Source organism: Ambystoma mexicanum, chromosome 8 (genome assembly GCF_040938575.1).
Source record: "Ambystoma mexicanum isolate Mex_15411 chromosome 8, UKY_AmexF1_1, whole genome shotgun sequence".
NCBI classification, from domain to species: domain Eukaryota; kingdom Metazoa; phylum Chordata; class Amphibia; order Caudata; family Ambystomatidae; genus Ambystoma; species Ambystoma mexicanum.
In genome coordinates this window covers 490996093-491140271 of record NC_090929.1, presented here as the reverse complement: position 1 = coordinate 491140271, position 144179 = coordinate 490996093, and the positions used below count along the sequence as shown (strand labels likewise).

At 46.0% G+C, this 144179-nt stretch overlaps 1 long non-coding RNA gene across 1 annotated transcript; it reads right to left on the bottom strand.

Annotated features, from left to right (window-relative positions):
- Positions 1-65585: 65585 nt before the first annotated feature.
- Positions 65586-130945, bottom strand: LOC138473618 (uncharacterized). Its single transcript, XR_011268816.1, has 2 exons — positions 130374-130945; positions 65586-65822 (listed from the first exon to the last, which is right to left on the bottom strand). It is a non-coding gene; the product is annotated as an uncharacterized lncRNA (long non-coding RNA).
- Positions 130946-144179: the final 13234 nt, after the last annotated feature.

Here is a 144179-nt window from a genome sequence, read left to right as displayed (position 1 = left end):
TAGAGATACCCACTTGCTTTCCATTCGCAAGAGAAACACCAATGTGCAGAGAAATCTGGAATCACATTTTTTGGACTGCTCAAGGCTAAAGTGGGTAAAGGAGAAGGGGATCAAGAGTTGAAGTTATGCCAATTGGAAGCTAAGCTTATATGCAAGCTACATACCACCCTGACTGGATTGAATTATGACCACGAAACGTCAGTCTTCTTATGATGTGTGTACAAGGAATTGCTTAATATTAATTGAATAACGACCATGAGATGTTGCCTATATTATGAAGTGGGAACAAAGGAGTTAACAAATATTCAGGGTGCATCATTGATATTAACTAACATGGTTTAAGTATTATATTGATATCATGTTGTGTGAATACAAAAGAAGTGTAATTACTGATCAGATTCTTATATTAAAAACTGTGGTGCCAATATAAATCATTGAAATGTAGCTAACCATATTAAGCTATGGGTGCAATCTGAAATGAACTTGAGTGCTCATATGACCTAAAGAGTAACTATACAAAAACATAAAGACATATAGAGGGGGAACGGGTAAACTACACTTACATGACACTAAATTCAATAGGAATATAGATATTGACTTTAGGGCATATTTATGGCATGACCTAAACCACAAAAATAAGTATAGACACCAGGGGGATGAGGTTGAGTGGGTCAACCTGGAATATACAAACTAAACTAAAGAAGAGACCCAAACTACTCTGCACTATGTGTTCAAACAAGCGTTATTCTGCATTATTAACCATAAAAGCAACAGTACAGTTAGAACAAATAATTATAACTGATTTAAAATTCAAATACAGCCACAGAAGACATAACATGTTATTGCAGTTAAAAGACCATTAGGGGTTGGGTAAATTGGTGAGGGTAAATTCCTTGTTACATATATATTGTCATATCTGCAGCACTGATTTCACTCTTCTTAAGCCATGCCCTGTGTACAAATTTTGCAATAAAACAGATAGCATTTATAGCAGTAGTAGTTTTTATAAAATAATACAGTTGTTTCAATTTGCCTTACACCCTGAAAAGTGGCGTAGGGTAGCATTTCCTGAGGTCCCGATACCCGGGGCACATGAGTAGGAAATGCTTTAATGTTTCCTCATGGTCACCACAAATTTTACATTTGGTGTCTGATGAGCGGGACCACCTGGCTGTAAAAACGGCAACTTTTAGAGTATCGATGCGTAGCTGAAAATACAGAGGTTGATCATAGCCAGGCTTTATCCAGTCTAAATAGGGCTCAAACCCCATATTTCCTTTCAGCAATAAATATGATATGCCTGTCTTTAGTATGGCACATGCCCTCTACATTTTCCTGTTCAGGTCATCACTACACTTAATTTGGGCCACCTTCTTCGAGCTCATTGTTAATTCGGCAGCCTCAGTCCAAAAAGTTGGAAAATTAAGGGCCTCAAAGCCTTTATGAATGTTCCTCAACCACGGCAGCGAGTCTGACCCAGGAACACAATTGCCTACCTGTATTTAGCAAGTTCCGGGGTACTCCACAATCTGACCCAATATTTTAGTGGTCTACTTGCTGCAATGTCACATAAGGGCTTCATGCCAGATTCCAATCTCAAGCTAGCCATTGAGCCACCCTTTGTTTGCATGAGCAGTGATTCTAGGAAACGTTTATCCACCACATTGATCTGTGCACTAACGCAGTGACCTTATAGTTCTGCCCCATAAAGGATTGCTGCCCAACCCTGTGCTCTATATAGATTGAGAGCATGGGAAACGGCACCTGTCCTGTGTGTGTTAAAAAGGTTGGGAATTCCACTGCTATGCTTCTCTAGGCTGGTCACTGCCTTAGCACATTGAGCTGTCCAAGTAACATGTTCTGTAAACCAAATCCCCAGCTAATCCTAGTAATATACCTGCTCCAAAATACAGGCTTCTATTAAAATCTTCAAATTGATTTTCTTACCGTTCCTGTGGCCAAACAACATCACCTTGGTTTTTCTGTGTTATGCTCCATCGAAAGATCTTCACATATTTCAATGAAGACTTTCAGATTATGCCTTAATCCCATGGGGGTGGTGGCTAACAGTACCGCATCAGCTGCATAGAAGAGTGCCGGAAATATTCATGTGCTCAGTTTTTGGGGTCGAGGCCACGTGGTAAAAGCTCTTGAATTATTATATTTATGTATAGGCTGAATAGGAGGGGGGCTCGCACACATCCCTGCTGCATCCCCCTCTCTACCGAAAAGGTATCAGTTGTTCCCCCACCAAATACCCATCTCCCTGAGGCACCATTATTACAGTAGAGGGACATAATACAGGACAGCAGTGAATCTGGTACCCCCTTGTTTTGCTAAACAGACCACAGTTTACATCTCAACACACTGTCGAATGCAGTCTTTAGATCTACGAAAACACCATAGATCTTATAATGTTGCAAGGACACATACTTTGTCAGGACTGTGTATAACCGAAGACACTGGTCTACTGTTTCAATGCCAGGCTGAAAAATAGCCTGTAAATAGTTAATGTGGTTGCCTTCACTGGCTTAGCACTGTAGGCGAGACAACAGTGTCCCTACATATACCTTCCCAACCGTATCTAACAATGAGATCAGCCTGTAATTCCCTGGCTTCTTGTTGTCTCCCTTCTTATACAATGGTATTATAATTGCTTCACACCATGATTGGGGCATATCACCCGTACTTGCAACATAATCAAATACTCGATTTAGCAAAGGGGCCCAGATCGAGGGTTCATACTTTAACAAATCAATGGGAATTCCTTCGGGGCCCAGGGCTTTCACACACCCCAGCCCCATGATGGCTTCCTCCGCCTCAGCCAGTGTACATTTCAGTGGGCCCTAATCGTAGCTACTACCACTTTGCTGCCATAGAGAGACACACAGCATTTCATGTCCTTCTACAAATGAGCAAAGTGGTTTAACCATTCGGTTGGTGCAATCTGACTACAGACCAGTCCCACCGAGAACACTTCACACCCACCAACCAACCTCCAAAAATGTACTTGGTCACCATTCCTGCTATAGGACAATAATTCCTTCCAATTGTTTTTAAAGTATTGAGCCTTCTTCGCTACCACTATGACCTTGTACTTTGTCCGCAGGTTCTTTAAGTTACATTTGTCAACAACTACTCCTACATTTGTCAGACAATTTAACAAATGTTGCTTTGCTAACATTCAGTCTTCATCAAACCACCCCTTGTTGTCCCAATTGTATTTCCTAAAATTGATACTTGTTTTGATGAAGTATGGTGACAGAGTCTTCGCCATGTCACAATATTATTCTCTGGGTTTCAGAGGGTTAGAGTCACCCGGACAAATTCCTGCTTTATGTCGAGCGATGCTTGCATATATTTGTGGTTTAACCACACAGTGGTCCAATGAGAACCATTTAATCATCTGCCTGGAAATGCTTATAACAGTAACTGAGGTCCTGCCCCTCTTATCCCCACTACTCTGCATTATGTATATGGCTTACATCTCATACCTGACATGTGAAGGAATTAACATATGTATCCATATTCAAATGTGATGAAATAGGTATAATTGTAACAATGTTCTTCATTGCCATAAAGTTACTAGTGCAACCCATTTGAAGTGACATGTGCAATTTAATTTCACAAGTTCAAATACTATTCTATAGTTAAAAGTTAAAAAGGAAGATACAAGAGCAAATGTTCAAAAAAGTCTTTTATCCTACATAGAATAACTGAATTAGTTATACACATGTCTTGATGAAAAGATTGAGTCTAGTTTATGAAGTTTTCTATACATCATATAACTACTAGATTGTAGTTCACTCTGACAACTAATGTCTAATTATTGTGTATGTCTTATATGTACAGTACAAGTATGCCCGACATGTTTCATTCTTCCGTATAAAATTAAACTAAGGACAGAACTTCTTCAGGGGACAGGTTTTCTTGGTATCAGGATAGTATTCATAAAAAGCTCTTTCAGGAGTCAGCAGGTTTTTAGTAACACTCTGTTGAGATGGAGTCTTATACTTTCAATCGTAATAGCCACGTAAAAACATGTGCAGAGAACAGCGACTATTAGTGCTGTTCTATAATTTCAAACATGTTCAATAACATTGCACAACTCTGAGAATTAAATAATAAGAGGATTGCTTACCATTTTAGGCTTTCCTTTATAGTAATGGTAGTTCAAGCGTCTGATGATTAGACGAATACCTGCAATATTTATATTAATATTACTAGTGTGGTAACCTTTTTCCGCATTGTCCGCATTCATTCCATCTCTTCAATCAACTTAGTTAAATGATATAACAAGATCCACTTGCTAAATTTTGACAGGGTGTGGCTCAAAGAATTACCATCTGCCGGTCGGTAGGATATCCTGGCTCAGAAGGTACAGATTAGTACTTAGCATCTTGCACTTAAGAATACATTTCTGTAAGAGGGAAAAACAATGGAAAAGGGGAGGGGTGAGACAAACCGGCAGGATATTAGTGCGTATGCAAATGTCTATGTTGTAGGACTAAACGCTTTTTATACTAATGTCACGATAGTCCTGCGTTCACTAGCATTACAGTCATTATTTACATACTAATGCTTTTATTTTTCAGTGTCATCGGATATCTTCAAATTCTGACTCATGTTCCTGGTCTCTCGGATATGTGTTTAGAATTGTTTGTCACCTCTGTTAAAAGAACAGAAGACGTGAAGAGAGTTAAAACAAATTCATGTTTGACAAAGATTCCAATGGTTATATGTTGCGTAGAGGAAACTAGCTTGTGCTTTAGGAGCGACTGTTATTTACATATTACATGTACCTTTGTTTAGGTAACGGGTTGTTCGCCAGCGTATATTTTCTTCAGCGTCAGGAAACATTCCAAACAGGAAGCTTACGCCAGAAACCCGAGTAAATACTCGTACTTCCTTAATCACATGTGGCCATCTTGAAATGGTCTCCTCAAAGCTGTAGTTCATGCTAAAGTATACACCCGTTAATGTCTGGATCGCAAAAAACGACTCCAACATTATTACGTATATCTCAAATAAGTTTCACACACTGTTATTAATATGCAATCGTTGCCAAGTTGGTTCAAAGAGGTTCCTCCATACCGTTATATAATTACCGCTTATATTGACTTGTATTACATCAATCGCGTATCGCAATAGCGAGTCCTACTTCTGCCATTAACAGTATGTTATTATTATAACGTGACTACCTTGTATAAATAAAGGCTATTAAGTAGAGGTGCAGGTTTATGAACTGGTTTAATTGTCAAGCTACCAGATAACAAGTATCTCAGTAGACTGGTGTATGGTAATATTAGGATCAGACAGATTAAGCATGGTCTCAAGTATGGTATGAATGAGGATATTCATAATAATTCTGTTTCATTTTGTAATTATCGTCAAGACACTCTATATAGATGGTATATAAAGTTTCACGGGCAGCAGTATAAACAGCCTAGATTTCTGTCTTATAAATAGTTTGGCACATTAGCCACTGGTGACAAGGTGCATAGCCAGGCAGATATATTTCATAGTAAATACATAGAGTGATTAGATGTTATATTATTCATAATATCATGATAGAGTATAGCAAAGGGCTATAGTCAGACTCTCAGCCCATCAATATTCTCATTGAGTCCCGTCTCAACACTATTAGTTAGAAATATAATGCCTTGTTCACACTCATACAATTTCTTTTTGTCATTGGCTAGACAACCACTGGGGGGGGGGATTTTTAGTCAAATAGTCCACTTCAATGATTCGCAAGTATCATCCATTGCTAAGAAGTGTCCTACAAGAGGAGCATTAATTACTACTTTTCTAATGCCACTTTTGTGTTTGGAGATACGTGTTTTGATTTTTCTTTCTATCTTACCCACATATGACTTCCCACAGGGACACCAGATGGCATGTACTACCATACTGGTATTGCAGTTGGTAAATAGTTTTTGGACCCACATTTTCACCAGACCTATTTGTACTTCTGTCATTCTGCTCGCTTGTGTGCATCAACTACAGTGGCTGCATGGAGCATGGCCTGTAGGTTTTGGTAATTCCCACGTTTCAATAATGCTTCGTCGTATCTCACAAGGTAGATATATATCATTCCTGTTTACTAGGTCTCTCAACTGTTTACCTCTTTTAAATGCACGTAAAGGGTGATTTAATGGTACCTTACCACCTTCCAAGATGCGCCAATGTTTATTTAGTTTATTTATGCCCTAAACCACGACAATTTAAATGTTGCTAGGTCATGAGAGGTTAGTTTTATCATTCACTAAATAGGCACGGGCGCTACGCTCCACTCTCTTTCACCAGGCCCTTGTTTTACATACATTTGTTAGAAATTGTGGTAACTTGTACGTTTAAATGCTATATGACTTACTAAAATAAATATTGATAATTATAAACTATGTACAGGCTGCACTGAGGCAATAACATTCTCTATTTATATCAAACCGCAATTGTGAATTTATATGCAGCGCTTACACTTACTAACAAACCGTGTCACCACAACGTGCACTAACGTGTGACGTCATCATTGGTGCCAGAATGGGCCAATTGGGACACATGCGGGACATAGGCCGCCTGACGTCACGCACCCACCATAAATGTTGAACTAAAATGGCGCCCGCGGTAAGAACATGTGGAGTTTGGTGTCCTGCAGGGCCTTGAAGAATGTGGCCATTGTCACTTTATCGTAGAAGGAACAGGTAAGAATTTAAAAGTTAATGATCAATGTAGGGACATGGTACTCAGTGTGCTTTTAACTGCCGTTAGCTATATTAATGAAGTACCTAAACTTATTATGACTTCAACTTTTGTTAGACATATTAATGAAGTAAAACTTGCTATCATTTTTTCAATGGCAACATCTACACTGAAGATTTGATACAATATTTTGCGCTCAATTTAATAGTAAAAAGTGAATCGAATTGGTAAGGAATTGCACACTTAGTAATTCTTACAGACCACTTACGGGCTCTTTATATCACTTATAGTACATTTGGGATTTATTAACCCCCTCCGTTTCTACAGGCTTTTTGGAATTAATAAAATACCATTACCAAGGGAGAGACTCTCTCTGGTATTACAGGTGAGAATTGTCATATGACGATTCACAAAGAAGTTTTCCAACTGATAATAAAGGTTAAACAACCATTTATTTGTAATCAATAAATGGTGTTCAAGAATTTGTTATAAATCTTATATCATCGACAGCATCCTAATTATTAAGATGGATGATCCAGACCAATTATGCCAGAGAGGCAACACCACTTAGTCTAATTAGGTGAGTGGGATCCCATATTTAATGATAATGACAATGATGTGTTATTTATATAGCGTCTTTATCCAAAGCGAACATTACCGAATCATTACTGAATCATGCTGGAAAACACACCCTGTGATGGGAGGTATTAATGTAAAAGGGAATCCTCACCACCCAGGTTTAAGATATATGCTTGACTAGAATATTTTATTTTTAACTGCACAGTTGGCGTTGAGACTTGTGGCACAATGGCATGGAGTGACGGGACACACCACTTGATATTTGGCATGCAACAACAACGCTTATTTTTTTTATTATTATTAATTTATTTGTGAGATTTTCAACAATCAAAATATACTTCACCAAAGGTTCAACAGAGCATAAAACATAATACTCAGCATTACATAGGTATGGAAACAAAAGCAATCCAAAACATGAATAAACAATGAAACATCTCAGATGAATCAAAACAAATCTTGTATATGTCTCAAAAGAAAACACCTAATCACAAACTAACATATCAAAAAATGTAACACAAAACAGTAAAAAAATTTTTTTTAAAAAAAAACATAAAGACATCACACAGACTACACAAAACAAAACAAAAACAGAACAGGGGAATCCTCAACTAATGCACACATACATCATCAGATAGTCGGATCCAATACGAGCATCTAATCCTCAGATACACAGTCACCATATAAATCAACAAACGGGGTATCTTCCCTGATTGGATTTCTGCCACTGTCACTCCTACGCAGACCTACTCCTCCTTTGAATGCCGTGTCTGCCGACTCTCTCTCTCTCCTAGCCATTCCCTTACCGTGGCTACTATCTATCGGCCACCTGGTCAAATTTCCTCCTTCCTCTCTGAGTGGGCTCACCTCTCCTCCTCACTCCTGTCCTCAACCACTCAACTCCTCTTTCTTGGAGACTTCAATATCCACCTTGATGCCTCCTGTCCTCCTTCTAGACTCTTTCGCGACGTCTGCGACTCTCTCTCACTCTCTATTTTCCCGTCTGGGCCGACCCATTCTGCATGGCACACTCTTCATGCTCTGATCTCTTCTGACCTTCCCCTCTCTGTCCCTCTCTCCACTCCTCTCCCCTGGAGTGATCACTTTCTCCTATCCTCCCACCTCACCTTCCCTACCCCACAGGCAAAGCCACCCTCATCACTGCCACCCACCTTCGCGGTCATCCGACCCATGAAGCACGTGTCAGTTGAGGCTTTCGCTACCACCTTCTCGCCCCCCATACCTCTTCGGCTGACTCCCACCCTGACACAGCCCTCTCCACTCTCCACTCTGCTATATCTGATACCCTTGATATCCTTGCACCTGTCATGAGAATCCGCCTGAAGCCCTAAGCCAACTGTAACTCCTGGTATGACTCGGATCTCGTCACCCTTAAACGCAAGTGCTGGTGGCAGAGAGGAAATGGCGTGCTTTATGTTCATCCTCTGACCAACTGGCCTGCCGCCTGCTCCAAAGACAATACCGGCTCTCCGTTCCCACTAAGAAGAGAGCCCTTATCCAAGCCCGCATCTCTGCGGCATCTAACAATTCGGCCAAACTCTTTAAAATCTGCAAGGAGCTGGCCAACCCTGCTGTAGTCTCCACCTCTCCTGTCCCCTCCCAGGCCCCCTGCACGGCACTGGCCTCTCACTTCATTTCAAAAACTCAGGACATCCTGTCCTCACTCTCCTTCTATCACCTCCCCATCTCTATTCCCTGCTCTCCCTCTGGCCCTTCTGCAGCCACCCCTCCTCCCTCCTTCTCTGCCTTTCCCCTTTTTTCTGCTGAAGAGGTTTCGAGACAAGTCCGATCTATGAAAGTCTCGTCAAAACAGGGACACCCCTGTTCCTCCAAAACTATCAAGGACCACATCGACTCCCTGGCGCCTGCCCTGGCTGACTTCTGCAATCACTCCTTCGCCTCTGGAGTCTTCCCACCCCCCCCTCAAGCACTCCCTTGTGCACCCCCTTCTTAAGAAACCCTCTTCCTGCCCAGCTAACTATCGCCCAATCTCTATCACTCCCTTCCTGGGCAAGCTCCTGGAGAAACTGGCCATCTCCCAGCTTAATCTCCATGCTGAATCTGTTGGTAGTCTTCATGAACATCAATCTGGCTTCAGAGCTGCCAGAAGCATGGAAACTGCTCTCCTGAACATCCATGAGGACCTGCTCTCAAACCTTGACTCTAACACCCTTTGGTTCTCATTTTGCTCGACCTCTCTTCTGCCTTTGACACTGTCAACCACACCATCCTGCTCAACCGTCTCCGTGATAACCTGGGTATCACTGGTCAAGCTCTGGCGTGGCTGACCTCCTTCCTCTCCAATCGACCCTCTGAGGTCCAACTGGGTTCCTTCCTCTCTGACATCTTTTTCTCTACCTGTGGTGTCCCTCAGGGATCTAACCTCTCCCCCTGGCTGTTCAACCAGTACCTGGCACTTCTTGCTCACCGCATCGCTGCTCTCTGTCCCAACTTTCAGTGCTATGCGGATGATACCCAGCTCATTTTCAGGCTACCCTCGGCCTCCTCTTCCCCTTCCCTCATCTCTGACTGTCTTTCTGCTATCCAGGAATGGTGTCCCGCCAACGACCTCTGCCTTAATGCCAGTAAGACTGGGATTCTACTTATCGGCACACCTACTCCCTCCTTCCCTGCAGCTCTCCGGCCGGCCTCCCTTGGCCCTCTTCCGACTCCTACCTGCAAGGCAAAAAACCTTGGGGTCATCTTCGACTACACACTCTCTTTCTCCCCTCACATATCTGACGTCTCTAAGAAGTCACACTACCAGCTACACCTCCTCAGAGGTATCCTTCCTTTCCTCTCCTTCCCCCAGAAGCTCACTGTCCCCAGAGCCCTGGTTCTTTCGAAGCTGGACTACTGTAACAGCCTCTATCTAAATCTTCCTGCCTCTACTCTCCGCCCTTTGCAACTCATCCAGAACAGGACTGTGAGACTTGTCCTTGGCCTCAAGCCCAGGGACCGTATCTCTCCGGAACTGAAATCGCTACACTGGCTCCCAGTGGCTGCGAGGATTAAGTTCAAAACCCTCTGCATTGTCCACAAGGCCTTCTGGGGCCTTGAGCCAAAATGCCTTCAACTCTCTCTTCCTAAATATCTTCCTTCTCGAGCTCTTCGCTCATCCACCTCCAACTACCTCAGGGTCAGTCGCTTCTCCAAGCAACGAGCTGGGGGTAGATCTCTCTCCGCAGCAGGGGCCTCCCTCTAGAACAGCCTTCATGCCTCCCTGAAACTTGAGGAGAACCATCTCTGGTTCCGGAAGCACCTCAAAACCTTCCTCTTTGCCTCCGCTTTCTCTCCCTCTCTCCCCTGCTAAAATCACTGCACCTGCACTGAATCTGCAACTGGGCCACTCACCGATCTCGGTCCTTGGCCCAGCCACTCTTCCCTGCACTGCCTACCTGCACTACGGGACTGTCTCTGTATCCTACAGCCCCTTCTCCCGGCACTTACCTTGAACTTGCCACCAGCTGGCCCTATTATTTATCTTGTATTCTACTAACCATGTACTGCACTTTCCCCTCTCCCCTTCCCCTTGCACTTTTCCCAATCCCCCTACCCTTGCACTTGCGCAATCTGAATGACACCTGGCCTAGTAGGATCGTTGTCTGTCTCCCCTTGTTCCCCCCCCTGCCTCGTCGCACCTTGAAACACTTGTGTATAGGCGCGTTACAAATGCCATATCATATCCTATCATATCATATCATATCAAAGTGATTGATACTTAACTTGCCTTCCTTGTCTCACAAACATCACCCGCTCAAGACAATACCAACAAATCATCAATCCAATTTTCTAATCTGGGCTTTTTCTGTCTTCCACACCATCAGTATTTGCTTCACTGCAACCACAAGTGCTTTATCTATCCATTGTCCATATCGATGACCAACCGCACAACGCCCCTCACCATCACCAGACAATCCTAATTTATATATACGCAACAGAGTCCAATGTAGACGACCCAACACTTTCAAATGAATCAATCTCAACCTGAGATCCAACCTACTTCTATATCCTACACCCCGCATAGATTCCCACTCCTTATCCGTAATATCACAACCCAACTCCTGTTTCCACCTCTCCAATGTTCTCCTGTCAGCATCAACATCCTTAGAACAGACCGGCATCAACCTAGTGTAAGTGCATACCATTCGCGGTGATGACATAAGAATCTGACCACCCGTCGATACCACCTCCAACAGTCCTGCCAACATTGCCAATCACTCACACAATAGAGCTTTCAACTGCACGAACCTATTCAATTCCGTCCCTGCCAAACAAAACGTCCACTGCAACTCCACGAATGACAATATACGACCATCACGCACTACATCCCTGATACATAAAATCCCTTTCGAGACCCAACTTCTCCAGCAAAAGGGTTTATTATCAAATTGCAAGCTCGGATTAAGTCAAATAGATGCTCCCTGGTGTAAGTACAAGTTCCCCTGGAAGAGATTCAACCACCACACCAAAACCTCTTTTGTCACAGTCACAGTAACAGTCGGAAGCCTACTACCGCTCCCAGGTAGACGTCCCATTGAAGTAATAGCATGCAACGGAAAACCATTCAATTTATACCTTTCAATTAGCACCCATAAGGGCTCTGGCCCATTCCCTACTGAAAAATAATAGGCCGCTTTTTTCAAAAGAAACCCTTTATAGTAGCGTTCCAAATCTGGATATCCAAAACCCCCGTTTTTAGTACTACGCACCAAAATAAACTTTGGAATCTTAGGTCTCTTATCATCACCCCACAAAAAGTTATGAAAAATACGATCTATACTAGCCAGCATTCTTTTCGAAAATTTCAAAGGCAAAGACTGCATAACATAAAGTACCTTTGGCAAAAGAGTCATCTTTATAGCATTGACTTTAGCCCAAATCCCCATTGGCAAATGACCCCATCTCCTAATATCCTTACTCAAAGTAGCCACCAACTTTCCCACACTGAATTCCACCATTTTTTTGACATCCTTAGTCAGATAAACACCCAAATATTTCACATGAGATGTAGTCCATTTACAACGCCAATCCAAAAAATAATCCCGCCTGCAAGTATCAGCAATCGGAAATACCTCAATTTTATCCCAATTAATTTTATGTCCCGACAACTTACACACCCTATCGAAAATATTTTTCAGAACTACAGTACCTCATCCAGGATCCGCAAGAACCACCACCATGTCATCTGCATATGAAAGGACCTTAACTTCCACATCACCAAATGTCAGGCCCCTAATGCCACGTTCCCCACGTATATATGCCAACAATGCTCCAAAGCAAGGTTGAACAAGTAAGGAGACAATGGGCAACCCTGCCTCGTCCCTAATGTCAATCCAAAAGCTTCGGATAAAACACCATTTACCCAGATCCTAGCCTTGGCACCACTCTGAAGACAACTGATTATCCCTAGAAACCCATCCCCAAAACCCATCTGCTTCATCGCAAACCACAAAAATCTCCAACTCCCCCTATCAAACGCTTTCTCCGCATCCATAAAAATCAATGCCGCATCCGACAAATCATCCTGTTTCAAACTCATTACATCAATCAAAGTTCTAATATTGTCATATCCAAACCTCTTTTGCAAAAACCCCACTTGGGATGTATGAATCAATTTCCCAATACATTTTTTCAATCTGTTAGCCATGATCTTAGCAAATAGCTTCACATCCACATTCAGTAATGAACTGGGACGATAATTGCTACAATTTTTCCGATCCTTTCCCTCCTTTGGTAACAAGGTAATCATTGCTTTACACATCGACTGACACAGATCACCATCATGTATAAACATATTAAACAACCTACACAAGGTAGGAGCCAAGTAAGTTTCAAATTTCCTGTAAAATTCCACAGGAATACCATCCATACCCAGTGATTTACTATCACGCCTGCACCACGGGCGCATCCATTTACGCTCAATATGGACTATTTGTTTATCATTTATTTACAACAGACTCTTGGATCCATCTATATTTACTTTGGGAACTTTATTTCCCATTTGCGAGACTTTGGCGCTTTATTATTTTTTCCAACAAACTACGTATACCACGATGCACCTGGCTACAAGCATCGATTCCTGGCTGTTCCTATTGGTTATCAAAGGAACTACACCCCCCAGAAGGCCTAGAGACTTGCCCTGCTTCCACCAGCCCAGGAACAGAAAGGGAGGTGGCCGATTGCCTGCAGGTGTGCTTAGCCAGGTGCAACCAATTAGCCTGCCTCTGTGCTGGGCTAGGCAGTATAAAGGCTGCTGCCTGCAGTGGCTCAGCCTCTTGCATCTGAGAGTCCTTCCTCCACCTTTCGCGTCTTTCTACGGATCTTTGTATGCTGTTTACCATCTCTCCTGCTTGGATCCTGCCTTGCAGCTTGCTACTCCCTGCTGCCTACAGCCCTAGCCTTCTGGGCTCCCTGCCTCAGTCCAGCTCCTCTGGGCTTCCTGCCTTGCAGCTTGCTACACCCTGCTGCCTACAGCCCTAGCCTTCTGGGCTCCCCACCTCAGTCCAGCTCCTCTGGGCTTCCTGCCTTGCAGCCTGTTACACTCCGGCTGCCTTCAGCCCTTGTCCTCTGGGCTCCCTGCTCTGCAGCCTGCCTCACTCCGGCTGCCTTCAGCCTTTGTCCTTTGGGCTCCCTGCTCTGCAGCCTACCTCACTCCGGTTGCCTACGGCCCTTGTCCTCTGGCCTTCCTACTTTGCAGCTTATCACGCTCCGCTGCCTACTACCTATCTTTTTCCGCTGGGTTCTCGGCCTAGCAGCCTGCTACAGTCCTCTGCTACCTTCTATGGTCAGCGGCCCTGCCCCTCAGGGCCCACTCCTTGCCGCCCGGCCCTTCTGGGTTCCTTACCGTGCAGCCTGCTTTACTCTGCTGCCCTAAACCCTTTTCATCTGGGCTCTCTAACTTACAGCCCTGCTCCTGTGGGCTTGCTCATTGCTTTCCTGCTCCTCTGAGCTTTCAACGTTGTTCCTTACTGTCCTCTGCTATCCTATCCTGTTACACGACTTTCCCTTCATTTCCTTCTGCTAGTTTGCTATCACCTCCTTTCCTGGATTTGTCTGTAGTATCTTCTCTTGTACTGTTTGTAGACCCTTTTGTACAGAGCTTGTCTGTTGGTTCCCATCAGTCAACCTCTGCCCCTTCCCTTGTTTCGTTTCTACATTACAGACACCCATAGCTGCTGTTCCAAGCCATGAGCAAACAGCGTGGGCCTCTGTTATAGCAAACTGTGTAGAAGGCTAGAGTATTTCCTAAGGTTCGTGGAATACTCTTTTCCTAGATCTGCATACACCCCAAAAGGGAATTCATTCTGTACCTTTTTCCCTTGCTACTCTGGCCTGCTCTTTGTTCTGTTTCCTCTCTGCTGTGTGTGTACTTATCTGTCCACTTTATTTTGGCACAACCACCCAAACCCTTTCTGGGTGTCTTGTGCTACTCTTAATAGAGTGCCATCCCTGACAGAATGCAAGAGCCAAAAATGTCTTGTTCCATAGGCCGGAAAGGCACACACAGACCAAAGATGCTTTCCTTTCGAGTTAAAAAACCTTTGCATAAACCTATGGTTTCCCTAAAGACAGCAAACAAGAACCTTAGTCTAAAGGCAGTCTCGCCTTATTAAACAAAGATTTACAAGCACGGTACTATACTCACTGGCTAGCTGACCCTTCTTCCATGTACAATTATTATGACATTTGCGACTATGATCCACAGTCCTTATCTGTTGCAGAGCTACAGCAAGAAAATGAATTCTTACAGATCTTGTTAGACCAAACAGTGAAAAACTTTCCTGCGTCTTCTGACAAGCCTTCTAACACCGCAACAGCTAAGGATATATCACTCATTGTGGGAGACTCTAAACCAGAATACGCTGTTGCCAGAGTGATATGCGCAAGATCAGCTTGGCAAGCCCCCCAGAATGCTGGAAACCTTATTTGACAGGACAAGGCAGTCATTATCCTGAGGTTTGTGCATCTGGTCCTGGGTACAAAAGACCTATACTAACCATCGGTTGTCTAAATGCTTCCACAGTATCTACTAACCACAATAACCCTAAGGTCAGTCTTCCCATTGCTGCAACCAAATTTTCTACCACACCAGCTTCTGAAGCTTTAGATCAAACAAATGATACTTACCTGCTACAAGAACAACTCCTACGCCTTAAAAGAAAGACCGAAGACCTCTATGATGACTTTGTTTATTTGCATTATCAGAATCTCATGAAGGGACACAAGTTACCAGACCATCTGACACTATGTCCAACCCCTGACATCTTATCTTTAGAGATCGACATGATAAGGCCTGGAATTGCCACGCAGAAAAGGATACATACGTATACCAAGCAGATGGAAGACCTAAATGTAGCATATGTATCCCTTCTAAAGACTGACACAGCTCTTTCATCTTCCAGCCACAGTAACTCAGGTTGTTGTACTGACAGAAAAGAATTAACTCCTCCGGTGGTTCAAATCACTCACACAGCCATAACACCACAAAACAAGGGTGGTCTTCTAATTGGAGATCTCTCTGAGTCAAAGGATGGTTCCGCCCTCACCCTTGCCTATTGTCCAGTACTCACACTTACAACCTCTTCTGAAATGACAACGGCAGCTGAAGAGACTGGCACAGTTCACACCGAGCATGCTGAGTTGGCAAGCGGGGCTTGCGAAAGTGTGGCTGTGCTATCAGACAACACTCTTGAGCAATCAACATCTTCAGTTTCTTCGATACCCCCTGAATCGCCAGTGGTTGTGGTAACCGATCTACCAGTAGTTGCAACACCTGAACTGTCTGTAGCTGCTACAGCAACCAAACTTCCAACTGCTATTCATGATCCTCCTGCTGCTATGGCTCCTAAACTCCCTGCCACATTTGAGACACCTGAAGTCCCTGCTGCGAATCTTGAGGTTGCTATAGCTACTGTGATTCCTGAAGCTACCGCTCTTTCTGATGCTCCCGATGCCCAGATTTCTACTTCCTTCGCAGCTGTGCTCGCTGCAGCAGAATCCTCTGCTACACAACCTGATCCCGCAGCACCTTCTCTTCCTGATCCCTCATCCGCCATGCTAACTGTTGCAAAGTCAGTGAAGGGTTTCCCTGTTAAGACTACTGTTCCAGTTGTTCCTGCTGGTGTATCTATAGCACTAAGACTGCCAGACTCTACTCTACCAGTCTCAGGTGCGTTCCAGCCTGCTGGTTCTCTCATGGCACCCACACACCCAGTTGCTACAGCCTTGATACTCTCTACAGCCATTCAAGATCTCACTGCTGCTGTAACTTCTGAACTGTCTACTAATCATGGGAAAACCACCGCTGTGACTCCTGAACTCTCTGCGGCTCACCCTAACGTTGTCATTGCTGCTCCGGATGTCTTGGAAAACCTTCCTAAAGCTACCAACTCTGCTGTACCTATGGCTCCACTTTCCAGCACCATACTGTTGCCCGTCAAAGCAAAATCTATCATGGAGCCTGCAGCAGTTTTTCGCAGTTCCTCTCTTCATGCACCCACAGTTGGGGTCTGTGTTCCAAAGACTTCGTCTATTCTGATTTCTACATCAAAAGTTCAGAACATTGGTACTGTCTCTGTCATTCAAGACTCTCACCTTCCAACCCGTTTCTGGTTCTTCATGATGTGCCTTTTTGGATTAAGACTCTTGTACGGTGTGACAGACATTCTTCCTGTAGGTCGGTCTTCGGGGAGCCTGGAGAGGGGCCTGGAGAGGGGCATACTGTCACGCCTGCGCCACGGGCGCATCCATTTACGCTCAATATGGACTATTTGTTTATCATTTATTTACAACAGATTCTTGGATCCATCTATATTTACTTTGGGAACTTTATTTCCCATTTGCAAGACTTTGGTGCTTTATTATTTTTTCCAACAAACTACGTATACCACAATGCACCTGGCTACAAGCATCGATTCCTGGCTGTTCCTATTGGTTATCAAAGGAACTACACCCCCCAGAAGGCCTAGGGACTTGCCCTGCTTCCACCAGCCCAGGAACAGAAAGGGAGGTGGCCGATTGCCTGCAGGTGTGCTTAGCCAGGTGCAACCAATTAGCCTGCCTCTGTGCTGGGCTAGGCAGTATAAAGGCTGCTGCCTGCAGTGGCTCAGCCTCTTGCATATGAGAGTCCTTCCTCCACCTTTCGCGTCTTTCTACGGATCTTTGTATGCTGTTTACCATCTCTCCTGCTTGGATCCTGCCTTGCAGCTTGCTACACCCTGCTGCCTACAGCCCTAGCCTTCTGGGCTCCCTGCCTCAGTCCAGCTCCTCTGGGCTTTCTGCCTTGCAGCTTGCTACACCCTTCTGCCTACAGCCCTAGCCTTCTGGGCTCCCTACCTCAGTCCAGCTCCTCTGGGCTTCCTGCCTTGCAGCCTGTTACACTCCGGCTGCCTTCAGCCCTTGTCCTCTGGGCTCCCTGCTCTTCAGCCTGCCTCACTCCGGCTGCCTTCAGCCTTTGTCCTTTGGGCTCCCTGCTCTGCAGCCTACCTCACTCCGGTTGCCTATGGCCCTTGGCCTTCCTACTTTTCAGCTTATCACGCTCCGCTGCCTACTACCTATCTTTTTCCGCTGGGTTCTCGGCCTAGCAGCCCGCTACAGTCCTCTGCTACCTTCTACGGTCAGCGGCCCTGCCCCTCAGGGCCCACTCCTTGCCGCCCGGCCCTTCTGGGTTCCTTACCGTGCAGCCTGCTTTACTCTGCTGCCCTAAGCCCTTTTCATCTGGGCTCTCTAACTTACAGCCCTGCTTCTGTGGGCTTGCTCATTGCTTTCCTGCTCCTCTGAGCTCTCAACCTTGTTCCTTACTGTCCTCTGCTATCCTATCCTGTTACACGACTTTCCCTTCATTCCCTTCTGCTAGTTTGCTTTCACCTCCTTTCCTGGATTTGTCTGTAGTATCTTCTCTTGTACTGTTTGTAGACCCTTTTGTACAGAGCTTGTCTGTTGGTTCCCATCAGTCAACCTCTGCCCCTTCCCTTGTTTCGTTTCTACATTACAGACACCCATAGCTGCTGTTCCAAGCCATGAGCAAACAGCGTGGGCCTCTGTTATAGCAAACTGTGTAGAAGGCTAGAGTATTTCCTAAGGTTCGTGGAATACTCTTTTCCTAGATCTGCATACACCCCAAGAGGGAATTCATTCTGTACCTTTTTCCCTTGCTACTCTGGCCTACTCTTTGTTCTCTTTCCTCTCTGCTGTGTGTGTACTTATCTGTCCACTTTATTTTGGCACAACCACCCAAACCCTTTCTGGGTGTCTTGTGCTACTCTTAATAGAGTGCCATCCCTGACATTTACCTACTCCTAGCTGCTTAATAGCCAATAAAATCTCATCTACCTCAATAGCCATTTCTAATTCCCTGATTTCTTCCATTGACAATTTAGGGAGGTACAAATTCACAAAATAATCCTCCAACTCCACCTGAGACGGGAACACATCCTCAGAATACAATTTCTCATAAAAGCCCTTAAAACTTTTACGAATATCAGCAGTTTTCATTACAACATCGCCATGCTCATCAACAAGACTTTGAGCAAAAGGTTTTTCCGTTATACCCTTCACCCTACTAGCAAGCAACCTCCCAATCCTATCTCCGCATTCCCAGAATTTCTGTTTCATATAGAAAATACCCATATCAGTCAACAGGTCATATTTACTAACTAATAACTTCCGAGCATGTAACATCCTTTCTTTATCCTCAACCATACCTGTTTGCGCATATACTTGTTGTAAATCAGACAGCCTATTTTCCATACATTTCAAGTCACTCAAATGTTTCGTTTTTCAAGTGTGCAATTTTACTTATAAATTCCCCTCTTAATACAGCCTTAAAACCATCCCACACCATTCTGAAGTCTGTTGATCCTTCATTCTCTTCAAAATACTTCTCCATGAGCATCTGGATGTATTCACAAACCTCCCTATCATTCAAAACCCCTACTTTAAGACGCCACCTAATAAACGTAGGAACCTCTCGATCCATAACCACCTGTAAGTCCATAAGAGCACGGTCAGAGATCTCCCTTTCCCTAATGTTGACTGCAATTGTTTTATCCAACAATGCATCAGACACCAAAATATAATCTATCCTAGAAAACGTATCGTGTACCGGAGAATAAAATGTATATTCCCTTGAAGAAGGATGAACTTCCCTCCAGATATCCACTAAACCAAACTTCTGCAAGAAAAAATCAAATTCCTTACAAATACCAAGATTAGTGTACCTACATTGACTTGTTCGATCAATTTTATCATCTCTAACGCAATTGAAATCTCCCCCCAAAATAATCGTTCTCCATGCATTTCATTGAGTAAACGTGAGGTGTCTTCAAAGAAGCACTTACTTGGTGAGCACGGTCCATATATACACCCCAATGTGATCTTCTTACTACAATACCGGATATCAATAAAAAATCATCCGACCCTCTCCATCCATCACCACTTTATCAACACTGAACTGCAAACCTTTCCTAAACAGGATACTGACCCCTCTTGATTTAGATAAATACCAATTAGAAAACTGCCTACGAAATCTTGAATTAAGTAAAAGATGAATATCCTCACCTACCAGATGAGTCTTTTGCAAGAACACAACGTCTGCTCGAGCTCTCCACAGTCTCGCCATGACCTTCCTACGCTTACGCGGGCAATTCAAACCCTTGACATTCCAAGTCAACACTGACAGTGTATCAATCACCCTACAGTAACCTATTCAAAAGAATAAACAATCTGAAACAGTATCGCCATCGATTGAACAAGTCAGCACTCAATCAAATAATGATACATATACCTAAGCTCCAACAACCCAATAAAACATGATATCCAATTGAGGATCCCCAGTAACAAGCAATTCACAAAGACAAAACAAGACAAACACATAAACACAAACCAGTAAAAAAAGAACCACATAAGTGTCTGGATGTATCCTCCAGACTTCACACGAGTGTATCCCCCTACCGCATATAGCACATTCCAACCCATCTCCTCCAGGATCCCAGCCCGTAAAATCAGTATTATAACAGAATACCATCTCTTCAAACAAAATTTCAATTCTAACTAACATCAAGAATCTTCCAAATAATCCCCCAACACCTTCCTAACATAATGCATCAACAGAGAGGCACAAGTACTCCATCCAATATGCAGCATCAAAAAGGTACAAAATAACCCCATTACTTACTACCAGAGCAACGAAATATCCCATCTACACTAATCTTGCAAATGTCAAAGCCAAAAACAAAACAAATGTCTATTCCCCAGTATATGTCAGAGTAATGCAATGCAACCCAAAACTAAAAACTTGTAGACATCCCTCACACCCAACTCAATCACTGAAGCCCGTAGCCAGATCCTTCCCTAAAACAACTGAACTTGTCCACGCAACAACTAAATAGCAATCATCCAAATATAGCAAGTACTGACACACAGAGCCACTAAGACAGGACAAAATTGTATCAATGAATCTCTATCACTCCCTCACACCTTGGTTGGGTCACTGTATTAAAACAATTAATCTCCCACTCAAATCTATACCCCATCCACACATTGCCCTACAGTCAAACAGTTCACTGTGAATACATTGAACCACAGAAATAAGACACCGACATTCAAAGCACACCTATCAAGACCCATTAACAAGTAGCATCACCACTATCTCCGCAGCATGTTGACACACAACGCATATGTAAGAAAAGCATACATTGCGAGATTTCCAGTACCATATAACACCCAACCTCAAAGCTCCAAAAAAACAAAATGCATGTACAGTTATGGCGGTAGATGTCACTACGGTAACAAATCACTATACATCAACCCCACAACCATTGATAAAGCCTAATAATTATAGAGCCAGCAGGCTACACATCATGGAGGCAGAGTATATCCCCAAGCAACCGTAATACATCAGATGCAAAGCCTGGATGTATGCCCATCACATTAACCCACCCAGCACTGTCGCTGCGTCAGAGCACCTGCAACAGCGCACTAAAGAGGAGTACCTAAATAAGTTACTGAACAAACAAGATGGACGAGTATCAGAATAAACACGGGCAGAGCAGAGGAGCAACCAATCAGGAACCTGCAGTAAGTAAGCGAAAGTGCATTCATAAAGGAGTGGTCGCAGGACTCATCCCTTTTTCATTTTCTAACATTGTTCATGGCCTACTGCATTGACTTGTACTGAGAGTTCCACAGAGTTTGTCAAGCCCCAATTAATCAATGTGCTGAAATCAAGGAGGAATAAAAATGGGTGATTGACCAAGTTCGCGGATGGTTGTTCCTGCCAGGAAGGTAAACGAAAATTCAGGAGAAACAGATGTAAGCAGGTGAAAAGGTTGTCCACAGCACCCAGAATCATACTCCTAAATGACGCAAGCAGTGACATACAAGATCAAAAGCATGCAAAGAATGAACCCTCATAGTAAGGATAGCCAATTCCATTAAGCAATAGTAGTGAAAGTAAAGAGGCGACAATTCAATGTTTTCCCATTCAGCCATATAAAGAATGAAATATAAACAGTCAAAGTCAGCGGACTTAAACCAGTAATGGGGCTCCATACAGGGCATTCACTGCAGATGCATGCTAATTCATGTATACCAGTGACCACCCCGTGGATAAGGGACGTAATTAATCAAAACTTGGTTCCTCCTTATTCCTGCAGGTTGGACAGTAATGCGACCTCTATGAGTTCAATACAACAATGCATTGCGCCATAACAGTGGTAAGACTAAGGTGCAGGCTGCTGCTGCCACTGTTCCACCGGCCATCTGGTTCCTCCTGATAATTGGAAAACTGAAGCACGTCAATTTGTATGTAACACGTACAATCTCTATTTTCCGCATTCAGCCTGAAAGTAGTCCGCCTGCGCAGAGTTATAGGAGCGAAGCGTTGGTAAATGGCAAAAGGTTAACCCTAGAAGGAAATAGTGTCTGTTTTACATTTTACGTGCCTGTTCCTTGCTCCGAGAGGAGTGAGATTCCAATGCGTTTTCGTTGCCGCAAACTTACATAGGAACATCTCACTCCCTCCCCCAGCCACGCCCATTTATTTCCCCTTTAGAACGCGTGCCTGAATACTCCTATAGCGGTACTGCCATTCTCTCAGACAGCAGGAAGCGTTTCCATTCTGCAACAGATCGGCGAGTAGTAACGATATGGTTGCTGCCCACTTTCTAAGTTGGATTGCAGAGTTTTTGGTCTCCGGCGGCAGCAAACCTGTCCACATGACGTCTGGAGTGTAGGTGGCCGTGTTTTGCAGTATGGTAGTGGGACAGCTATCAATGAATTGCCAGGTCTGAACCGCGCGCCATCTGTGCATCACCAGGGGTCCCGAGCTGCCCCCGATAGCAGGTACAACATGTTACGGCCACATGATAAACAGGTGCATTACATACGTTGCGGATGTGCAGATAATCCGTTTTTTCGGCCCTATTGGGAGCACTAGAATCAGAGCAAAGCAGTGTCTAGTAACACTGGTAGGGCGTATTCAGAGGAAATGGATATCCCACAACCCCTCGGGGATGAGTGTAGCGTTTGAAAGCTGCAGACACAGCGGCAAGTCAGATAGACCCCCCTCCTCCTCACCTTGATTTCTCACTGTGAGAGCACCATGAAAACACCGGCTGCGAGATAGAAAACAGTCTGTGTACATTAATACAAAGCGGCGTAACACACTCCAGTCGAAGGTCACTTCCTGTCTGCTGCACTTTCACCCATGCCCACGCCACGCCACAGTCATAGAGCGTAAGAAGCACAATACGCTCATACCTGATCCCGGAAGCCAGTACTCCTTCCCCACTATGTATGTCCTCCATAGCACGTACCTCACGGTGTCTCACGCTGATCAGGTCCTTTCCTTTAATTTGCCAGTTAGAAAGTCGCGTGCGACGAGTAATGAATACAAACAAAAACAAGTCCCAACAGTATTTTACCAAAGGTTTAAGTGAAAAACAATGAAAATAGTAAATATGCAATACGTAAAATATAATGAACTAATAAAACAAAGAAAAAATGCCAACAGTAGCAAATAAGTGAAGGTCATATGTAGTAACTCCAGAAGTCACACTCCAAGGGTCTCATATTTTCTTTTTCCCATGTAAACCACTCCTCTGTGTGCCTGAATCCTCCATGGGTTCAACTTCCAGATCAGAGAGAAAGGCTTCTGCACTACGAAAATCAGTGAAGGAGTGAGTTTGTCTATTTAAAACCACTCTCAACACAGCTGGGTACAGCATATAGTACTTCAGCTGCTTACTTCTAGCCTTATCCTTGGCTACATTAAATGTTCTCCTTTTCTCCACAATATCCTTACTGAGGTCTCCAAAGATCATAATTTTGTTACCTTCACAGTTCAAATCTCTCAGCTCACGAGCTCTTCTTAAAATAAGTTCACGCACTGGAAATCTCAAGAATTTAACAATAAAGTGCCTCGGTCTCTGTCCAAAGGCAGGCTTGTGTCCCAAGGATCTGTGAGCCCTCTCAATTTCCAGTGGGGTTTTTGGATCCAACTTGAGCATCTTGAATAAAGCATTTTCCCAAAACTCTGCAGGGCAACCTTGTTCAATGTTTTCCGGAAAACCTGCTATGCGCACATTATTTCTACATGAGAAATTTTCTTGCTCAGAGCACTTCAAACTCAGCTTTTCTGTTAGTATTTGTAACTCCCTTATCTGTTCAGCCATCCTTCTTGAATCCTCATCCACCACAGTTAGATGAGTCTCTACAGAGGCAACCTTGGAAATCAGTTCACCATATCTTTCTTCTGAAGCAAACAGCTGGGCTTTTATCTCAGCAATGTCAGCAGTCATTATGGTCAGCATACTTAAAACCTTGTCATCTCTGCTCTCGCCATCCACTTTGTCACCTTCCCCCTTCTGCCTCTTAGAAGGCTGCAGTTTCTCTGGTGATTTCTCAGCCATTTTTTAAAAAAACAGAGAGATAAGTACAGGGCTCAGGAACTGCTATTCCCTGGAGCTGTAGGTTCTAGAATCCCTTATTGGCATGGTCATTAGACACAATCTCTTATTAAGGAGGAGTACACTTCTTTAACTAACGTAATGGTGATGGAATTAATCCAATTTATTTCAGCCATGTGATCAACCAAGTCGGGACCCCAACAAAGATCTCCTCAACTGTATTTTCTCTTTTTCTGCAGGCATACAATCTGTCATTATTAGGCACAGATTACATATTGTAATTAGGCAAATTAGTAATTATTCATTGTTAACAGTATACGCCCAGCTTTGATAAAGACCTAAATTAAAGGTCGAAACACGTGTTGTTACAGGGGCACTGTAAGGTCTTATCAACATTGGGATTATGAGACAAGTACATTAGTAACCATGTGATTAGGACAAGATTTGTATTTTAGGTTTTCTTTGATTATAATACTGTGCTACATGACAAGGAATGGTGGCACAGGGATATTAAAAGGCATTATTCAGATCTGATCATGTGATATGAACATTAGTAACCATATGTTTAGCAGAATATTTGTATATCAGGTACCCTGCGATTGGATTACTGCATTACATGACAAAATAATTATGGATTATTTCACCCTTAACCAATCAATGAATTAAATGGCAAGAGTGTAAGCAATAATGAGAATACACTAGAACTATGAGAGACATGTGACATTATTCAAGCTCAATTTGTAATTATTTATTTTATTTTGTGTTGATTGAGCAGAAATTATTCACCCTCATGTCTGAACACAACAATGAAGAGAGAACTTTGTGATTATAACTAAGTGTTATTAGTATTTTTTTCTTTTCTTGCCTCATTAAACTCACTAATGCACCAATACAATTATGTATGCAGGACTTAACTAAGAATGTTGCGCGTGGTGAATGGTGTTATACATTATGTATATAGCGCGTTCACCAAAGCACTGTACATAGAATATATTTACATGCAATTATCACCAAACCAAAGTTGGTACTCATTTATAAACCTCAGAAGAATGAAAAGCTGAAAAGGCCTTCCTGGGATTCAAACCTGCGAACTGCCGATCACACATGGATTCCAGCAGCAAACACTCACCTAGCTGAGCTGTCTTACTGGCATGACAGTGGTGATAGTTGTTTATTGAACTGGTGTTGTAGGAACTCTTTCTTAAGGTCTGCCGTGAACAGGGTTGCATATATCATTGTTTTGTGGGAAGTGTGATCCGTTAAAACAAAAGTGGTCTGTGGGTATAAATTTCATGATATCCATGATTGCTCTGATTGGGGTGTCCATTTTGTTGGCGGCTTTTTGAAGAATCTCTGGCAAGCGCCTACTCCATCTTCATGTGGCATGTTGGAATAGATGTGACCTGAAATTTTGCCCAGAGTGCATTAAGTGGTACAAAACACATTTCTCAATTCTTACTAAGGAAATGTGCGGTGCCCAGTACAAATGTTTTTGTGTCTATTACCAAAGGTTTCAATAAAGATTCAATGTATCTGTTTTAAGGATGGCCACAGGAGTCAATAGACCAAATGGTTTACCGGTTATGAATTTCAAGAGTTTCTATTCAAAATTACGCTTTAATTCCTGAATCACACAAAATGCGTGAGATTGCTTTCTTGTGATAAAAGTCTGGGGTTGACTCTCAGTATGTGTGCTTGTGGAGATCCTGTATCACCTATGAAGTTCTTCCCAATGGAGTAGACATGACTGGGGGGAATCTATCCCATTCCATGTTATCTCTGGGTGTAGATTGTCTATCCACCAATAGCCTGGCTTCAGATGTATTAATTTATTTATTTTATTTTATTGTTTTTTACAGTGCGCCTATTACCATACCTGGGTTCCATTTCTAAGCACGGACCTGGGATTTGAACCTCTGTTGCTCTGCGTGGTCTTGCTTCCAAGACCAGCATGTTGTCGTGTGCTATCCTACAAACAGTAGTACCATGGCCCTGTGAGTCAGCATAGAAGATAACCGGTCACATCTGTCTGAGTTCTTGAGATCACAGAGTGTGGGAGTTTAGATAGCAAGACCTGCTGTCAGTTCAGCCACCTCTGTTATTCCACCACCTACACTAAGACAACCACTTTGTCCAACATTACTCCCACTTCCGTTCTAATAGCATCAACCCCTCCAAACCTCACCTTTGGCACTCCTTCCTTCTTTACCACCCTCCTCCATGATCTTCTTTCTAGCCTCTTTCCTCTTCTCCACCTTCTTGAGCTCTCCACCAACTTCCCTCTTGGCTCCACCTCCCCCCAGATGGTGGCCAGTCTACTCCTCAGGCCTTCCTTTAAACCTCTCCTAGCTATACTCCCACCTTCTCATCAGACCACATTAATTAATTCATCTTTTATAGCGTACATAATACCAGGGGCCAGTCTCTAAGCACGGGACCGGGATTCGTACCTCTGTTGCTTAGTGTTGTCTTGTATCCACAAACCGATGCCCTGACTGATCTTGGGAGCTGCTTGTATAGTCCCTACTCTAGCAGGCTTCCTATGCCACTGTGTGGGCAAGGGGTGGCTCATTTGTGATTGGCCCACTTGTCTTCCTTCCTAGGCCTGGGCAAGGGTGAGGCTTACTGAGAAAGAGGCAGCCATCTTGGCCCCCAGTCTATTGCATGACATCTGTTTTCCTGTTTGTGGCCTTTGGATCCTGCTCTAATATATTGCGGGTGAGTTTGGGCCTCCAATTGCATATCACATCTCCCCTTCTCTAAACCTCACATGAAGGCTTGGGGTAATATGAATGGGATAACTTGCGCTATATCCAGTATTTTTGTGTTTTCTCTGGTCCAGGTCTCAGATTTGGGTCCGCAGATCCGACTTACGTCTGCGGGCCAGGAACCGGCCTGCAGATCCCAAGGACTGCAAACATCTTTACAAAGGCAGTTTCCTGATTTCGCAACTCCATGTATGTTCATTCTGTCCACAAAATGTTTTCATAAAGGAGCCAAGTCCCATTTTCTTCTGGGTTGGAGTTTGCCTAACATTTGTTTTTCTTTCCCTGCGGCAGAGTGTGATCATGGTGGCCTGGAGTCAGATTTAGGTTTGGGTCGGTTTTGGCTGCCTACCCTGATTGCTCCACAGGGGAATTCTGGGAGAGGTATTTTGTGCCATGTGACTCGCTCCAGCATGGTCACAGGGCCACAGCTCGGAGTTCAAGGAGATCCCCAGGATGCCAGTTTCAGAACTGCTATCCTGAGGCATAGGGGTTCCCTGACCCTTTGAGCCAACGCACCACCACCCCACAGAGCATGATATCTTTTCCTTTAGTGTATTACTGGTGGAAATGAACAGGCCAACTGGATTATCCAGTTTGTCAGTTTTCAGCAGTAAATAGAACAACCAAGGAGTTGGTTTGTCTGGTATATGACTTTGGATATGTTCTCCAATATGGTAAAACGTCCTTTTTTCGCTGGGTTTTTTACTGCAGATTTTTTAACAAAAAAAACTCTTTTGGGGGTTAGAAAAATATATATTTGATGTGTGGGTGTTCATGAATATGTAAAAAATTAAAGGCGATGGGGGGGTTTGGCACAGGGAGACCCCCAAAAATAAAAAATTCGATTTGTTTTTTCATTAAAAAAACACGGTTAAAAACCCCACGAAAAACATCCCACGATATAATGACCTGCAACCCCCAATATTGTTGGGAATGTCCTTAGTGATTTGTTCCAGAAAATGTTTGTGCTCTCTGGCGGGCCATCACTAAGTTCCTGGTAGTCATTTGTGTCCAGGAGATGTCTGGCTGCTTCTCTTTTTTATTTCTCTAGATCCATGAGCACAACAGTCCCACTCTGCCTGCTGGCTTTAGAAAGAACAATTGATTGGCTGCAATGTTCGTATGGGCCTCCTCTCTTGGTTTATGAGGTTGTATTGAGTTGTCCATTACTTTTTGAGTATGTCAGATTTTACACGTTTTCTCAGGCAGCGAATGTACTTTTTAAGTTATGTTGTGACCATAAGTGGGAGATCAGTTTGACAGATTACCACACAGGGCCTGTAAAGCGGCCCTCGGGTAGTTCTAACGGCAGGATATAGGTAGAATGTGCTCCTACTCTCCCTGAGTGGCACCCATTGAAGATGGCGGAGAGCCGGGAGAGGACAGATACCCGTTTCAAGCTTCGGAGTCCCTCTCCTTGGTATTCTAGAAGCTTCCATTGTCGTGTCCACTCTAGGAACAAACCGCGGCTAAAAAGTGTGCATTCTTGAGAGAGAATTCCTTTCAGAAGGGTTGCAGGGGCTGCGTGGAGGAAAGAGCGAGGGGGATACAATTAGTTTTTTTTTACATTTAAATGTCCTCGATATAAGTGAGGGGTTGTTAGGTAGGAATATTATAAGAGAAAACAATGGGGGCATTTCGATTCGATGCCAAAACGCTTGACGTGCAATGGCAACCTACAGGGTGGCAGTGGCACCAGATGTGGGTGTTTTCCATGGACCAGCAGATTCTGGGGTGCAGGATCTCTTGGTGAACCGTGGGTCCCAGGGTGCTGGTGACTCACCCGGCCGCGCCTGCCCCTTGGCTCACAAGCATCGCCATTACTGCGGGATGGTTTAACAAGCGTCTGAAACCGGCGAAATATGTCATTATCCCAGTGTGGCGCCAGCGCAGGCTAAAAATAGGAGGCCACTGCTTGTTTTTCCAGCTGAACCGCTTTTATTTCGGGGGCACTTGTCTGATTCATTGGACACGTCTTCTCTGCACCCTGTGTCGTGCGCATTTATCCAGCCAGCCCACCTGCCAGTGCCTGCTATATTTAAGCTGACTCCGAGCCGAGTCACAGGGACTCGTGGGATTTCTGGTCATAACCTCTGTATCCCGTACCGCTAGTCCAAACTTAGTGGATGAAGACTGCAACTCCCAGAATGCATCTGGGTGTGTAGCCCCACAAATATACTATTTCTGCCTATAAGGTGTAATTCTCTATTATATCAGACATTTCAGTTAAAAGATCTGAAACAAAAAAGAGTCATAAAACAAAAATCCCCCTATTTAAGACAGAGAATCATTCATGTAATTAACATGTTGGGAAAAGAAAATGGAAGGTTCTACGGGGTCTAACTAATGTTTTAGATTTATTGCGGGATGCTCTGATAAACGTGCAAAGTTAAAAAAAAAAGTGCAGGTGATGCACTTTTTACTTGCATGATTTTAGGAATTGTTTTTTTTCCTTATTCCCAAAGGTTGCCTGCATATTTTTGTTGGGCCGTGCACTATCGCAAATAATGCGTTGGCCGGCCACCTTGCATATAAATTAGTGTAGGGGGCACTCTCCTGGCACTAATATATGACTGCCAGCCGAGGACATTTCACAGTGATGGGCACTTAAAGGGCATGTCATTAAAACATGTGTATCCCTGCTTGATGGATAGGGAGGCAAGATCAGAAATGAGCCCCTCGTGCATTGTGCATTTGCCTGTTCGCAGCGGGCAAAATTAATCTTTTTGTTTTCTGCACATTTTAAAACACATTCCGTTTGTGAATTCAGGATGCACTTTGAAATGCACAGAAACACCCACTTGAGACCTCTGCTTTGTGCAACTGCGCGGGGGAGGAGGAGGACATCTGAATGTGTGCATCAATAGTGCACATCCTTCCTTGCTCCCCATATCCTCCCCATGCACCAGCGGTTTGAGGAGTCGTTGAGAGGCATAAGTGCTGTGCAAGCAACTAACATAATAAACCAGCTGGCACAGAATATGATATGATAGGTTATTTATAACGCCCCTAATACCCAGAGGTTTCTAAGCGTAGACCCGGGGAAGTGAACCTGTGTTGCTCCCCTGTATTGCTCCGTATCGTCTTGCTTCCAAGGCAAGCACGTTGCCCCTGAGCTGCCCTCCTGAGCTACCAATCACAGGGTCGCACATTCAAATACACCTTTTGAGTTAGGCAAAATCTTTGCTGATCAAGAGAAGGAGATCCACTGGTGGCAACTTCTGAGAAGCGGGTTCATGGCGTTCTCAGTTGAGGAATCTCTATGTTGAGGTAGAGAGTGCCTGCCTCCTGTAGTACATTCACCAGTACTACAGCCCCACTATAATGTAATAATGATGATTATTTTTATATAGCACTTCACGCCAGACGCCTTTCACTTCTAGGTTCTGTAACAATAGGAGTTGTTATGACCCAATTTAATGGTATTCAATGAATTGATGTTGGAAGGCTGCGGGGCTGAGTTGGCGTTCTGCTGTGAAGTTGTGCCTCTTGGTACACACCCTTATGGGCAATATACACCAAAAGTGGAGATGGCCTTCCATTCTTGGTCTTCTTGCTCTGCTCTGCAGTCCTTGGGATAGGGCAGTCTGTATCCCATTGCAGTCTCTCTTCATGCTGTGCTGTTTCTCTGTGCCCTCTTTCACAGAAGGCCATGCTGCTCTGGATCTGTCTGATAAGACTCTGCTCCACATCAGGGCGGGGAGGCTGCTCCTCTTTCTTCTGTTAGATCATTGTATAAGTGCCTGAAGGAGCCGGGTTATCACAGGGAGAAGCAGACGGTGGTTGCAGGTATAGGATGGACCAGAAAAAAGGAAAGGAGCCATATGCCACACTCACCACTCCTCACACACCTCTGACACTCAAACCAAACACAGCCACACCTCTTAAAACCGCAGTAACCCGCACGCACTTCACCACATCGCAACAACAAACACACAACACACACCCACACACAACAGCATACAACGGACTCAGAAAGGTATACCACACCAATATGCTCGGTGAACTGTGTTAATCGAGCACCAGGGGACCACTCCGTTGGTGATAGTGTGTGGTATGAATATCCTTTAACATTAGCATGAACATCTGTTGGGTCCTAAATGAGGGTCAGTTGTTGTCAGTGTGAGGATCTGTTGTCTTTTAAGTTTCGTTGGTGGCAGTCTAAAGGTCTGTTGAGGATGTATGATGATCTGTTGGGGGTATGTGGGAGTCTGCAAGGAAATACAGGATGATATGCTCTGTCTATCTGATAGTCCATGCACAGTGAACTGTGTCTACATAAAGCTGAGGGTTATGATCACAAACAGATACCAGAAGTGGGAGAGCTCCTCTTCTAAGAACGAGCAATGCCAAATAGCCTGTTCTATCAGACAACACCCATTTTAATGTCTGGCAAAGAGCCACCATGCTGCGTGCCGGTATCTTCCCACTAGTGTTGTGAATGCCGGCCTTCTTCCCCTGGCATTTGGAGTGAAAATGATTCCAGTATCTTCACACAACTTAAAAACTCAATGAAGGTAAAATGCAAGAGGACTTGCAAGATAGTTACTCGGGGAAGCAAACGTGCACTTTTGCCTCCATCTGCCTGCTACATGGCGTGGATTGTAAGTGGCTCAGGAAAGCTCACATCTGCCAGTAAATTATAAGTCTACCCCTCTTCTGCCCACAACAAAATGGCCCCGTCCTCAGTTCAAGTGGCAGGAGGGAAGTTAAGAGACTGTACATTTTAAGTATTAGAGCATTCTAAATCGAAATACAAGAGCACGAGAACCTTGCTTTAAGAAACATACAGCCCTTATCCAGTGCTGCTTGTGAATATGTTAATTGAAGGGGTTGGTTTTACGCTTCATGCGTAGTAAAAAAAATGCCAAGCCACAGTAAGAAAACATGTCCAGAGGGGCTGCACCAATGTAGGTCAATATAGCCATCTAAGAACTTTATCATGTTTGCCTTATTCTTCTTTTTTTTTAAACTAGGCCCATTCTGCAGTTAATCACACGTATTTCCTCCAGCCTCCAGTCGGAGGGGTAGGGAGGTGAACTTATATCCAGTATTCGTACCTGTGGCACCATCAGGAGGGAGGTTCGAAGCTTAGCCCAAATATCTTTAGGCCGGGAGGTGGTCTGTAGTGTCTCCATAAAATGTTCCTCACTGTTCTCGACCCACGTCAGGTCCACTAACCATTCCTTGGTGGTAGGGGGAGATTTATCCTTCCATTTCCGGAGGACACAGCGTTTAGTCATCATGCATCCTATACTAACAAATGCTCTCGATTGCCACTGGGGGATGTCTGGTCACAGTCCGAACAGCACCCCCATAGGTGAGTATGCAATGGGCACCCCTGGAATCTCGGCCAGGGCTCCTGTCATCGACCCACAAAAGACATTCAGACGGGTTCAACTCCAGATCATGTGACAGTGATCTACCCACTCCAATTGACACCTCGGGTATGCATTGTGCACTTGTGGGTTCATTTTACTGAGTTTGACTGGAGTATAATATAGTTTGTTAAGAGCCTAATATTGAATTCGCTTGAATCTAGCATTCAATGATACTTTCCTAGTATGCATACACATCAGTTTTGAGTGTGCATCCGTGATTTCTATGCCCATATCTGCTGTCCATTTGCACCCGGGCGGGGAGGCTGCTCCCATTATCAGTCTCACCCGCGATCATTTTGTAGATAGTGGCCACCAACCTGTGCCCACCCCCGGAGTTGGCAATGTAAGCCAGGAGGTCATTTTCTGGGGGCTTCTCTGGATATGTCTCCCATCTTGCTGATATCGCTGCTCTCATTGGATCAGCTCTAGACCAGAGGCCCCTTCCCCCTGTGTCGAAATCTAGGGTGTGATGAATGCATCTTCGGAGAATATATCTCTATGTGCCCTGTACCACATCCGTTCCCAGCGGGAACTCACAGATGTATCCCATGTGGGTGCAAGGCCCGGGAACTTCCACAGTGGCAGCCACCTATAGTACGGCTATGCTACCTCCAGTCTCTCCCATATGTAGTGCTAGGCCGTCAGTTTGCTAAGGACTGGATCAAACGGACAATCGTTTTTATATGACGTGTCCAGCAGTAGGGTCCGTAGATCTGATTTACCGGCCGCCAACCCCGCCAGTTTAACCTGCGGTGGGCCCTCCCCCTCTACATACCAATGTGTGGCGAATTGAGCTTGGGCCGCCAGCCAGTGCACTTCCAAGTGTGGTGCTGCAAAGCCTCCTCTGTCATATGACATCATCATTTCTGACCATTTCTTTCTAAAGCATCTGAGTGCCACAAGAATCGTGCAAGGATCCTGTGTACCCTAGTAAAAAAGGATTTCCTTGGCCAGAGGGGGACGTTCACAAACACATAGAGGTTTTGGTAGAAGTATCACTTTAAGCAGCACCAGTCTCCCTGCCACTGAGTTGGGAGCACCCACCCAGTTTTTGGTGTTCTCCTCTATATCGCTCCAGCAATGTATAGTAATCCCCTAGTAGTGTGCTCCCACTCCCCGACACTGTAACCATGAGGTACTTGATCCTCACAGGTGCCCATTTCACGGGGTATTCCCCATGCAGCTCCCCAGTAGCTGTCGTGAGTGGGAAAACCTCTGATTTCATATAATTGACAACAAACCTTGAGTACTCCCCAAATTTCATGATATCCCACATTATTGGATCCAAGTTAATTTTCGGATCCCTAACATACAGCAATATGTCGTCTGCATAGAGATGGATGATTTCTGGGGTTCCTCTCAGTCTGATTCCACACTACCATGATGCTCCCTTACCATGTCTGCCATTGGCTCGATGGGCAGGACGAATAATAACAGGGACAGAGGGAAACCACGTCTAGTGCTTCTGCCAAGCACAAATTGTTCAGACAGTTGAGTATTAACTAACACCCTGGCAGTAGGTTCTATATAGAGCAGTTTGATATGCCGGATCATATTTAACCCCAGGCCCACCTCCTTCAGCACTGCAAAGAGATACTCCCACAACACCATATTGAATGCTTTCTGTGCGTCGAGTGTTATTGCTACTGCTTCTGCTTCAGGGGAGAGCCTGGCCATAACATTAAATAGTCGATGGATATTGAGAGCCCTAGACCTACCCGGGATGAACCCAGTCTGGTCTGCTTGGACTAGATGCGGCATGAGCAGCAGCAAACGATATGCAATCACCTTTGCAAATATTTTAGTGTCAACATTCATGAGCGATAGGGGGGGGCGCTGTTGAGCAGCCAACAAAATGGCTGCCTAGCTTTCCAGCTCCGTGTGCCGCCGCTCTATATCTGCCTTCATCTGCGGTCTAACATCTTGCCCCATCCTCTAAACCGGCTCCTTGCTTGTAGGCACTTAGCCCCACCTGCCTGTGAAATTCTGGCCCAAATCGGACCTCCTGGGCCTGAGTTCGGCCGGTGACGCGGCCCCGCGTTGGACTGACTGGGCCGCCGCTCGGCCGCTGGGCGGGGGATGGGTTGCGCAGCTGGGGCCCACCGCTGCCAGCGGCCCTACTGCTCGCTTATTCTCGCCGCCCGCCTCGCTGGCTCGATCGCTGGCCTCCCGGAGCCTGGGGGCTGTAGCTGATCGGGAGCGCGGAGGCTGTCATCACGACCTGCGCTGATACGCGTGGGCGAATCCTGCCTCAGACGTCGCGGCCTTGCCGCTGGGAGCCCCCGCGGCCGTCCGCCGCTCTGCGCCCGTGCGGCACCGCTGCCTGACTTCTTCCTGCGGCCCCGTGTCTCCGCGGGACCCATCGCGGAGATCGCCCCCGCCGGACCTACGGCCGGGGGGCCCCTCAGCGCGGCGCTGAAACTGTGCCATTGACGGCGTGGGATCCCCCCGTGGACTTCGCACGGGCTCGCTGGAGACTCCGCCATCCGGATCCCGCGACCCCTCCGCTCTGGCTGATACCCCCTGCTCCCTCATCACTGCACTCCACGACATTGGGATCCCGCGGCGATTACCCATTCTGCCTCATATGATCCATTGAGGCGCGCTGCATGGTCGTCTCCCCTGACACTGCCTCCCCTACACCCTGGCTCAGGAGCCTGGATAATACACTTCTGATAACCCTGTGGGCTACTGCTACATCATCAAAAAAGCCAGATAACCTTCCTTTGACCTTTTGCTTTGCACAGCCCCAGGTCATATACAGCACCCGTATTCCACGTACTCATTTTACACAATGTCTAACAGATCCAGGAATACCAGTAAAACTGGGGCTATGGATAAATTTGCAAAAGCCACCCCGAGATCCGAGTCGGCCCACTCTTCTTGTGACCAGACCGACTCACCACTCCCTGCGGAAGGGCCTCCTGCGGACCTGACGGCCATGATGGAGTCTATGGCTAGAAACTTTGCTGCATTTCACGAAAAGCTAGACGATATAAATGCTAATGTGGCATCTCTTAGGGCCAAACTGGATCAACAGGGGACGCGGATCACTGAGGCTGAAAATAGAATCGGTGCCAGTGAGGACAATATAGTTACACTGCAGAGTACAGTGGCCACCCTTGTCACAGACATGAAATCAATCAGTAAAGGCTAAGTGTGATGACCTTGAATCCAGATCAAGGAGGAATAATATACGCATTATTGGGGTCCTGGAAAATGCGCTGAAGGGCCGACTCGAATTGGCCGTCGAAAACCTCTTGAAAGACCTGTTGGGCAACCCGGATTTGTCCCCCTTCTTCACAATCGAAAGGGCCCACAGGGCACTGGCCCCACGCCCCAAACCTGGTGACCTTCCGAGGCCTATTATTGCAAAAATTCTGAGTTTTAGAGATCGTGACCATATTCTCCACCCCGCACGTGAGAAGGGTGAGCTTAGAATGGACTCGCAGGTGATCCGAATTTTCCCTGACTTCTCGACCGGAGTCCAGCAGGAGCATCGCCAATTTCTTAGAGTTAAGAAACTGCTCAGGGAGAGAAGCATTCCTTATGCCATCCTATTCCCTGCGCGTCTAAAGTTCACATTCAACAACAAACTTTATTTCTTTACGGTGCCCTCGGAAGCAGTGAAATTCATAGAAGCGCATATGCCCCCTCATCCACCTGCTGAGGATATGATGGAGAATGACTGAACTTTGTCCGAAGCTTGCTCCCCTTGATCGTCCTTTGGCCAGCCGGTCTGCTGGCTCCATCGCTCATTAGCCTCCTCCACAACTATCCTGCTGTCACATTCACATGTCCCATGCAATCCGGGCTGTACTCACAGCACCTAATCTCTCAGATATGCACTGTTAAATTACCATAATGTTGAAATACTCATCGTGACCAGGTTGACTTCTTATTGTTGTTGAATGTAACATTCCTTTGATTCAAATTCAGGCCTGGCACGGCCACTGTTAGATGCAGCGACATGCATTACCAAACCGCAAACACTACTTGTCTTTTCACGGATCCCACTGGGTTCCAAGCATGCTAGCACACGGCAATCGCGCACCCCACTGCGATTGCACTGTTCTTCATATCGTTGTTCTGGGTAAGCCCCTGTTGGGCTCCTGCACAGGCTGGATCATGTTGGGGTCGATCCGACTGTGCGCAGTTAAGGATGGGTGGGGTTCACACTGCTAAACTCGGGTTGGTGGTGAAGGTGGAGGGTGGGTACGGGATGTTATCTAAAAAAAGGCACACGAGGTTGCATGGTGCGAGCACTGAAGGGACACGATTGCAGGATTGACTCCAAACTTTGGGGCACACACTATTGCTGGATCCGAGATGTCCACTGAGAATATGCGTGGTATAATGGTTTATTTGTCACTGCAATGTCTACCGTCATAATGTCCTGGAATGTCCGTGGGTTAAGCGATCATACCAAGGCCCGCAAAATCATAGCTTATGCCAACAGACACAGCTGTAAAATACTGCTCCTACAGGAGACACACTCCAACGGCCACATACCTAGAACTATGGCCCCGGCATCGGGACCTGCAAGATTCTTTACCTCCTATTCCACTCAATCCAGGGGAGTACTAACGATGATCATAAATCCATTAAGTTCACATTGCACAAAAGTTACACCGACCCCGAGGGACGTTATGTAATACTACATTGTACTTTGGCTAACAAAGAATATCTACTTGTCAACACCTACTGCCCCAATGTGGACTCTCCCGAATTTTTTGATAACATCACTACCATACTGCTGGGATATGTGGGCATACCGATCTTTTGGGGTGGAGATTTAAATCTTATTCTTGACACGGTCCTAGACAGGACTGGAACTGCTCCCCGCTCTTTGTCCAGTGCTGCAAGCAGACTGCACTCCCACATTAAGACCCTTGACATCTGCGACGTTTGGAGAACCTTACACCCCCAACTGAGGGATTACACTTACTATTCATCAGTGCTCGATAGCTCTTCTGGGATAGACCTATTTTTTGTGTCAAGGGGAGTCATGGGGGGGTGGTGGACTCCCAGATCCTACCTCGCACACTGTCTGACCATGCCCCGATCACAATCTCGGCGGAGTTGGGGATACTTGTCCCGACATTCAGCACCTGGCGTTTCAAATCCGAGGCCCTTAGGGATGTTGTGTTTAGGGCTGAAATACTTGCTGTCATTCTGTCTTTCTTTGAACAAAACACTCTTCGGGACACCTCGGCTGCAGTCCGGTGGGATGCCTTTAAAGTGTATATTAGGGGTATGTCCATCTCCCGGGAGGCTGGGGTGCTGAAAACAATCAGAGCCGCATTGGGTCGATCTGAAACCAAACTGAAGCAATTGGAACTGCAATGTGCCGCTAGGGCTGACCCTGCCATACTTGCACAGGTCTCCGATGAACTCCAGGCATTCAACAAACTCGCCGTCAGCGAAATACAATACCTTAGCCGCCCACAAGCAGCCAGGAAATATGAGGAGGGGGATAGGCCCGGGAAAACATTAGCAACACTGATCAATTGGGAATGTGGCCGAAGGTAAATCACCTCTATTAAGGATAAACATGGCAATGCTCAATGGGCTGACCAACAAATCCTAGACACATTCACTGAGTTCTACAGGTCTCTCTACTCTCAACCTGCTGAACACACTAAACAATATATGAGAGAACTCCTCGACCAGATCCCCACCACAGAGATCTCCTCCACTACTCGAGACGAATTGGGCTCCCCAATTACACTGGATGAGATAGTAACAGCTATCTCCGACTTGCCCAAAGGTAAAGCCCCGGGACCTGACGGCCTAACCGCTGATTTCTACCAAGAACACGTCGCCATAATCGCTCCCAGGCTACTTGAGGTCTGGGATGAATCGCTCCGACTCTCTATCCTCCCCCTTTCCATGCGCGAGGCAGCCATTACATTGCTGCTCAAGCCTGTTAAACCTGATGATGAATACGGGTCCTACAGACCCCTTTCCCTTATGAATCTTGACACGAAGATCTTTGCAAAAATTATAGCGAACCGATTTCTGCCCATTATGACATACTTAGTTCATGAAGACCAGGCCGGTTTTGTACCTGGAAGATCTACCTCCCACAACATCAGAAGATTGTTCAACGTGATGTCCCGCATTGATCAGGATGTGCAAGCGGTGGTGGTCATGCTGGATGCCCAGAAGGCCTTTGATATGGTCTCCTGGAAATACACACGGCTGGTGCTGGAGACTATGGGCATTGGCCCAAACATGTTTACACATGTTCTGGTCTTGTGACAAGTTGCTTAGATTTTGGGAAAGTATCCTAGAAACACTCATGGCCATCACTGAAAAGGTTATTGACCCTGATCCTTTGGCCGTCCTGTTTGGAGCCTGGAATACTGATGACACCAGACGTTCGGCTAGATTTCTCAATATTGGGTGTATGATAGCCAGAAAATGCATTCTCCAGAGCTGGAAAAGTCCCTTCCCCCCGGTCCACCAGAAATGGCTCCATATGCTTACTTAGTCGCGAAACTGTGAGGAAGAATTTATATCCATGCTCCCCGCCACCTCTCGCCCCAAGAACATCTGGGTGGAATTCAACTCCTACCTTAACAGACAAGGCGAGGTCGCTTCCAGCTCTGGCTCGTCTCCCACTCCTTCAATGACCACTCCTACTACAGGATCCCGTACTCGTATGAATCGTATGTGACCATTACCTGACAATGCTATTACTAATGTACTATGTTTTATGTATTGCTCCACCTTATGTTGCTTAGTCATGCTTGTTGCCTTGATGTGTGTACCTTGTAAACCTCTGCCGCCAAAAATAAAAGTTAAAAAAAAAAAAACATTCATGAGCGATAGGGGCCTATAAGAACCGCACTCATTGCTTGGCTTGCTGGGTTTAAGCAGGACTGTTATAGCCTCCCGTGGGGACTCAGGGAGAATGGCATTCTCCAGGGATTCCTCCGAGACTTCCAATAGGCGAGGCGCCAGTAATGCACCAAATTCCCCTGTACAGCTCTGCAGTTAGTCCGTCAGGACAAGGGGCTTTTTTCCAGGGGAGGTCCCTCAGGACAGCCATGACCTCCACCACCGTGAACGGTGCTTTAATCTGAGCTCTAGCAGTGGCAGAGAACTGTGACAACAGGATCCCCCCCAGGAGAGCACCAAAAGCCTGCCCCCCATGTGTAGAAATGGTCTATCGAAAAACTGAAGACGTCTTGGGAAAGGTTTATTATACTACAGCTGTCATTTGTACAGTTGGTGGTTCTCAAAAGCTCTGATGGCAACTGGTGCCTGGTATTGAAGGAGAATCCCAAATTTAAATTCTTGAACTACATGAGATCTTCAATGAGAAGCTGCTTGTTGGCATAGACGCAGGGGCCGTATGCCGAGTCCTGGCGGGCTACAAGAGACAGTCTTCGCGCAACAGTGGCCATCAGAGATTTTGAGAACCACCAACACCTCTTTGAGTCCTGAGGAAAGTTCGGAGCACCGTACAATCTGTATAATTCAGAGAATTTGCTCCGAATTTGTATCCAAACTAGAAACACACAATGTGTTGACAGTTAAAATGTGCTGTTAATATGTTATAGCACATATAATAACACTGTATTTGTTACTGGTTATGTATTGATTCTACGTGGCTGTATAATGCAAGACAAAGGTGCCCACTTGCCCTTTTGTGATTTTACTATGTTTTTCAATTTAAAAGAAACCTTGTTTTATCTGCATTCTTTCACTTTGTGAGTGTGATGTCATATGACTAGTCCAAGCAGTTTCTAGCCTTCTGCAGGTTTTCTACCACTACCTGTCGTTGAAGGGAGGGGTAGCCTGTACTCCGTTTCCTTTGTTCATTTCGTACTTTCCCTCTAGAGTCATTTGGGATTCTCACCATCAGCCCTGGAGCTTCACTGGGGTCTTATTGCAAGGGGGTCACTGCTACAGGGATTCCCTTCCTTTGGATTCCTACATAGGCAGGAAAAAGAATTGTCTCACCAGCCTGAGCCTGGCACGTTAGCATCAGAGGGGAGGGTGGGCATTTGAAGTGGGACTCTGCAGCTCAGAATCTGTAGCTCCTCCAGGGAGATGATTGGTCTGGTAACATAACATGACCCTGGTCGGCTTGCTTTATTGGGCTCGGTTATCCGCTCTAGGTTTTGGGGTGGGGTCAGTTACCTAACTCTGTGACAGTCTGAAAAACTAAATTGGTGATATGTGAAAATCCTGATGTTTTGCATGAATTGTTGTTTCTGTCATCCAGGGGGTCTCTGGCTGTTTATCGCTGCGCTTCTCTTCTGATCAGGAATGAAATATATTCAGACCTGGTGGGAGAGTGGCCAGTGGTAGACTGAAAAGCAAAAAGTTAGCAGCGCCATTTTAGTGGCATCAAGTAGATGGTTGGCTGGAATGACATACAGTACATTTGGTTAACTAAATCATTGGGAAGTATGAAGAAAAGCTTTAGGGCAGCACCAGCCCTGAGAATAGCATGAACATGTCTATCTTAACATAAACATGTGTGCAGACCTTGCATCTATGAAACACGGGAAGGTAACACTTCTATAAATCCATATCACGACACTGGCAGGGATCTATGCCACAGGTGGCCAAGACCCAGCGGGTATGATAAAGTGTCATCACTAACCAAGCCCACTAAAAAGCTCATCCCTCTGCTTACACCCCTCAAACTCTAAACTAAAAACAACCATAGCTCTACAGCACAACAAACTGCGTGCACTTCACTGCACTGCATTGCAACAAAACAAATGAAACAAACCACACATTCCCTCGCACAACAGAACATGACAACTACTGACCAAAAATTCACACCTACGCTCAGAGAAAGATGTAAACCGAAGCGAAGCTGCCAACAGCACATCACAGCTCTCTTGCACTTTTTTCCCCGCTCAGTCCTATTAACTTACCCCCCCCCCCACACCTTACACTCTTGCTTTTCAGATCTGCCAGAGCGCCAGGGGACCACTTCGGTGGTGACAGCGTGCGGTTCAAATACCCGTTAACATAACCCCAACAATCTTCTAAACATTCTCATTGAATTGAGCTTTGATGTTCCAAAAATAGGCAACAATCCCATCTATGCTAATAGTTCATCACTTCTAGTCAGAACATGGCTGCTCTAGAAACACTTCTGGATAGAGTAAAAAGGCATTGCCAAGAAATCAAGATAGCAATCAATGGAGGTAAATCCAATATCACTTTGTGAGACCCTTAGAAAAAGCTGATCAGGTAAAATGATTACTCGAGAAATGGAAGTAAGATATGGCTAAAATGCCCATAGCTGAAAAGTCAGCAAGAAGCATCCGACGCAACGCACCGCACAGCAGCAAATCCTGCAGCATATCTCAAAAAAAGCCTATCAAGCAAAAGTGGGCGATTTTCTTTAAAAACGGTGGATCGATTTTGGGTTTAGAGAGGAACCTGGAAAAATAGGCGCAAATCTAAAAGTCTTCCTGAAAATATTTTTTTAACACCAAACACTGCGGCAAATGTCACAGTTAAAGCAGACTGAAGATTCTGGTTAATATCAAGGTAGGTTAGAAAAGCTGAGAATGTGATATGCCCATAAATGTGCCACCTCTCACAAGACAGAATCCTTGTTAACACATTCTGGATAAAAAGCATTGGAAGCAAGCATTGGCAATACCAATCAATTTGGCTTTTGTGTGGGGATGGGATAGGCGTTTGCAAGGCACTGCCATTATGGGTTTTACTGGCTATTAATGGTAGAGGCTACAAAGGGTGAAATTACCAGGACATGTGATAGCAGTGCCTGGCAAACGTGTGTCCCATGCACATACACAAGTCAAAACTGTTCCCTTTGCCAATGCTTGTTTATAACAGGGCTTCAGGGCAAGGACACAGTACAGGCTTATAAATCAAATGGCTGAAGGCACACTTGGTTAAGATATTTTTATTACACCATTCACATATTTACAGCTCCATTTAAGACATTAACTATCAGAAGACTACTTTAAAATAACACTTGCAGGCACTTTGAGAAGAAAAGGTGATGATACTGCTTGAGGAAGCTAGCTGAAAGAGATCCCAGGTGGATGTGTTTTGGGCGTGAAGGTGGGCAGGAAGTGGACGTGAATGGCCATAGGGATTAGCATGGCCATCAGTGGCGAATGGGTGAATAAATAACCAAACAACACCCACAAATGATGTATCCCTCCTCATATTCCACCTCCCTCCTAGTTATACTCCAATGTAATAATTTGGGCTTATTGGTGATACTTTAGTGACACACAATAGCCATAACTAACAAGAGACGAAGATGGGCTCTTAAACATCTGCTCATTCGGGAAGCAGGAAACCCCCGTCTCTGTCTCTTGCACAGGCTCGGTGTAAAAAACCTTGATTCGAGCAATGAATATCAAAGAAAACAAGAATGACTCAGGAGTTGGAAAGTATCAGGAGTGTACCCTGGTAGATTCACTTGAAGCCCCATCCGGCCATTAACTATATGTGGAGGACAGGATCGAACTGGCCTACAGCACAATATCACCATGACCAAAGGGCCAACTAACCGGCCATGTGGACCAGTTGTGTGGGCCGGTTTCGTCGTTAAGTACTATAGCTTTGGTCAAAGTTACTTGCCTAATACCCTTTAAAATGAAGCATTTACCACACATCTTAGCAACAACATATTTCTCAAATCTACTCGAACAGTTTGTTGCGAGAAGTCATCCAAAGCAATTTACGAATGTGGATACTTTTTATTCGGTACCGGGATAATTGCTTCTACCAGTCCGAGCCTGATGGAGAATTTGATGGGCAACATTAAGGTACTTTTTGCCTTGTCAAGAAGGCACCGTAGACTAGAGAGAAGTCTCTTACTTTATGGATTCAAGCACTGCAGTTGTGAACTGGCTCAACCGTGATCTGAGTTTCATTCCCAAGTTCACGTTGGCTCAATATTTGTTTACCTGAATTGTTATCTTTTAATATACAACATCCCTTCACTCCAAGCACCCCTACCCTGTCCCATACACTCCTTGGGCGTTCCCTTCTCCCACCCCACCTATACCTAACTATGTCTCTAAACTATGGTATTTTTTCATTTTAGATTGTTTAACAAAATATGTCATTTGGTTGTCCTCGGGCTCCATATCTATCTGTTTTTTCGGTTTATGGACATAAACTCCTCGACCAGATGCACTCAACCACACCGTTTTCTTTAGCTCAGATCTGAAGGGGCTTAAGGAACTCCACCCGACCGGAGAGAATGAAAGTGGTCAGCACAAGATCTTACAAGAGAATGGTGGTCTTTCTCCTTTGCCACCAAACCAAACAGCTGCCAATATTTTTGAAGAAAGTGCTGAAACTGCTGAGACAGAGCAATGGGAGCTGTAGAAGGGAGGGTGCGTAAGATAGTCCCCCGTGAAAAAATACATTTTAGTAGGAGAAAAATGTATCTAAAAAGGTGACAGAAGAAAGTGAATCTGAAGAACTCACTCCAAAGGAGAAGGAATGCTAGATCGTTCCATGGTAGGATTTCTGAATCATTCCCAAGAACAAACTCAAACCTATCTGTGAGCAGGCTTTGAGCATTGAAGGTCAGAAAATGGGGCAGATTGTAAAGACCCAAAATGGCTGCCGTCCACACACCCTAAAACACGACGTCGAGGGGATAGTCAAACATTGGTGCATGTCATCAGCTGTGAGTGAGTGTCCGATTTTGGGTGAAATGCAATTAGCCCAGCAGCCACAGCAAAAATCCACGTTCACTGTTTTCTTTTAATATTCCTTTATCCCTAACACGATGAGCATCATTTTACGCACTTTTGTAACTATGCTGGGGCTCGCTATTATTCAGTACGAATAGGTTCTCCATGCAGGCGAAGCAGACGTCACCAGCCATGATCAAGGCCAAATAGTGCCTCTGTGGTTCGCCCGCACGCATGGCCGGTGAAGGCATTCAAGCTGCTACGGGCAAAGTGCCCCTTTCATGTGCTCACCTGTACAGTGCAGACACACACACGTCATGTTTTTAGGACCAATAAGGCTGGGTGGTAGCTCACATGCCTTGGGATCAGGACGATGCCTTGGACATGGGTTTCAATAATGTGGTCCACCAAACTAAGCTCTGCTTTCTCCAGGGGTTGATCAATTGATTACCGCGAGGGGTGGACTGCGGTATTAAAATGGCTTGGGCACCATTGAAAAAGTGGCGCTCAGTTGCAAATGTCAAATTATTTCTTTTGTGACAGAGCTATAATAGTAATCAAATGGAAGCGTTTTTTGGGGGGGTACAATGTGTTGCAAATTGTGAATTTAAAAAAAAAAACATTTGTTCAGTAACTTTCGACAAACTATTAGCTTCACAGTGAATAAACCCATCAAAATGGCCCACTATGGCCAAAAACATGTCCCTCTTTGAAAGAAAATGGGTATTGCGCCATATAGCCCAGTCCACGGGTATATTAATGGTGACACCGATTATTTCAGCACTTAACAAATGGTGGACTCTGGTATGGAGTGCTAAATAAATCACCAAGTTATTACAATGGCACCTCATGGTGCCCCGTGTGGTCGAGGCGCTGCACTGAAGCTGCCTAGAATTACCCTTCTCACAGAATGGAAAAGACTCCACACAATAGGAGGTGGCAGCCATTAGTAGACACGAGGCGCGGCGGAGCATCACTGCCTTTTCTAGGCAGTTGGGCTGGAAATTGTCACATGAGATGCCCTCATATAAGAGCCTGAGGGTCTGGCATGCAGCCGCTTTGTCTTGCCCCGCTGTGCCCTGCAAGAGCAGATTTTCCTCTCGCCCATCCCGGTAGCGTTTGATGGTGTAGGGTGATACAATTGCAAAGAGTATTCTCATTCAAATGTTACAATGCAAAATTCGTTTATGCTTTGTTTACGAGTCATTAGCTGACGTTTGTGATGGTTCATCTACTTACTGTATGAAACGCTTAACACTCTGTGATTGTTTATCTGTACGCTTTGACAATTGATTTGATTAGTTTGTCACATTTATAGTTTGCTGTCAGGAGGTATTGGTGGGGACCCAGATAGTTTTGAGTACATCATAGTGCCATGATCTAGATTTGTAATATTGTTTTTCCCCTGGCTGTGGGTGAGGGTGTGGACTTATGTCCTGCAGGCCAGCAGGCTGGGACAGTCTGCTGGTACCGCGAGCTGCCCACAGGGAATGGGGAGGAGCCGGTCCCAGGCTCCAGGAACCAACCCCATGTGTTCTTTACTTTGCTGGATCTCATACCTGAGCAATGCCTGTCCCGGGTACACCTTTGCAGGGCCTGGGAAATGCTTTCGGGTCATGGACAATGTTCTTCAATGGAATGAAGGGGCCCCCGTCAACAGGCCCGGCCTTAGGGGGGCGGCCTTAGGGGGGGCGAGCAAGGCAACCGGCCAGGGCGCCACACCCCCCAGGATGCCATTAGCCCCTGTCACGCCAGCTCGGGGGAGTCTTCAAAGGCTCCCCCGAGCTGGCGTAGCAGGAGAAGGCGCGGCAGGCGGGCTGTTGCTATTAAATGCGCCATTGGCGGCGGGCGCATTCAATGACAATAGGCTCAGCACCCCATTGTCACCAAATTCGCCCCTCTGCTGCGGCGCCTTCAACAAGAAAAGGCGCCATTAGCCCCCCACCACGCCAGCTCGGGGGAGTCTTTCAAGGGCTCCTCCGAGCTGGCATAGTGGCAGAAGGTGTGGCAGGCACCACACTGTTACCAAATGCGCCCGTGGTGGCGGAGTGCATTCAACAACAACAGGTCGCTCATGCACCCTATTCATATCATTACCTCCTATCCCGAGTGAGCTTAAAAAAACTAAATTTAAAAAGTACCAAATTTTCATCCATATTTGGTACTCCTGTGTCTTATGTTTGTGCAAAAGTATACGCGACTGTGAACCCTATGAAAGTGCAGCCAAAAAGACTGATGTCTTTAATTACACTTTATCCAGATGGGGCTCCAGGCCCTCTCTAGTCCTTCGCGGGAAATCAAATGCGCTCTTCTTTGTGTAAGTCTGCAGTGCTTCTGGGCAGTGGGTAAATAGCCGAATTTCAATCAGTATCAAATTCAACTACACAGCAACACAAGTATTTTTGCTGGGTTTTATATTCAGTGTTTGCAAGAACCGCATACTCAGGCAGTGCTGTCTTGGGCTGTCTATTCTTGGTGTGGTGGAGTCTCAAAATCATTTTCTCAGATCTCCAGGCAGGGCAGTCGGGACATCGCGTGATTCACGTGACAGGATTCCCAGCAAAAAAGCCGAGTTGCGCAACCCTTCCCCACCCTCCCCTCACCCCTCGCCTCCCCACCCCGAGTTCCCTCTGGAGCGATCAATTTCAGGCCGCGGGATGGAAATAACTCGATTTTCTCTGGAAATACATAGATGTCAGACGCTGACAGGCACCTGCAGTGGGGGAGGGGGTTATTAAATCTAAAATAAGAAATTCAACAGACTTCACGTTAACTTGCTTTTTCAGCTCTGCTGTGCTTGGAAGAAACTATCGATCCCTTCTCAAGGCCACAAATACATTTTTTTCTCTCTGTTCTGTTGTCCTACACTTCAAGTCACCAGAATGCTGTAGTGGGATATATGGACTTTGGAGAAAAGGGTCATGGAAGGTGGAACAAAGCCTTCTATGTGCATCACGTCTGCCACTTTCACTGCCTGCTAAAACAAAGCAGGGCCCGGTTGCATAACTTGTTTTGCCAAATGCTTGGAAGAGAACCACTTGACTTTTAGTTCAAGACTTTGCTTTTCAACCAAGCACCTTGAAAGAAAAGGAAAATAATAGCAACTGACTAAAAACTGTGCACCAGAAACTTGGGCTAATTCACAACAAGCATTTTTTGAAACACTTGGCACTACCATCTGGGGAATCCAAGCTGACTCATGGAACCTCTCCTGTGTGGCACTGGTCGGCACCTTTAATCTCAGTGAAGTCTACCATCAACAGACAGGAAGTGACAACATACTCACCCCTACTCTTCACCCCCTCACCCCTCAACTAATTCCTCACTAAGAAAATATTGCATCCTTACACCTAATACACACTCGTACACTAGACCTCATAGGTCTAATGTACTTAATATATCCATACCCTATCCATCTTCTATAAACAACCATGCTGTTATCTTTTCCACTCCATTATCCAGGGGCTGCCCATGTGACTAACCTGCCCGGTTGGTACCAAACACAAACAACATCGAGATTTTCATATCGACACACAGGCAACTGGTTCTTCCGACCTACATCCATCAATATCAAAGGTTTCTGCATCTGCCTTCCTGCTATCCGACTAGCACAACCTGCCCTCCTTTGTGACCTGTTGCTGCTTCGGTTGTATTACTACTCCCCAAACAGGGTTAGACATGTTTTTTACTTTTGTACACATTCAGCACTGACAAGCCATTCAAGGCCCATAAAAGTAAAATGCGCTGCCAGCATTCACTTGGCTGACTTCTGTGCACGGGCTCATTTTGATAGAGTATAAAACCTTAGTTGAAGGAGCATTATGGTTTGTGATGTAGTGCCCTGACTTGCTCTAGGGGTTGGGGATGCAGTGACCAAGGGGAATGCCCACCCCTATGTCTGATGCAGTGGCCGGGGAAATGTGGGAAGATCCGCTGGTCTACCCCGCCATCTCCCATGAGCTTCAAAGCGAGCTGACCAATAGCACGGTCCCTTGATGGGAACCTAGTACAAGGGGTGGGCCTGCAGAGCTGACAGCGCCTGCATGATCTGCTCCCCCGAGGTAGGTGCAGAAAGCATATCCAAAACCGCAGAGGGAAGTAGAGGGACCTGAATTAAAAGGAAACACTCAAGCTGATAAACATTCACCTCACATGATCTCCACACGCCTGCACCTAAGCCCTGCTAGGCTAAGAGAGACCTCCACAAGAGCAGGACCGGTACAGGGCAAGCAGAGAGAACAGCCCATGCGGAGGGACTCACCAACCTGAGGTCCCACATCAAAACTGCAAGTCATCATCAAGGGCGGGACCCATCAACCTATCTCCATACCATTTGCACATAGAGACAGACCTGTGTTCCCTTAGTTCAGGGAGAGTCTGAAATGCGGGGATTATGGTGACCCTATAAAAGAAAAAACATATGGCAGCAGATGGTAGGAGTTCTGAGAGAGGAGAGAGAAGTAGAAGGAGAATGCTGGCATAGCTAAGGTTACCAACTGCTACCCCTGGCAATCTCTGTTGTACCTCTTGCCTACTGACCCGAATATTGGAATATCAACATGGAAAGTAATGTTCACTGAAAAAAACATTGTTGGCCTGAAATAAATCACTTTGCTTTCAACGCTGTGTACCATGCATATTTTCAAAGCTCTGAATGCAATTGTGGTGGGAAGGACCACAACAAGCAATTCCTTAAGGAATGCTCACTTTGTCAATTGGCAAAAGGAAAAAAAAACATTTTCCACAATGGAACTTGCCATGGAATCTTCACAACTATTATTGTGTAGGGAGCTGTATTCCTCTGTATACAATGTCTGTGTGCATGTACGTGTGAGGCATTTGTTTGCAGTTTTCTTAAGTGTGACGTTGTATGCCCTATATGTGAAACTTCACTGTAAATGTGCAAAGCACTTATCTTTTTGTGTAGTAAGTAAGAAGAGATGGTTACAGCTCAGTGAATTAAGTGCTTGCGTTAGTAAATGTGCTAATCCTGTATCCCGTCACAAGAGTTTCGATAACAATTTCTTTAATATTTTCAGATTTATTTCAAATATGGTGGGGTGCTTCACATACCAGCTTTATTGCACACAAACAACTGGTACTGCTTCAGAAAGATCAAAATCAAGGAATCTCAGTATGTTGGTGTAAATCTAGTAGGATGTAGGAGATGTGGTCTGCTGGGTACATTGGGGACAGTGATACAGGTCATCTGGGCACAAATCCTGGCTTCTCCACTTGATCAACATGTATGATCCTGCGTAAATCACTTTAACAGATAGGGCCTCATTTTTCTTAACTTCTCAAATTGAGATCACCTAAAAGTGATTCAGTTCAGTTTACACAATATAAGAAAACAAACGGAATAATGTATCAGGCTTTACCTTTCATTAGATGAGGTTTTACTTGGCATGTGATCACTACACTTAGCCTTGTGGGTCTTTAGCTTGCAGTTGATGACTAATCGTGGAGTTACATGTGACCTAGCCTGGCCTAATATGGCACTACTTGGTTAGATGAGGGTGTGCTCTGCATATTGTAGCAGTGTCTGCTATCTGAGGGACTATTTAGCATACTATGGCTATATCTGGCATTTTGGTGAATTTACATCAATGTCGATCAAACAAGTTGCCTCATTGTATTGTCATGGTTAAAAAGGGAGGTGCAAGTACAGCTTCCAACAGTGGAATAAAGATGCATGCATTTAATTTTATCCCACCATATGCAGTGTATGCTGTAAGAATCCTGAAGGTATTTCACTGCCCCTACTGGGAAACTCCTTATTCAGGGGATTAGTGGAGAACCATCACTGCTAGATCCCGACCCTGCGCGTGGGCAGGTGAAGAAGAATTACCTAGATAAGGAGTCTCAGGGGACTAGAGGGAAAGTGCCTCCGATAGAGAAGCTACATTCCCCCTTCCCTATTTTCCACCTAGCCCATCTTCCTTAGTCAGGAGATATTCACACACACGTTCCGTCTCCCCTCCCCAAATACTGAGATGAAAAAGAACAAAGAAAGAGGAATGAAGATTTCCCATAGGGATAACAAGATCATGGTTTCCTAAGGGAATCCACCATATTGTCACACTAATGATGCCAGGCAGAATCAGGAACTCCACCCCAATCACGTACACCTGCAACCAATTGACACTACCCAGGTGTATAAAAAGAGTGGCCCCGTACAGAACAGAGAGCTGCAGTTGGGAAGGCAACAGGGAGGCTGTGAGGCTGAGCTCTGCGGGAGATCCCTGTCTTGCTACTCAGAGACACACTGGAGGAAGGGCTGGAGGCAAGGAAGGACAACATCTGCAGAGCTGCAACGGCATTGCCAGCTGGGAAGTGCTCATTGTCCCTCATTGAGGACTCAGAAGGGATGCCTGTTCCCCTCCCTCGGAAGGGCAGACTTGGGGAGGATTCCTGAGTCTTGAAAGGTGAACCGAGAAGCATAGTAAAACCACAGCCAGTGAGTTATCAACAGGAAAAGACAAAAGCCTGGCTGTGTGTTTGAAACTGTTGCAAGAGCAAGTTTAAAGAGATGTGACAAACGTACTTGAAGATATATGGTGACTGTTACAAAAAGGGATCTTGTGAAACAAAGTAACCGAGTGGTCCGGCAAGAGGAAGATGTCCATTCGAAATTCCTGGTAAAATGTTTGTTGAACGGTGAACTGTTATAAATGCAAGGTGAAGTTATTTTGAAGGAACTACTGTAAAGCAACCGCTGGAGGGAGGGTGGTCTGTACTTCCGTTCTCTATATGATAGAGGAGAGGCACAGAGGACCACTGCCAAGGTTCTCTATTATTGGTGCGTGGTTGAGCAATCAAGGCCTAGCTTCTCAGGAGGTGATGCGTGCTGGTTCTTAAGTACAGTGTAGTCCCCAAACACCCACAAAGGAATGTCCACGCACTGTATCGGTTAAAACACAGTCTTTATATAATTAATATTCAAAGGTATATACAATATCACGATAACTCACTTTGTACTCCGAAAATCAACAATGGTAAATATATACAGTTCTAAAGTGGTACCACTAACGTTATCAGATCTCATTAAAGTGCATACGGTCAGAATGACACACAGATCAAAATAAAGAGGAAACCAGCAGTAGAGAGAGGAAGGAAAGCAAGATGGTTGAACCATTGGCAGAATACTGGCCCCGATATCTAGACACAGTTCTGTGCAGAGATCCCCCCACGTGGGAAACCTGTGGACGAAAGATACAAGCCCAGTCCATATATTGTTCACCGTAGACTTTCCAATAGTTCTGTAACCCCAAAGTAGCTTGGCGATGTAGTGTTCCTCATCGGGGAATTGATGGCCCTTCTTGAGGGCCCTCTCTTTAAGGCAGGAGTCACGGGTCGTCAAACGTTCCGACGGAGAACAGGTCGAGCTACGACGTTGAAGTGGCCGCGTCGTTCCTAGTGGTGCCCGTTGACGGAGAAGCGTAAACGTCCTGCAAGGAAGAGGGGTGCGGGGCACCTCGGTGTCGATAGTTCTGGACTGCAAAGAGTTTGTAGAACTGTGGCCCAGCAAGGGCGTCGAGTCGTCGGCGTCTCTGTGGTCTTTGGGTGGCAGGAAACCTACCGGTGGATGCGCCTCGGCACGTCGAAGGTCAGGCCTTCTCCAGCAGGATACAGTGGTGACAATGCGGACGAGAGCATCCTTGGATCAAATGAAGTTCTTAGGCAAACGGGAGCACGGTGGCTCTGGTCGGCGACGGCGGTCGTCGACAGTGGCGGACAGCAGTCCGGGCGCTTCACTTTGTGATTCTGCATCGGGTCAGCAGCCTGTCGAAGGACTGTCTATCAGGGAGCTTGGGCAAAGATCAGCTGTGCACGATGGCCCCTGGTAGCTCGGGAAGAGGGTGCCTTACCAGGTCCTCTCTGGGTCAGTCCTTGGAGACAAGTACCGAGCCATTCAACACTCCATACTGCATTCATACCGGTTTCGGGCAGGGCTGCCTCAGTCATTGTGTCAACCACCAGATACTAGACACCCACAACACAGAATGCGTATTCGTCACACACTCCATTCACTCAGGTCCCACCCACAGGCGTACCCACAACATACGGTCGTTGAAAAGGCTCCAGCCAGTCTGGTCGGCACGTCGCTACACTACCATATATGGAACTTCCAACCAACAGCCAATCAGGGGGAAGGGACAGAGGCAGGGCTTCCCGGGACTTCGGGAAGATCAAGGTAACAGGTGATGGAAGGCAAGAGGCCATGATGGCCATTTTGTCTCCATCAGGAATCTACCGATTCCAATGACAGGGCCTGGGTATCCCAAAATGGAGGACGCTCAGGGCACCAGTCATTTCAGCACGGAGCTGCCACCAGCCCGTACCCTGCTCTGTGGGTCACACACAGGTGCCCAAAAACATACACTAGCGGCACAGGGTTGCACCCCTACCCATGGGTGCCGTAAGGGTATCCCATGGGTCTGTTCACAAAACCAAAAGAGAGAGCTGCACCGCCAGGAGTCCCACATGAACTCCTGCACGGAAAACACGACAGAACACACGATATAAAGCAGTAAAAGACAAGGATACGGATACCCTGTCCCTCCGGTCCATTTCCAGCATCACAACTACCAATACCAGAAAGCATTGAGGCAAAGTGTAATCTGGTAAGATATCAAAGCGGTCATGCTAAGGTAATTTTGAAACCCCTCGCACATTCTAAAATCTTCGATCGGAAAGCTGTGAATGGACTGTCCGAGTCCGACCGAGGGAGACCTATAAGAAATTGCAAACTTTGGAATAGTAAACTGTGAGAAAAGTGTTAGTGAAAGGTCCAAGCCCAACTGAGGGAGACCTAGATTGTGAATTGTATAACTTTGGCAGTGGTCGAAGTGAGCGGCAGCGGTCGGGAGCGGTGCTCCTCTACTTTTTAAAATTACTTTTTACAGCTCCTATACTTTTATTTTAAAAAGAAACCGTTCCGGAATGGTTTCGTTTTAAAATAAAAGTGTAGGAAGAAGTTGAAACTTGCCCTTTCAGTGCACTGTACTGAACGTTCCCTTAAACAGCAGGTGCACATGTTTGGTGGTGTGTATTTTGTGTTGTAGGGGACGTGATGATGGGGTTTGTTGGGAGTGGGTGCAGGCCAGAAGGGACCATAGTTCCACTACTTCTTTTCATACACTTCGACCACTGAACTTTGGAAGTTTTGTGTAATTCCTGAAGGAGTGTGCTAAGGTGAACTTTGAAGAAAGGAACTTTGTTTTGTGGAAAAAGCCCAGACTTGGTACGAGCAAGAGACTTTTCATGGAAGGCCCTGGCCTGTGTCCTGAGCTGCATCCTCGTGTCTAAGAAAATCAGAGTGTGCCCTAAAGCCCAGAGCGTGCCACCTTGTCCCGTGCTAGAAACGTGGGGAAGGGCGTTAGTTTGCTCAGCTTCTTGACATATGATTTTGAACACTGTTGTCGTTTGCATTTACATTTTACCATGCACTCATTTATAGTAGTAGTTTAAGAGCAGGCAATAGGTTTCTTTAGTATAGGTCAGTTTATTTTTGACTGACACAACTAGGGCTGTTTTGTTTATTTTTTGATGGTAGAGTGTGCTCCCATTTTTAGAAGTTAGGGCCAGGTTGGAGGTTATCCAACCCTTGTGTTCAATAAACACTCTTGAACATTGAATCTCCTGTGTCTGTCTTCACTTGTGATACCAGGCCTCCCAAACAATGCCCAGACCCCCATTCCCAATTGCAGGACAGTGAAAAGCAATGCTTTTTTGGGAAGCTGCACTTAGGGAGGGAGCAAAGTCAGTAATATATTTATGTACAAACAGAACATGTTTTCCCACTAATATTTCAACAGTAGGCTTTCCCGTGGCTGGAACACAATGCATTTTTCTGATGGCTAAGCAGTTTGCTAAATCACTTGCCCGTGCCCATGCCTAAGCCGTCAGAGTCTCACCCACGTGCAAAGAGAAGTATTTAGACTGTGTGTTTTATTTTTGGTGATCTGTGCCTAGTTGGCAGTGTGTTTCAAAGCACCACAATGAAAATCATTTGCCCTAATTGGAAACCAGTGTCCACGCCTCAGCAGAGAGGCCAAAGAATCGAATGGGCACATCTTTCAAAAAAAGGGCCAGTCCTTGACGATTCAAAGACTAGAGACGCTCATACACCCCTTTGAGACTTCAGACGCTTCACCTCTAACCAACCAACGGTGATGAGTAACAATTATAGAAACATTGACAAAAACAATAGGCCTGGCTATATTTAATGCCAATTATGGCCCCCCAACACCCAAATAATGCCATTGCATACATAGGGCTAGCCTTGCATGCTTTCGTATTCCAAGCGCAGCCTTACCCTCAAGTAGGCCACAATTGCATTCATATCATCAGTTTCAACTTCAAACACCCAGGTACAGCATTCATATGCCATGTATGCCCATCTCTTGCCAGCTCATGTGTAGATTCAGCCTCATATGCCAATGTGTAGCCACCAAAGGCCCCTGTAAAGCTTGTATACCATGTTCGGTCTCTTAGACTAGGTAGAGGTGCACATTCCCAGATTCTCCCGCCCTATGCCAGGTCTTACCACTGTGTGCCTATGTGCGCTATAATGCACAATTCATTACCCAGTAAAAAGGCCCCTCAGGACTTCATATCTTAGAATGTACACAGATTGGAACAAACACCCGGATCACTGAGGCATCTAACACAACCTCGGCAAGACCTACAGCACACTCAACAAGCCATGGCAATTACTGAGCACCGACTTCTGACCCAAACATTGACAGATCCCACTGCAACCTTCTTCACAGAAAGAAAATATCAATGACATTGCAGCCCATCCAGGATGGTAATTAGAACGGTGCCCCTCTCATTATGGCGGGCCGCTTCCATTGGTTGCACTACAATAAACCAAACGGGAAGAACTCTGCAATTAGCATCAAACTATGCCAATAGGCACATAAGCGCTCCAGGGCCCGGTGTATAATGTAACGGCAGGTATATATTGTTTTCATTGAAAAATGTTTAATTGAAAGATATTTCATCGAAAATGTTTCATTGAAAATCTTTTTCATCGAAAAAATCTTTCATTTAATTTTTTTCTTATCTAAAATGTATGTATGTATGTTTGGGTGGGGTAAAGGGTTACATTTGGAAAACAGTGGTTTCGGGGAGACCCTCCAATAAAATATATACATATGTATATTGGGGAATGTTTGGGGTGTTTTAAAGGGCAATAAACAGGGTTTTGGTGGGCGGAGGGCCCAATAAAAAATAAAAAAGAAATTCGGTATGCACATTTTCGATGAAAAGTCTCATTAATCTACATTAGGTAAAAAAGTTTTCAATGAAACATTTACGATGAAATATCTTTCAATGAAACATTTTTCAGTGAAAAGACATGTAACCATATCGGCATATACTAATACGGGCATGCAGGGCACTTGCTGTTTCAGGCAGGAGCCTGAGGAGACCACGAGGGTGTCTTTTTAGAAGCTCTCATGGCCGCCAATGGGCTACACCGGGTGAGACGGAAGGAGGGAAGTGGTCCCTGTTTCTGCTCACAAAGTCAGAAACCAGCCAGACGAACATGGGACCAGAACGGAAAAAGTCAAGTTGCAGTGGGAGCTTCCTCTTTGGCAAGTAAGTGCAGTTTAAGCTGAGCTTTGAAGAGGGGGCGGGCGAGTAGGAAGCAAGAGCAGAAGCGAGAGGAGGCACAAAGGTCATGGGACAGTGAGGTTGAGAGAAGAGGTGGAGCGGAGGGAATAACTTGGTGATGAACAGAGATACATTCAGGCATGTACTGAGCAGCAAGATCAATTGTAGCTTTGCAGACTGAGTGAAGGAACTTGGAAAAGGAGCAGTTGTGCATGGACAACCAATCAGAATGGTGTTGATTGGTAGAAGTGGGGGAGGATCTGGGTAGGTTGAAGAGAATGTGGGTATCAAAGATTGGTACTTTGTCTGAAGGGAAGAAGGAGTAGAGAGGAAGGCCAAGGAGTCGGCTCAAGCAGTAGTCCAGCTTGCAGAGCTCGAGGGTGGAGAGTAAGAAATAGATGACTTTCCTGAATGTTCAGAAGGTTAACACGAGCAGCAGCGTTGGTGGTAGTGTGGGCACAATTGGAGCAGTGGAGGCATTTAAAGGCCGACCTAAGGACCATGTGACATGGTATCTGAAGTATTGGAATACAATTTCACCCAGAAGTTGAGCAGTAAAATGCACTATGTTGACTCTGTTTAAAACAAATGTGGGATTGGGGAAGCCCTCCTCCAGTGAGTCCATCAACTATGTGTATAGGAATCACAGTGAAACTCTGATACCTCCAGATGTCAAGGCTTACTTGAAAATAAACACTACTTTTAACTTGAGAAAGATCTAAGTTTAAATGTCTTTAACGGGACTGAATCAGACATCTTGCTATGTGGCGATGCTGACACACGTTGCCTCCCATCCTCTGGCCTGACACCATCACACAGGTAAATCCAGGTGAGTTGGCAGGACACCTACCTAGGCATCATATGTGACTCCATGTGTCCCTCCAACCATCAGTGAATGCTATCATGAGAAATGGGCAACATCTGTCATGAATCGCAGGGTGTGGCCCTTTTGGGCCTCATGGTCCCTGTCACAACGGGCTTATACACATTAATACTTCCAATATGGCCGTCCAAGGCATTCCCTTCTCGCTCCATGCGTTGGACGTAACCTTTCTCTATTTCTAGACCACGCCTTCCCCGGCTCCGCACATCTCAATGCTATTGCAAAGTAGCGACCAGACGTGTGCTCCGTAGCTCGCGGTTCTTCTCCTTTCCACTCCGCTTTCCCTTCCTTGAACCCCCCCCTTCTTCTTACCTCCTGGATTCGAGTTCTACCGAACTTACTTGCCTCCTGGATTCCTGGATTCGGCCTCTTGTAAAACTGAACGCTTTCTGGATTCGGCAGAGACACGGGCCGCCTTCTTCAAAACCCATTCCATCTGAAAGAAGGCAGCATCCATGGACGCCGGTAAAGAACGGATTCAGGTGAGAAGGGGGGAGCTCCTTGACAGTTTGAGACGCCACCCAATCGGAAGTGATATCGACATGGAGGCTGCCGTGCAGGGCTGCCGTGCAGGACTTGATGCGTCGTATGCAGGAACTATCAACCAAGGTACAGAATCTGAAAGCGGAGAATGCCACTCTCAAACAATTGGTTCTATCCCGGGATTCTGCTACAAAAGAGAGTGTTATACTGGGCGGAGTCGTGGATAAATACGACGGCTCAGCAAAGACCCGTTGTGCATTCCTGGATTCGTGCTTGGTTCACTTTACCTTCAAGCCTTACTATTTTGCGACCCCCAAGACCAAGGTGGGTTTTATAATCTCTCACCTTTCTGGGAATGCCTTGACTTGGGCCACTCCCCTCGTTAACTCTAGTGATGCCCTCTTGGACGATTATGATGGGTTTATACGGGCCCTAAAAGACATGTTTGACCGCCCTGAGCAGGTCTACAGCGCACAAGAACGCTTGTTGGACTTTCAGGAAGGGGCCCAGGATATGCTCACGTATGTGACCCGATTTAAACAACTGGCAAAGGAAGCTGACTGGTCCACTGAGGCGAGTTTTACCCTGTTCAGGAGAGGATTGAACGAAGAAATTAAGGATGAGCTGGCCAGAGTGGCACGACCAAGCTCATTCCAGGCATTAATGGACCTTGCCATGCAGATTGACTTCCGTATCCAGGAAAGGAAGTCAGAAAAGAAAAAATCCAAGGGAACTCCTTCCAAGGTATCATTTGAGGGTACCCCCAGACCAGAAATCAACCCAAGCCCAGTCTCTGAATCCGAGCCCATGCAGATTGGGGCCTTTCGTGGACCCATATCTCCACAAGAGAGAATGAGGAGAATTCATACGGGCTTGTGCAGGTACTGCGCTGCAGATAAGCATTTGGTTAGGGAATGTCCTTTAGCACCCCCTCGCTCTCGGGAAACGCCAGCTCCCGATCGTAGATGGAGCAGAACTTCGAGAGAGAGATGTTTGCTCTACATCCATTCCATCCTTAAACTCTCCTGGACAAAACAATTTGGTGGTATTACAGGCCTTTTTATCACCATCCAAGAATACGAACTATTCCATTTTGGCCCTGGTAGACTGCAGAGCTATGGGAATATTCATCGATCATGAGTGGGTTTTTAAACATCAGATTCCCTACGAAACATGAAGCACCATGCAACCTGTGGAGGCTATCGATGGAAGACCCCTAACATCAGGACCCATAAGCCTACAGACCAAGGAGATCCAGCTTTCAATAAATCACCATCAAGAGCTGATCAGGTTTGACATTATTAAGTCAGCTCATTACCCCTTGGTATTGGGCATGCCCTGGCTACAGAAACACAACCCATATATCAACTGGTCTGCGGGTTCTCTATTCCTAGGTTCGGAGTTTTGCATGTCTCATTGTCTATCCCTAGAACCTCCATTAACACAACCAAAGGAACCCACAAAGGAACAACAGACAACACTAATGGTATCCAATGTCATGCAAGTTCCTGAAGCCTACCAAGCTTATGCCGATGTGTTTTCGACTGCCATTGTCCAGGCCTTAACCCCACACAGACCTGAAGACTGCACAATAGATACGGAACCCTCTGCAGTGATTCCCTTCGGCAAGATGTTCATTCTTTCCGAACCAGAGAAGAAGGCCCTAAGAGAATACCTGGATACCAACCTTGAAAATGGCACCATAAGACCTTCGAAGTCTCCTGCTGGTGCTTCTCTGTTCTTTGTTCCCAAGAAGGATACCAAGGAACTCAGACCCTGCCTTGATTATCGTGGACTAAATCAATGCACCCTCAAGGATCGGTACCCGTTACCCCTGATTTCGGATATCCTGGAAGCCGTGAGAGGTGCAGTGATATTCACCAAGTTGGATCTCAGGGGCGCCTATCATTTGATCCGTGTCAGGGAAGGGGACGAATGGAAAACCGCCTTCAGAACACCCTTTGGCCATTTTGAGTATCTAGTCATGCCCTTCGGATTGGCTAACGCCCCGGCAATTTTCCAACGCTTTATGGATAGGGTCTTTTCTGACATGCTGTTTCTCTTTGTTATTGTATATCTGGATGACATACTGATCTTCTCCAAGGATCCTATACAACATGAAGAGCACGTAAAGGCAGTTTTGCAGAGACTCTGAGATCATAAACTCCTGGCCAAACCTGAAAAATGCTGGTTTCATGTGACCTCCGTTCATTACCTAGGGTTTATTCTTACCCCAGAAGGAATTGGTATGGACTCTTCAAAGGTAAAAGCCATATTGACCTGGCCTGCTCCTACTTCCATGAAACAAATTCAATCTTTCCTGGGACTTGCCAATTTCTACCGGAAATTCATATCTAATTTCTCAGAGATAGTACAACCGAGTGTTGCTCTCCTGAAGAAAGGCACTCCTTTCCTCTGGTCAACACCACAAGATATGGTGTTCCAGCGTTTAAAGGCAGAGTTTACGCAAGCTCCTATCTTGGCTCAACCCGATACTAGCCGTCCTTTCCTGGTAGAAATGGATGCTTCAAATTGCCATTGGCGCAGTCCTGAAACAAGAATTAGGAGATAAACTGGAACACCCAATTGCTTACCTCTCACAAACCCTGACTCCTAGTGAAACACATTATTCAGTCCTGGGAAAGGAATTGTTAGCCATTCGCCAAGCCTTCACTGAATGGCGACATCTACTTCTGGGAGCTAAACATCCAGTTCAGGTCCGTACGGACCACCGGAACCTCCAGATTCTACAGTCTTTGGAATGTAGGAACAGTCGTCAGGCGCGTTGGGCATATTTCTTCGCCCAGTACCAGTTCCATATCACTCATGTTCCTGGATTACAAAACCTAATTGCCGACGCATTATCTCGACGACCTGACTACGAACCCACTGAAGACCAGGCATATCCTCGGATGTTTTCCCCCACGATCTTTGTGGCCCAGGCAGTGAACCTCCTCGAAGAAATCCAAGCCCAAACCCAATCCTCTGATCTGTGGAAGGACAAATCCAAAAGAAATCTTTGGAATGTAAAGGTCCGGGAAGGTTATTTGTTCAAAGACAATGTGTTGGTCATCCCTACAAAAAGACTACAGCAGAGAATAATGAATCTCTGTCACGATACCCTACACTCCGGACATCGTGGTGTCACCAATACCCTCCGTCTGATACAAAGGCAATTCTGGTGGCCTAGGATGAGACCCGACGTACGGCAGTACATTCAATCCTGTGTTGTCTGCAGCCAAAATAAACACAATAACAAGAAACCAGCGGGCCTTCTACTACAACCTATATTGCCAACTAGGCCTTGGGAGATTATCGCTACGGACTTCATTGTGGAACTGCCACCTTCCCGTGGGTATACCACCATCATGGTTACCATAGACTTGTTCACTCATATGGCTCATTTTACGCCCCTGCGTAAATTACCATCTTCTTCTGAACTAGCAGGAATCTTCCTGGAACACATATTCCGTTTGCATGGACTCCCTTCCAAGATCATTTCGGACCGCGGACCTCAATACATCTCACAATTCTGGAAACATCTCTATCAATGCTTAGGGATCCATCGTGCCCTTTCGTCAGGTTACCACCCTCAAACCAACGGAATCACAGAACATGTCAATCAAACCCTGGAACAGTATCTTCGATGCTTCGCCACCAAGGTCCAGGATGACTGGTCGCTCCTGATACCCGTGGCTGAATTTGCTTACAATAATTCTGACCATTCGGCACTTATGATCAGCCCCTTTTATTTCATCCGTCGGTCCTGCCTTCTGTTCTTCCTCAACCTACACCAGTACCTACAGTTGACTCCTGGATCGAAACCCTTGTCAACATACATAAAGAAGCCAAGGAATTTTTGCAGATTCCAGAAGAAGACCTGGCCCTTCTTATGCAGTCGGTGATCAGGTCTGGTTGTTTTCAAAATTACTACCCCGACATCTACGGCCTAGTAAACTGGCCCCTCGGTACTATGGTCCATTTTCCATTAAAGAAATTATAAATCCTGTTTCTTATCGGATCAAATTGCCTGAATCCTGGAAGAAGATAGACCCAGTCTTTCACACATCTTTACTGAAACCCTACTATCCATCCTCCCAAAAACCTTCCAGACCTCCTCCTATACTGGTCGATGACCAATTGGAATATGAGGTATCTCGGATTTGTGATTCCCGGTATAGAAGGGGCCAGCTTCAATACCTGGTTGAATGGAAAGGATATCCTCCTAGCGAAAGAACCCGGGAACCTCTCTCAAACATCAAGGCCCCACGGCTGCTCAGAAGGTTCCACCTCATCCACCCGGGCAAACCAGGAGGGAAGGGTCTTCAGAGGAGGCATGCTGTCATGAATCGCATGGTGCGCCCCTTTTGGGCCTCATGGTCCCTGTCACAACGGGCTTATACACATTAATACTTCCAATATGGCCGTCCAACGCATTCCCTTCTCGCTCCATGCGTTGGACGTAACCTTTCTCTATTTCTAGACCACGCCTTCCGCGGCTCTGCGTGTCTCAATGCTATTGCGAAGTAGCGACCAGACGTGTGCTCCGTAGCTCGCGGTTCTTCTCCTTTCCACTCCGATTTCCCTTCCTTGAACCCCCCCCTTTTTCTTACCTCCTGGATTCGAGTTCTAGCAAACTTACTTGCCTCCTGGATTCCTGGATTCGGCCTCCTGGAAAACTGAACGCATCCTGGATTCGGCAGAGACACGGGCCGCCTTCTTCAAAACCCGTTCCATCCGAAAGAAGGCAGCATCCAAGGACGCCGGTAAAGAACGGATTCAGATGAGAATGGGGGGACTCCTTGACAACATCTCCTTCATATGCTTAAGAAAATCTTCCCTCGATTGGACCCTGAGCAGCATGCAGAGTGATAGGACTTACCAAGCAGGGGCACTTCCTGTCCTATGAAATCCCTACACCATTTCAATCCCTTCACCACCCTCAAATGGAGCAAAGAGTGACATTTAAAGTGCTTAGTCTTGCCCACAAAACCGTGAAGACGTCCGTCCAAATAGACGTAATGTCTGACATGTTGAAGAGACACACTCCCAGTTCGGACTGGCTCAAGCAGGCCTCCTGGGTATGCCGAGGGTGGACAAACTTAGAGTCAGGGGCACCGACTTCTGGTATTCCCAGGGGTGCCCGCACCCACTGAAAGTATAGGGCCTTTCCCCGGGTAAAATGATCTGACACACCAACCCAAGTATAAGGGATACTCTTCAGAAGAGCCCAAAATACCAGGCACGCATCTACACATTAAAGAAGCTCTCAATCCCTCCTTGTTGCAGAAATCCTTCCAAAAGTGTCAGGAAGCTAGGGAGCGAAGTGCATCCCAAGGGCTCTCAGGTCAGCCGAATGAGACTGCCAGACCGCACCCTTGGCTTGGACATAGATATTTTCCTCTAAAGCACTGCCTCACACTGTAAATCCCTGCTTGTGTACGTGGCCACACTCAGGGCAACTTGAACACAATGTTAAGCTCTAAATGCCTGCTCTAGGTACTTCCATCTACATCGCATAATATATAACGCAACTGGCATCAGGAATTTTGCCTCTGGTCTTGCTGTCTATGTAACCATCCTTCAGTCCCTTCCCCCACCTTCTGCTCCCTCCACCTCCCCTTTATTCCCTGCCTACCTCCTGAAGCAGAATGCTTCTGTCTGCGGCGTCTTACAAAGCAGCCAAATAAATAATTAAACGAATACTACCGTGAACAGGACTCTGCCTTTACATTCTTTCTTCCACACACTTGGGACGAGCAGACATAGGAGAGACCCCAGTTGAGTTGTTGAGGCCGACTCTTTTTGAAGGAACCACACTGCCCCACAGGCATTTACAACATTTATGTGATGCTTGGGTCCGATGTTTTAATATTTTTTCGCGCGTTGGTGTTCTATAGATGTGCAATTATTTGATATTGCACAGTAATGACATGTTATGTCAGTGTCAATTCACAGCATTTCGCAGAGCAGCCCATCTCTGTTTGAAGCAACCACAAATCGACTAAGCAATCTCTGAAGCGCTTTACTCTTCATGATCATTTGCCCTTCTCCTTGAGTAGGCTGAGGACTGCACCCCTAAACACGTGCCGTCTGTAGAAAATGGGCCTCTTCACAAGTCTGGCGGTAACCCATAAAAAGTAGCAGTAACGGAGCTAGTGCTGCCATGATCCGGCGCGAATACCGATGACTGTAAAATCAGCCGGCGCTATTACAGCTGGCCACATGAGGCGCAAACACAGCTGCATCACACGTCCATGTTTGGCGGTATTAGCGCCAGAAACCATCGCTATTGTTGCCGAAAGTACGATGCAGTTACCTCCAGTTTCCAGCTGGAGGTAAATGAGCACAGGTGCCTGAAATGAAGCCACAGGTGACCCCAATTCGCAACAGAGTGCTACATAAGGCACACTACTACCCCAAACACTGTTTTCAACACCTTGCGGCCACTAGCCACTGTGAGCTGGGACAGGAACCTGCTCATGCTGCTGCTGGAAGTAAAGAGGCAGGACAACCACGCCAGGGCACAGGGGCTACAGGGGGAAATTGAGGGGGGAGGGAGCTCAGGCAAGGCGTGCACCGATTCCCAGGGTTGAGCCCTCATCCTGGACCCTCACCGACAGCCAGTTGGTCACCCTGTACCGCCTCAACAGGGAGACCATAACAGAGCTACTCACCACAATACAAGACGACAAAGGGATCAGGATCGACAACCGGACAGCTGTGCCCCCACTGTTGAAACTATTGTCCATCCTACAATTCATCAGAACTGGCACCTTTGAGCATTCAGTGGCCATGATGCACCACATGGCACAGCCCACATTCTGCGCTTCGGTGGGCCAGGTGCTTGAAGCCCTCCTGCAGCAAGTGCAATGCCACATCTCACTGCCTACCACCCCAGCCCAGGTCAATGCCATGAAGGCACAGTTCTATGCCATTGCCCAAATGCCAAATGTGATTGCTGCCCTGGACTGTACACATGTTGCACTGGTGGTGCCCCAGTTTCACAAAGCAGAGTATCGTAACCGCAAGCACTACCACTCCATGAATGTGCAGGTGACCTGCAACCCCAACTTGTACATCACACACTGCTGTGCCCGCTACCCTGGTTCCACCCGCGATGTCATAATACTACGGAACAGCACACTGCCAGTATACATGGAGAGGCACAGAGGACAGCGGACCTGGATAGTGGGCGAGTAGAAATGCAGGCACACATGCAATGTGAAGCACACGCCCAAATGAGGGGGAGTGGGTAGATGCAAATAAACTACACAAAGGATGGCATGACAAGCGAATTCCGTACTTGACCACCTCCCACACCAACATCACAGTACAGGCCAGGGAGCATGCAGATGTCAGCCTTTCCTGCATGGAGAAGCTGATGTACACATACAGTAAACATCCAACATGACTACAGGTACCACAATGCAACATGCACTTACCAAAACAATGGTGACAAATGGCCAGATCACCTCATACAAGAACAACCCTACCAGTAACACAGCAATGCACACTTGTGCGACCAGCCCACATTGGTGAGCCAGTGGACCCAGATGCTCAGGGAGGGCCCATGGGAAACCCAGCATGCCACATGCACAGTGGAAATGCACTGACACATGACAGCCACCATTTCAGCTGCATATACTGCAAGGGAACAGGGTGCATGTGAAGCACAAACAATGTATGACACTAGTGACACAGCACGCACAGACATAAAACCGAACAATGACATGAAAAGAAGGCCCACTTGCATGCACAAGTTGTCCATTGACCTGATATTGTGTAAACCCACCCCCACACCGTACACCATGACTAATGCCTGTGTCTCCTGCCATGCAGGGGACTCCAGATACTGACAGCAGCCGTGGCTAATGACCCCTGTGTGTGATCCACAACGGCTGCAGGATAATGCTTACAACCATGCTCACAGCAGGACCTGTGTGTGTGTATCGAGCATAACTTTGGCCTCCTGAAGGCACGTTTCCACTGCCTCGACCACACCAGTGGAGCCTTGATGTACACTCCAGAGAAAGTGGGTGAAATTGTGCTTGTGTGTGTCATGCTGCACAATATCTGCCTGAGGATAAATGTTCCACTACCCCATGATGTGGACATGCCACCCCCAGAGGATAAGGATGCAGTGCCTGTGGCTGAGGCAAATGCACGCATTGCCAGAGATGACATGAGGGATGTGAGTTTGGCATGCCAGGGACTGATAGACAATTTCCTTTGACATTTTCACATGGCACAAGCCATGCACACCTGTCTGACACCACCTCAATCATTAAACACAACATTATTTCGAAAGATCTGCTCCCCTGATCCACAGTCATTATATGAAGCCATCAACATTCACTGGATGAACCCAGGGAAATCTGTTGCTTTAGATTATGCTTCATATTTGGGAACTGTATGTAAAGGTGAACTGTTTAAATTGTGCCTTGATTTGAAACACTGGTAATTAACCTGGAAAAAGTGAAAAAAGCACTGTTCGATCAAGACTGGATTGAGACCTTGTATAGTTTTCATGGTTATGTGTCAATGAATCATCTGGCACATGCACATAAGAAGTGGGGCGAGGTTGCCCCGTATTTGGTACAGTTTCCAAATACATTTTTATTTTGTAAATCTATTCATTAAAATGTTCAAAGAGAAACAAATACAATAAAAATCTAAATAAAGAATGAATACAATAAAAATAATGAAGCAATATCAATAAATACATGTATTTTCATTTGTATTTCCGTTTTTTTCTTTTTCCTCCTCTTCTCGTTTCTTTTGAACTTTTTTGTTGCAGATGTCTACAGTAGAAGAGATATAGAAAGGAAATAAAAGAATCAATAGAGAGTGGGAAATGAGAGCGAGAAGGAGGAAGAGAGAAAAAGAAAAAGAGAGAAAAATGTAAATAATTAAAACATCACAAATATACATAATTGAAAACATCCCATATAGCAATGCATTTATCAATTTTTCTCAACCTCTTATGCGTTACCTTCTCCCTACCTGAAAGAATATAAAGGTCTCAGTCATCAATGGAAGGGTCTAGCATCACTCTTACAACATTTTAAAATATGTTTCTTTGCAACCACCAACACTCTATATGCCCAAAAAAGTAAATAAGCAGACACCCAAAGATCCATAGGAAACAACCCCATCACACATATTAATGGAGTCTGAGGGAGCGAAAAATCAAGCACAAGGTCTATGCGCTGAATGACAGCCTCCCAAAAACCAGACATTTTTGGACATGACCAAAACATATTCAATCCCATGCCAACATCTGATTGACAATTCCAGCAAATATCATCTTGTATAATTTTACAGCGTTTCATTTTCGAAGGGATCAATAAACTTAATGCATGTCCCATTGTTGAGTAATTCTCTAATCTAGATCAATTTTATATCTACAAGGGCCTGCACAAATGCGATTCCACTCACTATGCAAGAGATCAAAACACAGATCTGAACTCCATATCGCCCTACTGTGCTCAGATGCCATATCAACATCCTTTGGTGCAAGGAGCGAATACAGAGTAGAAGCAGAAAGAGGTTCACTCCTAGACAAATGCAATAGGAAGGGCACTATGCACAGAAGTGTTCAACGGCGCAAATAACACAGTAACGGCAGACTTCTGACAGTCGCAGCTTGAATTTAAATCTCAAGAACTCGAAACTGAGCACAGAAGTTCTATCGAAAATGTGCCTAATTTTCCAGATACGCAAAGACTGCCAAGAAGCCCATGATATAAAATGATTATTAAATTGAATTGCTGAATTCCCCCAGATAGAAGATTCCAAGCTTAGACGGTATTTTACCGCTGAGGCCTCTCAACACTTCTTCCAATCTTTCAAGACATGCCTAACAAATGGAGGGGTCATAGCAACAGCTGATTTTTTGTACATACTAAGAAGGCAATCCAGAGGAATTGGATGAACAGATGATTTCTCTATGCTAAGCCAATTTTGGCCACTAGCAGCATCTTCCCTCAACCAAATGTCTAATGTACAAAAAAGGTAGCAGGCGCCCCTCTCTCGAAAGAACAAGGCATGATAACCTGTTCAGTGGTAATTAACCACATTGAGAGTTCGCAGCGATTGCTTTTTGCTCACTGTACCTTTCACAGATGGGAAATATCCATTTGCATATCAGTCTTTGTCCCGCCCACAAGGGCAGTCCAGCACTGAAATGCTATGGCAATTCCTCTCTGAACAAGAGTACCATCAGCAACCCCATACACGTGTTTCAGCCTTGTTGGGCATCATCAGTGAGGTGAAGCTGAGCCTCTCTAAGCACAGTGAGCAGGGAGTCCACGTCTGGTTGCCCCCAGGTAACCTAGGGTGACCAACCCCAAGTTCCTTTCAAAAATACAAAAAAGATAGCAGGCGTCCCTCTCTCGAAAGAACAAGGCATGATAACCTGTTCAGTGGTTATTAACCACATTGAGAGTTCGCAGCCATTGCTTTTTGCTCACTGTACCTTTCACAGATGGGAAATATCCATTTGCATATCAGTCTTTGTCCCGCCCACAAGGGCAGTACAGCACCGAAATGCTATGGCAATTCCTCTCTGAACAAGAGTACCATCAGCAAACCCATACACGTGTTTCAGCCTTGTTGGGCATCATCAGTGAGGTGAAGCTGAGCCTCTCTAAGCACAGTGAGCAGGGAGTCCACGTCTGGTTGCCCCCAGGTAACCTAGGGTGACCAACCTCAAGTTCCTTTCAAAAATACAAAAAAGGTAGCAGGCGCCCCTCTCTCGAAAGAACAAGGCATGATAACCTGTTCAGTGGTTATTAACCACATTGAGAGTTCACAGCCATTGCTTTTTGCTCACTGTACCTTTCACAGATGGGAAACATCCATTTGCATATCAGTCTTTGTCCCGCCCACAAGGGCAGTCCAGCACTGAAATGCTATGGCAATTCCTCTCTGAACAAGAGTACCATCAGCAACCCCATACACGTGTTTCAGTCTTGTTGGGCATCATCAGTGAGGTGAAGCTGAGCCTCTCTAAGCACAGTGAGCAGGGAGTCCACGTCTGATTGCCCCCAGGTAATCTAGGGTGACCAACCCCAAGTTCCTTTCAAAAATACAAAAAAGGTAGCAGGTGCCCCTCTCTCGAAAGAACATGGCATGATAACCTGTTCAGTGGTTATTAACCACATTGAGAGTTTGCAGCCATTGCTTTTCGCTCACTGTACCTTTCACAGATGGGAAATATCCATTTGCATATCAGTCTTTGTCCCGCCTACAAGGGCAGTCCAGCACCGAAATGCTATGGCAATTCCTCTCTGAACAAGAGTACCATCAGCAACCCCATACACGTGTTTCAGCCTTGTTGGGCATCATCAGTGAGGTGAAGCTGAGCCTCTCTAAGCACAGTGAGCAGGGAGTCCACGTCTGGCTGCCCCCAGGTAACCTAGGGTGACGAACCCCAAGTTCCTTTCAAAAATACAAAAATGGTAGCAGGTGCCCCTCTCTCGAAAGAACAAGGCATGATAACCTGTTCAGTGGTTATTAACCACATTGAGAGTTTGCAGCCATTGCTTTTTGCTCACTGTACCTTTCACAGATGGGAAATATCCAATTGCATATCAGTCTTTGTCCCACCCACAAGGGCAGTCCAGCACCGAAATGCTATGGCAATTCCTCTCTGAACAAGAGTAGCATCAGCAACCCCATACACGTGTTTCAGCCTTGTTGGGCATCATCAGTGAGGTGAAGCTGAGCCTCTCTAAGCACAGTGAGCAGGGAGTCCACGTCTGGTTGTCCCCAGGTAATCTAGGGTGACCAACCCCAAGTTCCTTTCAAAAATACAAAAAAGGTAGCAGGCGCCCCTCTCTCGAAAGAACAAGGCATGATAACCTGTTCAGTGGTTATTAACCACATTGAGAGTTCGGAGCCATTGCTTTATGCTCACTGTACCTTTCACAGATGGGAAATATCCATTTGCATATCATGTTCTTTCTGGAGAGGAGCGCCAGCTACCTTTTTTGAAATATTTGTAAGGAACTTGGGGTTGGTCACCCTGAGTTACCTGGGGGCAAGCATACGTGGACTCCCTGCTCACTGTGCTCAGAGAGGCAAAGCTTCACCTCACTGATGAGGCCCAACAAGGCTGAAACACGTGTATGGGGTTGCTGATGGTACTCTTGTTCAGAGAGGAATTGCCATAGCATTTTGGTGCTGGACTGCCCATGTGGGCGGGACAAAGACTGATATGCAAATGGATATTTCCCATCTGTGAAAGGCACAGTGAGCAAAAAGCGTGTGCTGCAAACTCTCACCTCAGAACAGGTTATCATGCCATGTTCTTTCTGGAGAGGAGCACCAGCTACCTTTCTTGAAATATTTGTAAGGAACCTGGGGTTGGTCACCCTGAGTTACCTGGGGGCAACCAGATGTGGACTCCCTGCTCACTGTGCTCAGAGTGGCAAAGCTTCACCTCACTGATGAGGCCCAACAAGGCTGAAACACGTGTATGGGGTTGCTTCTGGTACTCTTGTTCAGAGAGGAATTGCCATAGCATTTCGTTGCTGGACTGCCCATGTGGGCGGGACAAAGACTGATATGCAAATAGATATTTCCCATCTGTGAAAGGCACAGTGAGCAAAAAGCGTGTGCTGCAAACTCTCACCTCAGAACAGGTTATCATGCCATGTTCTTTCTGGAGAGGAGCGCCAGCTACCTTTTTTGAAACAAATTTGTAATGTGCAAAGCGTGAAGGCTCTGTGGTATGAAGCAATATTTGGAAAGCCAAATCCTCCCAAGCACACCGGCTTCATAAGTACATCCCTAGGGATCCTGGATCTGCCCCGTCTCCCCACAAACAGTCCAGAAAAACATTATCAATATCGCAAATTAAGTTTCCTGTTAAAGGAAGTGGGAGCATAGTAAAAACTTAAAGCAGCTTAGGAAGTAGAGTCATCTTAATAACATTCATTTTTCTCCACAATGTCAGATTCAGCATACTCCATTGCAAGCAAATATAGCTATTTCTGCGAGTTTAGTTCAGATAGTATAAGCCAACAGAGTACTTACTTGCCTAGAGATATGTATACCAGGATATTTAAATCCATTGTCCGCCCATACATCCCGTTCAACACGAAGGAGACCTCTATGACATGCAGATGAGATAGGGAAAATCTACATTAATTTTAGAATTGGACACACATCCAAATGGCTGCAGAGTTGATACTAACTCCTTAAACAATGGTTTGGGATAGGAAAGTAAAAATAAAAGGTAATCTGCATACATTAGTACCCGGCAGTCCTATCCACGGGATTACACTGAAAGATGATTGGCTCATTTTTTAGCCCTACCTCAGTTGCATCCCATGGACGCACAAACATTGTTCGCGTGCCGGGTACACTCTTTTTTTCAAGGCAACCTTGGAAAGGGAGAAGGGACCACACGTAGCCCCTTCTCCCTTTCTGGCCTTTTTTCATTTTTATTTTTGTCCCATTCATTATTATGGAGCAACTTCTCCCAAAATGGTGCCCTGTTGCTCCGTACTAATGAAGCAGTATGCGCGGTCTAGTGTTCCTAGAACCAGCGTGTACTGCAACAAAACCTTTTCAAACGGCAAAGACATGCTGCTTGAAAAGGTTTCGTAAGCCATAAGTGTTCCAGGGCTACAAACTCGGGAAAACCAGTATCCCGAGCCTGCAAGACCCCGGAATACTAATGGCAATAACCGCCACCATGTAACTTGAGGACCCAGGGGCATTACCATAGGTTGTAATGAGCCGCCAGCTCTGTGGTTATTGCCACAGTAGGACCTTGGAAACTCAGTCACCCGACAAGACACCTTTAATACCATAATTCCCTCTAATAGAGATAGCCTGGGGCTGAATAAAAAGATCAAAAAACGAAGGGGATAAAGGACAACCCTGCCGGGTACCATGATAAATAGGAAAACACTCAGCTAAGCAACCATTCACCAACAGCCTTGCCTCAGCATCTTTATATAGTGCATTACAAAGTTTTAATATACAAGGTCCACAATGGACTCTTTTCAATACCCGTCGAAAGGAAAGTCCAACTCACCCTATCAAATGCCTTTTCCGCAAAAAATACTAACTGCAGCGTAAGGGTCCAGTGAAAGAGCTCTCTTAAATTATCAAAACTATTTTAAATCCCACCTGGTTTTGGTGAAACAACTTTGCCACCAACGGGTTAATTCATACTGCACAAATCTTTGCCAGGAGTATGACATCCACATTCCTCAGCAATATTGGTCTATAATTGCCAGAGATTGAATGATCTTTCCCAGGTTTAGGGATCACAGAGATCACTGTAGTTTTAATGGAATTAGCCACCTGTTCAGAATTAATAATCTCTGTAAAAAGATCAATCATAAAGGGTGCAAGGGAAGAACCAAATGCAACATAGAATTCAATCAGGAATCCATCTGGCCCTAGGGATTTACCAGGTGACATCAACTCCATAGAAGCGTTAATTTCCTGTACTGAAAATGTTTCCATCCAAACGAAGTCTATCACTATCATTCAACTCTGGGATACAAATACAATTGAGAAAATCAGCCACTTCAACTTCATCTACAAATCCATCTTCACAATACAATGATGCATAAAACGTTCTAAATGCACCACAAATGTCATAATTTGTCCTAAAAAGTGTGCCATTATCTTCTGAAATAAAAAGCACTTGTTTAACTCTCTTTCTTCCCCGCAATCTGTTGGCCCCAGATCTTTCCCCACATTCCCAATAAGCCTTTTTGTATAAAACAAATCTCTCTCAGCTTTACAGTGTATCATTTTATCTAATGAACATTTTGCATTCATCATAGCCGATAAGGAATTAATCGAAGGATTGGCTGCATGTTCAAATATACATTGGGCCTCATTACGACCTGGGCGGTAAGTGAATAACGATGCCGGTAAAGGATTACCGGCATCGCTTACCGCTCCGGCCGATTAGGACACGATAACCCGGTGCCGTTAATAGCACCAGGAGCGCGGGCACGCGACCATCCATGCCGCCAATACAGCCATGGCCCAAACAGGGGATCATCACAAGTCAGGCGGACATGCAAATAACGGCCTACTGAAGCCCAAAAAGTACCTTACCGGCATGGAGCTAATTTCGACATCGCGGACCACCCGTAAACGGCCATGTGCAGTGTTCCCAACTGCCACAAGTCCACACAATCAACACAGGTGGAGGCAATACAGACTGGGCCAGCACAAAAGGAGCACACCCCACCCCTTCCCACACCCAGTCACACTCCACAACGATTCCAATACTACTAGCAATGCTGGGGATGGAGGACATGATTGCAGTGGAACTGCTGCAACAACAACAACAACAACAACAACAACAACAACAACAGGCAGCACAGAGGAGACGCAGGAGGAGAAGGAGGGTGAGGCAGGGCCAGCATGCCCCACCAGTGCAGCCAGAGGCACCACGCAGGCAGCCCCCAATCCCTCGCATCAGAGCCAGTCCATTCAACCTAACCCCTGAGCAGATCCACACCCTGTACCGTCTGGACCGGGACACCATCACCACCATTGTGGATATGATACATGACGACATTGTCAGCCTGATTGCATCACACACCGCCATCCCACCCCTACTGAAGGTAGTGTCTGTGCTCCACTTCCTGACCACAGGCACCTACCAGCACACAGTGGGGCACATGCATGGCATATCACAACCATTTATTCTCACGTACGCTGAACCAAGTGCTTGATGCCCTCCTGAAGCACACAGGCGACCACATTTCCTTACCACGGTCTGCCCACGAGATCTCAAACACCAAAGTTGGTTTCCATTCACTGACCGCCATCCCTGGTTGCATTGGCGCCATCGACTGCACCCATGCGGAATTGGTGGTCCCACATGCCATGGAGGTAGCGTACTGCAACCGTAAGCTATACCACTCAATCAACGTGCAAATGGTATGTGACTCAAACAAGATCATCACACATTGCTGTGCCCGATACCCCGGATCAACCCATGATTCAATGGTCCTGCGGAACTCCACGATACCACGCTACATGGAGCGACATGCAGGGCAGAGATCCTGGCTTCTCGGTGAGTCGCATGTTAGGCTCATGGAAATGTGATGTGGGTAGCTGATTGGGGTAGAGGTGCATACTTCACCTGGCTGAGATGGGGGTGGGGGGAGATGCAAACTTCACCTGGCTGAGATGGGGGGGAGAGATGCATACTTCACCTGGCTGAGATGGGGGGGGAGATGCATACTTCACCTTGCTGAGATGGGGGGGGGAGATGCATACTTCACCTGGCTGTGATGGAGGGGGGAGAGATGCATACTTCACCTGGCTGCGAGTGCCTGAGAGAATGGACCATGCTCATACCCCAAAGCAGCCCAGACTGGACCTGACACCTGACCACATAATGCAACATGAAAGCTGCCCTACCATGTAAATGATGCAGTGTCACAACCATTCCATAGCCATCTACATGTGCACTGTACCTAATCAGACCGTATCCCCCTCAACACAATGCAGCTACAAGCAATTACTATGGCCAATACACAGCACCAAATACCATCAACTGAAAGGACAGTCCCCCATTACTGCGTACAAAGGAGTCACATGAGGGCCAAATACATTAATACACCACTACACTGACACAGAGGTCCAACAAAAGTGCATGGCACCATTTGTTGTGCATAGTGAGATCATCATGAGGCTGACATCAACGGTGCCAGGATGAAAGCATACAAATTACTGGACATCAGCCAGATCATGGAAAAAAACGGCGTGGACTAACACAGTGCATGAGCACTCACAAGGAACTGGACCCCCCTGCGCCCACTAGTTGATGGCACGCACACCAGTTCATAAGAGGAATACACACATAGCAGTCACATCGTGTGTCTCCATTCATGCATGGAAATCTGGTTGCAATCATGAAATCAATGCATGCTATGGTGTCATTGATCGAGGTCCCATATGATGTGATGACTTACACATATACATTGTTGCCCACATGCAGGTGATGCAGGCTATCCCTTGAAGAGGTGGCTCCTTACCCCAGTCCGGAACCCACAGAACAGGCACGAGGAGGACTACAATCGTGCACATACACGTACCAGTGTGGTGATTGGGCAGACATTTGGCCTCTTGAAGGCACGGTTTCGCTGCCTCAGCAGGTCTGGTGGGGCACTCCTGTACCGCCATGAGAAGGTGGCCAAGATCGTCATGGCATGTGTCATGCTACACAATATGTGCATCAGACGGAATGTGCCCCTTCCCCCGACGCTGAACTGCAACCACCTGACAATGAGGATGAGGAGGGTGGGGATGGGGCAGCACCTCAGGGAGGCAGTGATGCACAGGAGGGACGTGCCATGCGTCAGACTCTGATCAACCAATGTTTCTAGCACACATGGACGGAGAGTGTGACATGGAGGTGGCACTCGGGGCACTGGGTGTGTCAGGGACATGGACACTGTAGACTGTTTACCAATAAAGCACACGTACGCAATAAGCAATGTCCACACATGTGAATCATGAGTTACCAAAATGTGTATTAAAGAATTATAACAAAGTGAACAAGCCCTCCACCCCACACACCCTCTCCCCCCTCAACTCCCCCACACACACCCTCTCCCCCCTCCCCTCTCAACTTCCCCACACACACCCTCTCCCTCCTCCCCCCTTAACTCCCCCAAACACCCTCTCCCCCCTCCCCCTTGACTTCTCCACACATGGTGTGCAGTAGCGTGCACCAGTAGTCCACATGGCACTAGTATGCATGGCTGTGCCTACTGCCCTCCCCCTCTTCCAGCACCAGGTGCCCCCTGTCCGATCCGCGCAGGTTCCTGCCAGACCTACGCACGGGGCTGGTTCTGGTTGAACTAGCAGTCGAAGATGTTCCCGGTTGTACTGGTAACTGTGGTGGACACATGGCCTGCATTGCTGCCACCATTTCAGAGAGGATGTGCCGCACTACTGCCAATTCGGCACAAATGTCCTTCGAGGATGACTCAATAGCTGATTTCAAGGATGCAGCACATTCCCTCCCACATTCCGTTATATGCTGCGTCAACAGGCCTGTAAGCTCCTCCGGGCGCCTCTGAATATCCCGGATCCCCTCTTGGTTGGTTGGCACTGCGGTGGATGTTGGAGATGTTTCCGACATGCTATGTTCCTCGGGCACAGTTGGCGTGGTGCTGGGAGTTGCAGTCCATGAATGAACCGGAGACAGCCCGTGCATGCTGCTGTCGTGCATGCTGCATGGGGACAGTTGTGGGGAATGCAGGGGGCCTGTGGCGGGAGTTGCAACATGCAGCTGATCATCTTCCTCATCATCAGAAACTGCTGCTGTGGCAGCTGTCTCACCCACTGTGCTGCTGGCAGCCGATGCAGTCCCTTCTGCCGCTGCCACTTGGGTGCTGGTGGCTGTTGTGGGTGCTGTAGTGGGGGCCGTAGAGCACATTGGTGCTGTGGCCTGTGGTGTTTTCTTGGCCTTCCGCTGTGATGCCGGTTGGCCTATACCCCTTGAAGTGGAGGGGCGGTGTTCTCCCTCCTCGGCCCTGGCCTTCTTACGTGGTGTGGCATCTTCCTCCCTGGTGTCCTCGTCACCACTGTCTGAATGCATGCCTGCGGGGGACCAATAGAGGGAGAGTGTTAGTGATGGGTCTACAGGCATCGGGCATGCATTGGGGTGGCTGCATTCATATGGAATGGCAGATGATTGACATTTGGGGAGTGACATACGGGTTGCTTGGCTTTTGGGTGGGTGATGCATGAAGGTGTCTGGCCTGACACATATGGGTGCATTGTGCATGTGGACAAGGTGATGCTTTGCACTGCCTTTAGGCAGTCTTGTACTCATGTGTCTGGTGGACCCTGCTCTACATCATTGTTCTGTCAGCTCAGGTGGACATCATTGTGGTGGTATTAGCATTGTATCATTTGGGACACCTACCTGCATCGGCTGATGACGGGGCTCCTCGCTCCATGTCCCCGACTCCGTGAATTGCCTCTGCCCCTGTGGTTGTGGCGCATATCTCCTCCCATGGTTGTAATTTGATGGGGGACTCCGCACCTCCGCCTGTCCCCATCCCCAGGTTGCGGTTGGCGTAGAGGATGCTCCGCACGCGTAAACGCAGATCATCCCAGCGCTTACGACAGTCTTTGGGAGCGCGGGGTGTGGTGCCAATGGCACTGACTTTCTGGGCGACCTCCACCCATATTTGTTTTTTACGCTGCACTGCAGCACGGGTCATGTCTGTGGAAAACACCACATCTGCATGTTCATGCAGCGTCTCTGCCAGCATGGTTAACTCCTCTCGGAAGAAGCACTCCTTGCACAGGCGATCAGTGGATTTCTTGACAGCTTTCGGCATGGTGAGATGCAGCAGGTGGTGTTGGAGGTGTGGCAGAGTTCTGGGGGTCAGATGACTCCTGGTTGTGGTGGATGGCAATGGATTGTGTTTTTAAAGATGGCCGCCGTGCTCTTTCCCGTTCCTGTGCGATGACGCTACCTCCGGTTCCGCTTATTTGCAGTCACCGCTAATATCGGTTAACGCTATTAGAGGTGACCGCTATTAGCGGTCGCCGCTAATGCCGATGGCTTGGATGCCGGAGGAGATATTTGCACTACAGACGATGCCGGAAAGGGGGATTTTTCACCCTTTTTTTTACGGCATGGCGGTGGGGTCATTACCGGCATGGCGCAAAGCTTGTGCCCGCATACTCGTAATAGTGCACTTTTAGCGGTCTATTGCCAGCACGGACACGGTACTTCCGCCATGCCGGTAATGACCGGTACGTACAGCCCGGGTCGTAATGAGGCCCATTGTTTGTAAACAGATTCCAAGTGTTTATAATTCACTTCGGTCACTTTCTTTTTGTATGAGGTACAGTTGATTATCTTTCCACGTAAGAAGGCTTTGAATGCATCCCAAACAATAGCCAACCTGTCAACTGATTCAGCATTTTCCTCAAGGAAAAACAAGATCTATGTTCCAATTTGTTTAATGAAATCCTGATCCAACAGTAAGCGAGTATTAAATCTCCATTGTCGATCATTTATTCCACCTCACATTGAGCAGTGTAACTTTAAGTTCACACATGCGTGATCAGAAATCACAATATCATCCATATCTGATGCATTCACATCACCAAACAGGTCCCTGCTGACTAAAAAGAAATCAATTTGAGAAGAAGTGCCATGCGGCACTGAACAAAAACGATATTGCTTTTTTTCTGGGTTTAGTCGACGCCAAATATCGTGTAAGTTGCATGACAGCATAAGCTTTAAAAGACCATTTCTGGTCCTCTCCTCTGCATAAGAGCGTGATACTTCTGCTTTATCCAATGCCTTATCTAGGATAGTGTTGAAATCCCCACCAATTAATATTGGTCCATTACCATATCTTTTAGGACATCATCCAGTTTTCCCAAAAATTCAAATTGGGCTATATTGGGGGCATATACATTCATAATAAATAGATGTCTATTTTCCACCTGCAGCTTAATTGCCACAAATCTCCCCTCAGTATCAATATTCACTTTTTCCACCGGGAATCTGCCATTTTTCTTAAATAAAATAGCCACTCCCCTAGAATTACTTGCAAAATAACTGACGTTTTTTTTACATATACATTATTTAAAATATAATCTATTTTTTCCCATTGCAAATGTGATTCTTGGAGTAGAACAATGTCGGGTTTCTTTTACATACATTTGATAGAACTATTTTTTATGGTTCCGGTGGAATCTCCGGCCTACTAAACAGGTTCTTTTGAGGAAAGGTAAGATCAATTCCTTTGATGCACGCTGTAGATTTTGCCAGTTGGAAAATACAGTTGACAATCATAGGCACTCATTAATACATTAATACATTAATACATTGTACTAATTTGAATATTGAAAGGATGGGGTATTTGGGGAAACTGTGCAATACTGTCAATTGGGTAAATGTCAAAAGGTTTTGGCAAAGATGTTTAAATAGTAAGAATATAAGGGATTCATTGGTGGTTGCTGCTTTTTTGAAATATATTCAACTAAGTGATCTGTTATGAATTTCTGAATGATTTTATTGTAGGAATGATTTTATTGTAGGAATGTATATATAGTGATGCATTTGTAGGTATAATATATTATTGTAAGACAATTGTTTGATTAAACAGTTTTCATGTTTTCTTAAAATGTATTCTTAACTAATAGTTTGTATGTGATTTAGTGCTTAAAAAGGCATTTTTATATGTGTACATTTTGTAAACGTTTCTTTGTAAACCATATACAATAAAAAATAAAAAAAATAAACACGACAATGACACAATCAGGAATGTCCTCACATTGATGAAGTTCAACGATTTGTATGTTAAGGAGTGCCCCAACTATTCTGCCAAACAACCTCCAACCACCAACTCCCCATCTCACTACCCCTCCACCAACTCCCCATACACTATCCATCTCCCCCCTCCCACCACCAACTCCCCATCACATTATTTCCCTCCCACCACCAAATCCCCATCACATGACCCCCCTCCACCTCCCACCACCAACTCCCCATCACATTATCCCTCTGCCACCACCAACTCCCCATCACAATATCCCCCCTCCCACCACCAACCTCCCACCGGCCGCGTTTGATACAGTCGACCATCAGGTGCTACTCGATCGCCTCACACTGGCTGGCCTCTCGGGACAGGTTCTGGCCTGTTTCGCCTCCTTTTTGGCCGATCGCTGTCAAACACTGACACTCTCCTCCTTCTTCTCAACTGCTTCCTTTCTCCAATGTGGGGGTCCCCGAGGGATCCGCCTTGTCCCCAGCACTTTTTAACATCTACATTCAGTCTCTTGTACTGCTCCTCCGCTGCCACGGGTTCAGGTGCTACTCCTATGCTGATGATACTCAAATCATCTCAACCGGGCCTAGCATCTCAGCTAAAGGGTTTCTTGTTGGCCATGTAGATGGGTGACAATTGGCTGAAATTTAATGGGGACAAGACAGAGGTCCTGGTGGTGTACACCCCCCCATTGATCCCCATTCTGCCCCCCCCTACTTCGACCGGGTCTCTGGCTTTTTGGCCCACTGAGTTTGGTCCTTGCCCTATGCCAGTGTCTGAAGTAAAACATTTGAGGGTTATCTTTTCGTCTTCTCTGTCTGTGGGCGCATGGTTGGGGCTATCTGTAGGGCTGGGTGTTTTCAACTCAGAGTCCTACATAAAGTTCTACCATTCCTTCCTATCCAGCTCAGGCCCGTTGTAACAGACCTCCATAGTTTTGAGTCAGTTGGATTATTGTAATTCTCTCTTCGTGGCCCAACCTTTGTACTTACTTCACCGTTTGTAGCTTCTACAGAATTATGCGGCTCGTATCTGTACAGTGCCCATCTCTCCTGTTCTCCATTCCTTACACTGGCTTCCTGTCCTCCAACAGGTTCACTTTAAGTCAATGGTGTTAGTTCATCGGGGTTTCTATGGATCTGGAGCTGAAAATCTGCAGGAGACGTTCCGGCCTTATGTGCTACCTCATGCGCTGCGCTCTAAGGATTCCCGTGTTCTTCCAATCCCCCACTACTATTTTGAGTGGGTGAGTGGTCGCTCCTTCTCAGTGGCGGCCGCTAAGCTGTGGAACTCTCTGCCTGTGGCACTTCGTACTACCAACAATCTTCTTGCATTTCGTCTGCTTTTAAAAACATATTTGTGTTAAACAGTTATGTCAGCTAGTCTCTAAAATTCCTGGCTCATTCTTAGCGCCAAGATGCTGAGGCAAACGTGTGTTTATAAAAGTGACTAACATAACATAACATAACTCCCCATTACACTATCTCCCATCACCCTCCCACCACCAACTCCCATCACACTCTCCCCCCACCCCCCTCCCACCACCAACTCCCCAGTATGGCCACTCGTGGCAATCAATGTCTCAGAGTCTTTCACAACCATGGCCTCTACCCCTCTGCCAGCTCCCGGACATTTTGGGTACAGAAGGCACTGTGACTGAAGCCTCAGCGTGCCCTGCTATGACCCCTCTGTGGGTGTGGTTGAAGTGGAAGGGACAGAGCCTGTCTCCGGATTCCATTGCCGTTTTACCTTCATGCTCTGCTGGATGGCCTCTGCCAGTGCAGCGATGCTGTCAGTCATCTCCCTGACCCTCTGGCCGTACAGTGTCAGGGTGGCCATGGTAGCTGTTGTCTCAGCCCAGTTCTGCGCGATGGCCCACACAATGCTGCGGGTGGCCCATTGAATGTTGTCCCTAATGGCCTGCAGGTGTTCAGAGGGCATGTGGGCAATTGCCTCCATCTCCCGCTGTCTGCGCACCATGTCCTCAAGCCTCCGCAACAGCATGCTGCGTGTTGGTGTGTGCTGCGTGGGTGAGGGTCTCTGTACTGGCTGTTGGCTGTATTCAGGTGAGCCATATGAGGGTGTATCAACATCCGGCTCTGGTGACTGCACACGCAGTGTGGAGGGCTCTCCGGAGAGTGTGCACACTGGCAGTGTGGAGAGCTCTCCGGCGAGTGTGCACGTTGGCAGCGTAGAGGGCTCTCCGGGGAGTGTGCATGCTGGCGGCATGGAGGGCTCTCCAGGGTCTGTGGCCCTTTGGCAGGTAGTGATGTCGGGCTGGTGTCCCCCTGTGAATCCTCAGTCACCCTGCCAGCAGGTGTGGCCTTGGTGTCTGTGCCTCCGGCTGCAGGTGTGGGTGCAGTGTGCCTTGCACTTATCCTGGTGGCCTGTGGTGTGGGTGAAGGCTTGGCCTATGGTGTGGGCATTGGCTTGGCCCGGCTGTGTTGCGGTGGTACATAGTGGGACATCCGCCTCAGTGTAGCCTGAGTGAGCCTTTGCAGGGTGGTGGTGGTGTCAGACCTTGAGGGCTTGGATGTGCCACTCCCAGAAGGACCTGCAACCTCCTCCTCCTCTGATGCCTCTGTCAATGTGTGAGTGCCTGTAGAGGACCTAGGAAATGTTGTCATGTATGGTTCCCCTACGTGTGTTGGCATGCATGACACATTTGCTATGGTATAGAGTGGGGCAAATGGGCATGGTTGGTCAGGGGAGATTGCATGTGAGCCCAGCATAATGGGGTTGATTGTAGCGATGAGTGTGTGACACATGGCGAGTTGGTTTCTGGCCTGTGTGTGGGGAGGTCAGGGTGTCCATGCTGGGGCAGCTGAAGTCTAGCAAGCATGTTTGAGGTCCTTCATGCCCCCACATGCCCTCTCTGGGTGGCACTCACATGGTGGGGGTGGTGGTTTAGGGCATGGCTCTATGGGGCACTGATGTGCAGCTCGCAAGTGATTGGCAGGCTGAGCACACGTTGGTGTGGGGGACATGTACTTCCCTGTGGCTTGTCTACCATGCCAACATGGGGCAGGCCATCTGGGCCCGCAACATGCTGGTGTGACTGCTGCACAGTGTTGTGGTCGCTCAAACACCCCACCCCACTCGCACAGGGTGCGCCAGTGGGGGTGTGGTGTGCATGGCATTTGTTTGAGTCACTTGCCACTCCTTCCCGCTGCAGTGACGCTCAAGGGTGCCCTTGGCTGCTGCGGAGGGTTGCTAATGTGCCACCCTATCACTCATCCCTGTTGGCATACCCAGCTTCTGGGTCTGCTGACATGTGTTCCTGTCCACTGGGGCATCTTATGCTGGGCTGTCATTTCTGCATGCACTTGTGTTGGGGTGGGGCTTGACCCACCTCCTACCTCCTGACTGCTGGTACCCACCTATGCACTCCCGATTCCCTCTATCCCTTCGATGTCCAGCACTGTACTGCATTCCCCCCGCCCCCAAGCGGTGATGACCAGTGGCTCAACAGTGCCTCCTCCAGTCGCCACAGACTCCTGGCGTCCCCCCACCATGGCCCTCAGGTTGTTCCACCGCTTGTTGCAGTATTTTCCATCACGGGGTACACTTGCCACTGCTTTCACCTTCTGGCAGATGGCATTCCAGATGGATGTCCTGCGCTGCCAAGTGGTCTTCCGTTGCCGACTGCCATAAAATTCCTCACAGTGTGCAATGACCTCATCTGTGAGGACCACCAGCTCTCCCTCACTAAAGTTGAGTTTGCACAGGCGATGTTGTGACACCTTGCCTCTAATCCTCTCCTGGGACATTCTGACCGGATGGCTGCAGGAAGTGGAAATATTTAATGGATGGTGTTTTTCAAAATGGCCGCTGCAGTACTTCCCATTCCTGTGATGATGCAATTTCCATTGGTGCTATTAGTGCACACACTAATAGCGCCGGGATCGCCACCGGTAGCACTATTATCACTGGTTTCTCAGCGGTAACCCTTATTTCAGCACAGCTTCCGCCGTGCGCTAGTAGCGTTATTGTCAGAGTCGGGGGCACATTCACACCAGGTTGTGATGCAGCGCTAATACCGCTGCATGACCCAGCGAAAACGCAATTTCCACCAAATTTGTGATGAGGCCCAATGTATCCCTCGACCGTCTCTAGAAATAAAGTTTGGCGGAAACAGCAAAACCTGTAGAATTTGGAAGTAATGAGTATTTTGCTACTATGCCAAATTTTGAATTTCAAACCTGAAACACTTCAATTCCACCTGCTTTTGTGTGGAGGGCACATAAAAGCATTAACAGGTGTTATATTAACACACGCAGCAATATCTAGGGCTTTAGTCTCCAAAAATGGTGTTCAGTCGGGGCTCTCCGGGGCTCCCCAATGTCCCTTCGGCTACCATTAGGTCAAAGTCTTATTCAGCAGTGGGAGTTGTGTGTGCGAGTGCAACTGTTCTTGCGTGGTCCCTCAGTGCAGCAGGAGTTGTGCACATGAGAGCAGCTTCGTTCACGGTCTCTTGCCAGACTTGCAGCCACACGCCTGCCCTGATAAAAGTGCATATGGGGCAGCATCATGGCGTGCGCTATTTCTAACAAGCTCCTGGTATCCCTGGCTCTGACTTTGCACCGGCGACACCACTACCACCATGCACAACAAAGGACAGAACACAGCCAGGAGAGTCCTTTAGCTTTTGATGTGCTGGCACCCTGCCGGAAAGGAAACATCTGTGTGAGGGAAGTGGTGAGGGGTTACTTAGGAAACTGCAAAGCCACCTGAGGCAGTGCTGGCAGTGGGTTTATATCAACTACAGCAAAGACTGTGGGAAGATCATGATAGTAAGAGACCTAAACACATGAGTGAATGACCCTGATAACTCTCTTATAGGAAAACGTCTGGATAACATGTCCCACTTTAGGTTTTGACAACTGATAGAGGGCTCCACCCATACGCATTGAAATATACTGGATGCTTTTTTCACCTTGAAATGCTCCATCACAGGTATCTTAATCTCTCCTCTTTTGTGGCCCAACAAACTACCTCATCCCAAGAAAGCTCATGAAATCAACCAAACAGTTGCCAAGCCGACCATTGATGACTTTCCCACTTATCGCCTTCAGACCTGAAGGAAGAGCTACCAATTAAGACTTGTCAAGAGGCAGATGAATAAATCATTCATGGCATCTGCCCCTCCCGCCTCTTTACCGCAAATATGAGAAACGTTATACACTAAGGCAACCATACCGACCTTATCCTGGAACAATACAAGAAGAAATAAACAGACAAACTCAAGAAGAAATGAAATGAAGATGACGAGAGCAAGTGACCTCACTGCCAAACTGACACAAGAGAATACAATGGACAATATAAACAGGAAAAAAACTAGGTTAAATGTTCATTTAGACATGAAGAATATAACAGAATCAATGTATACACTGAAACGCAAGATGAACAATATACACATATAGCTTGCAAAACGTAGAAACGCAACAGTAATGAATGGCCATCTTGAATAAAATGGACAGTGAAGCCACATTAGAGTGAATGGGAAGCTTTGAAGGAGCCTAAAAGCTGCGTGGAGATTTGACTTGCTGAATTAGGTGAAATGCAGATCCGTGCAGGCCAGACAGTGGCTATGTGGCCCCCTTCCAAGGTTATTGTGAAAGAAGGTATGTTGGGATAGCTCTGAAGAGAACAGAAGATATTTCCCAAGTGTAAGACATATTTCTCTTAGATTAAATAGAGAGCAAACAGCCTTTGAACGCCAGGTGCCTATTAATTAGAAGCTTAATACTGTACGAGGAATAGCTCGACCAAGTCTGCAGTGGCCAGAAAGTGTAATGGCACCCATATTAATAGGAGCTAAAATCAAGGTGATAGCAGGGCAAAATAAGCCAAAACATGGTCTCCTCACACATGACGTATCATTGGAAGACAGTGTCTATTCATTAACTCCTTGCACAGACAGGCACCTGCTCGACTCCCCACAAATTCTAAGAACAGAGATGCCAGACAAGGTCATGTTCAAAGCTAGATGCCCTGGCCTGTGGCCTAAGAAATAAGGGATGGTTTCTTATTTATTTGGAGGACGCAGTTCCTGGGTGTCACTCCCCCTACCACTATTTCTGCTCATGTGCTGATGACTTGCCAAATGTTTAAGGTTGGTAAGACCAATGACAACAAATCAAAACTCTCAAAATGATGCCGCCCTGTAACTGTTGCATTAGCCAATTACCTGTTGCTAAGATGATGTTTTTATTACCTTTATCTATTTAGGGATGGTCCCAGGTGGGGCCATCAGATAGATATGTCCAATGAAAAGATGAACCAATATACAAACTATATGTAGACAATTCCCCTAACCAATCCCTCAATCCTGTAGGTTTTTGCAACTCATATTGTTATGTGACGGCAGCTATGACGTGTTTCTCGATTTTAACCTGATGTTTTGTATTGGAAGGACGAGAGAGCTTTTGAGACTTGTGTGCTTATTGCTGTCCCTGCTTTAAGTGGATTGTTAATAAAGCATACTTTGCAATTTACTTTCAGGATTTCTGTCATTGGGAGCAGGATATGATATCATATGATATTTTATTCACAGCACGCCCATACACAAGTGTTCCAAGGTGCGACGAGGAGGGGGGAACAAGAGTGGGACAAGACAACGATCTTACTAGGCCCGGTGACATTGAGATTGCGCAAGTGCAGGGCAGAGGAAAGGGGAACAATGTTGAGGGAAGGGAGGAGGAGCAAGTACAGGACATAGGATTTAAACATCAAAAAACAAGAAGTACGGCCTGCAGGTGGCAGTGGTAGGTTAAGTGCAGAATAGCTAGTGATAGGTAGTGCAGGTAGGGACACTGTAGGGTTACAGATAGAGCCCCAATTGCAGGGTTGCCAGGAGGCAGTGTAGATGTGCAACTGGGAGGGCAGGGACCTGGGCCTGTGGTTCAGAGGGTAGCCAGGCAACCAGTGCATTATCAGACAGGAGATCAGCAGGGAAGAGGAAGAGAGAAGGCAGAAGCAAAGAGGAAAGTCTTGAGCTGCTTCCGGAACCAGAGATGGTTCTGCTCAAGTTTCAGAGAGGCAGGGAGGCTGTTCCAGTGGGACGTGCCTGCCGAAGAGATAGATCTGCCACCAGCTTGTTGCTTGGAAAAGTGACTGACCCTCAAGGAGTTGGAGGTGGAGGAGCGAAGAGCTTGAGTAGGAAGATACTTCAGAAAAGAAAGCTGGTCATATTGTGGCCCCAGAAGGCCTTGTAGACAATGCAAAGGGCCATGAACTTGATCCTTGCAGCCACTAGGAGCCACTGGAGAGAGTTCAGTGCTGGAGAGATACGATTCCTGGGCTTGAGCCCAAGGACAAGTCTTGCAGTCCTCTTCTGGATGAGTTGCAGAGGATGGAGATTAGAGGCAGGCAGATTTAAAAAGAGGCTGTTACAGTAGTCAAGCCTAGAGAGAACGAGAGCTCTAGAAACAGTGAGCTTCTGGGGTAAGGAGAGGAAAGGGAGAATACCTCTGAGGAGGTGCAGTTGGTAGTTTGACCTCTTAGAGATGTCAGAGATGTGAGAAGAGAAGGAGAGTGTGGAGTCGAAGATAACCCCAAGGTTCTTAACCTCGCAGGTGGGAGCAGGAGGAGGGCCAAGGGAGGCCGGCCAGAGAGTGAGGGGAAAGGATGGTGAAGGTGTACCAATGAGAAGGGTTTCAGTCTTGTTGCCATTTAGACAAAAGATCGTTGGCGTCACACCAATTTTGAATGGCAATTAGGCAATCAGAAATGAGGGAAGTAGAAGAGGCGGCAGTGGGGAGCCTGAAAGCGAGCTGGGTGTCATCCGCATAGCACTGGAAGTTGGTGCAAAAAGCAGAAATGTGGTGGACGAGAGGAGCCAGGTATTGCTTGAACAACCAGGGAGAAAGGTTAGACCCCTGGGGAACACCACAGGGGGAGAGAGATAGAGGAGAGGAAGGACCCAAGTTGGACCGGGGAGGGTCGGTCAGAGAGGAAAGAAGTTAGCTAGGCTAGAACCTGATCACTCATACCCAGGTTATCACAGAGCCGGTTGAGCAGGATGACATGGTTGATCATGTCAAAGGCAGAGGAGAGATCAAGTAGGATGAGGACAGAGGGTTGATTAGAATCAAGGTTAGAGAGCACACCTTCAGACAATAGATTCAGTGTGAAGATTACATTGGGAGATGGCCAGCTTTTCCAGGAGTTTGCCCAGAAGAGGAGTGATAGAGATCAGGCAATAATTAGCCGGAAGAGAGGGGTCGGCTGAGGGCTTCTTGAGAAGAGGGTGAACAAAAGAGTGCTTCAGGGACAAAGGGAAGCTTCCAGGGGTGAAGGAGTGGTTGCAGAAGTCAGCCAAGGCTGGAGCGAGAGTGTCAATGTGGTCCTTGATGGTTTTGGAAGAACAGGGAAGAACCTGTTTAGATGAGGGTTTCATAGATCAGACTTGTCTGGAAAACTTGTCAAGGGAGAAGAGAGGAAAGGCAGAGAAGGGAGAGGGGGTAGCCGCAGGGGGGCCAGAGGGAGAGAGGTGCTTGGCGGGAGAAGCAGGAGAAGCCCACAGGGTGGACAGGATGTCCTGAGTTTTAGAGAGCGCCTGGGAAGGGATAGGAGATTTAGAGACTGCAGCAGGATTGGCCAGCTCCTTGCAGATTTTAAAGAGTTCATCCGACTTGTTAGATGCCGCAGAAACACAGGCTTGGATATGAGCTCTCTTCTTAGTGTGGACAGAGAGTCGGTATTGCCTTTGGAGCAAGTGACAGGCGAGTTTGTCAGAGGATGTACAAGATGCCAACCATTTCCTCTCAGCCACCCTACACTTGCGTTTAAGAGTGACGAGATCTGAGTCGTACCAGGAGTTGGACTTCATCTTAGGCTTCATGCAGATCCTAATACCAGGGGCAAGTAAATTGAGAGTATTGGAGACAGCAGAGTGGAGCATGTAAAGAGCTGTGCCAGGGTGTGAGTCAGAAAGAGGTGCAGGAGGGGCAGAGAAAGATACGGCAAAAGCCTCAACTGACACTCATTTCATGTCAAGTCAAGTCAACCCATTTCATGGGTTGAATGACTTAGGAGGTGTGTGGCAGTGTGGGGATAGACTTGGCCTGAGGGGTAGAGAGAGAGAGAGAGATGAGAGGAGAAAGTGGTCACTCCAGGAGCGAGGAGTGGTGAGAGGGTTAGAGAGTGGGAGGTTTGAGGAGATCAGAACATCAAGAGTGTGCCCTGCGGAGTGAGTCGGGCCAGAGGGAAGAATACAGAGAGAGAGTCGCAAAGGTCGTGGAAGAGTCCAGTTGAGCTAAAGTTGTATTTATGTGTATAGTTCTATTTGCCACCAACGGCCGTTCCTTCTGAATGATCATCTGAACTGAAGATTGAATTGTTTCCTCGGGTCCAAATCTTAATTCAGGTGTGGAATATACATGTGACTTGTATGTAATTGGTTTAGTCTCCCCTAGAATGCAAACTGTGTATGTGAAAGCATTATCTCCCACCAACATGTTTATTTCTAAGTCTTTTTCTGTATTTCCCTCTTGCAAAGGACCAGTTTGAGTCATTAATGAGTACACATGGTGCAGAATGTGAGTGTGCTCTGGCAACCAATGGGCTGCTTTGAAATTCTCTTTTATCAAAGCATACAATGGTTTCACTAGCTCACCAAAATTCAAAAGCCCTAAATTCGCCTGCAATTGCCTAAGTGTGTTAGGCGGCCGTATGCTGGCACACATTGCAAGAAAATCTGCTGACAAACCTCTGCCCTTATCTGAAAGAGTGATTCCTAAGAAGGTAACCTCACAATGAGCTATTGTTGATTTCTTGAAGTTAATCAAGTACCCTTTCGCAGCCGATGTGTGAATGACTACGTCTACTTGTTGCAAGTGTTCATTGAGATTCTCGTGGGTGATGTAGATATCATCTACATATTGGCAACAGTTAGGAATGTCTGCGAGCAAACTCTGTATTCTACTTGAGAATGTGCTGGGTGAATTCTTATACCCCTGCATTATTCTAGTGAATTGGAAATGAGTTCCCTTACAGGTGAATGCAGTGTATTTATGGCTTTCTACACTTAAAGGGTATGTGAAATACCCATTGCCTAGATCAATGTTTGTTTTGTATTTTCATCTGTGTAAATTGGGTAGAAGTCTAGAACTATGTTGGTTTTGGACTGCTTCGGTCTTACAATGTGCATTCAAAATTCTAAAATCCACAATAAAACGATAAGTACCATCAGGTTTTAAAATGGGGAGCACTGGAACTGTTATGTGGGCTTGCTTGCTTTATAATTGCCCCCGGTCCATTAGTTGATCCACTATGGTTTGCATGTGGGCAATTGCTTGTGGCTTGACTGGATGCTGCCTCTGCAGTGGGGGTGTTTTCAGCACTGGAATCACATGCGCTGGACCATCCAGATCATGCCTTACATGATTTAAACAGCTACACTGCTGCCAGCGCTGCCCAGTCCTGTGCATATATTTGCACTAGTTCCCCACTCACTTCTTTTGAAAAGGCAGGCATCACTACCTCTTCACCTCTTGGTACTTGTCTCACATACAATGGTGGCCAATCTTGACATGCTAAAAGCCCTTTATATTGGATATGTAACTGTGGCCAAAACACCGATTCAATCTCTTTGGGATGTTCACCGCCCAGCTGAATGGTTACAAAATACACTTCATTATTTCCTAATGTCTGCCGAGTGGGTGTAGCTATTTGTGCATTCCCCTGTCTCCTGTAGCTTTCCCATTCTTTGGCTCATGCTTTGAGTATTTTTCTTCCTCTATTGGCAAAAGCTGTTGTCTATGTGGTTTACCGCCCTTTTTACCTTGAAACAATCCCCGTCCCTTTGAGGCTTTCCCTTTGTGGCGTGTCTCCTTGTCTGGCTTACTATCTTTGTTAGCCTTTTTCTGTGCCTCTGCGTCTCCTGACTAGCTGATCCCTGCCTGATGATTGATAAGTGGGTGTCACTATTTCCCAAAATGTCTCCCTTTTTTCTTGCTCATTTAATTGGGACAATTTTCTATGAACTTCTAACCTCGCAGGCTCTCCTTTTAATAAGGGTAGAATTGTGCTCTCAACCATTTCATAATTATTGGATGCTATGGACAAACCTAAGTTCATGGTGGCAACAGCGCCCTGTGTTCACATAATGCCTGCCAATGATAATGCTAGCGATGTGATAGATGGTGTGACTATTAGCTGTAAATAAAGCCAGCTGTAAATTGAGATCCAGCTGTCACAGCTCGCAAAAGGCGATGTGCAGCCAGAGGGAAGGAACATGGCTAGTGCCCTATGCCTATGCTATGGTGTAACCTGGGGATAGGCGACTTGCAGCGGTCCTAGCTTTTCTGAATACCACTTGGGTATGTCCTCATTTTTGGAAGGGCATGACCCTGATATAATTCTCAATGTCTGTAGCTGCACTCCTCCTGTGTCTATCTGTCTTTGTGGCTGCTGGGAAGGTGCTAAGCCTTGCTGCGCAGCATGTTGCAATGCAAAGTTACACACAGTGTCAAATTGTGTAGCCAACAGTTTATCGTCTGTTTATTAAAAGGGGGCCCTGTGGTTTGGATGAAACCGGGTGAAATATTCTAGTGACAGGTTGGGTGTGGCTAACGTTCCATATCTAGCATTTGTTTGTGGATAAACTAGATTACCTCCAAACCAGTTGACATGATTTGTATGTGTTGAAGCCAATTCAGGAAACTGGTATGGGTGATATTGGATGGTGTTTAAAGTTCCCCTTATCAGGAGAGTTGCACGCATGTTATTTACCTTGTTGGCTGGGGTTTAAAGTAAGTAAAGATCGATTCGGCAGGTAACCCATCTAGTGGGCCTACCGCCACTGTGAAGTTGATATCAACTCCCTGACATCGAGATGCTTTAAGCCACTCAAACAGTGCTGTCCTGCAATGGATGGGAATATTGATTTCCTAATGGGCCATCTTCTGTACCCACCTAACCTCTTTTGATTAAAAAGCTTTTTAGAAAAATATTTTTGCCTTGTCCATTTATCTTGACTGGGACATGAGGTTATTTTACTATAAGCAATGCTATGGTTATCTCTAAGACGTCCCATCTGGGGTGCCACTTGACTTGATTGCCTATAAGATAGGCATTAACATGAGCCTCTTCTCTCCACCTTGTTTAAGGCTGTGAAAATAGACCCTGGACCATCAGTTCTCTCATGTCGACATTCACCCTAGGCTGTGTCTCAGCGTTAATAGACAGGCCTGCCTGGGTTTGTGTGCTTACCAACATGATTAAACATATACAGCCAGGAATTGAAATGTTCTTGGACTCAAAGAGATACCACTCTGACACATTACTCTGAATTATACACTTGATACAGGAGTTATCATTTTCTGAGGGCTCTTATTTTCATTAAATAAGCTAAAACAAAAGCAGATATAATAAAACATAACATCACGTACATCCCTCAGATATATTACTTATGCCTTGATAAAGACCTGTTTGGGTTGAAACACGTGTCAGCTGACCACTTTCCTTTTACCATATGTCCACATCGGGGACAATAAAAACCACACATGAAGACACAGCAACCTGCGTGAGATCCTTTTTATTTACAAGGGCCGAATATAATATCATTTACTGAAAGGTAACCAGGACCTCTTATGAAATTTCCAGAAGGGGCATTGGGTTTGCCCCTTCCTCCCTGTGACTTTGCAAAGATATACCAGAAAATAGAACTACGACTACACAGAGCTCAGCACAGGAGCGTTCATTTTCTAGAACCATTCCCTGCTACCTAACATAACATCACACCTATGAACAAGATTGCCATGTGAGCAAAGGGCATGTTTGAATAGATAAATAATAGAGCAAGTGGTGGTTGTAATTTAACAGCATGTGTAACCTTTAGGTCTCAGGAAGCTATGCTACACTATACTACACACCTTCAGTCTAAATGCACTCAGCAAGCCCCCACCCTTCATTCAGAGCAGAATGTGCTTCTAATGAAACAGCGCCTTCTGAGATTTACAAGTTCTGCTTAGCTGTGCCCGGCTGTCTCTTTCCTGCTGCTGCTCTGCTCAGGACTCCTCTGCTCTGCACTCCTCCCCAACCCCTCCGACCTTGATGCCCAGGCAAGTCTGCTCTGTTCCCCTCTTCCCCTTTTCACTTGGGCCTTATATGTATGAAGGAAGATAGTTTCCCTGCCCGGGTGCTTGCGTCATATCCGCTATCTGAAAGAGTAAAGCCTAGAGCTGAGCGTGTCACTGTGCTCGCTGAGTTAGGTCTCCTGTCTACAACTTCATTAGGTGGGTTTTTGCACCTTTTCAGTGAGAGCTTTGTACCCGTTTACTGAATGCCTGCACTGTACCCTATGGCCCTTGGCTATGTGAAGAGACATTTATCTCACTTGTTACTTCTTTAACTTTTTGGACGTGCACAATGCATCTGTTTGTGTCTGCCAACTTCCTGTTCTTGAATCCTTATCAGATATAACACTTAATGGTGTGAAGTCAACATTTGCACCTACTGGTTTGCAGTTAAAACAGGCAATTTTTCGTTTGTGGTTTGCTCCTCGGCCAGAACAGGAAAGCGCCCTGGACCTTCGGTAGGGCCAAGAATATCCATCTAGCAAGTGTGCACATTAGCCTTCTGTATGTTTGACAAACATTATGTTTGATGATCATTCAATAGCTGTCATCTACATTTGTCATTGTTTCACTGGCTACAGGCCACATGAGCTATGGAAAGCTTTCTTAAATTAGGTTTGTTTTCATATCACTACTCCACTGAAATCTAAGGTAATATACGTTTGCAACCATGAAACAAATCTTTCCAATGTAGGTGCATTGCAGATGCCTGCATTGACCCTGCAACACACACACAAAAAAATAAGAATTACAGTCAAAAGAAGAATCTTTCTACAACAACGCTGTGAGAGTTGCTACTATTGTCCACAAACAGAGCATAATATTAAATTGGTCAATTCTATTTACCTTGGGTTATTACAAATCAATCGTCTGCAATCTTTAGGAGCATTTGTGGAAAAGGTATTGCTGTATAGTGCTTGGTGATGGAAGCAGGAACCTGGTGATATCAGAGAAAATGTTGGGTGGGACAGAGAGAATGTTATGGTATGAGTTAGAGAATGCTTGTTGTTAAGATTCTAGTGTCAGGCAGTTGGAGGGCCCCTGCCTGGGTGATGGGAGCCTGTGGTTCTTATTAGCCATCTTCATGTAACCTAATGTAGCTGGAATAAAGTAAGTTGCTGGAACCTTCCTGTTGTGACTGAGGATCCTGCTTTACTTCACTGGCGACGAGTTGGTGTCCATGGAAGACTGGAAACGGACCTGCATGGCAAGATAAGAAGCTTAAGGCGACCAGTTTGCTGCTTGGGGTGCAGAAGAGAAAGAAGAGGAGCCACTGCCCCCACAAGGAAGTCCCATTACCCCATAGAAAGAGGGGGAGCTGTTGTCCATCTAATGACCGTGAGCAAAGAAAAGGGGGAGCTCTTGCCCCATTAGATTACCCAGGGCGCAGAGAGGGAGCAAGTTCCAAGAAAAAGACCCAGGGTACCATCCAATAGAGGATCCTGGCCATGTGTAAAGTTATTCCCTGGGGCAGAAGAAGTGAGGAGTGTTGTATCAGAAATACCCAGGGTGAAGTAAGAGGTGCTATATCACCCAGTGAGAAGACCCCAGGTGAAGCGTACCTAAGAAGACCCGGAGTGAAAGTCAAGAAGTGTCACGGGGGCACAGTGAGTGCCCTAGACTTGGGAAGGAATGCCCAGGACCAAGTGAAGCAAGTGGGTTGTGTCTCCCGGAAGAAGCCCAGGGAGAGGGAAGGGCAGCAATATCATGCACATACGCCAGGTTGAAGAGGAAGCCTTTGTAAGCAGCCTATGCAAGTAAAAGGAACCAGGACTGTGAAGCATGTGGCCAGTGAAGACCCAGGGCAACGGGGGTCTAATGTCACCCAATGAGAGGTTAGGGCCACCTGCGGGGTGGTCATGGTGGCTAGCAGATTTGCCTCTTGCCTTGTATCTGTTGCAGTGGATCCCTGTACAGAAACCCAGGTCATCATTGGAAAGCACTGGGGACCGGAGAGCTCAGTAGTGCTCTGTGAACAGAGGCCAAATGGGGATGTCATTGAGGCAGTGCAGGGAGATGGCGGAATGCGCTCACTGCATGGAGCAACGAAGTCCTGAGGAACTCTGAGCAATGAAGAAGCATGTGAGGAAAGTACCTTACTACGCGACCCGTGCGTGGTGGTGTCACAATGTGAGGCTGCTTCGGTTGATTATCTCCACAAGACGCTGGTGTTGTGGCTTCCCTGTGGCACTAGGCAGAGTACTGTGCGCTATAAAAGAGAGCCCTGCAATGCCCATGAGAAAAGAAGGGTGCGACGTGGAAGAGAGGAAAGAGGGCGCTGGGTGCAGCTGGTATGCCGGGATTACACATTGTTCAGGACGTCTAAGGGTACTGTGCATAAACGAGAAGTATTGTGGCTATTGTTGTAGGCTGGAAGTGATGAAGAAAAGAATACAGCTGAGCGTTTTGTGTCTAATTCACTCAAGAAAATATGTTTCATTCAGAGTTACCTCACAGTTGACCTTGTGCATATAACAAAAAGTAATACGTCGTTCTCCTTACTGTTGAATTGACAGGGTGCTACAAGTGAGAAGTTGCTGGTGAGGTCACGTGTGTTATCTTAGTTATCACATTTGCTAGTCTTTCACAACAAGAGTTTACACCTTAGAGCTGCAAGGACTTTTAGGGTATGATAAGACTTTATATCTCTTAAGACTAGCTTGGACTCTTAAGCTAAAACACGGAGAGCATTAAGAGTTAGGCCTGGAAATGTTAGGTAATTATAGTACTTCATTGCAGTGAGGCTCTGTTATTTTGGGATAGCGTGTAGAGTTTTAAGTGTGGTATGGTGTGAATGGAGAGCGAGCGTAGCTAGAATTAACCGACTAGAGGAATTTCAGGTTAGGAATTTCATGTTTAGCAAAACATGTTTTAAAATGTTAATTGTCTTGTCTGTTGTGAGAATGTTCATCATCTGTGGAGAGTGTTGAATGCTGATATCTTTAGAAGTTGTGTCAAATGTGTTCTAGTATTGGCATGTCTGGAGGAGTGTGTGTGTCTGCACCAGGCATCTGAGTGTAGCTTGGTCGTAAAACCCACATGATGATGTGGATCCGCAATGAGTTGTGTCGGTGTGGTATCTGCTGAGCGACACTGATCATTAAAAAGGTGTGTTTGTGTAGGTGGCTAAACAGAAGTACTCGAGCTAGCCATAGGAGAGTGGTTGATGGAAAGATCAACCCGAGTAGTAAGGGGGTGCCCTCTGTCCTGTCTAGAGTCCCATCCCTCGTAAAAAGGGTGATGTGTGAGAGGTGTGAGGTGTGGGTGTTGATGTTCAGCTACACGTGATGTTCGTTAAGGAGGAGTCTTAGTTGGTGGAAGGTGTTTTCTCTCTTTGCATGAGGGTAAGGGCATATGGCTTCCAATTGCTATTGTTTTCTGCAGAGAAGTCAGTGCTGCCCCATCTTTATTTATAAGTCTTTGGTGTCATCAGTGTCTGGCGGAGATCAGTTGTTGCGAAAGAATGAATGACCTGTGTGTGTGATGGATGGTTGGACTGTGTAAGAAAATGAGGTGTGTTAGGATGTGCTCCTCGAAGTGTTGTGAGATGTGGAAAGAAGGGAGATGTGTTGTACGGTGCTTGTTGGTGGTTGCAGGAACCTGGTGATGTCAGAGAGAATGTTGGGAGAGAGAATGTTATGGTATGAGTGAGATAATGATTGTTGATAAGTTCTAGTGTCAGGCAGTTGGGGAGCCCCTGCCTGGGTGATGGGAGCCTGTGGTTCCAACTAGCCATCTTCATGTAACCTAATGTAACTGTAATAAAGTAACTTGCTGGAACCTACCTGTTGTGACTGAGAATCCTGCTTTACTTCAGTTATATAAAAAGATATTAATTTAAATATAAAGAACTTGCTGGAAAAAATATTGGTTCGAGTTTGCATCTGTAAGAACAATACACTTCTGATCCCAAATGTCTTCATACAGAAACTAAATATGCCAGCAACCAAGCGCTACTTTTAGAGAACAGATATGAACAATTATCAAAGTGAGAAAGAGATTGACAGTGCCAAAGTTAGAAAGTGAAATGGCAGCTTTCTGCAGAGGCCAGTAGTGCGGGTGTAGGGAGGAGCCCAGCATGCTTTGCCATTTTAGGCCTTTGCATGCTTTGCAACAACGTCTGATGCCTTTGTATGCCTGGTCATGCCCTTATCATGCCTTGCTAGGCTATGTTATGCCTTACTATATGTGGCTTGTTTGTGTGCACCCTTTGCAAACCTACTCAACGCTCTCTTTCCTACCTTATACTTTACTGCTCACAGGTGTCCCACTGTAAATTTGGTGCTGGGTGTCCCACTGCAATTTTGCCCTTCTGCAGTTTTGCTCCGTGGTGTCCCACTGTGCTTTGGCCACTTGATGCCTAATGCAATTAGCACCCTACTCTGTTTTTTCCCCTCCAGTTCCCAATGCAATTCACGTGGCTGCCTCCTAGTAATGGCACCTTGACTTTGTAGCATGCTGAGTGGTTCCTAGGGACCCCATCAGGACTCTGCCCTCTTTGGAATTCCTACCCAGAACTTCACTCTGCACCAGATGTTACCCACAATCTACTGCCAGAGATACCATGCTGCTCAAGGGTGCCTCAGGACATATCCTCCTAATCTACTGCCAGAGATACCATGCTGCTCAAGGGTGCCTTAGGACATATCCTCACAAGTACCTTAACCGGAGGGGAGCACTACCAAGCCGTTGACCCCCCCTACTGAGAAGTTGCCATGGCCACATTGGATTGAGCACCGACTGTGCCCTCCACTAACCTCCCTGCACTAACATTCTTAAACTCTACTCTCAAACACACACTGTATTCATACCAACTAAGCCACTCACACATGGCAACTGAATAATATTTATTGGTCTATGGTAGGTTTATAGGGGGCCACCTGTGAATCACAGTTTCTAACCCACCCAACAGACATCCTTCAAACAACAGAATGCTAACCCTCTACAATCAACTTACAAGTCACAATCCTGGCCTGCATTCTAGCACCATGGGCACACAAGGCTCCATTCTGGACACACATTCCTCGGTTCTCTTGTCACATGACACTTGGGAACAGACCTGCACAAAGGGTTCAGGGTGCATGCATCAACACAATACCAACGCTATCTTGGATTTTCCCTCTTTCTCCACTAACCTATCCCTTCGTTTTCAGATCAGCTAGAGCACCAGGCAAATGGCAATGCTGCGTGGTATAAATCCCAATAACTTGATGAAACATGAATAGCTGTCTGAATAGTGTGCTATTTAGATCCAAGGTGTAGCTAGTCAGTGCGAGGGATATATTTACCAAAGCAGATATTTTATCACATGGACCTTTAGGATGGCAGACTTCGGCCATTTTGGAGCATTGTTCTCAGAGGTAGAAATATGGGGCACGCTCAGATTCAATGAAGATTCAGGAGACCTAGTCCACAAGGACATGCATAATGGTGTTATTAGCGTGCTGGCAAAGTCGTGATGGTTTATGGTCCCTTTACCAAGAACCAACACATTTAAGGCATTTACTTGTGCAAATCTAAAACTCAGCAATGTGGAACACATTGTGAAGTCTCTGCTATCTTATATAAAATGCAGACATTGAAAACCAAGATATCTTTCCACATACTTCAATGGAAAACTCTTTAGATAAGGCATCAATGTATTCTTTTTATTCATTTGCAATTTGGAATAGTTAAGAAACGGCCAGTAACTTCTGAGTGAATGTGTGTCCAAAAGCTGTAAGACAAAAAGTACAACAGGGTATGCTTTTATTGATAGACGATTTGGCTCTCTTGATGTTTTGGACTACAATTACCATCAGCCCTAGCAGGGATAGTAAATGTTGAGGAATCATGGGAATCATAGTCCAAAACATTCGAGAGACAGGTTTCAGATCCTTGTTTTACAGAATACCAGTGCACAGGATGGAAAGTGCTGTAAGAAGTGTGCCCAATAGACTCTCTGTGAAAAGGGCATTTAGAAGTGTACCCAATAGCATCTCTGTGAAAAGTGCATTTAGAAGTATGCCCAGTAGCCTCTCAGTGTGGAGGGGATGAGTGCGTGGAGGGGATGAATGCGTGGAAGGGATGAGTGCGTAGAGGGGGTGAATGCATAGTGGGTGTGAGGACATAAAACGGACGAGTGAGTAGAGCGGGTGAGTGAGCAAAACAGATGAATGCATGGTGCGTGACGTACATAGTATGGTTTGGAATGCAGAGAACGTTTGAAAGAGCATATAACCCATCATATCTCACCACCACGCTTACTCTCTTCTTTACACCACCACTCAACTAGAACACAGAGATACTATGACACCGTTCGGTATAACTGTTCTCATACCAACATCCGCCGCTCACTCCACATCATTCTAAGTAAACGCTGCTGGTTACGCACCCCCAGCCAGGCGTTCTCCTCAGGCCTAACGCAGCCACATTCGGTCTGGATAAACCCTGCCAGAACTATCACATACTACTGATCTCTCAACCACCACACCTACCGCTAACAAGCAACTATTACATGAATACCGCACCAGCTGCACACATACCCGGTGCTCACATGCACCATGACTCTCTCTACTCCCTCTACTGACCTGAACTTCGGTTCCCAAGGGCGTTCTACCTACCAGCGCCTTCAGACCATACCAATGGTATATAAGGCGCTATATAAATGCAAAATAACATAACATAACAGGATGAATTCACACTTCTGCTTGATAGTTTAGAGTCACTGGGCCCACTCCAGAACAGAGGGCAGCGTGTGGGATGGAATTTCAAATCCTGAAGAAACAATGTAAGAGACAATGTAAAAGCACATCACCCATGAAATTGAAGAAAGAAGCACTAGAATGCAGCAACGCAGTGAAGCATAGGTTAGTACTGCCTTTTCCTTGCTAATCGAGGCTTTCAGTCGGGCCTGGGGGACTATGCTGCAAGCAAGGAGGTGAATCTCACAATACTGCTGGGGAGCTGACTGCATCTTTCGTTTGAATAGCTTTTCTGCTTGTCCCATCCTAAACTGGATTGCACCTTAAGACCCAAATAACATATTGTTTGGCACAGGCAACCCCGGCAAATTTCAACTTGCAGTTGGAGGAACATATACCTAAGATTATCTTGGTTTTTATCAACATTCATTGTCAAATGATGTTTTTATAATAGGATTCCGCAGATGATAATTGTTTTTTGTTGTTTTATATTCTCTTTATTATTTTGTACCAACAACAAACAACGACAGCATTCCCAACCAATGCAGGACAGTGAAATTACAATAATGCATTGCGCCAGAGTACAGTCCCATTGCAAAAACGAAATTTAAAAAGAAAAAACAAAAAGGCCCATCCTCTGCCTCTGGGCATCCAACAGGTTCATACAGTTTCAGATTCACTATTCAAGGTTCCAGCGGAGGTCTGCTAGGATGAGAGCAGGTAACTTTTGTGCGGGCCCGAAATATCTCTGTGCCTTGCACAAGCTGGTGCCATATCTCTAATCCATGTCCATTCCATGACAATATGCTATGTCCCTCAACCAGCCTCCTCTCAGTGGAAGGGGGGGGCGGCATTCCCCATGCCACTGCCACCTTTCGTTTGGCCAGTGCAAGCAGTAGCCCCACCCCCAAATACCTAAGATGCCCTGGTAGTACCTTAGCGTAGCCCAGAAGAGCCACCAGGACTGATATTTCCAAAAGGTCCCCCAATATCTCACCTAGTATTTGAAAGACTTCTGCCCAGAAGTTTGCGACTGGAAGGCACTGCCAAGCCAGATGCAAAAAGGTGGCTGGTGCTGCAGCTTGCCTCTTGTCCCTCCTGGGTGGTGGCTGTCAGCACTGTGTACTACCTGGTAGCCTGCACTGCCACACTGTTGTCCTCACTATCAACAGGTGTGCGCCTTGCGGGCTGGGCTTCTGGTGTGGGTGAGACCCTGCTGCGGTGAGATGTGATGGGGCGTCTTGCCTCTAGGGGTAGATTTGCGTCCCCTTTGCAGGGGGTGGTGCTGGTGGTGGCGCAGGAGGTCGGACATGTAGATGGCCTCACTGCATCCTCGTCCCCTGATGCCTCTGGTGTAGCTTGTGTGCCTGTAAGGGACATAGGGGATGGAGTTAGGGGTATTCCCTCACATGTTTTGGCATACATGACAGTAATAACATGGTGAGGGGTGTGGGACGAGGCTGTTGCACTGATGCACAGGCCTGCCCTGCTTGCATTTGGTAGTGGATTGGCTACAATGGGGACACATGCTGGAGGGGGGGGCTAGCGTAATGCAATTGGCCGTGGTGGCATTGCAGGGCTAAATTGGTGACCTGGCCGTTGCTTAGCTTGCATGCATCAGGTACCCATTTATAACTTGACTGTTACGCATGCTGATTTATGGGGGTCTGGTACTTGTCATTTCCAGGTCCCAATGGGACACTGCTGAGCCCCTGCCATGGCTGTGTGGTTCCTGGTGCTTGTATGTGTCCCTTGGCTGCCCACACCACTGCTCTGGCTCAAAGGAGTGGCCTTGGTGCACCGGTTTTCTCAGACGTTCTTGGGCTTCTGTGCCCTCTCCTGAGGCATGCTTGATGGTCTGGAAGTGTGGGTGGCTGCCAGGGACACTGATATTAGATGGATTGTAATTGCCAAAATGGCCACCACAGTGTTTCCCAATCTGGCGGTGACACATTTTCCGCTGGCGCTAACAGTGCACGCTAATTGCACCGGCGTCAACGGTCATGCTATTAGCACTGTGTTTTCGGGCGGTAGCCCCCATTCGGAAGCGGATTCCGACAGGTGCAATTAGCGTTACCACCGGGACCATGTGCGTGTGCACGCATACTTGTGATGCGCCACTATTTGCACCACAGCTCCCGGCGGTAACGCTATTCCCGTTAAGTGGAAATAATGCCCACATAAGGCCCAACTCACGATGAGGCCCTATGTCGGTTAGGGCCTCGCTTTTAAAGATCCATCTACATTGACTAACTAACCTCCCTGGAATATCAATGCATGTGCTCACGGGTGCGTGATCGGATTGTGTACGAGCTAATATCTCACATTCCGTTACCCATCCTACCCCCTTGTCCGATAGTGAAATATAATCAATGCGTGAAGCCGAACCGTACACTGCGGACTGGAACGTGAACTCCTGCTCTCCTCGATGTCTATCCCTTTATATATTTGCCAACCCATGCAATGTGGAATGCTGTTGTATTTTACTCGCAGTAAAAGAGTCAACAAATTACTCATGTGCTTTTGGAAGACTTTTGTTTTTTATTATTATTATTTGAGGAGGTCGTTCGAAAGGTTCCCACCAGTTCTATCTATCCCAGGATCCAGAACTGATTGACGTCTCCAGCCTAAATTATGACGCTGTCTGTGTATTTCAGTAGCTGCTGCTCAATCCATTCTAAGTGCTCTAGCGTATCTGTGTTTGGCTGACAGCAATTTACCAGTGTGAAGGTACAATTATGACCGACTCCCGCAACTATCAATGCTCTGCCCTCAGAGTGCCTTACTACATCTTAAGTCAGAAGCATAATGATACAACCTCCCCTGGAATAGGACGAAAATGAGGAATACTAACGATGACAGACCACTGCCTCACAAATTTCACTGCACTCAATAGGTGATGTCCTTGTGATGCCTAGTTATATATAATAATACTCTACAAACCTTTGAAGGGCAGTTAAGGCCACGTATGTTCCAGAAAATAACATGCAACCCTTTAACACCAGCAATCGTTTACAATATAGGAGTCCTCAGCCCATTGCTGAAGAGCATGGAAGACTATTGATGTGAAAATCTCCCCTGGAAACATCTGACATAGATAGTAGATGATAATTTGTGGGGGAAGATCGAGGCCCCTTTTTATAGACCGGGATTAACAGAGCTCCGCGCCATGACTGAGGCATTGAGCGTGACTGACATACCTTAATGAATAGAACCTCAAGGGTTGAGCTCCACAGAAGGGGATCTTTTTAAATACATTGTTATCCAGGCCATTGGGGGCTGGAGCTTTCGAGCTTTTTTAGTTTACCAATAGCCTGGAAGATGTCATCAATGTCCCACTTCAGAGGCCATTCATCATTTGCTAACAAAGTCGCGTCACCGCTAGCAGACTCTGCTGTGTAAATGTTACAAATGTGCTCAAGCCAACAGGATGATCTAATCGGATTAATCAGTTGAGTAGCATTTAGATTTTTGGCTATACAAAGCTCTTGCTATATGGCCCGAGTGGAGTCCTCCCTAATGGCACCAAACATCTTTTGCCACTTGGAGTTCCTTAGGGAGTGACACCACCATCGTACCCAGTTCCTATATTTTAATTTGATCTTTTTAGTGACCAATCCTACGGTGGTCAACTTAGGTGCAATATTGATGGCATTCCATATGACTCTGCGTTTCCTTCTTTTCACATCTCTCACTGTCTTATCAAATGGTTTTACGTTATCTTTGGCTTTTACCATTAAGTCAGATGCTGGGACAACGGAAAATGTCGACAGTGAGTAGAACCAATTCTCACTGTCATCAACTGAGAAATCTGAGATTGTAGATGGGGGGTCAATCTGCAAGGAACTCCAGTATCTGGCAAATGTACACAAATTCACCTCAGACCAAAATACCCAGTTGCCTGTGCTATCAAACTCTATCTCATCAACTTTAGCCCAAGGTAATACAGCCACCTGTTGGGAAAAATATAAGGTCAACCGGGCATGATTGCTCCATTGAAGGTACTGACCTGTAATGTATTCATTTAGTATTGATTCAGAAGCAAACCAATATCCAGGGTAGATTTGGTCTTCCCTTTAGACCAGGTGTTTTCCCCTGGGATATCACCAGTGGTCCTTGCATTAAGAGGTATCAAGTCCCAATCTCTACAAAACCTGAGCCAACCGGTGCCTTGAATATTGGAGCGTGGGTTTACAAACCTACAAGTTGGCAACACATTAGCAAAGGTAGGGATACTCTGTGTCCCTACAACTGGCGTTGAAGTCCCCCCCCCAGCAAGATCAATGTGCCAATCAGAGAGGATCTCAGTTAAAGTATCAAAATATAGAATCCATATAAGTCGCACCAGGGGAATCGTAGATGTTAATAAGGCGCAAGTGTTCAAATGGTAGAACATTGATCTCCACTTCAACAGCTAAAAAAGAGTATTTTTTTTAATGCCAACTAGCTTCCCAAATCATTTGTTCTTAATGCAAATTTCCAGTCCCCCAGAAGGACTTGCTTGTTTGACCTTTAATTACAAGGGACTGAAATATGTAACCATCGACATTCATAAGGGCTGTCATCCAGGTTTCTTGCAGCATGAATATATTATTTGCTAGAATCTCAGCTAGAAAGATAGTTTTTCCCAGGAAATGACGATGGCCAAGAATGTTCCAAGACATTATTCTGAAAACTCAAACATTCAATGAAACTTTAGAGGGAAGGAACTTAAAAGCCACTCCCATCCCTGCATTTCCTAAGTGGTCTTGCCTGGGGCCGGCTTGGCTGAGGGAATTCTAGAAGTGGCAAAGCTGGTTTGACATAGCACCCGTGGCAGGGTTTCGGTTTATTGTCATAGGGCCTGTCCAAGTCAAAGCCTAAAATAGTTATGGCAGCACTTTGTGAACAAATAAGCACACATCTGTCCACCCTGTTAAAGTGGATGTGTGACATAGCATATTCGCCCTCAGTAGAAAGGGTTTTCACAAAAGAAAGGTCTTTTGATGTGAGAACCCTTAGAGGGAGAATTTGATGTATTAACTGTAAAAAGTTTGAACGATTAATCTAATTAGATTTCTTTGTGGATGTACATGCTTACGATTGAGAAAGATTGTAGAAGAAATTCTAGAGGCCTCCTCTTCCGCTGGTAGATGACTTGTTGCAGCAGCAACTTGTAAAGAATGATCCGCACTGCCGGAGATTAAAGAGATGACCTTGTAAACTGGCTGTATGGAATGTGTACACCGGCTGGCTCGGGGGTTGGGCCCCGTTTCAAGATGAGTTAAGGCCTCTCCCTGACTCTATTGTGTCTCGTGGATCCTATCACAAAGCTTCAATATGATCTTAATTGTAAATTGTAACGTGGCAATGCTTGTCTTCAAGTCCAAGGAGACCTCGCCACTTGTACTGTTGCCAATCAACATCAGTACCCGGCACGCTCGGCTGAACAGGAATACTGTGTGGTGATTGGCTCATTTGCGAGCCATACCACAAGGTATTCTCTTTTACGCCGTGCGTGCCGGCTACTCTGTTCCCGGCGAGGGGCGTAGCAGCCCCTCAGCCAATGAGGAGGCTCGAAACGGGGCAATCCCCGCTTCGAGCCTCCCCATGGCTGGAGGCTTCCTTCATCCTCCGCCGGGGACTCAGGTAAGAATTTCTTTTTTCCCTACATCCTCCCACCTCCCACCCCACCCGACTTACCTTCTATCCTTCGATCTCCGGCGGGGACGATGGAAGGCTCCAGCCGTGTGGAGACTCGGAACAGGGCCATCCCCGCTACAGGCCTCCACACGGCTGGAGGCTTCCATCGTCCCCCGCCGGAGACCGCGGTATGTTTTTTCTTTTTTTCTTCCTCCCCATCCCTTCCCTTCCGCCCTCCCGACCCCGCTTACCTTCTTTTTTCTTCTGCTCTTGGAAGCGAACGCACTGGGAACACTTCTGTTCCCAGCGCGTCCGCTCCCGATGGCCGCCATGGAAAGGGAAAACGGACTACGTTTTCCCTTTCCATGGCGGCGGCCATTTTTTTTGCCGTTTCTTTTTTTCTTCTTCTGTTCCGAAACGTGTTTCGGAACAGAAAAAAAAGCAATAAGTACCCCGGTCTAACGGGCCGGGGTACTAATGGCAATAAGCCCCTCGGTGGCGGGCCAATACCGCCCGTGGTAATGCCCTCGGGGCCCTGTTAAGACCCTCGCTTCGCTCGGGCCTACAGCTCGCCCCGGGGGCATTACCTGGGGCGGTATTGGCCCACCACCTCATGGCTTATTGCCACATTAATGGAGTCCAGGTATAGATTAGGGGATGCTGATAACCGATCATTATTGCCACCCCCATTGCCACCGGGACTGCCTCTATGAGTGGAAGAAGAACAGGGGGAGTTTTAATCGACTCGCTGTCCCGCCATGCATTAGGTTGCAGAGAATAGCAGAGATCTAGTAACATCGACAGGTCCCTGCTTACACGGATCTCTCAGCATCCATTGTTGCCACCTCATGCACGTCTCCTGCTGAGGTCTATGAATTGGTGCCATAGTTTGCTCAACAAGGAAGAATTGGGCAATTTGTCCTTGTTTGTTAACAGGTACAGTCAGGGGTGGACTGGCCTATTGGGAACTCTGGAGATTTCCCGGTGGGCCTCTGCACCCTGGGCCTCTTTTGTGTGGTATTTCTCATAGGAAAAGCATTGGACTTGCTGAAAATGTCTAACATGGGGCCACTTTGAACTTAATTTCCAGGGCCTCTTTTGGTCCCCAGTAATTATTTCCAGGCCCTCTTTTAGTTCCCAGTCCACCCCTGGGTACAGTGATCTGTCGAACCGAGCCCTCCTCCAAGGGGGGCTGAGAGGCATTTTGGATGACACACAATTCCTTTGGTTGTTTTGCTAGATTACTGGAAGGCTTATTTTTCCGTAGATTATAAACTCTTGCTTCATTTTTGGAAACTGCTTTCCCGGGCATTTTTTCCGAAACCCAAGTTCAGAAGGCAAGTCCAATGTGCCAATGTTATTAGCAGAGATATGGAGGCCCAACAGAAAATAAACCAAGAAAGATAAACACGAAATGCTTTTCTTATTTGTACACTGTGGTGCCTTTAGATGAAGAAGAGCGTTAGCCTGGCGGTGTTCACTGCCCACAGACCACAAAACAAACAGCCGCACACAGCGCATGCTCCATGCCGGCAATGTGCCTTTGAAGACTGTGCTGACTCTGCCTTTCGGCACGCTCTTCCTCCGCAGTGTACAATGAAAAGTGAAGGCAAGCTGGATACATGCGCGTCCAGGGCATCGGTAAGCACCAAAACGCACAGCCACACACTTGGCCCACTGCGCGCCAGCAATGTGCTTTTGAAGACTGTGCCACACAGCACATTGCATTGAATACTTTCAAGAGGATGTGCAGTGACAGTTACACCACCAGCTAGTCTGCTAAGATTTCTTGAACTTCATCCTGGCTCCATGACTTTGCAACTGGTCATTGATGGGAGCCACGACCTTGGGAGAGACTGAACACACATCACATGCAAGATAAGATTGAACATCTTTATTTACTGTCACAGACTGAAGGCTAAATCGTTGCAACACAGTAAAACATTTGTATTTGAATTTATTATTTTTATATAGCGCTTTAATCCAAATAATATAAAGGAGTATATTTTAGACAATACCACGGTGGGAGTATGATCTAGGAGGGGCTCTCTAACAACAGTGCGGGTGATCAAAGGGAAACAAAGACCTTGAGACAAGGGCAGTAGTTCTTAGTCCAAATGTTCCACTTTGCAGCAATTCGTAGTCAGGATTGAGTTCTGGTGAGAAGGTGTGCAAAGTCACTCGAAGTTTTCTGGAACTCGTAGGTTCATAAACCCCTCAGGAGGTAGCGGCTGCTGGCACACCCTGGAACTCATTGACTATAGTCACTTGTCGTTCAGAAGATATTTGTTTTCTTTCCCATCGTTCCCAAGAAAATGGTCAAACTGCAGTCTATGTATAAGCGCCCCAGCCAATAGTGGTGTAGAGGCTGGGATTCAGTGAGTCATCCTGGATCAGCTTCTTATGTGAACCTCACCGCCGCTGAGATCTTCTCATAAGCTTTGCCTCAACAAGGTTCCACACACGGTTCAATTTCAGCTTCACTAGTCCTGGTCTCTTGGCTGCAGCCCAGCTCTGGCCCCACTGGTCTCCGCTCCTCAGCACCACTTCCAGCCTTTGGCCCACTTTGCATGGCTAATGTTGATTTCACTTTGTGGTCTTCACTGTCCACTACCACCTCTGTGATTTACGTTTTACCCAATCTCTGCCACTGTTGACTTTCTTCTTCCTACTTTCTCTAGTTTACTCCAGCCTCCTCCCTGCATTCTTCTGTCCATTATCGAATTCCCCCTCTAATCCCCCCTTCCTCCATCATCCTCTTTCCTAGCTTTGCCCTCTTCAAATCTCTTTGTTTCCCTTCTGCTTCTTACTTTCTCTTCAGTCTAGGTCTCCCACCAACCATTACCTTTTTTTCTCTCCTCCTTCCCCCTTTCTCCTTGTTTACCACTTCTGCACTGTTAATCCATCCCCAACCTCCCCTATTTTGCCCTACTACAGGCTTTGTCTCTGATTGGGGATACCTGCACAGGTTATTGATTTAGGTTGTGATATGATGGTGGACCTCTCCTCCTCCTACGCACGTTTGGCAGATGATGACTAAATGCTGCTTGATAGTCTTTAAAATTTGCATCTTGGATTTCAGTGACCCCATCATGGCGGTTGCTTGATTCGTCCACGGGTCCCTCCATTTGGAGTGCTAGTCACCTGCTCACCCTATACTGTTACTTGTGGAGGTTCACACTCCTATCTGTCTGACTTGTGACAGTGAGTACCTGCTAAATTTGCATTCATGGCTGTGATCCAATTTGCAGATAACCATAAGTGCATGTGTTTCTCGTTCTGTGCTCTGAGAATACAAGCACGGCTCACAAACTGTGATGTTTGGGTGACACTTCCATTAACTGAAGTCCCGGTCTGATCATTATTTTGGTTCATGCAATGGGCCTAAGTACAAAGGTTGTGAATGGGGAGAAGCCATGGGGATCAGGGATTGGCAGATTACTAGGTGACCAATTTGGTCGCAAGAGAATTCATCGCAAGTTTCTGCCCAATTTTGCTCCATATATATATATGTGTGTAGTGGGTTTAGGGAAGTAATTGATGTAAGGGTACTAAGGGGATGGGGCTGTGGGTGGTCTTCCCCTGCATATATATGCTGCAAAATCGAGTAGTCAAAAGAAAAAAAGCAACCAATTCTCCCGCAACCAAACGTATTCTCAATAATCAACCTAAAGCGGGGATCATCCACATACCTCCTGGAGGGTTGGCATCATGGAGCAGGTGTTCTCTCATAGCCCCCCCATGGTCCCTGTCACCCCATTTACCAGCCTCCAGGATGGGACCTCACCACATTGCACACTATGAAGGACTAGATGAATGTTTATGGGAATATAAGAGAATAATGGAACAGGATAGCCTACTTGACTCTGCTATGCGTATGGTGAGCAGGAAGAGCCAGAACAAACATGAGTGCAGGAATAATCTCTAAAGTCTCTCAACTAATCCTGGTCCTCCCTGTCAGAGCTCAATACTACTCCCATGGGTTTATCGAATCCTTGGGTTAGCATGCATATGTGAGGGTGACCTCCTGCAGGACAGGGGTTGTAAACTACAGCAGAAGAGAGAAAGCTGTGGCTAACAGTGTTAGGATGGAGGTACAACAAAACAGGTGTAAACGTCTATTCTAATAAGAATTAGTGTCCAAGTGTGAGTACAGTTCCCTCGTCTAATTATGAGTCCTTGGCCGCATAACCATGCATGGTTCTCTTCACACCAATCAAATCCACATCATGTTTCTTTCTTAACTTATTATCATTTAGTTATGCTCTTATCCATGGGTCGCCTTCCTAAAGTTCAAGGCAGGCTAGCCATCTCCTTCTTTCTGTCAGGCTATGGCTTTCACCGGGGGGTGGCTTATAGCCCCTAGCAGGCTCTTGACAACTTGTACCCTGTGCACTCTGACAGCTGTCAGCATCTGAGATATAGCCCTCACCAGTCTTTCTGGATTCTATCTGCGGCTCTGGATCTCTCTCTCTCTATAGCCCAAGGTCAAGTTGGCTCCCTGTCCCTGGTCTGGCTCCCTTCCGGGGTCTGGTTCTCTCGCTCAGGATCTGCCACTTTCCCAGGCTTTGGTTCTCTCCCTGACTCTCTAAAATTGTTTGGTGCATTCCCTGGATGTGGTTCTCCCCCTGGGTCAGCCTCTCCCTCAGTGCCCTCACTCCGCAAGGGCTAGGGTTTCCTTCTAACCATATCTTGGTCGTTGGTCTATGCAAGGTTTTCAGTCCCGTGGCCACTCTGATTCTTCTCATGTCGCTTTGACTTTACATGGCTGTGCTCTGGCTGCTTTGCAAGGAACGGCTGCACACCTGCTTCTCCTGAGCCAGACTGAGGAAACAGCCTTTTTATTCTGACTGGACCAGGTGTATGTGCAATGATTGGTGGTTCTATGTGAAAATGTTCCCAGACAAATGTAGCCATGTGAAAATAGAGCCAGCAAAAAGTCATTCTTTACAATCAATGCAAAGTGTAAACATTTTGCCAGTAATAGGGTCGCCAAATAAGTAATTTCATAATGCACAAAAGTGCAATGCTGTAACCCTAACAATGGTCTAAACCTTTAATGCAACCTCCACACTCATCCTAGCTCGGTTCCTAAACCCACCTCTAAATCTAATTACTACACTTCACCGTTCTAAAGCATTTTATTTGCCTGTTACACAATACAAAATCAACAGAAAATTAACAGTGAACCTAACTCTAACCCCATCAACAGCTCTCCACCAATGACATAGCCCTTGTCCTAACCTAAACCCTTTCTCTACTCCTAACCTTAGCCTTACCCTAACTGCAACTCTAACACTTATCCTAATGCTTACCTTTCTCTTACCACTAGGTTTATCCTGACCCCTATCCTATGCCAACATCACAAGCCCTTTCCAATGTTCCCATCCCTTTCTTTAACACTCATCCAAGCCATTACACTATTTGCCCTAGCCTCAGCATAATTCCTACTCTAACACTAACCCTGACACTTAATCTAACCTGCCTCTGTCTCTCACTTCCTCTGCCTTCATTCTAGCACTTCACCCATCATGGTCACCCATCATGGTCACATCCTGAGCACAGCTGGCCGTACCGCCTATCTGTACTTAAAAATGTCAAATGTTGGTTGTCCCTAATCTATGTATGTCCACTTATATACTGTCCTCAGTCACTGTTCCATTTACTCCCCTCCACAACCTTGTCAGAATGCCCCTCAAACTCAACCCATTGTAAGAAGCTCACTGCTTCCCATCAAATCTGATTTCCTATCTATTGTACATTCGTTTGTGATCAAAAGAGCATCTTTTCTCCTGTATACACTATTGCAAGAGGTAAATAATGTCTGCCTCGCTGGAGGTTGGCTCTCTGGTCATTACTGAGGTTATAAAATGGCTGGGGCAGGTTTCAGGAACAGAGCTGCAATGCCACAAATGCCAATAGCACCTGATACTTTTACAATCACTCAACCCCGCAGTTAGTCACTAGAGCTATGACAAAGCAGCAGTGTCTTCTAAGGTGGCAGTATGGCCTCAAGGGCCCTCATTACGACCCTGGCGGATTTTTTCCGCCATCGGCGGACTTTTCCGCCATGGCGCAAAGTCCCTTTACGCCATGGCGGATGGCGGACTTACCGCCCCATTCCGAGGTCGGCGGGGCGGTAAGTCCCCATTGACCCATTTACCCTTCCCCATTCCCATTTCGGCCCCATAGGGCTCAATGGGAGTGGGGAAGGTGTTAATTACGCCACCGTACACTACGGTGGCGTAATTAACACCGAGGTCCCATAGCGCCATGGATTTTTACGCCCGCAAAAAGCGGGCGGAAAAATGACCATGGCGCTATGGGAACTCGTAGTTGGCGGTAAGGGGTCGGCACAGCTAACGCTGGCGCAAACCCCTTAGCGCCAGGGTCCTAATGAGGGCCAAGGTGGTATTGCGACAAGCTACTCAAAAGAAGGCTGCGTTACCGTTCTTCTGGATTCATCCCAGACCTGTGCATGAGGTCGCATCTTATGGCACCTCAAAGATGTGGTATCCACATGGATCTTAGCCTTTCACAGCATATAGTTTTCTTACACAGAGTGCAGGCGGCAAAATGTTGTCATTCTTTGTTGTGTTTGAAGCAATTGTACACGTTAGATGTTCTTGGTGGGCCAAGAATCCATATCTTATTATGCTCCTCTAGCTGAGTTGATGAAATGGCTGCCACAGGCTGATGTTTTGTACTTTCAGATCTGCCACGCGGTGTCTGGAAGTCCACGTTGAACAGTGGAACTATAGATGTGTCTTGCCCTCCTGTCTCTGTAATTGCAGCACTGTCCTCCTTCTCTTCCTCTGCATCACACATTTCCAAAATCAGGTGGTGCGTCCTGGCACCTTGCTCATCCTCCTCCTTATTATCAGACGCATCAGCGAATATGGGTAGTGATAGGGAGGGAGTGCAGGGATTCCCCATAATATTCTCCTTTACACTTGGTGTTGTATCCCCAACAGATACAATCTTCCACCCCCTTCCACTTCTGCTCAACACCCTTTCTTTTTCACTTGCTTTTGTTCCTTTTTCTATTTCCTTATTGTGCTGCTCCACCCTTTTTTAACCAAAGTTGCTTTGATGAGCTGGGGAATGGTAGATGATGCATACATAGACCCTTTGCTTTTTTGCCAGATCCAATCACAGAAGCAGAGTTAATGGCATCCTCACTCCCTTTTCATGTCACCAATACTTCCTGAACATGGCGTTTTGCCAGTCATGGTTGCCATGGATCCCGCACATGCCAACAAGGTTCATCACCAAACATTTCTTTCATAAATACTCAAGGTCTATGCTTTAGGTGCTACTTCTACCTAGACTACCTGCCTGTATGGTACCCGTTGGACTTTGAAAATGCCCCTAACATCCAATTAATATTGTTGCATCCGGTTCATTAAGGCCAGCAGTGAATATGACCTTTTTTCAGGCGAATGTCACAACTAGAGCAAGAGGTAGGGAATAAATCCATCAAATCTAACTATTAATGTATTCTGCGTGATTCTTGGGATCATCTCTGTTAATTGAAGAGATCTCTAAGGCCATCCAGGGTTAGTTTTATCAGGGTATCATTAAGGCTGGTTGTGCAATAAAGTTTTTAACACCCTGTTTCAGCAGCAAGAAGTGTGTTATTGCTCTGCCATTTTTTTCTTCATTCTCCATCCAATCCTGCATGACCTAATAATGATCCTTGATCAAAATTAATGATATACTTATCAGAGTTAAATAAACAATGTATTTGTTGCTGCGAGCACTACGGGGTGGCTTTAATGACGCTGGATGATGTATGCCAGGGCTTATCGGCTCAGCCCCTGCAGAAGCAACTACTGTGAATTATTGATTGATATGTTTAAGTCCTCGGAGCGGAATGAAGGGCCATATTTGTCTTACCTACGATTGCTTGATTTTGAGTCGATTTCTTTAATAGACACATTTTCGACTCTGACGTAATAGGTTTTGTGCATTCCGAACTAGTCATCCTGATAATAAGAGGGAGGATGATGGCAATTTTAAAACAGAGTGCGGGGGCTGTAAGCAACTGGAGGATGATGAGGAAAGAGATGTCTGAGTAAGCTGGGGCTCCGTTAGTAGAACGCTTCTGGTAAAAAACAAATTATTTTCATGAATGTTGTATATTTTCTTCAAAGAGACAGGGGGTCTCAGTCCAAGTCTGGCGGTCCAGAAATAAGGGTGCCGGTAGCAATGTATCAGCACCGTTTTAGGGCAGCCACACTACGAGAATGCCTGCAGGGGCCGATGCTCCCAGCAGTTCTGACCTGGCATGAGTGCCGGTGCTTCTGTGTCCCCCTATCTGACTCCAAGGGAATGGGTAGTCACAGTTCCCGCCACCTGACATACCGGGCCACCAGGATCTCAGGTGGCGGAATGGTGTTACAAGGTCAGCGGCAACCGGCAAGTAGCACCGGTAGCACCGGCAGGTTACCGCCAACCTTGTAACGAGGCCCCCAGCGTCTGTGTCGCAGGCTCTTATGGGCCAGATTCCAGCTTTATGAATCAGAACCAGGTATTTCTGTGACAATCTTTAATTACGCAATAGGCCCTGAGTATGGGGGGCATTACCACTTCAGGTAATGCCCGGGGGCCCAAAGTTACACCACCTGAAGTGGTAATGCCCCCATACTCAGGGCCTATTGCTATTAGTATCCCGGCCCATAAGACCGGGGTACAAAAAGTATTTTTTTATGTTTCGAAACACTCCAGCGTTACGGGAGAGAAATGTGCCACCGGGGAAGGGAAAACAAAGTCCCTTTTCCATTTCCATGGCGGCCATTGAAAACAATTGAAAAAGTCTACAAAAAAATGGCCGCAATGGAAAGGAGAGAAGGGGCTGCGTGTAGTCTCTTCTTCCTTTCCATGACGGCTTGTCGCAGATTGGGAGCGGGCGCGCTGGGGACAGAAGTGTTCCCAGCACATCCGCTCCCGAAATGGACTTCAACAAAGGTAAGTGGGGATGGGGGGAGAGAATTCTGTGGATGGGGGAGGAGAGAGGGGAGAGGTAAAGTGGGACACCACTTACCTCATTCCCCGGCAGGGGAAGATGGTGGGCTCCAGCTGTGAGGCTACTCGGACCGCTGGTAAAGCCCCGGTTCCGAGCCTCCTCATTGGCTGAGAGGCTGCCACCCCCCGGGCCAATCCCGGTACTAATAATGCATAAGAAAGGTAATGGACAGAGAAGAATCTAAGTCCACAAGCTGCCATTGAATAGCTCGAACAATCTCAAAAAAGATTAAAAGGATTTCAAGGCAACTTATTGCAAGTTTGCTGGTACCCCACTATAATTCTGGAAGGGTACCATAAACTGGCCCTACCGTCTCTGCCGCCAGATATCCTGGTATTACCAGGATATTACGGGCGGCAGAGACGACGGTAATTTCCCATTCCATGGACACACACCCATAGGACTCTATGGGATGGCATTGCCTGAATCACAGGCACCAGTACTAATGTTGCCGGTGATTCAGGCATTTCTTTGCCGGTTGGGGCCTGATCTACCGGAAGGTCAGCCTGCTGGGTGATCCCTGCCCCCCACACCAGCAAACGTGTGTTTCGCCGTTCCAGAAAATAGTCTGGTGCCAGAATTACCAGCATTTCTTAACCAGCTTTTATTCCAGACCAGCAAAGTCATAATGTGGGAAGTGTCTGATGAAGTGTGGTGAAGGCTAAAAAGGAAAGCAGTTCATCAGTGTAGAAGCATTGTTGTGGCACCAGGAATGTATCTGGTAAGCCGGTGATGCCTGTAACCTTATTAAGTGCGAGGGAGGATGATTATGAATTAAATGATTATTTAGATAGTACAGTACATTTGGGGCATAACATGTGGTAATTGCACATGAAAGAAGTGGGGAAAAGACCTTCTAAGGAGGATGGCTATGTATGTGCTCTCTTACCTTATGCTATGGATAAGTCTAAAATATTCATAGCTATTGAGAAAGATGTTCAAACAGCTCATTAACTGACTCACCTTGCACTCTGTCATACAAGAGGTCTGTTCCACGGTCGAACGGCATCCTTGGTATGGGTGACAGAATGGTCAGCCCCAGATGAAGATGATTATGTCCAAGATTTGAAGACAAGAGAAAGAACACACACCAGAAATCATGTGATAAGATATGATCAGCCTGGCTTGCTGGCATGAGGGTAGCTGGAATCAGATGGGAAATAAACAGGAAGCTCAATTGCCAAGGAAAAACTGATGAAGAAGTTTGAAGCTGCAAGGAAAGAGGCCAGATGCAAATCTGGAGAACAGTACTTTCTCCAGATGACTCCCACCTCACCCTCCCTACCCCTCAGGCCAAGCCACTTCCATCACTGCCACCCACCTTCTCGGTCATCCGACCCATGAAGCGCGTGTCAGCTGAGGCTTTCGCTGCCACCTTCTCATCCCCTCTCCCCTTTCGGCTGACTCTCCTCCAGACATAGCCCTCTCCACGCTCCACTCAGCTATGTCTGATACTCTTGATATCCTTGCTGCTGTCATGAGAATCCACCTGAAGCCCAAAGCCAAGTGCAACTCCTGGTATGATTCCGACCTCGTCACCCTAAAACACAAGTGTAGGGTGGCCGAGAGGAAATGGCATGCTTCATGTACATCCTCTGACAAACTGGCCTGCCGCCTGCTGTAAAGGCAATACCGGCTCTCTGTTCTATCCAAGAAGAGAGCGCATATCCAAGCCCTCATCTCTGCGGCATCTAACAACTCGGCCGAACTCTTTAAAATCTGCAAGGAACTGGCCAATCCTGCCGCAGTCTCTACCTCTCCTGTCCCCTCCAAGGCCCTCTGCACGGCACTGGCTTCACATTTCATCTCTAAAACTCAGGACATCCTGTCCTCTCTCTCCTCCTTTCCACCCCTTCCGCCCATTCCCTTCTTTTCCTCTGGCCACTCTGCAGCCACCTCTCCTCCCTCCTTCTCTTCCTTTCCCCTGTTCTCTGCAAACAAGGTTGCTATACAAGTCCGATCTATGAAAGTCTTGTCGAAACAGGTTCACCCCTGTTCCTCAAAAACCATCAAGGACCACATTGACTCCCTGGCTCCTGCCCTGGCTGATTTCTGCAATAACTCCTTTGCCACTGGAGTCTTCCCATCCCCCCTGAAGCACTCCCTTGTGCACCCCCTTCTCAAGAAACCCACTGCCGACCCCTCCTGCCCTGCCAACTATCGCCCAATCTCCATCACTCCCTTCCTGGGCAAGCTCCTGGGGAAACTGGCCATCTCCCAGCTCAATCTCCACACTGAATCTGTCGGCTGTCTTCATGACCACCAGTCTGGCTTCAGAGATGCCAGAAGCACGGAAACTGCTCTCCTGAACATCCATGAAGACCTGCTCTCCAACCTCAACTCTAACACCCCCTGCGTTCTCATCCTGCTTGATCGCTCTTCTGCCTTTGACACAGTCAACCATGCCATCCTGCTCAACCGTCTCTGTGATAACCTGGGTATCACCGGTCAGGCTCTGGTGTGGCTGACTTCTTTCATCTCCGACCAACCTTCCCAGGTCCAACTTGGACCTCTCTGCTATCTTTTTCTCTACCTGTGGTGTCCCCCAGGGGTCTAACCTCTCTCCCTGGCTGTTCAACCAATACCTGGCACTCCTGGCCCACCGCATCGCCGCTCTCTGCCCCAATTTTCACTGCTACGCAGATAACACCCAGCTCATCTTCAGGCTACCCTCTGCCTCCTCCTCCATTTCCCTCATCTCGGACTGTCTGTCTGCTATCCAGGAGTGGTGTGCTGCCAATGACCTCTGCCTTAATGCCAGTAAGACTGAGATTCTCCTCATCAGCACACCCGCTCCCTCCTTCCCTTCAGCTCTCTGGCCGGCCTCCCTTGGCCCTCTTCCTGCTCCCACCTGCAAGGCTAAAAACCTTGGGGTCATCTTCGACTCTACACTCTCCTTCTCTCCTCACATCTCTGACATCTCTATGAAGTCACACTACCAGCTGCACCTCATCAGAGATATACTTCCTTTCCTCTCCTTCCCCCAGAAGCTCACTGTCTTCAGAGCTCTGATTCTCTCTAAGCTGGACTATTGCAACAGCCTCTTTCTAAATCTGCCTGCTTCTACTCTCCGCCCTCTGCAACTTATCCAGAACAGAACTGCGAGACTTGCCCTTGGCCTCAAGCCCAGGGATTTAATCTCTCCAGGACTGAAATCTCTGCACTGGCTCCCAGTGGCTGCAAGGATTAAGTTCAAAACCCTCTGCATCATCCATAAGGCCTTCTGGGGCCTGGGGCCTCAATGGGGCCTCAATACCTTCAACACTCTCTCCCTAAACACCTTCCCTCTCGAGCTCTTCGCTCATCTACCTCAAACTCCCTCAGAGTCAGCCGCTTCTCCAAGCAACAAGTTGGTGGTAGATCTCTTTCTTTGGCTGGTGCCTCCCTCTGGAACAGCCTCCCTGAAATTTGAGGAGTATCAGCTTCGATTGCGGAAGCACCTCAAAACCTTTCTCTTTGCTTCTGCTTTTTCTCCTCCTCTCCCTTGCTGACTTCCTGGCTGACACTGAATTTGCACTGGTTACCTGGTCACCCTCTGATCTCGGGGCCCAGGTCCCTTCCCCTGCCAGTCGCACTCCTGCACTGCCTTCCCGGCTTCCCCAGCACTTGGGGACTGGTTCTGTATCCCTACCGTACCACCACCAGCACTTGACAACTGATGGCTGCACTTTCTTTGCACTTGCCACCTGTGGGACGTACTTTTACTTACTATTTATCTTTATTTATTTTGTTTGGTTCTTATCCCATGTGCAGCACTGTCCTCTCCCCCTTCTCCCTCGCACTTCTCCTCCTTCCCCCTCCCATGCACTTGCGCGATCTGAATGACACCTGACCTAGTAGGATCGTTGTCTGTCCTCCCTTGTTCCCCCTCCCATGCCTCGTCATGCCTTGAAACACTTGTGTATAGGTGCGTTATAAATGCCATATCATCATATCATATCATAATCATGTGCAGAGCCGTGGCAGTAACTGGCCATCATAAGCCAGTTATCGAACGAGTGAAAAATGGATGCAAACCTCCCTGGCCGAGGCTTGCAAAGGTTCTGACATGAGTTGAAGACAAAGGAGGCCCATATGGCTAGTACAGAGCTATGCTTCAGAAACAATGGCACGAGAAAAGTTGGAGAGAATCAACAATGCAGTCGAATTTTTGATGTACCAGGAATGAAAGATGGGACAGTGGTGATAATGGATCACTACTGGACCTGCGGATCCAGAGCATACATGAAGCTGCTCAGAGACTGGGGAGGACTGTGTTCTACTGTGTTCTATTGTGATTGTTTATGTATCAGCATTGGTGATCCCAAAGAGTGATCTGAACATTGGCGAGTTTCTGCAAGCAGATGCCCGCCTGAGGAAGAAGAGATCTGCTGAACTCCTTGATCGAATGAAGAGAGAAAATCATTTCTCACCCAAGTCGATAGAGGCCTTTGATGCTATTCCATATGAACACAGATTGTTCAGCAAGACTGCTTCAGTTTTTACTGTTATCTTTATGCCTGGGATCCAGGCGATGGCAAATGCCAAGTGGTTACAAATAACCAGATGGGAGCTTCTGCAGAGGATCAACACCACCATAAAGGGATTTAATGCCATAAAAGAAGAGCTAAGAGCCATAAGACTGATGACTCTTCAGAATAGATATGTCTTGGATATGATTACAGCTATGGATGGACGTGTTTGTGCCAAAATCAGAGAATCATGTTGCACATTCATACCTTCTCACAATAATGAGAATGGCACCTTGACGGAGGCCATAACGATGCTGATAAACCTACATGTCAAGATGGGAGACGAAGTGGAAGACATTGCTGAGCTGGGTTGCGTCCATTTTCTCATGGGTTCCACAATGGATGGTGAACCTTTTCAAGTTCCTGGGAGCCCTGTTGGTGATGATCATGTTTGGGTTCTGTGAGATCAGGATAATAATCACACAATGCAAGAAGACTGCGAAGAAAGCAGTAGGAATGAAAATCGTAACTGATGTCGAATCAGGATTCAAACCTAAAGTGCTGACAGATGAGGAAATCAGAGACTATGTAAAGGCCAGTATTCATGTGCCAGAGGGAACACAGTTCCGGTATCCGAAGAACCACAAGAAGTATGTGGGAATATGGTTCTACTGCAGTCCGAATGGACAGTACCGTCTTATGACCTGGAGTGTTGATGAGCATGTGAAATCAGCAAGATGCCTGAAAGGAGTCATAAAGATTAGGACTCCAAAGAAGCATTTCTTCAGACGAGGATGTCTAGATGTGAAGACTGGTGAGAGAGTGGTCGATGAATCGCCCAGAGGAGGGAGTGTAGAGGAGGAGCCAAATGCCTACCAGAAGCACCGCCCCCATGTTGCCTATATGTTGGGAACCGAAATTGTGACATGTGCACTACCATTGAGAATGCCTATACTGCAAAGAATTCTTGAGACACGATATCCGCTGAGAAAACTCTATATGCATTCACAAATAAATTATGGTCTTCTGAACAAAGTCCCGGAAGAAGTTATGAAAATGGACCAGAAAGAAGACTAGTGACGTCATGAAAAGCAAAACTGAAGCACCTAGAAAAAGACAAAATGGAAGAGGAATCTAAGCATTCTGTAAGATCTGAAGAAGAGGTGTCAAAGTTAAGCAACATTTCGGGATTGAAATGAAGATGCTTGTGCAAAGAAACGCTGAAGAAAATGCAAAGTCATTTTACCCTTGTACAGATGCTGTAACGCAAGTAGATGAAGTGATCCTAAGGCTGGCTGCGCAGTGACTAGATTGCAGCGATGCGCCAATGTGTATACTTAGGCATATATAGAATATAGGTGTTCCACAATGCACTTTAGCAAACTTCAACCCTGTGAATGGAAAGGGCTTGAGTATGGCGAAGTTGGAAAAAAGCTGGTGGCGAGGGAGAATTCAAGAAAGGCTGGCTGCCCCAGCACCAAGAGTCTAGGCAACTGTGAGCCTGGTTGTCTGTCAAGAAGCTACATGAGCGTGAGAAAGAAACAAACTTCGGTTTGAGGTGGAATGGAAAAACACTGAAGGAGTCAAGAGTTCATAATTTAATAGTATTGTATGCAACAAAGAGCTCGAAAACATGGTCTTCAGAAACATGATCGGATCAAAATAGAATTTGGGTCGAGCTACACCGAAACAAGAAGATAAGACCATGCCACACTCCCTTTTATTCTCAGGCAAAGTGAGCTTCTACAAGGCCAGGTTTAAAGCCTAATTTAATGGCATACCATAGGAGTGATTATAGATGTTGGGCTAATTGGGTGGGGAGGCATGATCAGGCCAACCCTCCTAGCATCTGGGGCAACCAGCTTGCGTGCTGATAGCAAGTAGAATATTCCAGAAGGGTACAAGCATGGCAACCAATTATAGAGGGCCACGTATCAAAGAGCCCTATAGTTTGTGTAACAAATAGATTGTTGTGTATTTTGTGATGATGAAGATGACTTGCACTAGAGGAGGGATTAGTTGTCCACCTGATAGTAGAGACCAATCACAACCCCCGTCAGTATGGAACGTATACCAAGATGTTCCCCTTAAGCTTATCACATCCCCAAGTAGGTTTTCTTAGTTTGCCACATAGTATGACGTGAGTGGTGACACATTTTTAGTATAAGAATGTTGTTTTTTATGAAATACATTGAGATCGTAGTGTCTGTTGTAACTCCCTGTTTTAGATAATTGCTAATAAAACAGTACTAAGTTTAGCCAACTTCCTGAGTCAGTTTGATTATTGCTGTATGAGTAAGTTCTGCATTCCCATCTATCTCTAAGTATTTCTACCTCGTCTTAAAGGGCCCCAGGTATCGAGGTTCATATGTATGTCTACTTATGCATTGTCCCCGGTGACCGTTCCATTTACTCCCCTCCACAACCTGGTTTGAATGCCCCTCCAGCCTTTGAGGCCACTTCTAATGAACATAAAAGTCTTAAACCTAGCCTTAACCAGTCTCTGTCTCTCTAGGAACACACTATTCTATTAAACAAATGTCCATGGGTGGTGGAGAACAAAGTTTAAACCTATTCTTAACTGGTCATTTATCCCCTTGGCTAGCCCTATGCTTCAAAACAGAAATGTTCCAAGGATTGTCCAATAGAAATGTCCACAAATGGTGAGAAGTCAGTAGAACTCTCAGGGTTCTTTTGCAAAGTAAAATAGGGCCCACAGAAGCAAGACGTCCCAGTTTTTACCATCCTCGCTGACTAACGTCTTCAAGATAGTGTTAAGAGTTTTATTAAACCTTTCTGCTGTGCCATCAGTCTGGGGATAGTAAACTGATGTTCTCAAGGTTTTAATCCATAGGGGAACTTTGGCTTCACCCATAAGAAAATATTGTCTTGATCTGTATGTATTTCTGCAGGGAATCCCACCTAGGAAAAAATGGGGTGGAGATGTTTTAAGGTTTGTTATGAGGTGTTACGTCTGGGAAAGCTTTGTTAGATGGATTGGCATAATCCATTATCAAGAGGATATACCTATTTCCCTGCTTCAATGGTTCCAGGGGACCAATACTGTCCATTGAAATTCTTGAGAGTGGTACTTCAATTGTTGGCAGGGGTTGAAAGGTGCTCTTAGGACAGGGCCAATAGTGTTCCTCTGGCAGATTTGGCAAAATGTTATGCACTTCTTTTTTATTTTATTTTAATTTTAATTTGTCTTACAAGTCTTATTCATGAAACAGAACAACCAACAGTTTTGTTTTAACATATCCTCTGAACAACCTTTCCACACAGCATCAGGACCTATATTGACTAGACATTTACTTGTTATGCACTTTTTAAAGAAGCTATACAATGCAGGCCAATAATACCAGCTAAAGGACATGATCCAGGTCTTCCAGTTACCTTGGTGTCCTGCTGTGAGATGATGGTATGCCATGGCCATTACCTCCTTCTGAAAAGGGGTGGTAATCAACAGTTTGCATCTCGACTTCCCATCTCCCTTTAAGATGTCCTCCATCCTATACAAAAGGCTGCTATTTTCCACATTGTAGGGACCTTCATTTTTTAGCCTTTTGGCCACAGAGATAACAAGCCAGAAGGCACTCTTAATGTTTGGTAATTTTGTTGTGCACTAGCAAGATGGGGGGTGTCTCAAAGATGTTCAAGTCTGTTTCGGATAGTGGACGGTTAGAGGTGTTGGACGGAGAGACCTGTGGCACTGATGTGGAGCTAAAACATCTTCTACCTCTCATAATTTGTTCCAGAGAGGTGACTTATTCTGCTTTGAAGCTAATGATGACTTCACAAATAAGATGGGCTGTCTGGTCACCAACCTATATGACATAATCATCGTACTTGTCATTATTCAGAATTACTTGCAACACTCCTCTGTAATCCTTACCAATAACGCCCACTTTTACATTCACTGAATGAGGGACTGCTAAGCGACATACGGCAGGTAACTGGACGGCAAACCCGGTCCTAATGTTCATCCTTCCTCCTGTCGGGTTGCACATTTATTTTATGCTAAAAATGTCGAGGCTGGCAGCAGCTGGTGGTGTTCACCCTGGTAGCTTGGCAATCGGACACGTCAGCTGATTCTCTGTCAGTATTTTGGTGATGGTTGGTGCCATTGTGTCAGAGATCTGCATCCCACTCTAACACTCTAACACCACAGATAGAAATCTAAGCAATTATACCAAGGAGGAATTTCTTGGAGTTTAGCTTGTTTTATTAAGTGGTAATAGTTTCGGGTTTGCATTTAAATGTCCTTCTATGGGCCACTCCACGATCCTTCTCTTCTTTGGTCCTCTCTGTGTTCCTTCGCTTGTTTTGGGTGCATGGCTACAGGCCAAAGTACTCACTACTTCCCTTGCCTCTTTAGTTTGGGTTAGTGACTTTCTTCCCTGCTCACTTTATAGCTGCCTTCACTGAATGAAAAGAGTATTTATTCCCCCTCTTTTTCTCGGTCTTTGTCAGGCAGTTAGTAATGTGACCCTCCCACCAGGGGTCTCTCTTTTAGGATTCTCTCAATTTAGGATCTTCTTGTAAGTGTCCAGCATCCAAGCCTTTCATCTCCTTTCAGGCTGCTGAGGTGGAACTCTGCAGAGTTCCCCACCTCCTTGTGGTGTAGTCTCTGCCTTGGATCCATCAGAGCCTCTGCTGGGCTGCCACCAGCAGGTAGGCTACTTCAGTCCAGGTAGCAGTCTCCCTTTGCCCACAGTGTATGGAGTGTAGCATGCCTGCTTCCTCCCATCTTGTTCACTGCTCTGTCTTTCTCCATCCCTTTTTTAAGCACGTTGGCAAAGTGTATAATTGTAAACCAGGTCGGGTTGGTTCTTCTCTTGTCAACCCGTCTTTGGTCCCTGTTTGGCCTTGTCTAAATTGGTACTTTAATTGGGTTATCATATCATTATTTTCACTTTCCTTGCATTGAAAGGAGGTACATTTACTCTATTACCTTCAATTACCTGTCCACGTGTTGAAATATTCTCTGTGCCAGCTGCCCAATCTTGAACTCCCTGTAATTGAGATTGTGGATCTGCAGTGCTCTGTCGATGTCTAGTTTTGTGGGGCATGTGTGAGCATTGTCCCACCTTATTGCACAGTCTACTGGTGGTCAAGACTCTGCTTTTGTTTTGAATACACAACTTTGGTTCTGGTGAACGCCCATGGTTAGACTTTAATGCTATTCTACGGTTTGTCCCATTTAGATGTCTTGTGATGTTTGATGTTCTGATGATCTCAATAATAATGTCTTCCAACACTGAGACGCCTGCGGCGTCCCGCTGCAGGAAGGAAAATCCTTTTCCAAGATGGCCACCATGAAAAGCGAAGGCGGGCTCCATACAGAGCCCCTCTTCCTTTTCCATGGCAGCCTGCCGAAAGCGAAGAGAGAACCATATGGTCATATTGCCACAAGCACAATTTATTTTCCCTTTCAAACCTATCTCACTTTTTAATCATTTTACCACATAGCCGGTCCCAGGTGGACATGGCCACTTTAACCCCATTTATCATCCCTCGTGTTCATGGCCAGTAGCCAGATTGTCCTGGTCATGGCCGTATGGCATGACCCAGACAATCTTGCCACTGTCCATGGCTTTCAGGGTATACCTCAGTCACCAAAGGTTTATCACTATTGTTTGTACCTACATTATGACACTTATCAAAATATAAAACATGGGCACATTTGCAAAACCATGCATTAAGGACCTTGCCAATGCTCCTTACATGAGTTTGCTGGATATCCGCCCATGTTTTATTTTTTAAAAATTCTCAAAATGTATGTACCTACAATAGTCATATAATTTAGCACCCACTTGACAAAATCCATTCAAGGTTGAGTCTATAATCTTTCTGGAGACTTTTGTACACATTCATCAAACGGCAACAAAGTTATAAGCCATTTAAAAATGTTGAGATCCCCCTCTAATTTAGCCCCCTCTTGACAAAATCCCACCAAACATTACAAAAACATTTGTATCTTGATCTAAAATGTGTTTGCTAACTTGTGTAGATTCGCAAAATGGCACCATATTTATAAGCCTTTACAATATTTTGCCCCCCCCCTCTAATTTTGCTCCCTCTTGACAGAATCCCACCAGACTTTGCAATCGGGTCTAGAATACAATTCCAAAATGTCATGCAGTTTAATTGAGTGGCTCCAAAGTTATAAGCCATCCAATAACTGCTTTTCACCAACCCTGTAATGCAGAAATAGGCATAGATGTCGCAGAACATCTGAAGTGTTCCCGAACATCACAGGATTGCCACTTGAACATGTGGACAGTTTGCGGACTTCGGGGGTAAAAAACACCCGTTTTTTGGCTTCTTACGGCCAGGCCCCATCCCATCCCCATAACCCCTCAGCTCCCCAGAGATTGTTTGATAAGTTTGACAAGTGCAATGTTGTATTTTTTATATGTTTTTACTACGATGTCCGTGGACACCGGTCGCTGTCCGCAAATCCAACATGGCGGGCGGTCCAAAAATCTGATGCACTTCACGCTTTTCACCATCCAATCAGTGGGCGCGTCCAGATGTCTGTCATATTGTCGCCCTATGGGCCAATCGGATGCCTGTCAGCAGACCGAACAGGGAAGTGGGTCTGCGGGCCAAACCCAGTTATCACACATTTTTTTGACCTACCTTTAGGCCATTTTAAAGAAAGCTATGAGACGAATTTACACCAAATTTACAAAAGCATGTTTTTGGGACCAAGTTGCCACAAATTTGGTAAAAAACGGTCCAGCTGTTTGGGCTGTAGGCGTGAGCAACATTATTTTTCCATTTGTTTTTTTTAATTATTAGTACATTTCTTAGTTTATCACTTCACATTTACATTTGACATTATTCATCACAACCCACCATCAAGTCCTTAGTTTAGGCTTTATCAGTCCACTTCACCTCTTCAAGATGTGTTGAGGTAATCTATAACTGCACAGGTTAACAAAACATTTTGGCCAGATAGAATTGCCCCCCACAATGTCTCTAGATCATCGTTTTGGGGTGCAAATTTCATCAAAAACTAACTTCGCTGGAATATCATTTCTAGGCACTCGATAACCAGGTGTTTGACCGATTCCACTACTTGTCCACTGCATCGACATAGGTCATTCAAAACTTCAGGAGACTGTCTAATAAACAGTAACTCTTCGTATGGTAATGATTTAAACGCAGGCGTAAAAATTGGTCTCTGTGATACCTGCTTTGGAACTTCCCTAAATATCTGGCGGTCCTTTTCACGCCTCTTGCTTCACCACCCAGACTTAGTGTCATCTTGTAAGACGCTCTTTTGTTTAAGGTTGCAATCCAATCACATAAGGACAAGGTTTTCTTTGCTGCGCAGCGACTGTTTAAGAGTATTTCTATGCCAATGTTGGCGCTGGCGAATTGGACACAAATCCTCGAGGACCATTCTTTCAGCAATCCATTTGCGGGTCTTGCAGCAGAAGGTGCAAAAATTCTGTAAGCAGGAGCTGGCAACATTAATGACATTTTTCTCCACATTGAAATAGATTTCCATAGCACCGTTGCATACATGGACTACAGCCCAAGTTCATATGGTATGGACTCCTTGGGCACACATCTTGGTAGATGTAATACTTTGCGCCAAAACTGTCCTTCCAGCGCGTCCCACACAGATCTACTGATGTTTAGCCCGGCTTCACCAAACATGATTGTGGCCAGCACTTTTTGGCGATAAAACATTAGAACAGGCTGGATGGTAAATTTCCCATAGTGAGCATGTAATTTCATACCCTTGAGGGTTGGATTTTTCATTCTATTTCTGAGATCAAGGGTTCAATTTGCTTATCTAATAGATTTATTGAACATTATTTCAAGATAATAAATAGACGTTATTTTCTATAAATGTTCGTTTGCAACAAACCATTTGAATAGATTCCCTCTTTTTCCGAGGTTTGTACCGAATGGCATGATTTACGACTATTGCACATTTATCTGTAAATCGTTGTTTCCCAAGTATACAATCAGGTGTTGCAAAAGGTGCTGAAAACCTATTTGTGTGGTATCTAGCAGCACTAAGTCATCCACGTAGATTGCCCAAGTTAGCTGTTGACCATTTACATTTGGTGGGAAGGTATTACACTTTACAAAGGCCATTGGTAGATCTGCCAAATATAGCTTAAATAGTAAAGCTGCAAGAGGGCAACCTTGCTTGACCCCACGTTCTGTTGGAATTATTTTGGTAAGGTCTCCCTCTGAATTTAATCTAATTCTTATTGATGTATTTGAATGTAGCATTTTTATCGGTTATAGAATCTCTGCAGGACAGTTCCAATTCTTAAGCTTTGTCCATAGGGTCTCCTTGTTCACGCTGTTGAATGCCTGACGAAGATCTAGAAAGGCAAGGAATAGGTTTTTCTTCTCTTTGATGGCTTCTAGCTTTAGCAGATTTATCAGCATTAGATTTATTTCGACGCCAACACCTTTGGTGAATCCGGTTTGTCTGCAATCTAGAATGCCAACTTCGTCGGCCCACTTTGACAGTTTTTGCTGTAAAAAAGAGGCGAACATCTTGCCGATGACGTCAAGAAGAGCAATCGGACAGTAGTTGTTTGGGTCATTTCTCACTCCTTTTTTGAAGATGGGCACAACTACCAATGATTGCCATGATGATGGAATTTTTGTTGTCGTTGAAATCTCTGCAAAACGTTTTTCTATGAAGGATGCTCACTGTTCTTTATGCTTTTTGAGCATAATGTTAGAGAGGCTGTCTGGTCCCGCCGCACCAGAGTTCTTCAATTTTACAATTGCGTTCACTATGTCTTCTTTGCTGACTTGGAATTTCCACGAGATATGCTCTGTTTCATCATCAGCTGTGTCTTTTGCCAGACTTGATTTGAAGACAGTTGAATAGTGATTCACGCATGTTGCAGCATTTACGTTATTGCTCATTGTTGATTTCTGTGATAGAGAACCTCCGTTTATAATAGTCCAGGTATCTCTGCTGTGGTGAGCATGAATTGATTTTAGCATTTCCTCAGCACTCTCTTGGTCCCGCATATGTTTGAACGAAATTAGCCAATTTCGGTACTTTTGACGGTGCTGTTTTATGGCCATCCCGCTCTTGTGCGTAATGTGTGCTTTTAAAGCTCTAATATTTTTTTCCATTTTCTTTTTTCCCACTGCCAACTTTAAGCTAAATGGGTATTTGTTGCAGTGTCGATCAAATCTGATCCACTTTGTAATGATTGGTATTGCTCCAACAAGGATGCATAGTCAGGACAGCTGTTTTTGCGTTCCCATTGTGATGCAAAGTTTTTCCAGACCTCAGTGATCGCATTTTTATTCAGCCGAAGCCAATTTCGGCCTTGGTTAACCAACAGTTTACAACTGTATCTGACTGCAGGTGCAGATGGTTCAGATTGCCAAGTCACGAACACTGCATCGTGGTCATTCTGTTCAGTTTTCCGAACCTTTAACTTTGTTATTAGTGAAGACAAGTTTGCTGAGACCCCGATATAGTCATGTTTTTTTTTACAGCCAGACCTGGACCACGTGGGATGCGCCGGGATATCCCCAGCAACCTGGCCATTTAGCATTTCACAGTTCCTTATAGAAATGTCATCTTTATAGAGTTTGGCACGCATATGCATTCAATCACCTTGCAATCCTTTTATGTCTCTCTTTTGCCCATACTGATTGAACCATGATAAATTGAAGTCACCACAAACTAAAATGTGGATGTTTTTAAACTCCAAAATACATTCATCCATTATCAGCGTTACCGAGTTTATGAACTTCATAGATGAGATCATGGCCGGATTCCATAAGACATTTAGAATAAGAAGGTATTCCATTCCTAGATTTTGTCGAAGGTTTGAGTGAAGCACTGTACCTTGAACAAATAAGTCCGGGTTTGATGCTAGTACAACGTTCCAGCTTCTGTTGTTTTTAATCGTCGTGATTAAACCAGAGAATTGCCGACCAGTTTTATTTTTACCAGCAGCATTCAACAAGATCGTATATCCGTTGCTTAATGGGAGGTCGCCCAACCAAGCCTCTTGAAGACAGATAATTGAATAGCATTCTTTCCTTATCCTACTCTCGCAGAATAAATGTTTAAAGCTGCGAGTGTTCCATGATAGTAATGAACCATGGTGGCAAAGGTCAGGGCTTTTTTGCTAATTGTCACTCAGTCGACGGCACCTTGTTTGCGCTGATTTGCTTCGAGGGGACACCTCTCTATTGGCTTGCTTGATGCTACAACGCTCATGCTCTGTGGTCTTGTTTGTAAGTATGGTAAGTCTCTTATCATTCCTGTTTTGGAATCCAACTTCTGGCGATTTATGATCTTGATTGACTTGGGGTTGACTGTGAGGTGTATCAAAATACAAGGTTAACTCGTATCCAAAAGACAGCAGGTCGTGACTAGCAGAAATCAAAGTATTTTCAATTATTGTTGAGTTGACATGTAGGAATACACAGTCGGATCTGCATTCAGAGACGTATTCTACTATTGCAATATCATCCAATACTATAGTTCTTAGGACCTCATCACGAGTTTGGCTGTAACCCTTAAATCCGGCGGTAGCGCTGTTACCGCCGGATTTAAAGGTCCGCCAAATTAGGGCTTTGGCGGATTTCTCCCCAGCTCTGAGCTGGGGGGAAATCCGCCTAGAATTCGTGCCCATACCGCCAGCGGATTTCCTGCCGGCGGTATGAGCGCAAAATTTCCCCATTGAGCCCAATGGGGAATGGGGGATTCCCGAATGGGCTCAGTGGGGAATGGGGAATTCCAAATCAGCCAACCCCGTGATCCGGCGCTAATAGAGCCGGTGGGTTTGGCGGTAGGGCAGATAGCGCCAGCGCTATTATCGCCAGCGTTACCGCCCAACTCGTGATGAGGCCCTTAGTGTTGGGACGCAAGGCAGCAGTTTCATTATGTTGTGCTTGTTTAAGTTTATTTCATTTTTTTTACAGGCAATGTTTTCTAGGCGAGGTTTGCTCAGCACACATCTTTGTTTAGTTCGTTTTTCTCAGGATTTGCTGGGATTGACTCCTTGACGATCAACTTGTGCTGCAGTGAATTTCAGGTTCAAATTCAGTAGAGGTTCTCTGTCGTCGGATTCCCTGTGAGTCCATTTGACCTTCCTTTTCAATGTTGAATTGGATTGCCAATTTCAAACACTTGGGGCAACTTCGAAGTTTCATTATTGACAGTAATCTTGGTTTTGTTCAGAGAAGCGTTTCTCTCAAACAAAGGTACCGGTGGCGGGGTTGTCAAGTTCCTTATGAATCTTCTTGAGCAGTTCGATTTGCTTGCGGCTCTTAGTCAACACATTTGTGGGAACAGGCTTAGTAAATTTGGAAAAAATGTTGAACGTTAAGTTTCTAGCTAAAGTGCTGAAGATTTGGCTGTAACAAACTGTTTTCTCCATTTGTGATTCAGTTCTTATAGCCAGCACGATTGGTTGTGCGGCTGTAACGCTGTTCCTCTCTGCGCTTCGTGCATCAACATTCTTGATGGCATTCGCTGCTTCTTTGGAGGTCCTGTTGTGAAAGTTGTGCCGCATCCATTTTGTACAATCGATCACAGCCTCCACCAATTCAGCTTTCCCTGCAATCTCATGTCTTGCGAGATCGCTGAGCCTGTTGTTCCATTTCAGTGAAGTTTCGGCTTCATAATCCAATCGTTTTTGGATTTGCTCAGTGAATGTTTCCAGAGCAGTAAGCTTTGATTTCAGGGTTGCCAACAGTAATCCTTGGTCTTGTAGTGAGTTGTGTATTGATTCGTACAATTTTACAAACGGCACCATTGCAATTGTAGTTGCAGCAAGCACCTTGTTATGAATTTGCAGGCCGGCTGCAACTGAAAGCTGCTCTTTGTTGTTAGATGTTTGTTCATTCGATCTGGAGCAAGGAGAGTTTGTCAATCTATTTGGTGGGTGTGGAGGAGTAGAGCTTGATTGCTCTTTTTGACCGTTTTTTGTTTATGGTCTTTATCACTTGTCACTCTGTCCAATATAAAGAATTCTTTCATTTTGTCTGTGGAGTGCTTGTCCGGGCTTTGGAAAGACTGTGTTTTACTGGTCGCTGTTCGTTTAATAGAAGAAACTCTTCATTATTCCTATGTAATTGAGCTTGAAGATGCCTTGAGATATTAATGCCTGGTGGTGGAACTTCCCCAGAGCTAATAGTGGCCTTTAGCCTATCTCTTAGTCTTAAAAAGTCCACCTTCAACCGTTCCGTGAGGCGAGCCTCCCTTGCGGCCAGGTATCGATTGGTTTATGGCTGTTCACTTGCCCAGTCCAATACTCGCAGTCCTTAAACAAGAGTTACCTTGTGTCCTCGCATCGAACATGCGGATGGATAGGCCTTTACTGGTTCACTACAATCTGGGAATTCAATGGTCGGGTGTAACAGCGTTGTGAATTTATCACTGATGTTACTGGCGAATGGGTCGCCAAGGCCTGACTTATTGCAGGTCAATAAGAAACGAGGGCTGACACACCTCTGAATCCACTTGACAGATTTGAGGTTGCTCTGAATTTAACTCTAAGTTTGGCGAGGTCGCAATACTGAAAGATTCGTGAGGTGAGCCATTATTTATTACGATAGAATCGTCATTACCAATAATGGCTGTAGCACCCGGTGATGCACCATTGACGAGTACAGCGTCATCGTTTCCAAGGTCCAGTAGACTGTCGCAATTTACATTGGAATCGGAAATAAGCATGTCTGCCTCTAGCATTTCAGCATCTGTGACATCTGTTTTTTCAGTCCCTTTCACGTGACCAACTTCTTTATCTGGATATGTGGCTTTTTCTGTTGTGGGTGCACTCGTTGAATAGATAGATGTGCAGAGGCACTAGTATCAGCGGACTGGGGGCAAGATGACATCATCAGCAAGGTTGGAGGGGTTTGACCACCTGAGACAGCCATCTTCTCAGGCGCTGGGATTGTCACACCCTCCTTGGCCACACCAAGTGGCACAACCCTTGCCTCAGTAATAATTTTTGAGCTCATCAAACATTTATCCAAACTACATAATTCCAAGGTTGGGTCTGACTGGGTACGGCCGCGCAGCATCTGCTGTGTTAAGGGACCATTGGCTGGTAAATCCTTCACAACGTTTATTTTGACACTGCTTCAGGAAGTCAAGAGAAGTAGTGCGATCACACAGGCACTCATGATATAATCACTTTGAAAGCGTGGCTTACCTTTTTATAGCCAACGAACAGCAACAACGACATCAGCCACATCTGCCTGCAGCTGACTGAGGCAGACTGGACTCGCTGCCGTACTCTGTGCACCGGTGCTGCGTGCTGCTTTCAGTTTATGTAGGCAGTTCTTAGGTGTTAAAGCGACAGGAGCAGCAAACACAAGCACAAAACACAATCCAGATGGGTCCAAGGAACGAAGCATAGCAGAGTAAAAGTAAGTACTGCAGGCAGACTGGACTCGCTGCCGGACTCTGCGTGCCAGCGCTGCACGCCGCTTTCAGCTTATGTAGGAAATCCTTAGGTGTTAAAGCTACAGGAGCACCAAACACAAGCACCAAACACAATCCAGCGGTGTCCAAGGAATGAAGCAGAGCAGAGTAAACAGCAAATACGGCAGGCAAACTGGATTCGCTGCCAGACTCTGTCCACCAGTGCTGCGCACCACTTTCAGCTTATGTAGGCAGTCCTTACGTGTTAAAGCGACAGGAGCACAAAACACAAGCACCAAACACAATCCAGCGGGGTCCAAGGAATGAAGCAGAGCAGAGTAAACAGCAGGTACTGCAGGGAGACTGGACTCGCTGGTGGACTCTGCACGCTGGCGCTGTGCGCCGCTTTCAGCTTGTGTAAACAGTCTTTAGTTGTTAAAGCTACAGGAGCACCAAACACAAGCACCAAACACAATCCACCGGGGTCCAAGGAGACTGGACTCGCTGCCGGACTCTTCCGTTGTGTCTATGGAAAAAAAAATGTTGGGACCTCGTCTATAACGTTGCCCCCCTCGATGAAACCTCACCAAACTTGCCAAAAGAAATTCAGAGCGGGCCATATACTTTTTTTTTGCAAAGTATGGTGAGGATTCGTCCAGGGGGAGTGAAGTTATAAGCAGCCCAAAAAGTGCTCCTCCTATGAGATAAGCAACTTAACCATAACTACGCAGGCGCTACCGCAGGCCGTGTAATACATATATATAGTTAAGTTGAGTATTAAGATACATAGGCAACCCAAAAATTTATTTTCTAATAACCTTTGACACGCATGACATATGTGACTGACATTTTGCAAACAAAAGACTGGTCAAGGTGCCTCCCAGACTGTAAATTAAGGGAAAGATTTGTTAGAAAATGAAACATTTATGAAGAAAGCAAAAAACGCTGTTTCGGCCTACTCGCCATTCATTTTCTCATAGAGAAAAAGTCTGGATGTCTGCGCAGCGCATAGTAAAAACCGCTGGATGGAACTGGAACAGGTACAAAATAACTTGGGCACAAAGCATTCACTCAATTTCCAAGAGGGTTCTGGGGTTATTCCATTCAGTAGTTATTAAAATATATGACGGAGAAGAGGGTGCCCTATTCTCCCAAAATCAAAGCTATATCTCTCATGGTGCTTTGCAGGAGAGATACTTTTCAAAAAAGAAAAAACGCCAATTGTTTTGATTAGATTCGAGAGATTCTCGTGAATGTAATAGGAATATTCAGGGTTAGCCGAAAATGAAAAGTGGAAAAAATGCCATTTGGTGGCGGAAAAAGGATGAACTGGCATCAGGCTAGAGGTGGTTAGGGGAAAAAAGGACACCATGCGAATTTGGGAAATTAGAGGGGTGCCGGGGAGCAAGTTCAGAGCTTGAAAGTTTTCGATTATTCAGGATTAATTTCCCATATTCAGGCTTATAGTAGAATACGGGATCGGGAAATGAAAGTACGTCACACTGATAACCGTGAATATTTGCGGGTGTTTACGGATATTCACAAATATTTGTAGTACATTGGTAATATAACCGTGGTTATGGGAAAACAGTTTAAAAAAGAAAAGAGAGAGTTAAAAAATGAATCTAATACAAAGAATGTTTACAGCTACAGCGAGGTGTGGGGCAACATATCAAGGGGTGTAATATGACCCTCACCAGTGAGTATGAAGGCCGTGCTCACTGGCCAGGGCCAAAGGGACTGGCTAGTGGGTCCAAAATGCATGTGTAGTGGCCACGGCCAAAGACTGTGTTCAAGTTGTGGGTTTAAAAGAAACATATAAGGGGAACGTGTACAGTGGACACGGCCGAAGGCTGTAGCCACTTGCCATGTCTAGTGGCCCGTAAAAAAACAGTGCTATAACAAAATCCTCAAAATTCACTGAAAAAATCTTAGTTAAGGAGCAGTTAAGTAGTGCAGATTTAAAACAAAAAAAACCTTGAAATTAAGCGGATGTGGGAAGGCATGAGAATTTAAAGCAACGCGATCTGATTGTGCAATCCATGAGCACATGCATATTATAAGAGAAGTGATTCACAATGACATACAAAATGGCATTATGGGGGACATCAACGGTAGCGAGTCGAGTTAAGCTGGCCATGCCTTCTCACATGACTGGCCATGACTTCCCACATCCGCTGAATTTCAAGGGTTTTGTTGCGTTAAACCTACACAACTTAACTAAGGTTTTTTTTAGTGTGTATATATACAGAGGGGAAGACCGAGAGGCAGGAAGACCTACAATTAAAGATTTTTAAAATTTGTACCAGAGCATGTACGAGAGAAGAAACCTCAGTATTATCTTTAGGCCTATCCTTTAGCCCTACGTATCTCTATGATTACACATCAACTAGGGTGGACCTATTCAAGTTCCTCAGAAAGCTAAAATTAACTACATTTTATGCCACGAAGGTCAATGAAGGACCTAGGAATAAAGACAAACCGCTTAGGGAGATATCTCCACTTACAGACAACGATATGACAAGCCTTATGTGGCTTGCAAGTATGGAACAACAAACTGACATTGCTTGTCCTAGTAACTTTAAACCCAAATCTATTTTCTGTCCGAACATTATATGTGGTCCCATTGACACTTATGAAAGTTAAGTTATGCAAGATCTGAAGAAACTACCTGCGAAAATACCATCGTCATCCAGAAATCTGAATTTTCTGCAATACAAGGCCTTGGAAGATTTAAGGAATGATCACTCTATAGTTATACGTCCATCGGATAAGGGACGTGGTATAGTGATCATGAGTAGTGAGAAGTACAATTTAGAAGCTAGCAGGCAATTGAGTATTACCAGCAACTACATGCTAGTTGACAACAGCCTGTTATTTGAGACTAATGTGATATACCACTCTATGTTACGCAAATGGTGTGATTTGGAATTGATTAATGATGAAGAATATTGGTTCCTAAAAATACATTTCCAGTTACACCTCTCATCTACTTTAACCCTAAAATTCACAAAAGCTTTGTTGACCCTCCTGGTCATCCGATAGTCTCCTCTATGGGGAGTCTTCTTGAAAATACCTCCACATTTTTGGATCATTTCCTACAACCGTTTGTCACCAGTCTCAGTTCCAATATATAAGACACATCTGATTTTCTTGTTAAACCCAATGGCATCTATTGGGAACCGGAATACATTTTGGTTTCCCTTGATGTAGTCTAGTTATATACCTCCATCAAACATAGAGCTAGTATTAAAGCATGTAAATTCTTTTTGGAAACAAGATCCATCAGTCACCGACAACACAATATGTTGTAGGAAATGCTACAGTTCTGTCTAGAACACAATTACATTTTACACAAGGCCTCAATATATAAACAAATTAAGGGAATGGCCATGGGGTCTTGCATGGCCTCAACATATGGCAATCTTTATATGGGGTGGTGGGAGACGCAAGTAGCATGGACAGATTAAAGAGAAGATTTTACAAAACACATAGTTGTTTGGTACCGGTTGATAGATGATCTTTTCATCATATGGGATGGTACGGAGATGCAGTTGCATGCCTTTGTGAATACCCTGAATGTTAATGATTTGAATTTGGAATTAACATCTGTCCATAATAGAAAATAATTGGTCTTTTTGGATGTTCTGTTTATTGTTGGAAACAACAGATTAGCACCCAAGTTATTTAGGAAAACAACCAGTTCTATTTCTACTTTACATGCTATGAGCCATCACCCCACAGCATTGAAAAATTATATTCCCTATGGAGAGTTCTTGAGAGCTAAAAGAGCTTGCAGTAATGAATCAGATTGTCAGGTTGAAGCCAAGCATATTGGCCAAAGATTTGTCAAACGAGGTTACAACAAGAAGGTGGTGGCAGGTTGCTTTGACAAAGCTGAAATTATCAAGAGACCAGAACTATTTAAAGCACACCAAAATTAAGAAAAAGGAGCAAATTAAATTCATTACAGGTTACAACCATCAAGCCGGAAACATCAAACACATTATGAGAAAACACTGGAATGTACTCTTAGCAGACCCAGATCTCAAACAGGTGCTGGAAGTAGCCCCTAACGTGACATATCGTAGGGCCCCTACTTTGAAAACAATACTTTCTCTGAGTATGGTGGTCACAGAAACTAACATTTCTTCAAGCCATTTTATGAAACAAGACCTGGCAGGTTTTCGTAAATGTGCAAACTGTAACATGTGAGATTTCATATCCAAAAATACTTTTATTAGCTCTAATGGCTTGAGATGGAGATACAAACACAAAACAACATCCATGACCAAGGGTGTAGTGTACGTTAACACCTGCACTTGTGGTCTTCATTATATTGGCTCAACTATAGGAGCGCTGAAGTTACGAATACTGCAGCACTGTAGAGCCATTAAAAATGGTGATGTCACAAACCCTTTGACAGGACATTGTATAGAGAAACATGGGGGCAATGTGAAGGAGATGTCATTTTTGGGCCTTGCTCATGTTCCACAACATAAGAGACTTGGGAACAGAGAACTCAAATTACAACAACTAGAGGCGTCATTAATCTGCAAATTTGATACACTGAGACCCCAGGGTCTCAACATTGACCCTGAAAAGTTTGTGTTTTTACAATGAACCTGGTGAATCATATCTGAAGTCTGATTAGATACGACATCATAGAAACAACTATCAGTTTTCCCTTAAAAGATGAAGGGCAGAACAGAATGTACTTGCACTTTACCACCATGCGGCTTAGTGAGATATTGTTGACATTTGTCCAGTAACATTGTGTTGGTATGAAAAATTACGCTGCTATAAAATTTAGTATAAGATGCACGCGCACTTTGCCATCATCATGGATGTCATGTTGCTTTCAGCGTCTTTACACATTACTGTTGTGCTGATATGTGATATTATGCTGCTATGCTTGTTTACATTAGTAATTGCACTTTAATGGAATGCCATGACTGCACCTGCACTTTATAGATTGTGCTGTCCCTGTGAGAATGATGTGGTTGGTTGTTCAATTGTATCACTATTGCACTTGCACTTTAATCTTTGATCATGCTGTCTTGATGAGAACGATGCTGCTAGCTGTTTTAATTGCACTTTTGCATTTCGCTATCTTTGAATGATGGTAGAAATATGCTGCTAAACGAGATTTTGCCGTTTTGATGCTGAGATGTACTGTTAATGTCCATGTTGTAGACAGCATCCCAATTAGGTATTATACCTAACATTGATTCGTGGTGACATAGATTATAAAGGTTTGATGCCGCCCAATGTTCTGCTTCAAAATTAATGCTCTAAGCCTTGGGGCGTATTGGTTTGGTTTTCATCATGGAAGATGTACCCAAGTCATGTTATGACTTAGCGCACTGGCATTGATAAACACATGATCATTTTTGCTAAGATTTTAAAAGGTAGGAGAAATCGACATTGAGCAGTAGACTTATCCCTGAACACCTCGTAAACATCCACTAACACGCATTTCATGGAGTAGTGGACAGCATTTACACTTATGTTTTTGGTGATTTCGTCATTCAGATATGGCAGTCCGCTTAGCATAATAGTGTAGGCAGCGTATAGCGATCACATGATCGAAATGACAAGGGAAAGGGGAGGAGCCTAACGCTCATGCCGGTTCTCTTCCTGTTTTAAATGTAATGGTGTTTCACGAACGTGGAGTAAAATTAGCCTGAGGAAGCTTGGTGTTTTCAAGCGGAATGCATGGCGATTTCCACCCTAAGGGGTTGAGTGTTTTATTACCTGTATGCCATTAAGGGAGGCTTGTGATTTATGCCTGCCCTTTTAAGCTACTATGCACTGTTGGTTGCACGTTTTTATGATTAAATGAAGACTGTTTTTTTCTAGAAGGTGTTTTGGTCGTTGTTGGGGTTCCGCTTCTCTCTGAAGCGTCCCCGACGTAGGCCCTGCTTGTGCTGTAATGATACGCGGCAGCCGGGGTATGCTGCAACCTTCTTTATTGAACACATCGGCGGAACTGCCGAAAACCTTCCCCCGTCCCTCCCCCTTCCCCTGACGTCACGTCCGGGACGTCATGTCCTTTGGGCCCCGATGGAGGCCCGCCCACACAACGATGTGGACAACCTGACATCTCCCCCCTTTTTAAAATGCAAGTTCAGGGGCTCCCCTCTTACCCCATCTCCTCGATGAGTCGTGTTGGCTTCATGCGGCTCCTCTGCGGTCGTTTTGCCTTAATCGGGGTTGGTCCTTCCCTGGCAAGTGTGGGGGGGGTGTGCCTCGCCTTCTGACTCTTCCCCGTCTCCTTGGTACGCTTCTTCGCGTGGTCTGTCCTCCTCGCTGTCTCTGTCCCATGTCCATTGACCTTCTTGAGCCAGTCTGACTCGTTTGAAGTACGAGCTGTTCCTGGTCACCATTGAGCAGTCGTCCCTTTGTGCTGTGACCATGGAGCCTTTCTTGTGCGTCACGACCAGGGGTGTGGGTGCAAAGGTGGCTTCTTCTTTCCGATTCTTGGGTTGCCTGAGCCATACTTCGTCTCCTGGTTGCATTATGTTCTCGTGAGCTCTCCTTTTCCTGTCCGTGATCTCTTTTGTCTTTGCTTTCCTCGCAGTGTCATTTGCTTTCGCTTCTTGTTCTAGCGGCGTCAGTTCTTGTGGCCTCGGGTCCTCCGGTAGTCTCGTGGTGATCGGTCTTCGAAACAGCAGGTCTGCTGGGCACACTCCCGTCGTGCTGTGGGGCGTGTGCCTGTATTCTCGTAGTAATTGGTTAAGGGCCTGCTCGAATGGCTTGTTTTGCACATGGGCGATTTGGAGGGTCCTCTTTATGTTGGCCATGAACCTTTCGACCATGCCGTTGGCCTGAGGCCATCGGGGGGTTATACGTCGATGTTGGAACCCCATGAACTTTGCGAATTGCTGGAAGTCTTGACTTATGAACGTGGGACCGTTGTCAGACTTTATGATCTTGGGGATGCCATAGGCAGAGAGCATCCTGTCGCGTGCCGGAATGACGCTCGATGTGGCGCTGCTTTCTATTATCTGGGCGTCCGGGTATCTTGAGTGTTCGTCCATAAGTACAACCACGTGTGTCCCGTTGTTCAGTGGTCCGAATAGGTCTACTGCTAGTTCCTCCCACACTTTGTTTGGCAGCGGTGATGACTGTAGTGGGTTTGGGTGTGGCGGGGGCACCACTTGCGCACACACGTGGAAACTTCCCATGACGGTTTCTACCAAGCGATCGAGTTGAGGGAACCAGACTTTCTGGCGAAGGAGGCGCTTTGTGGCGACTACGCCTCGGTGTCCTTCATGCGCTAGGTGCACTATCCTCTCCCGGAGCGTTCTCGGGATGACGCCCTTGCATCCCTTTAATATGATGCTGTCCTCTACCACAGTCAGCTCTTCCCGGACCTGGTCCAGCCACTTGACGTCTTCCTTCGTAGTTTCCGATTCTCCTCTGGCCTGATGTTTCATGAGGGGCGTCTTGTCCGTCGGTAGGCAGTGTCGGGCGATTCGCAGCACTGGGTCCGCCTCTGATTGCATCGATAGTTCCTGCCACCCTACTGGGAGTGGTTGCAGGTGATGTATGATGTAATTTATGTACGCGTCCGCTATGGACGGTTGAGATGCTGTCGTGGACATGGGCTGCCGGGAGAGGTAATCCGCTGGGTTTTCTTCCTTCCATGGCCGGTGCATTATTTGGAATCTGTAATCCTGTAGGCGTAGGCCCCATCTGGCTATTCTCGGCGGCATCCTGGCCTTCGGGCTGCCGTATATGGTGAGCAGTGCCTGGTGGTCCGTGATGATGGTGAATTCCTTGCCAAACAGGAAGAGATGAAAATATTTGCAGGCCCAGACGACCGCAAGGCTCTCTTTTTCTGCCTGTGAGTATGCCTGTTCCGTGGTTGTCAGGCTCCGACTGGCATATGCTACCACATGTGTGATTTGTGGCTCCCTGGGTCATTCTGGGTCAATATGGCGCCGAGTCCCACCGGGCTGGCATCCACTATTAGTTCGGTGTCGCGGCTGGCATCAAAATATGCCATGTCTTCTGCCTATGCGATTGCCTTCCTTATCGCCTCGAACGCTGCTTGACACTCTTTCGACCATATGAATGGCGTGTCCTTCCGGGTGAGTAAGCGCAGGGGGTTACTGACTGTGGCGTAGTCTTTCAGGTATCTGGAGCAGTAGCTGGCCAGTCCTAGAAACGACCTTAGGTCTGTGGTGTTCACGGGGGGCGTGGCTGAGTTGAGGGCCTCTACTTTTTCCGGGTCGGGTCTCATGCCTTTATCCGAGAAGATGTGCCTGAAAAACCTCAAAGATCCTTTCGAGAACTCACACTTGGATTTGTTCAAGGTTAGCCCTGCGTCGTCCAGTGCTTGGCATACCCTGTGTAGTGCCAGGTCGTGTTCTTCCTGTGATTTACCGTAGACCAGGATGTCGTCCGAATAGTTCAGACAGTTGGGGACGTGTCTGATCACCTTGTGAATCTCCTCCTGAAAGATCTCAGCGGCAGAGGATATGCCGAAGCTGAGTCTTTTATATTGAAACAGGCCGAGATGGGTGACGAATGTGGTGATGTAGCGGGATTCCGGTGCGATTTCAATTTGGTGGTATCCTTTCGTAAGGTCTAATTTGGAGAAAACTCTCGCCCCGTGGAGAAGGTGAATCATGTCCGTGATCCTGGGCGCCTGATGCCTTTCACTTTCAATGGCTGTGTTGGCTCTGCGCATGTCTACGCATAAACGTATGGATCCTTCTGGTGATTTCTTGGGGACGGGGACGATGGGTGATACCCATGGCGTCGGGCCCGACACAGGTTCTATGATGTTCATTTTGATGAGCTTGTCCAACTCCTCTTCCACCTGTCTCTGGATATTGAATGGAATGCCTCGATAATGTTGGGCCACTGGTTTGACCTGAGGATTAATGTGGAGGTGTACTTTCCTGTTTCGCAGTTTGCCTAGGCCAGTGAAGAGCTTTGGGAATGAGTTTTCGATTGCGTCCGGTTTTGCAAAGTACTTGTGGGCCATCAGCTGGTATAAAATGTGCACTAGTCCCATGTCTACTGCTGTCCGGAAGCTCAATATGCATCCGCTGTTAGCTTCTGTGTCCAAGATGTATAGCGGGACCTTTGCGGAGTGCCCTTTATGTGTGCACCAGACTGTGATCATGCCTTTGCATGGCAGGGGTGTCGTGGAGCCATAGGGATATATGTCTACTGTGGCTTTTCTAATTCTGGGCCGTGTGGTCAGGGACTGATATGCGCTTTCACTGATAATGTTGACCGTCGCTCCGGTGTCTACGAGAAATTTTAGTGGGGTGTCAATATGGGGCTGTGTTGGGTGGCCGCAGTGTTGTCCTGTAGGGCCCACACGTATCCTTTCCTCCTTTGATCCTCCTCTGACGATGGGGTGTCACTGCTAGTGGGGGACCTGGTCTCAACGTACCTTACGAAACGCCGTCTGTGTGATCGTCTCGTGTCCTCTGACCGGCGTTTATCTTCGCGCGTGTATCGGCTTCTGCGGTCGCTGTCTTCTTTTCTGGCGCGCGTTCTTTCGTTGTCCACTGCGGGTCTGGGTGGACTCTGGCGGGTGGGCCGGCGGCTGTCTTGGTAGCGATGTTTAGGTGGTGTGTGGGTTGGGGCGTTTTTGCACATGGCCCTGTAGTGGTCCATTCCCCCACATGCGGCGCACTTTTGACCTACAGCGGGGCATACCCCTGTGTGTGGGTATTCGTAACCGCATTTATAACATGTGGCTTCAAGGTGTTTGTTGCCTTGATTGGGGTGGGTATACAGTTTGTTGATCGACTCAGTGTTTTCACTGTGTTGATGTATGGACACTTTTTCTAGGCTATCCAATTGAGAGTCCACCGCTGCGGGCCAGCGCTAGGATTTCTTCTAGGGATCGTTGTTTCTGTAGGAGCTGCTTGCGAAAAGGCTGCGAGAGGCACCCGGCGATTACTTGGGACCTGAGTGCCTCTTCATTGGAATATCTGTGTAATTCACAATGTTTCAGTTTGATGCGGAGGCGCATCACAAAATTGTCTATTGACTCCCCTTTTTCCTGTCTTGTTGTGTGGAACATGTGGCGTTCATAGTCTACGTTTGTATGTGGCGCAAAATATTCAGACAGTTTGGCGTGTAGCTCCCCGTATGTGACTGTTTCTACGTTCAGCAGCTCCCCCCCAATGTCTCTTACCGCCGGTCCCACTGCCATGAACAGTGTGTTTTTCAATCTTGTGTCGTCCGTCAATCCTATGGCACCTGTGTAGAACTTGAAGTCCTGTAGCCATATGTTCCATCTGGGCCCTAGATTAGAGGTATCTCTAATCTCGAAAGGGTTAGGCATGTGCATGACTTGGGATGCTCCTCCCTCCTGGTGTGCATGTTGGCTGTTATCTTGCGCTGTATCAGCATTTCCAGACGCCGCCGCCGCCAATCCCGCCCCTCCCGAGGAGGATGCTGGCGTGGTCGCCGTGTCCGACATGGTTGCGGTGCTGTGGTGAGCCTGTGTGCCCGTGGATGACTATGGCGCCTGTGACTGGGCTTGGGCAGCTCTGGCAGCGCTGCTGCTGCGTGTGGGGGACCTTCTTTCTTCACTCACCCTTTTATTACAGTGCGGCCTTGTTTCCTGGCCTGCGCGGCCTCACACCGCTCATGGGAGGGCGGTCATGATCTATGATGTGGCGCGAGAGGACGGCTTCCTCCGCGTGCTAATCCCCCGTTCGCCGGTCTCGCAGGGCGTGCCTGCACTCCCTCGCGCGGGGTGCCCATGTGTTGTCCCTGGGCCCTTGTCACGCGGGAGGTGGGGCCACACAGAATCCGCGCTCCCTCGTGCGGCAGAGAGGTGAGCGTGGGGTGCCCGTGTACTGTTCCTGGGCCTTCGTCACGCGGGAGGCGGGGCCGTGCAGAATCGCCCGCCGTGCCCGAGGCACGCCGACGCGCTGTACTGCTCGACCGCAGACCTTGGCACGGCGCCAGCGTTCTCTAGAGGGTTTTTTGCAGTGGTACAACCCACTATATACATGTGTTTTTTTGCATATATATTTATATATGCAGGGCCGGACTGGGGCAAGAAATAGGCCCGGTCACCCAAAAAAAGGTGGCCCACCCATCGCCTCAAAAAACGTGCCCACCCCTTGCCTCACGACCCTTGACCTCTAATGACATCACCAGAAGTGATGTCATTTGACCCCACCCCAAAGTGACATCCCGGGAAACGATGAAATACAACCTCAAGTCCAAGGCCAAATGATAATGTTATTGTACAGCACTTACGCTTAAGCTCTTTTTTATGGAACAAATATGCATACAATATCACCCAACCTGTGTTGGTACTCATTTATCGACCTAAGGAGGATGAAAGGCTTTTTTAAAAGAAAAAGAAAAATGTGACAAAACACATTTTTTTCCCCCAAAACCGGCCCAGGCATGGCCATAACTAGCCCCCACATCCCAGGGACGATTTTGGCCCTGCCACAGGCCGAAAGGCAGAGGGGCCAATCCGACCCTGCATATATGTATATATATATATATGTATATATATATATGTATTCCAAACGTTTCTACACCAGTACGTCGGCGTAGCCCTGAGCCGCACTCACAAAGTGAAAAGTAGAATCAGGTTCCAGTATGTCCCACAAAATGCACCTCAGTGCAATGGATTTAAAATATCCTTTAATATTTATGTATATATGTTTAACCACGTGATCAAGCAGTCGGAGTACCGCAAAACGCGTCGTCCTTATTTACAGGTTTTTCCCTTTCAGCACACTATCAATAAAATACAAGTGTCTGCTGGAATCAGCTGTGCTGTTTTATTTTCTTTGCTGCAAGGATATCTTATTTCTCAGCTGCTCTGGGAGTGCAGCCCACTTCGCTTCACGTACTTTTTATGAAGAGTTTTTTTGCTACAATATATATATATGTATATTTAGCAAAAGGGAAAGTAATTCCTTCTCTCCTGAAGAGGATAGCACTCCAAGAGCAGTGAAAACGCCAGTAAAAAACTTCTTCCAATATTGATACCAAAAACAAATGTAACGTGGATTCCTTAAAATATCCAATTTATTTAGGCATCAGCCAACAGTTAAAAAACACGGTACAGCGCGTTTCGCAGCTTCCTTGCAGCTTGATCACGTACAAACAAGAACCTTTGCAGTTCGTGCATATATACAGACTTTCACCAGTCTCTATGGTTCTTAGCATTGTTTGTCCTTTTTTGCTCTCTTTCACTCCAAGGCACAATGCATTGGTTTACATCTTGTAAAACACAGTGGGCATTTTGTAAGTGGCATTTCTCACAGTTTTTTGATATTTTGTGCTTATTTTAAGCACACACTGTCACCATATTCACGCCGCTTAGAATAAAAGACAATCCTTTGACATTGCTTTGCACTGGATCACATTAATCATATTACACTTAAACCCTAGTGGGGATACATTAATTCCAGTCAAACAATCTCAAAACCAAAATTGGCTGCAATTGCATTTAGCGTTAGTCTTACCATATCATATGGTTTGAATTGCAATCATTCAATAATAAATTGCCAAATACTGCGAATGTATTGGGTGAATGGCAAAATGCATTGCGGACTAGTCCATACTTTTTCATAAGGTGAATCCTATGAACCACAGGAAATCTGAACATTCTATTGCTGATAACTTGACTTGGTGGACGTATTTGGATGAGATGTTCCAAACAAAAAGTTTGTTACGGTCAGACCAGTCTGAAAATGTTGGGAAAGATTAGTTAAAAAATCAAAAAGTTATTAATAAAGCAATAAATGCAGTTTTCAGCCGATTCCTATTCATCTTCCATAGAAAAAACGTCAAATTTATGGTCAGCCGACATGCAAAAACTGCTGGACTGATTTGGACCAAGAAACAACTTAGGCACGAAGCGTTGACATTGCAATCTTCGATTTCCAGAAATGGTTTGAGGTAAATCTATCCAGTAGGTTTTTTTATTATTCAATGGGGAAGGGAATGCCCCCTGCTTCCAAAGTAATCGGTACATCTCCCATGGTGCTTTGCAGCAGAGAGGCTTTTCAGAAATGAAAACGTGCCAGTTTTTTCAAAGATTCTATTGATAATACCTTTTGACTCTATGACAAAATTATTGCAAAGGAGCCGCCCCCCCTGGACATTTTGGGAAGACTTTGTTAAAAATTTAAACTGTTATGGAGAAAACATAAAAGTGAAATTTGTTTTCAGCCTACTCCCATTCATTTTCACATAGGGAAAAAAGGGCCTTTTTGAACAGCTGTAGTGCAAAAAACACTGAACAGATTTGGACCAAATAAGAAACAACTTGGGCACAATGCACTGACTTAATTTCCTTGACTGGTTTGGGGTAAATCCATCCATTCATTTATTAAATATGCAACAGAGACATGGGGGTGCTTCCTGCTACTTAAAGGAATAGTGCGCTCAAAAATATTATTGTCCCCACAGATGGGCAATAATCTAAAACATGCATTAAAAATCATTTTAAAGAAAGTTCCTATGTAAACATTTGAGCTTACGATCCCTGGGCTTGAGGCCAAGGACAAGTCTGGCAGTCCTGATCTGGATGAGTTGCAGAGGGCAGAGAGTAGAGGCAGGCAGTTTTAGAAAGAGA